Here is a 144,179-nt window from a genome sequence, read left to right on the forward strand (position 1 = left end):
ATACATAAATTCAGACTGTTTTTTTCCATTTTGGATTGTTTATCATTTTTTATCCCTGAATCTTTATAGCTGTTGCTGCCACCGGATAAGAATTCCTTTCCTTATATTCTTCATCATTCTTAGGAATTTTGTTTTCTCGCTAGCAAAGAAAGTAGAATGATGAAGAATGCGAGGAATAGGTATGCTAATCCAGTGGCATTTCAGAAGGTAGAAGACATGGTTGTTGTCTCTTTGACACTTTCCCTGTTTTCATTCTCTATCCTATGGATTCTTTATAATCTTGTATACAGATGCCTTATTGACCTCATTTTCATGGTTCAGTGGTTGCTTAACAAATTCTTTTTTATAATACGATTTTTTTCTAGTGTTAGGTCAACTGTATTTGGTATATAGAATCATTGCAAGGTATACATGTCCGTCTGGTAGGGTTCATGTGACCTTGACCTTTTTTATGGTTCATTTGTCAATTTTTAGTTCAGGTGGTTGAGTCCATTTCTTCGATTCTTTTAGATATAGGACAACTATATATTTGGTGTATGGAACACATGTCAATCATGGGCTTGCAGGTTTCATCCTACCATGACCTCATTTCAAAGATCCATTTCTCAGATATTATAAGCAATAAGTAAACTTTATTTGATTGTGATGTGAACATGTTTGTCTGATAGTATTTATTGACCCTGACCTCAGTTTCATGGTTCATTGCTCAATGTTTGGTTTTCGTTGTCACCTCGGTCCGTTTTTCGGATGCTATAAGCAATAATTCAATTATATTTCGTCTTTGGAACCTGATCTCGACCTCATTTCAGGGATCAGTGATCAAGGTTAAAGTTACGTGATTATGTCCGTTTCTCAGATACTATCAGCAGTAGGTCAACGATACGTGGTGTATGGAATGTTTATAAGGTGTACATGTCATTCTGATAGGTTTCATCTGACCTTGACCTCATTTTCATGGTTCATTGGTCAATGGTCAATGTTAAGTTTCCATAGTTTGGTCATTTTAGGTACTCTAAGCAATATGTCGACTATATTAGATGTATGCAATAATTGTTAGGTGTACAAGTCCGTCTAACAGGGTTCGTCTGACCTTGACCTCATTTTTATGTTACAAGTTTTCCTGTTTAATCTGTTTCTTAGATACATGTTCTATAAGCAGTAGGTCAAGTATATTTCGTACATGGAATGATTGTAAGAGGTGCATGTCTGTCTTGCATGTATCGTATGACCTTGATCTCATTTTTTTAAATCATTGGTTGATGTTAAGTTTTCCAGACTAAGTCTGTTTCTTACATACTATAAGCAATATGTCAACTATATTTGGTGCATGGAATGAAGTATAGTACATGTTTCTCCGGCATGTATCATCTGACCGTGGTTCATGGTTCATAGAGCAATGTGATTCAGAAGATTTTCTTGGATACTATAAACAATAGGTTAACTATATTTGATGTATTGAATGATTGTAAGGTGCGTATGTATGTCTGGCAGAGTTTATCTGACCTTGAACATCATTGGTTTAGTTTATGTGATACTTGTGTTAAAACCTTTATCTTTAAGACTTGCAACATAAAATCAATCGTGGTCAGGCGAAACATTTCAAGTGTGCACTCTTGTTTTAATTTCAGCACAACTTTTTTATGCATTTTGTTTTGTTTTACAAGTTTCATTTATTTTCATCTTGATAAGGAATCACACAATAGAGGATTGGTAATTGGCGGCTCTTTATATTTAACTTGACCCTAAGCCATCTACAATTTCGGAAACCGTCTGTCATGTTCATTTTCTAACACTGAAACTTGACCAAATGTGAAATCTTAAAATTGAATCATGTTTTTCATAACAAAGGATATACATGACAGTTAATGGTCCCCTTAAAGGTAAATAAAGTATCACAAATTGGTTGATCGTTATGGAATATCTGACTCACAGTTGATGACAGATATGTTCCAATTGTCGTAGCCACAATCCACTCTTCTTCTCCTCGAATGTGAACTACATGTGTACCAAAATTAATTAGACTTACCACCGGGTTTGTACTCATTTGTGGAACAGGATATGCTTGTGGTACCAGTCGTGTTGCTCATGTAAGTACAAACCAGGTGACAAGTCTAATTTGGTAGGTCACATTTGGAACATATCCGTCGTCATCTGCGAAACAGATATTCCATAACGGTCAACCAACTCTTGATGGCGTCTTTAAAATTTTCGAAGGAATGACTTCAACTTCATCACTTATTACTATTAGTCTAATAACTTCATTGAAAGCAGCGACCCTCTATCGAGGAAATCATGATAGGAAATGCAAGCTCTGAACATCGTATCAACTGGGAGATATCTACTTCATATGCAGGCGCTGCTGGAATGTTGCTACACAGAAATGGAAAGTTCACCATTTGGGAAGCTGAAATCATCTCTTTTGTCTTAAAGTTTTGTTCTCAGCTGACCCTCATTGTCAATTTCTAGATGTAATCCAAGATATGAGACAGACTTAACCGTATCGTTAAGACTTTTAATACCGTATCAAAGAATGCCGGCAGTGGTTAAAAGCAAAGGCTTGTGTCTTTATATAAACCTTAATCTTGTGTAAAACTAAGCGTAAATCTGTACAGAATTTCTCTTGCAAAAAAAGGGGCCAATCAAAATCATAAGTCCAACTGCATGTGCATAAGAAAAATTAACTGTGATAGGAACAGCCAGCATAAAATAAAACGAGATTGAAATGTCAGATATATAGAAACATTATGGAATACGTGTACACAAAACTGTTATATTCTCTTGACTTGTTATATATAGAAGAAAATAATAACATTATTTGATAACTCTGACTTTACTTTAATCTTTCACCAAATAGGACTCATCAGCGGACTTTTACTTGAAACGAGCAACATGGCGGTGGCCTCTAATGGAGCGGAAACTGTTTACCCTTAGAGAGCATCTGAGAACATTGGCTACATTTTTTTGTGGGATTTGTGTTCTTTAATCGTTAGTTTTCTGTGAATGATTTTTCTGTTTCGTTGTATCTTTTCTCTTTCTTACCCAGAACCCTTTTCTCTTGACAGCTCCAAATCAAAAGCGTCCGTGCAAAGTACGCAAACGTTGAAAAACATTATGTTCAAAAGACGATTACTTTTGTCGTCAGTTTTTCCACTGAGGATTTCAATAAAGTACAATTATGCATTGAAAACGATCGTTGTTGTGCCAACAACATCATCGTATTTGGTGAAGACAAATGATTGGACTAAAATTGGAATGTAAATAAATCAAAATATGAAAAGGATAAGTTTACTCATCCCTATTTACGAACGGCAGTTGAAGGAAATAATATCTAAATTTACTTAAGTAAGAGCGGGAATTAGTAACTTGATTTTATATTCGAAAATATATGTAAAAATTTTGAAATTTCCTATCATCTGCTTCATAGATTATCCGATCAGCTGACTGTCAACATCAGTGGAAATATATTTTGAAAAAACGAAGATCTAAAGTTATTCCGTGTTACGTATGTATTTCCCCCTCTCTACCCCCTCCCCCTCTCTCTCTCTCTCTCTCTCTCTCTCTCTCTCTCTCTCTCTCTCTCTCTCTCTCTCTTTTTGAGTTTTTTTTACTTTGAAATTGGATATGTTGATAGTTTCAAATTCTCATCCAGTGATACTTTATGTATAGATTGTATATTCGAATTCTTCATATAGTAGTCTATTCTTATGTTGTGCTGTTACACCACTGTCACAGTTAGGGAGGGTTGAACGCGTACACACATGTTTAACCCCGCCATATTCTTTATGTGACTCTCCCAAGTCAGGAGCCTGTAGCACAGTGGTTGTCGATGGTTCATATAAAAATAAGAAGATGTGGTATGATTGCCAATTAGACAATTCTCCACAAGTGACCAAATGACATAGACATGAACAACTATATGTCACCGTACGGCCTTCAACAATGAGTAAAACCCATACCGCATAGTCAGCTATAAAAGACCCCGAAATGACAAAAGTAAAACAATTCAAACGAGAAAACTAACGGGCTGATTTATGTACAAAATAATGAACGAAAAATTAATATGATATACAGCAACAAACGGCAACCACTCAATTACGGGATCCTGACTTGGGACAGGCACATACAGAATGTGGCGGGGTTAAACTAGTTTGAAGGCGCCAACCATCCCCCTTATGTCTGTCATATTTGTTTTTCTTAAACTGTTTTGTTATAAATAAAAATAAGTCTATTAGTTTTCTCGTTTGAATTGTTTCACATTTTACTTGTCGGGGGATTTTATAGCCGACTATACGGTATGGGTTTTCTCATTGTTGAAGGCCGTACGGTGGCTTATAACTGCTTACTATCACTTCATTTTAGCATTGGTTGATAGTTGATTCATTGGCAATAATACCACGTCTTCTTATTTTTTTTATTTATATCAGAAGCAATTCACGTTACTAAATGTGTTTTTAGAATTTAGCTAAAGTTTCAGGATTAAGATAGAAGATACAGATGTTGGAATCAGTTCGGAATTTTACTTTATTCTTTGTGCATGATGCTAAGATATCTCAACGGTTATTGCATAAAGCCATAAAGTTCAAGTTTCAATAATGATAACAAACCTGACCAATTACATAAATAGATGTTAATCCCTCTAAAGGGATCATGGTTTAACAAATGTTTTACGTCTTTTTAAATATATCAGTAAAATAAAGTTTTGATAAACGAAAAGATAAGAGGGATTATATATGATATAAGGTTGATTTAAAACCAGATAATGGTGACCGATCAGAAAAGAAATAGAACAAATGTCAAGTTTAATAATGTCATCTGATTATCGTGTACGTTATTTCAATGTCACCTTAAAATGTTTCAACCAGTTTATATAGGTGAGGACGCAGTCGCTCACCATTGAAGACATACCATAAAGAAGAAAAAGAATAACAAAAGCGCTATTCCTTTGGTAGTTTAAACATATTTTATTTGCATAAACACAAATTGGATGAGACACAAGCCAAACAGACTTATGAAGTCTTCTCCATTTAACATATTTAACAATACAATATATAAGAGCATGCATACATTACATATTAATTCAACATTTGTATAAATTGGACAGAAAAATTAAGTGACACAAAAGTAGAGAGAAAAATAATAATAAAAGAACACAACAAACAAGGCAATTAATTAATAAAAAACAAAATAACAAAAAAACAAAAAAAACAAAAAACAAAAAAACAAAACAAAACAAAACAAAACAAAACAAAACAAAATAAAACAAAACAAAACAAAACAAAACAAAACAAAACAAAACAAAACAAAACAAAACAACTGAACTTAGATGATGATGTGTATGTGGTCATGTTTTACTATCTAAACAATAGTGAATCTATTCGACCCTCTAATAAACTCAAACATATGTTTAAAGATATTTTCATTTTGGTCCTGAGTAAGTAGACTACTACCCGAGGTTAATAGTTCTTTATTTAATGGACAGTTATTTAGGAGCCAGCTAAGATTTTCTAAAAGCTTACTTCTTATTTCAGAATATAATATACATTTAAAAAAGAAATCATGCGAATCTTCGCGATACACACCGCAGCGGCAAGATGGATCAGAAATAATATTAGCTCTAGACATATCATAATTTAGGAAGGAAGCAGAACATCGAAGTTGAGTAAGCACACTGTTAGGTTTACCACTTCCAAACTCATATTGTTTCAGCATGTATTTATTACTATTGGGATTTTAAGTTTTTTAGTTTCGCTTTAAATTTTCCTATTGTATCTGCTTCACGTGTTGAAGCATCAAGATTATTCCATAGACGTATAGTTGATGGTATAAATGATTCATTAGTTAATGCAAGTCTGCAGAAAGTCTGCGTAGTGCATAAACAGTCATAGTGGTTTTAATTACTTAAATATTCTGATACATTATTTTGTGTAATATTATAAAACATTTGAATTTTTCTTCTTTCTCTTCTTTCTGCCAACCAACGTTTCCCACCCAAGTTCCTTGTAAATTACCCTTGAGCTTGTAAAAATAGGTAAACCCGTTACTATTCGAGCAGCTTGATGAAGCTGTGATTGCTCCAGCTTATTAATATTACCCAATCCCATATTATCCCAAACTTCACTGGCATATTCAAATAAAGGTCTTATAAAAACTAGATATAGTTTTTCTAAATTTTTTCTACTAAGTCTATATTTCAGTTTCTTAAGCATATTTATATGTTTAGATACACTTAAAATAATATTGTCAATATGAACATTCCATATTTAGCATCATTGCTAAATGTTACCCCAAAGTGTTTTTGATTATTAGTTACTGGTCTGTTTTTTTTTCATTAAATGTAAAATTCATTTCTGGGATGTCAACATTCGAAAATAACATAATTTCTGTTTTATCAGGATTAAAAGACGTTAACCACTTTTTAGACCATCAGTTCGTGATTTATAATGTTCCTTTGGTATATAACTGCTTATTTCTAGAAAAATAATCAGGGAGACTATATAATCTCATGCATCCTACAAGCATCCATTAGGCTGTTTTAAAGGCTGATTTTAAGGTTGTGAAAAATTTCTAGATTAACCAACCTGTTTTGTATGAAAAAAGAAAGCGTTCAAATTGAAGATGGAAGCACAGCAATGATAATAGCAAGTTTGGAGAAGAAGAAAACCCCCAAAGAAAACCTTACTGCTATGGTCATTCCCTTAATCTTTACCTTCCTTGTCATCGTCCCGAGATGTCTTTGTGGATCGGCCATTAAACTAAAATGTGATTCATGGACATCTTCATATATATTTTAGTCTTGATACATGATTTTTTATTAGTTGTTATTTGCTTTGAACTAGCTGTCAGTAACTGCTCTCAGATCTGTACTTAGTGTCTTTTTTTGTTGTGGGGATGTATGAATACCCTGCCACGTCCGGTCTGTGATTTTGTTTCTTGGTTTTCTGCTTTGTATCGATCTGATGAGTTAAGCCCTTTTCAACTAATTTTTATAGTTTGTTCATATGTTGTACCGTTACACTACTGTCACAGGTTAGGGGGAGATTTGGGCGTCCGCAAACATGTTTAACCCGGCCACATTCTGTATGTGCCTGTCCCAAGTCAGGAGCCTGTAATTCATTTGTTGTCGTTTATTGCTGTATATCATATTTGTTCTTCGTTCATTGATTTGTTCATAAATCACGCCGTTAGTTTTTTCGTTGAATTGTTTTACATTTGTCATTTCGGGGCCTTTTATAGCTGAGGCTATACGGTATGGGTTTTGCTCATGGTTGAAGGCCGAACGGTGACCTATAGTTGTTAACTTATATGTCATTTGGTCTCTTGTGGAGAGTTCATACCACATTTTCTTATTTTTATACTTTGTCTTAAATATTCAAATAAAATGGTTCTATAGGTGTCAAAAAACATAAGTCATAAATAAAACATTGGTCACTAAAATATTTTAATGCAATGTCATTTAAAAGTCATAAGACGATATAAAATTATGAAAAACTATGGTCGGGCTCGATTTTTGATCCAATTATTTACTGAGTATATTAAAACTGGTTATACTTCGAACTACGTTCCTGTTCCTAGGCCTTTTACTAATAATCATCACGAAACGTTCTCTTGGAATATTTCTTGTAATATTTGCCGAAATTTGTTACAATTACAGGTACGGGAAAAGAGAGGGCTAAAATTCCACACAAAACTGCTAATGTACCAACAAGTTTACCAGCGGGAGTTAGCGGATACATATCACCGTATCCAACTGTAGTCAGTGTCACAACCGCCCACCAGAAGGCGCTAGGGATACTGTCAAAATGTGAATCTTCGCCTCCTAGTTCGGCATAATATATAGCACCCGAAAATATCACTATACATATTCCAAGAAATACAGTAAGCATGAATAGTTCCTTCCAACTTGTTGATAACGTTTTTCCTAAGAGTTGCAGTCCAACTGAATGTTTGCCGAGCTTAAAAATACGGGTAACACGTAAAATTCGTATGACGGAAATAGCACCTGTATTCTGTGCAGCACCACAATCATCTGTTATTAAAAATAATATTATGAATAAAATGAACGGCAATATTGCAGCAAGGTCAATCCAGTTCAGTGTGCATTTTAGAAATTGTACCTTAGATGGACACACAATAAAACGCAATAACAATTCCAAAATAAACCATGTCATGCAAAAGGCTTCAATCACAAACAGAGGATGTTTGAAATTGGGCACGTTTATGTATGCGGTTTCATTCTTTGTTTCAACCGACGAGTTCATGCAAACACAGTTTTCAAACGCTGGTAATGTCTCTACACAAAATGTTACTATGGAAACTGTTACGAACAGAACAGACAACACAACTATTACTTTGGCACCAACAGAACTATTTGGATATTCCATCAAAAGCCACAGCTTAGCCGGTAAATTCCCAGATGGCAAAAGTGGTTCTTTTTCTTCTGGTGGGAACCCTTCCTTCTCTTTATAAGCTTCAACAGTTTCTTCATCGAGTTCATAAAATTTAATTTCTTGCAGAAACACATCGGATGGCACCTCTGGTGGTCGTTTCAGCCGCCCACCACTCTGATAAAAGTAAAGAATAGACTGAAATGTCAATCTATGGCGATCAAAGAAAAATTCATTTCTTTTTGTGTCCCAATAACTGCATCTTTTAGTTCTATCCCCAAGTAAAGTGTTTGGGTATCTATTCAGTGTTCTTATTTGGGTTTCAAATTTCAATCCACTTACATTTATAGTAATACGTCGGCATTCATCATCTGTACACAAGTGAATATCACTGTCCGTTTCTTCGCTCAATCCACTAACACCTTTTTCATTTTCGCCAAGAAAACAAATTTCTTCTCCCATATCTTTAACACATCCGCTATCGTGATCCATTTTGTGTGTACATACTTGTTAAGTAGACAATTCACCTGACAATTATCCTCAATATATTGTATATAAAAGTGTGTTCACCCACCCATGATTAAAGATAGGGCAGCAAACAAGTTTTGGAGTCTTCTTATCCCGATTAAATAGTTCATACAAATATTTTTAGTTTGTCTTATAACGAGAGATATAATTAAGTTTAAATGTTTTGAATTGAAATACGTGTAAAGGTATAAAAATACAGAATTGTACAAAATTAATTGATTCAGTGTATTCACACGTATAATCCCTTTTTTGTAGTTCTTTTAATTAAGCTCTTCAAGGCCAGTTTTCTTTAAAGGGGTATTAGCTACTATTTAATAAAAAAAACTTAAAGTATGATTTTGTTTGTTTGTTTCAAACATAAAAGCGGAATATTAAATCTTGTAAAGTACCCCCCCCCCCCCCTTCCCCCCAAAAAAAAACAATGGATAAGTAAGTGAGTTAATATACATTCCTCATACTTAACTAGAGTAACTTAAAGGTTTAAAATTGTATAGTGTTCACATGTTCGAGGTGACAAAATGGACATAATTTATTTGGAGACAAAGAGAGGAGGAAATACGATTGTAATTTTTAAAGACCTCTCATTTAGGATATCTAATGTATTACGCTTTTATTGCTGTTCTTCATCTCAAAGTTACAGTGAGGCCTTCAACACGGACCAAAAATACTCTCACATCGCTTCAAGTTGACGACATCCCCTAGCACTGGTTTAAGCGAAATTCTTTTGCAAACTGACGATCACACCACAATCGTGAATTGAAGAACAAAGCCATGGAATAATATAAAAAAAATTAAAACCTGGCAAAAAAATCAAACACGCATTGTCATAATATATCCCGACAATCACACTGAAGCGTGCAAAAAACAATACAAACACTTAGACAAACACATGGCACATCGAGATATATGTTAGATAAACTTGATTGGCAGGAAATAATGTATGTATAGGACAAATAATTCGGGTAGATTGTGCGAGATGTAACACCACCAACTCGGGCCCGGTCAAGAAAAACATACAAGAAAATAGCACATTTTGAAAAAAATAGTTCCTACGCATAGGTGTGAATATCAAACTATGTAGAATATATTTTGGTAGTTTAGGTATCAAATGAAAGGTGAAGGACTGGTGATCCTTGTAGAACAACTTTTGACTGATAATTTTGAATAATACACAAATGTATAAATGAATTCTAAGACTAAGGGCATTTATTGCCTGTTTCTCAGCTATGAAGTACTAGTGTCATGGTGTAAATTTCTTTGACTTTATTTCATAATTTTTCAATACTGTTTTATGTTGTGACAATTTTTCTCAAATCCATATGTCGTAATCTGCTTGAAGTTCAATTAGTAAAATAGAACTTAAAGAGTCAATGTCATTTTGACATGACGGATTAAGCTTAGTACTTGTTGATAGTACAAATCAAGACTTAAGATCAGTTGTCAAAATTATATTAATTAGTGTCATTTTATATTCGAGCAATTCAACATTTGTTATAAAAAGAGACATTAAGAAAATTTAGGCAGTGAGGATTTCCGAACGTAAGAATACGGACCCCGTATTGCTACATTTCAGGACTTTCCAGCGGACCGTGCCGTTGTTATTGTTTTATGGACTTCCGTAATCCATGAACTTCAAGCAGATTACGCCATATGGATTTGAGAAAAATTGTCTCAACATAAAACAGTATTGAAAAATTATGAAATAAAGTCAAAGACATTTACACCATGACACTAGTACCTGGTTTGGTGTATCCAGATTCCCGGTAACCAGTATGGTCTGGTGTGTAAATAAAGGTTTATTATCCCCGCCCCTATAAATGTTTGAATGTGAAAAAAGTAACGTAGAAAGGAATGGGGGCCAAGAATAGGTGGAGTGCGTCTTATTAAAATTTCATTACACAAATTAGCCATAAATTGAGAGAATGATGTAGCACAAGAATAAATACGACAGTAACTTACCATAAAATACCATAAGAGCATACACCTCAAGCACGGGGAAACTTTCTTCGACCTCCGAACAGCACCTGTATTATTAGCGCAAATGAAATGTATTATTTTGGCGAAAATGAAATATGGTTTGTGTCACAAATGAAAGATTTTTGGCGAAAATGTAATGTCAATTGATTCAAAAATTAAATGTTTCGTATTTTTTGGTAGTTAAAGCGTTGACCTTGCGCACCCCTTTTTAAATATATAGAGAGCTTCCGCGTTCAGCCGTCTTAGGTTAACGCTTTTTTACCCAATAAAAGTACAAAGAGGAGCAATAAATAATGTCATTATAACATGTTTGTTTCGCTGTTTTCATAATTAACTTCGATGAACGAGGTCTTAGGTTAACGCTTTTTATCCAATAAATGTACAAAGAGGAGCAATAAATATTATCAGTAAATCATGTTTGTTTCGCTGTTTTCATAATTAACCTCGATGAACGAGGTCTTAGGACGTGTCTTACGATGCTTTCGAAGACCAACCCCTGTTAATTTTCGTCTGGCCCCATCTTACGGTTTTTATATATCCCAACTCGTTCGCAAAGCCCGTACCTGTAGTAATGTTATAGATTTCAAAGAGCGTAATCTATTATAACTGGTACATTATTAAGCCAGTGATTTCGTCTACCAACAATAAATCAAAACTTTTACCCAATTCTTTCATGGATATAGAGATTTGCTGTAGAATTCGGATTAAAAACGGGATATCTCATCATAATTTTTACGGTGACGTTGTTTATAGAACCCGTAAATTTAGATACGATCCACTTTAACTCATTGATCATTGAATAAACCTTGTCTTAAAGGTTATCAATTTAACACTGTAGTAAAATCATTTATATTCAATTTGTTTTTATCAATACTAGCATTTATTTTGTTTTTGAAATATTAAAACATAGCTTAATATATATTGCTATATACATAATTACTCTAAATATCAGCACAACAATGTTAAATCTGCAAATTTGCGGAAACACATTTTTGTTCCTCCCTCGCCGGGATTCGAACTCATGCTATTGAGATATCGAGACAACACTACATGCACTGTGTCCAGCGCTCTAGACCACTCGGCCACCACTGAACTAAAAAATTCAGCTTTCGGTGGCCTAGTGTTACCTATCCTCGTCAGTAGAATCTCCTAGTGTTACCTATACAGTTATGAGTACTCTGTTGATATTGTTTACTTATGTTTCGGTATTGCACAAGGTCAAGCGTATCTCAGACTGTTTACGAGGTTTACATTAAAATTGTTGAAGTGTTCTGAATGATACCTAAATATGGGAAAACATGATTTATTTATGAGTTGTTATTGGCTTTGAACTAGCTTTCAGTAACTGCGAGTACTCTTGTATCTGCGATTTATGTTTAGTGTTTTTATGTTAGTTGTTTTTTGTGCTTCGTATTGATGTTTTGAGCCATTTGCAACGGATTTTAACATTTTGTTCCTATGTCGTACTATTACACCACTGTCCCAGGTAAGAGGAGAGTTGACCGCTCACAAACATGTTTAACACTGCCACGTTCTTTGTTCCTGTCCTAAGTCAGGAGTCTGTAATTCAGTGGTTGTCGTTTGTTCATTTCTGTCATATTTGTTTTTCATGAATTGTATTGTTATGAATTCAGCCGTTTGTTTTCTCGTTTGGATTGTTTTACATGTTTCATGTCGGTGTCTTTTATAACTGACAAAACTGTATATGGTTTTCCTTATTGCTGAAAGCCGTACGATTGCCTATCATGGCTAAATGGTCATTGTTTGTATTATTGTCTTTCATTTTTGCTAATGTGCTTTATCTATATGCCATTTTGTTTTTCATGGTTGACATATTTGTTTGTTTTTATAGGGATTAGGATTATAACACAATGCTGACTGCTGTACCCCTATTTTTGACATTTTGATCTATTATGTCTGTATGTTTTGTTCACACATTGTTGTCAATACAGTGGAATTTTATGCGACTGTCATACAAGTGAGAGGTTTTAGCTAGCTATAAAACCAGGTTTAATCCACCATTTTCTACATAAGGAAATGCCTGTACCAAGTCAGGAATATAACAGCTGTTTTCCATTCGTTTGATGTGTTTGAGCTTTTGATTTTGCCATTTGATAAGTGACTTTCTGTTTTAAATTTTCCGTGGAGTTCGGTATTTTGTTATTTAACTTGTTAATATAATAAAAGCATGTGTAAAACTGGTAAATTATTAAGTCGGGGATTTCGTTACGAACATATTATTTATACCTTTATCAAATGCTTTCATAGATACAAAGATTTGGTTAGGAAGTTTGGCTGTACCTGTAGAATTATTATTAAAATCAAGATATCACATCTTTAATTTTACGGTGATGTTGATTTTTAGCCCGTAAATTTAAATGCGATCCATGTAAACTCATTGACTCTGAATAAACTTATTCTTAATGGTTATCAATTTAACAAAGTAATAAAATCTTTAAATATTGTTTTATCGGACTTACATTGATTTTGTTTTTGAGAAATTTTCAGTAACTGCGAGTACTCTTAAATCAGTGCTTTGTGTCTATTTTTTTTATGTTAGTTGTTTTTGGGCATCGTTCCGATCTTTGCGGTTTGGCAAATTGCGACTGATTTAAACAGTTTGTTCTTATGTCTTGCTATTACACAACTGTCCCAGGTAAGAGGAGAGTTGACCGCTCCCAAATACGTTTAACACTGCCACATTCCTTATGTTCCTGTCCTAAGTCAAGAGTCTGCAATTCAGTGGTTGTCGTTTGTTCATGTCTGTCATAATTTTTTTTCGTGAATTGTATTGTTATGAATTTAGCCGTTTGTTTACTCGTTTGAATTGTTTCACATGTTTCATGTTGGTGCCTTTTATAACTGACTATACTGTATGGGTTTATCCTTTTTGTTGAAAGCCGTACGATTGCCTATAATTGCTTACATCTACGTAATTTGATCTCTGGTGGATTGTTGTCTCATTGGCAATCATATAACATCTCCTTGTTATTGTATCCAGCAGACACATTAGAATCTAAAGTTTGATAATATTTGACCATAATTCTTCCATTCGTATATTATATTACCCTTATCGAAGACACCGAGTGTACCACAGTTTGTATGACAGTGAGTAGAATACACAGCTGGTTCCGAGTGTACCACAGTGTGTATTACAGTGGGTAGAATACACAGCTGGTCCCCGAGTGTACAACATTGTGTATTACAGTGGGTAGAATACACAGCGGGTCACCAAGTGTACCACAGTGTGTTTTAAAGTAGGTAGAATACACAGCTGGTCACCGAGTGTACCACAGTGTGTTTTACAGTAGGTAGAATACACTGCTGGTCACCGAGTATACCACATTGTGGATTACAGTGGGTAGAATACACAGCTGGTCTCCGAGTGCACTACATTGTGGATTACAGAAGGCAGAATACTCAGCTGATCCTTGAGTATACCACATAGGGTTTAATACACAGCTGGTCCAGGTGTACCAAAGTGTGCATTACAGTGAGCATAATGAACAACTGGTACACGAGTGTGCCATAGTTTGTATTAAAGTGAGTATACTAAACAGCTGGTACCCGAGTGTACCTCATCGGTTTTACAGTGGGTAGAATACACAGCTTGTCCCCGAGTGTACCACAGTGTGTATTACAGAGGGATAGAATGTAAAGCTGGTCATCATTGTACAATAGTGTATTACAGTGGTTACTTCACTTCATTTTTACTCTGGTCGATAGTTGTCTCAATGGCAATCATACCACATTTCCTTATTTTTATATGAGAATATACAACTGACAGAGATATTGAAAGAAGAAATCTTTGTAAAGTTCACACATAATACATGATGGTCTTGAAGTATAGATTCTAGGTACTGACGTTGTTTATCATCTTAATTACGTGTTATAGTGTTCTTTTATTTTTTTTGGTAATTATTAACCTTTAATGATTAGTCCATTTTCGGTAATATCTTTTTGGCGTGGCTCAGTACTTATACATCCCGCCATTGTGTTATTGTGCTATGGTCATTGTTTGTATTATTGTCTTTCATTTTTGCTTATGTGCTTTGTCTATAGAGTGTCTAAATGCCATTTTGTTTTTCATGGTTGACATATTTGTTTGTGTTTATAGGGTTAAAGATTATAACACAATGTTGACTGCTGATCCCTTATTTTTGACATTTTTACCAATTATGTCTGTTTTGTTCACACATTGTTGTCAATACAGTGGAATTTTATGTGACTGTCATACAAGTGAGAGGTTTTAGCTAGCTATAAAACCAGGTTTAATCCACCATTTTCTACATAAGGAAATGCCTGTACCAAGTCAGGAATATGACAGCTGTTTTCCATTCGTTTGATGTGTTTGAGCTTTTGATTTTTGCCATTTGATAAGGAACTTTCCGTTTTGGATTTTCCGTGGAGTTCGGTATTTTGTTATTTTACTTTTTAATATGATAAAAGCATGTGTATAATAACTGGTAAATTATTAAGTCGGGGATTTCGTTACGAAAAATTTATTGAAACCTTTATCAAATGCTTTCATAGATGCAAAGATTTGGTTAGGAAGTTTGGCTGTACCTGTAGAATTATTATTAAAATCAAGATATCACATCTTTAATTTTACGGTGATGTTGTTTTTTAGCCCGTAAATTTATATGCGATCCATGTAAACTCGTTGACTCAGAATAAACTTATTCTTAATGGTTATTAATTTAACAAAGTAATAAAATCTTTAAATACTGTTTTTATCGCACTTACATTCATTTTGTTTTTGAGAAATTAAAACATACTAGTAACTAAATATATATTGCTAAATATAAACAAAAAATATATACAGTTGTGAGAATTCGTGATCCTACATCCTGTTGATACTGTTTACTTATATATTTTGGCATTGCACAAGGTCATGTGTTTCTTATACCGTTTATGACGTCTTTACACTAAATACATTGGATGTGTACTGATTAAAACTGTAGCCAGGGAGAACATGAGTTTTATAAGTATTTATAAGTTGTATTTGGCTTGAACTAACTTTCAATAACTTCGAGTACTCTAATATCGGTGCTTTGTGTCTTTTGTTTTTATGTTAGTTGTTTTTGTGCGTCTTTCCGATTTTTGGAGTAAAGCTAATTGCAACATATTTTAACAGTTCGTTCTAATTATGTTGTGCTTTTACACCACTGTCCCAGGTAACGGGGAGGGATGAGCGATCACATTCTTTGTGGCATGTTCCAAGTCAGGAGCCTGTAATTCAGTGGTTGTCGTTGGTTCATGTCTGGCATATTTATTTTTTTGTGAATTTTATCGTTAAAAATGAATCCGTTAGTTTTCTAATTTGAATTGTTTCACATTTTTTTCATGTCGGAACCTTTATAGCCGTTTATGGTGTATGTTTTTTCTCTTTGTTGAAGGCCGTACGGTGACTTATAATTGTTTAAATCCACTTTTTTGATTTCAGGTGGATAGTTGTCGTATTGGCAATCATACCACATCTCCTTAATTGTATACAGAGAATTCATTCATTTGAAATTGAAACTGAAAAGTATAAGGCAATTAAGCGTTCTTTTCATTTGATTCATTCGTTACCTTGCGTGGAGTAATATTATGTCTTATGACCGATCTACTCTGGTAGTAAAGGAAAAGATCTCTTATAATAAATTCTGGTGAGATGGGAATCTCTTTCTCTTATTCGACAGTCATTGGATATTTGGACAATCTGAGTAAACATTCCGCCAGTACTTTCATTATCTTTTGGGACTATCTTGGCACATTTTGAAGCCTACACTACGTTTTTCATCAAAATACCCACAACCTCTTTAAATTTGTCTGTTTACAGTCCACATCGTAAATTTAATAGGTAATAACTTTTTTGTAATCAAACTTTTGTCGTATCTTTGTTGATATAGCAAAATAACACTTTGGAATGGAATTTTAAAACAGCACAAAAGAGAAGAAAATAATTATGAAACTTTAACCCGAAATGTATCTAATACATATTTGGGAATAGCACTCGAGCGACTTTGTAGTTTTAAATGACATTTATAATATATTTACAACACACATCAAATCCACACATCTTCTTTAATCCAAATGCAAGTATGATATGTACAACCAGTTATAAAAGATTTCATCCGACGAAACAAATAAAATATTCCTAAATATAAATATATTGTAAAGTTGCCAGAAGTGTTCAAAGAATGTGTTTATCTGAAATCTTTAATGAAAATACACGAGGCTCGTTCATTACGTAAACAAAATATGAAAGTGATGAGTTTTACTTTGTGTGATGAGATTTATAACTCGTGTGAAGTGAAATGAACATTTCCATTTACGTCAACACTCTAGTACATGTCACTGTGTATGTATGTAGTAATTGAAAGACATTATACTGGTATTATACAAAGTTTTCACAAGGAAAACCTTTATTACAACTTAAATATCCTTTAGTAAATAATACCAAACAATAGTTACCATGTGACGTAATGTTTTTGAAACTTCGGACACGAATAGATAGCCGGATTAGAATAATGTCGAAGTAGACTATTTATAACAAAATAATCCGTAGAAATAACAATGGTAACTCATCTAAGTTAAAAATACTGAAATATTAATCTTGCATAATGGAACAGTGTTTAAGAATTCCTGATCCGACATGAATTAAATAAGTTGGCCACTTTTTTGGTTAACCAGAATATATTACCCAAAATTATATCTATTTTATTCTGGTGCATGTTAAAGTCTTCTTCTTTTTTTTATACATTTCTTAGGTATATATGTTTTCTTTTAGTTTTCATTCGTCAAAAAAAACAATAAATGAATTTAGAAATAAGACTACATTATTTAAATGAATTAAACCATTAAAGGTGTATACAACGACTGACAGTTCTGTTTGACACTTCCAAATATCAAAAGCCACCTCTACCAGTAGATGCGCGGTAATAGTTACTAAAATTTGTCACAATTACAGGAACTGGTAGTGCAATTGACAGCAGTCCACATAAAACTGCCAAAGTGCCGATAATCTTGCCAAAAATTCCAACCGGATACATATCTCCGTATCCGACAGTTGTCATGGTAACGACTGCCCACCAAAACGATCCGGGAATGCTAGTAAAGTGCGTGTTTTCTTGAGATAGTTCCGCATAAAAAATAGCACCAGAAAATATGACAATTCCTATTCCAAGGAACAGAACGAACATCATAAGTTCTTGTACACTGTCTCTTAATGTTTTCCCTAGAAGTTGTAGTCCTTCAGAATGCTTGCTCAATTTGAGTATCCTTGCAACTCTTAAAACCCTAAGAACCGATATAGCACCAGTTTTTGATGATCCCTCGCATTCTCCGCTTATAAAGAGCATGGCTAACGATACAACAAACGGCATAATTGAAACTATATCAATCCAGTTGACAAAATTCTTTATGAAAAGGATTTTAGAAGGACAACTGATGACTCTAAATATCAATTCTATAATGAACCACGACATGCATGTTGCTTCTATGATAAAAATAGGCTGCGCAAAGACAGGAACTTCTTTACGAGTAGTTACATTTCCAAGATGAAAGTGTGTTACATTTTTACACCCCATATTTGCATATTGAGGTAAAGTTTCCACACAAAAGTTTACAACAGAAACAACAATAAAAATGACGGATAACAATGCGCAAATTTTAGCAGCTATTGAGCTCGTTGGGTATTCAAAAAGCTCCCAGACCTTTCTTTGAAGAGGATTTTTTGGCATTATTTCATGTCCAGTATCTTCAATTAAAAATCCTTCAGATTCCTTATAAGCAGTAATAACATTTGTTCCAAGCTCAAAAAATTGCAACTCGGTTAGAAAAACATCAGTTGGAACTTCAATAGGTCTTAAAAGCCTTCCACCACTTTGGTAGAAATACAAAATAGCGGGGAAACTTGGTCGATGTCGATCAAAGAAAAATTCCTTCCGCTTAGCATCCCAGTAATATTCTCTTTTAAATTTATCTCCAAGAAGAGTGTTGGGAAGTCTATTGAGTGTCCGCAGTTGTGTTTCAAACTTTAAACCACTGACATTGATAATAATCCTTTCGCATTCTTCTTGTTTGCAATTATGACCATCAGTTAAACTGGCAGTTTCCAGGAACTCTGGCTTTTCCATCAAACAAACGGATTCATGGTCAGTATCATGCTCACTTCCTTCCGGAATTAGTTCGGACCGTTTGGATTCACATGATGCATTCCTGCGATGTTTTCGCAAAAAATGAGGCGAATGTGGCGAATGGTGATGGTAGTCCGGCGAAAGATACCCATCTCTCCCTGATACTGCAATTGAAGGCCTTGGCTGATGTGTTTGTGCTTGGCTGATGACATGCATTGTTCAACAAATTATAACTGTTGGATCGAATTCTCCAAAAACGAATGAGAAGGTATAAATATAAATCACTGTATAATAAACTGTATTTTCGACGTCACGTTCACATAATAAAAACTCCTTTATCCATTCATAGGTGTCATTACAAATGTTTACACCAAATTGAAGAACTTCAAATTATAATCATTGAATTCGGTATAAAAAAACTCTGTGTATTTTCACTTTGATTATAGTCCTATTGAACACCCGTTTAAAATTTGGCAAAGACTGTTTGTCTTCATGTAATTTATTTCGCTAGCGGGGTTTAAATGGTTTTATGTACATATATTTCTATACAGGGGAAATTAAGTAACCAATTCAAAAGTATGTTACGCGTATCTTATATACCTTTAAATTTTCATTATCATGGATTAAGATTTAACTGGATTATTTAATAGTAAAGTGGATTACAAATATATATTTGCTTATATGACGACTTCGTATGATTTTTGACAAAAAAACAACAACAAAAAAGCATACTGATAGAGGAATTTGCCAAAATTAAATACCGCCGTTTTGTATTAAATATAAAGTTTGATATATTGTAAAGGTATAAAATCTTTACTATAGGTTTCAACTCCCTCGGGCAAAGTTGACCTTAAAGGTATTTGGCTGTTATTTTTATGTCCTTTTTGTCATATACCTCTTTAACTGTTTCGGTTCTTATACATCCTTGTCAAATATTCGGCTTTGAGCGTTCCTGGTGAAGATAAATCCAGAAAAACCATTGGACAAATAAAATTTATAAAGTGTTTTCATTTTTTACTCGGCACAAACTGTGAGGGTCTGGATGGAGGGTCATTCATTTTTGTATTCTTTATATCTAATGCCCACTATTCTCTATTCTTTATATCTAATGCCCACTATTTTCTATTCTTTATATCTAATTCTCTATTCTTTATATGTAATGCCCACTATTCTCTATTCTTTATATCTTATACCCACTATTCTCTATTCTTTATATCTAATGCCCACTATTCTCTATTCTTTATATCTAATGCCCACTATTCTCTATTCTTTATATGTTAGTACCCCATTATTCTCTATTCTTTCTATGTTAGCACCCCATTTTTCTCTATTCTTTATATCTAATGCCCACTATTCTCTATTCTTTATATGTTAGTACCCCATTATTCTCTATTCTTTATTTTTAAAACCTATTTTTCCCTATTCTTTAATTTTATTGCCCTTTATTCTGCACTTTTTGCCTATTGTTCTCTATTCTGTAAACTCCATCCAGACCCTCAACTTTCCAGAACGTTATCAAGCACGAAAGAACATCTTTTAACCCTTTTCTCATGTAAAAATTACGTTTATTACATGATTCGAAAACAAATATTGATTGATTGTTGGTTTCTTAAAAAAATTCAAACTTGATTCAGATTTAGGAAATCAACAAGATAAGAAGTGAACGAAATTAAACTAAATTTTTGAAAGGTTTAGAGATTTGTGTTGACCTTTAAAACGTTACATTGATCTTCTCATACACAAGATTCTTTGCTAATTAGTTATGTTTTCTGATTAAACTGTAGACCTCAAAGAAAAGGTATCTAGTGCAGCTATAGTGGTTGAAATTCACAGATTTTTTACAAGTGCCTAGAAATTTAGTATGTCAGTTGCTGGAACATGTAATTGTGCAAGACAAACTATCGCTATAAGCCTTGCTCTTTTTAGCTCACCTTCAGAATGTTCAGAATGTTGAGCTCTAACAATTGTCTACAGACGTCAAAACTGTCAGACGGCTTCTTATAGGAGTTATTGCCCTTAAATGACAAATTTTACCATTTTTTTCTTTCATTTTTGCCTATTTTCTTGAAAATTATAAAAGATAGAGAGAAACTTTAAATTGTAGAAATGATCAGCAAGACAAGTTCTACAAATAAGTCTAATGGTTGAAATCGCCAGTCGACTCCTTGTTAAGAGTTATTGCCCTTTAATGACGATTTTTACCATTTTTTTGCGTTTTTGCCTTATATCTACAAAATTATAATAGATAGATAGAAACTTAAATAAACAAAACTGATCAGCAAGACAAGATCTACAATTAAGACAAATGTTTGAAATCGTCCAACGACTCCATATTGGAGTTATTGCCCTTTAATGATGATTTTTACCATTTTTTTGCGTTTTGCCTTATATGATAAAAATTATAATAGATAGATAGAAACTTAAAAAGTCAAAAATGATCAGCAAGACAAGATCTGCTAACAAGTCAAATTTTGCCGATATAGTTAGTAGACTGTCACTCTTTATAGAATTGATTGCCCTTAAATGAGGATTTTTTTTACCCTCTTTTGTTTTGAGCAAAAACTAAAGAAGATAGAGAGAAACTAAACAGACTAAATGATCAGCAATACAAGGTAAAAAAAACAGAGATTTTTGTCATGAAATCTATTCTTGTCTACAATGTTGGAGAGTGTCCTTTGTTGAATATGCATACAGACTAAGGTGAGCGACACAGGCTCTTTTAGAGCCTCTAGTTATTTTTATTTATTTTATGTGTTTTTATATATCAGGGATGTTGAACAACTCTGCAATTACAAAATGGTATGGGAGTAGCAAACAATTAATCATAGTAAAAAAAGAATCATTAAATATCTAATTATCAACAATAACCATGATTATTACGGTATCAAACATACTTTAAAGATTATCCACTACGGGTTTTTGTAATCATTCTCAGGAGGTCCATATTTTAACTCGTTGGATTACTAATTAAAATGACCAAATATTACACATATAATCAGCTAGAAACTAACAAAAAAAGCTAATGGTAAGAAGATATAGATTGTTAAAATGCATTCAGATAATAGAAAGTTACAAACGGATTAAATAATAATCTTTATTGTCATAAAGCATATAAAATAAAGCTTGTGACAAATCAAAATACAAATTACAACATATATACAACAAATCTTATAACAATCAGTTAATTAATTAAAAATACATAATGTTAAGTCATTTAACAAGCACACACATGTACGTGGTTCTAGAACCTGTTAGATAAAGTGACTGAGACGAAAATATCTCTTTATTTCTCATGAAGCCAATGCATTACATCAGTACAGAGATAACAACAATAACTATTTACGATATATACAAAACAAGGACAGAGGTTACAGAAGTCACTAGCCAGGAGGACAAACAAAAGTATTAACATTTTTTATAAATAAACAAAGTTTCTTCAGGACTGGTTTCCGTGTACTCGACATAAGTTCCGAGAATTTAGATGTATTATGTCGTTGTACAAAATAGGAGGATAAATACGCTGTACGTTTTTGATCGAAAAAAGTACATTCAAATATATAGTGATATTCGTCACCGATTTGTCGATTGTTACATTGATGGCAAACACGGTTTTCTCTCAATACGTTTTGCCACCTTCCTGTTTCAATCGGCAATTTGTTATTAGTCGTTCTAAATCGACAAAGAACAACGGCATCTTTAAAGTCCAAAATATCAGAATGATGAATAAAATGAAGAGTCAACAGAAATGTAATTCTAATTTAACATCAGAAATAAATCATGGAAAACTATCGCTATGCATGTCTCTTTTATTCTCCATGTGTGTTTTCTTATTTGTAAATATGTTACCGGGATCAAGAACGCATATGAAAAAGTAAAATAACAAAAATACCGAACTCTAAGGAAAATTCAAAACAGAAAGTCCCTTATCAAATGGCAAAATCAAAAGCTCAAACACATCAAACGAATGGAAAACAACTGTCATATTACGGCATGTTAGATAGGGTTAGAAATTTAACCTTGCAGCAGGTGACCTACTAACCCTTCAAAGAGTTGGTATAAGGTTTATCTAAAACCCTATATAATATGCTCTTCTTTCCAGTCTTCATCCCGGTTACACGCGCTTTGCAGAGCTTAACTATTTTATTATTATTGATTTGTTCTTGCTCTGAGTTTACATGAAATTTTTGCAACTGAACGTTAAGTAAGCAAAAATCAATCAATCTTATTGCAACATGCAATTGCTCACAACTTTAATTACCCTTTGGTTTTAATGGATAGCTGTCTCATTGGCATACAACATCTCCTTATTTTCATATTGCCTTCATATCATATTTCTTGTAATTAAATCCTGTTTTCTTTTTTTTCTATAGACGACGTTGATTCCAGTACAAGATTGTCCAGATATATTCATTCATATATCCTTATACCTTTGTGGTATATACACACAGAAAAAGAATTAACATGGTCTAAGCCGAAAATTTATTTATGAGACTGGAATTTTTCACAAGTAACCCTGCCAAACATAATATATCTGTTTTAATCACTCCAAATATCAACAGACATAGTTAAGTTACACGTTAGATATTTATTTCCATCGTTATAACGCCTAGTGTAAAGGCATGCCTATCAATGATGGGAAAAGCGTTTCAGCAAATACAGACTGAGAGGTTAAAAAGAGATATCCTTGTGCAAAAACCCCAGTGGTGCTTAAATATAAGCGAATTTCATCTGATAAAAAAATACATGTACAGCTATCGACCAATCAAAATCCAATACTTGCATATTCGTTGGTCTCTATAGAAGTTATTGATACTTTGACTTGTCTAAGCTCCCGCTGATTTAGAGCTTATCGTATAGTATGCACCCTTGTCCACCATTGAAAACCATATATCTCTAGATGTCTGTCATTTGCTAACTTATGTTGTTAAGTTGCTGTCACATTGAAGTTATTCCATTAGTCCTATTCATATATATATATATATACTATTGAATGGGATTTTCTAGAAATATGTAAAGAACTCGGTACCTTGAAACAAGAACAAATATCGTTGAAATAAAAAAAAAGAACTTTTTCAGCATCTATACTGTATTATTGCTGTGGTATTATTAGACTGGTTCCCGATCGCAATATTCAGTATGTTACACATATACAAATATGTCCTCGTGACAATGTATGGCTATCAGCTAATACCTGGAATGTAGTCCCGGGAACCAGGATATGGTACTATTGATTCACAGTTTAAAGATTAATTGGTGAACATGTCATTTTTTAATGCTTCAGAACAAGATGTATTTCCAAAATACCTGTCTTGACAAAATTAATCCTGCTCTGGCACATGTATTCCTAAAAATTCGTAAATGATATTATTAGTTGTTATATATATTTATACAGTTTAGGCGATGTTGCCATGATGTCATGGTTCATATCCTGCTGAGGGAAGAACAAAAATTACTTACGCTTTGCAATCTAAAATAGATGAGCTAAATTTTAGACGATGTATACATAAAATGTGCTGTAAGCTCTCACTGTATAACCATAGGTTATCCACTAGAAATCGTCTGTCGTAAAGTTGTCACATAGTAGAGCTTTCTTAGATTTTGACGAAAGGTACGAACGAACGTAAAGGGAGCATGTATTACATTTCCACGATAACACTTAGAGTCTTTGTTTTATTTCGTAAAACAGCATTCTTTTCTGAATCAAATGCATCTTGAAAAAAAATTAAGCATATCGCAAATAAAACACGCTTTTAATATCTGAAAATAAAGAAAAATAGTTTCAAATAAGCTTACGTTCGATACGTAACTTATGTTATCCACGATTGCACACAATTGCGCGGGAATTGTTCAAGCATCCGTTTCGATCACCATTAACATTTTAATGAAATTATTGAAGTATGATATTCTAAATTTAACGACAAGATTCACAATTATTTTTATTTTGAATGAGTATGCTATCATCAAATTATCAACGTGGATCATCGAGATTTGCAAGACATTTGAAATAAATCTGGGGGAAAAAAAGATTTTCCGATGAAGTTTTTTTCATTAATGTTAAGGTTAAATGTGAAAAAAAGTTATGTGACTCTTGTGATCGCAGGAAACATGTGAAACGGAACAAATATTACAGCCCCCACTTGAAAGTCAATGGTCGTTGCTTTAGTATTTCAAAGATGATTTTCATGGTCTGTTTTTCAACTTGTAATATCTTCAGTTAATGCAAGATACGCAACTGATTTGGGATCATTCTTTTACACGTCGTTAATTTGTACTAATCGTCTAATAATTGTGGACCAACCAGTGGTGCATTTAGCATGTACAGAAGATGTTAACACGAGGATAAATGTCCACGAGACAACAGCCAACCAACAAATAGATAATCATCGACCACAATGCAAATAAAGTTGAGTATGAACGTTACATAGTTCACAATGTATAACAAGCATTAAATGGTAAAACAAAAGAAGAAAAACAAACAAGTTACACTCAATGAAAAAAAAACGGCAAACTTGGGTGTTTGGAAAAATTAAACCGTCTCTGTCTCTTATTTACTTGTATATAATAGACAAAGCCGAAGATCTAGAATAGGAGGCTAGAAATGTGTCTGCCGAGTACAGGCACTTGGGTGCGCCCCACTCCTAATCCACCCGTGAGCTCTAATTATAGATCAACTAATTACAGATTTTGCTTTGTTCATTTTCATACACATTTTAACACCTAAATGTATATCAAGAAAATAAATCTACAATCTTGCACTTTATATATTCTGGATTTAATAATGCCGATTAAACAGTAAACATGCTTGGAAGATTGATGATTATTGATTGCTTAGCGTCCGGTGGCAAATATTTCATAATTGTTCAGGACGAAAACGTAATTATACGCTGAAAGAACGGTTCCATAGGTGAGCCTAACTCTGGTGTATGGACACACCACAAGGTGACAATGGTTAGTACCCAGGTAGAGGCGGGGAATCACTGCAAGTTATTAATCGAGCCCCGGCATAATATGTTTTGGAGGTCATTTTTTCATTATATTATTTTTTGGGTTGCAAATTTTTGAATTTAGGAAGTCTTTGTTTTTTATTTCATCTTATTTTTTGTATGGGGAGGGAAGCCAATGTATTTGCCTTTGAATTTTCTTAGGTTAAATAATGCAAAGTTGTAATTTTTTTTTGGGGGGGGGGTATTTGTTTTCTTCTGACGAACCTATATTTAGGAATTTAGGAATTCTTGTAGCGTTATCTCCTTCTCCCTGTTGTTACTATATTTTAACCTCTCGTACGTCCAGAAATTCCTATAATTGCACGAAAAGTCAATTCCAACACGTGTCGTTGCATGCAGTGTATTAGTCATTAATAGGCAAACATTAAGGCAAAACGCTATCGAAGTTCCATGACGCTTTGATTAAGATTGCATAAATATGTCAAAATAAAGGAACCCTAAAACGAGACGTATGATTCGTAAAGCGTACGTACCTTTCGTAAAATTGTAAGACTGCTCTATTAAAATAATAGTGATGTGACTGCATAGTCAGTTTTTTATGATTCTTTACGACAGATAAATACAACTCCTCTGCAAAGTAAACCATCTTCTTAATTGCAATAATATATCATGCAATGAGTTACAACCCTAGATTAAGCCTACGAACTACTTAAAATTTACTCGATTAACAAAAGCTATATCTTTATTTATAAGGAATGAAAAAACAACGCTAACGCAAATTCGTAGATCTTACAAGGTTGGGGTAATTTTTATTTATATATATATTCAAGTCTTAATTGAAAACTACGTTCAAACCTATAATTGCGTTGGATAAAAACCGCAATTTTTATACGTGTACATGTAAAACAAATTTCGCTGTAGAATGGTCTAAATACAGCACAAACAACATTTTCCAAAAGACCAAAAAAAGTGAAAAAGTATATTTTAACAAAACGCATTTGACTAACAGGTCGAACAGCTGATGTTCTTAAACCCTGCTGACTGCCATTGGCGATTGCCAAATAAATTGATCACAAGATGTAACAAAATGGATCTTAATATTAATTAAATACTAAACAGAAAACAATATTTTAACAAAACGCATTTGACTAGCAGGTCGAACAACGGATGTTCTTTATAAACCCTGCTGATATAATAAGCAAGTCTAAAAGGGTACAACATCACCAATAAAAAATAAAATCATGAACAAATATTAAATATTTCGGATAACTAATATCCTTCATCAGTAAGATGTCAAATGGTTCTTATCTTGACATGTGGTAGTCACACTGTAATAGTAATCTTGATGGTTATACAAATTATGACGAATCAATACGCTGGTAAAATTTTTCAATATTGATGTTTGGGAGGAGGAATAAATTCCTTAAAACTGTAAGAGTCCTGGGAAAGTTTTTGGATAAAGAAGTTAAGGACAGTTTCCTCAGAGGGCACTAATAAAAAAACATAGAATGACTCCCTACCATCACTTGTTTCCAGTAACTTTGGCTTCAGTACAGGACTCTTACAGTTCTAAGGAATCTATTCCTCCTCCCAAACATCAATATCAAAAAACAAATTACCGAAGTAAGTAGTAAGTACATTTTATTTAGAGTCGGGCATGATATGTACAAATTAACACAGTAAACATGAGCTCTGTAGAGCTCTTAACCGACTTATAAAAAAAAACAAATAACAAATTATAAACACATTTGACAGAATACACAACATATATATTAATAAAACACATTCATAATATAATAGATAAGCAACATGCATAAATCAAAGCAAGCAAGCTAAAATAATAAAAATAATAAAAAAAAAAAACTACTTGGTCAACGTTCGTCATAGTAATTCTAATTTTTCATTCTAATAGTCTCGCATTCAGATGTGAACGGTGTTTTTAAAGATCTGTTAGACTCATTAACAGCACAGTTATTTAACTGTGTGCTTCATTTCTAGTCTAATTCATCTCTTTCACAGCCGACTGACTTCATGACCGGAAACCTTTTGCTTCATTGGCAATTGCTTGCTTTTACTGCAAGGTAATACGATATGATTGCATGTGTATTATGATATGCTGACTATAGCGTACAGACTTATTGTAGTCCTAGTTTTAATGGGAGTGTCTGCTAGCAAATATGCGATACTAGTGTTATTCTCAAGTTATGTACATCATTGTTTTATCAAGTGTTTGGGTCTTTTGAGATATTATATGTGTATTATATTTGCATATGGCTTAAAATAGATTGATAGAACTAATTTGTTACACTGTTGTCATTGAAGACTAAGTGCTAATTGTTAAATTCACGTTGCACAAACAGAACTTACAAAAATTCTTAGTACAATCATATATTCCAAAGTTGTTCGCTGTGCACAATTCATCTACATCACAGATTTTCGCCGGCTGAATAGGTACCAATACGAAGTTTTTATTTACCATGTCACACTTGTGTGACACAGTACAGCTACCCTTTGGATAGAAATCGCCCACCTGCAATGATTTAAACAATGACAATAATTTCCAATTAAAAGAACCAGTACCTACGAAATTCAGGTTTTGAAGTGATCAATGAACAGCCGCATTATTTATAGATACAAATGAAAAAATATGTTACATGTCATTGTCAGTTTTCCTACCGAAGGTCGGTGGGTTTCGCCGGGCACTCCGGCTTCCTCCACCAATGACATTTCTACATCACAGATTTTCACCGGCTGAATAGGTACCAATACGAAGTTTTTATTTACCATGTCACACTTTTGTGACACAGTACATTTACTTTTTGGATAGAAATCGCCCACCTGCAATGATTTAAACAATGACAATAATTTCCAATTTAAAGAAATTCAGCTTTTGAAGTGATCACTGAACAGCCGCATTATTTATAGATACAAATGAAAAAAATATGTTTTATGTTATTGTCAGTTTTCCTACCGAAGGTTATAATAACAAAATATACAATGTTGTCCTATAATCAATAATAAACAGCTGCGCCATGAGCGCATGATACGCCCGTCGTCTTGTGTGTGAATTTTTAGGCAATAATCATAAATAGTTTCTGACAAACGGCCTGACATGTGAAAACCCCCTTTTTTTTTTACAAAAAACTCAATATCTCTAACATAAAATTTTGAATCAAAACCAAAAAGTATACAGATCTTTAGATTAATATAACTAAGAAGTGTGTAAAATTTTAAGCAATAATCATAAATCGTTTTTGAGATACGGCGCGACATGTGAAAAACCCCCTTTAAAAAAAAAAATCAATATCTCAAAAATAAAATTTTGAATCAAAACCAAAAAGTATACAGATCTTAAGATTAATATAACTAAGAAGTGTGTAAAATTTTAAGCAATAATCATAAATCGTTTTTGAGATACGGCGCGACATGTGAAAAACCCCTCCCACTTTTTTTTTACAAAATACTCAATAACTCAAAAATAAAATTTTGAATCATCATCAAAAAGTATACAGATCTTAAGATTAATATAACTAAGAAGTGTGTAAAGTTTTAAGCAATAATCATAAATTGTTTTTGAGATACGGCGCGACATGTGAAAAAAAAACACACACCTGTTTTAGTTACTAAGTCCCGTAACTCAAAAAGTTTTAATCTTATTTTCACCAAAAAGTATAGAGATCGTTTGACCATCATAAGAAACAACTATGTTAAGTTTCATGAAATTTGGATAAGTCGTTCTCAAGTTACGGTGGGAAATGTTTACGCCGGACAGACAGACGGACAGACGGAGAGACAAACAGACGGACAGACGACATTTGTATACCATAATACGTCCCGTCAAAATTTTGACGGGCGTATAAAAAAGGGAGAAGATACCAAGCAGCAATCATAGGCCATTAGTGGTTACAAAACAGACACAACGTCAGGGTTAAATAGAAACATAAAAAGACGTATAGTTTACAAAAACCTACACAGAAAAATAATGATTCAGCAACACGAGCTATATAAAACAAACAAAACTGAGGACTTACTAAGGCGCAAAGGATTGGTCAGCAGTTCCTTTTCAACAAGTAACACCCGTCGCGTTACTCCTATTCAAATACGTTTACGAGTCATATCAAGTGATAAGTCGTTAGCATCGATATATGTTGAAGCCTTTAGTTTTGACATCACAGAATTCATAAACCCTTCGTTAATGTTAGTTCTTTATCAATAAAACTTGACCGGATGAGAAAGTTTGAAAAGGAAATTATATATATATATTCAGGAAACAAAATCGACCAGATTGTAACGGATATACGCGAGATATAAAATAATATAACTGAGAATGCAATGCTGAAAAATAAGACCCATTTTATCTACTGGCGCGAAGCACATCACTGATGTTCAATTTGTCTTGTAGACTTCTACTTAACGTTTGATTAGCGTTCAAGAATAAGAAATCCAGAGGGTGCAATATACCTGTGTTATATCAATAATATGTCAACGAATTATCACGGGACAATTCTTAAATGTGGGTCTTCTTTCTCATAACAAGAACTATTTCAATGTTTACTATTAACTTGTATTTAAATACGTTTATGAGTCATATCAAGTGATAAGAAGTAAGCATCGATATATGTTAAACCCTTTAGTTATGACATCACATAATTCATAAACCCTTCGTTAATGTTAGTTCTTTATCAATAAAACAGGATGAGAAAGTTTGAAAGGCAAATAAGATATTCAGGAAACAAAATCGACCAGATTGTAACGGATAGACACGATACATTGTGAAATAATATAACTAAGAATGCAATGCTGAAAAAAGACCCATTTTACTGACTGGTGAAGCACATCACTGGTGTTCAATTTGTCTTGTAGACTTCTACCAAACAGATGATTAGCGTTTAAGAATAAGAAATCCAGAGGGTGCAATAGTCCAGTGTTATATCCATAATATGGCAAATAATTATCACGGGACAATTCCAAAATATGGTTCTTCTTTCTGATAACAAAAATTATGTCAACGTTAACTATTAAATTTAAAGACATACGTTAAGTTGTCTATAAGGAAACTTAGTTCAACACCTATGTTTATCTGCAGGTTTTGTTTATATGTATCCTAATTTTCATTTGCTTAAAAAAGCACTAACCATAAGTAACACTTACTGCCAATTTAGAAGATATTCCGTCAATCTTAAGGTTACATGATCCACATTTATCAATAGTTACACATTTACCACCCTTTAAATAAGTTTTATCTGGACATGTACAGCCATCGACATGTGGATCTTGACAATTCTGAGTGGCTGTGGGATTGTCACATGTATTTGTACAGGACACAGACGTTTTGTAGACAAAATCATCTTTGCAAGTTAAGGCTGTAAAATCATTGGTAGTGTATCTATTGTTAGTTGATAATCTGCTAGTAAAGTTTAACTAAAGACAAGCATTACATGTCCATTCCAAAGCGTATTATAAGAATTGCTAAGTATGAGAGAATAAGCTATGCGATCGACCTTTCATTTGAAAAAGATGACCTAATAGGTTGAGAATACTCTGTTTGATAATTCCTATATATATTTTTATATTTGATTTTCATTTTTATATTGGCTCTTTTCGTTTTAAATATAGTTTAATCATGAAATGCGCATGAAACTTATCAAAACTGTAAGGCTATAATGCATTTGCCACACAAAATTTCGCCTACATTTGAAACATCAGTGACTTTAAAAAAAAGTTGAAAGCCCCAAATTTCTAAAATGACGCGCCAAATCTGTCTTAAGTCCTATATCTAGGGATAGCACAAACCCTTAATTTTTCGAATAATTCAATATCATATAACTATATATTAACGAAAATGCCTGTATGCACCCCCCCTCCCAATGTGTGATATCCGGTGCTACGTAAAGATAAACATATCTTCTACTATATTTGACAATCGTCATGTTCCCCGTGTAAGTAATAATTCGGTGATTTCACATTCGATGAAAATTAGACGGCATTGTAGTTACGACAATTGCAACATTTCCGGATGTAAGTCATTTCGGTTCTCCAGACGGGTCTATTAAAATGTAAAAGAAGTATTCACTTTCGATTTTGAGCCTATATAATGAAAAGCTATTCTACAAAGATGATTAGCGCAAGTCTGTCTATATCATAAAAAATGTTCATAACAGTTAAAGACTTACGACAAAACTTAAAGTTTCTCCATTTCACATTATATCCATGTTGACTACATTCAAATGCAGTACGCTGATATGTTGGACAATGTGCATTATCCTGATCAGAGAAACAAACGTCAAATTCACAGCTAGAGTACATCTTGACAAAATCTACTTTCTTTGATTCTCTACAAAACTTAAATGGACTGGATTTTGATATAAGGTACCAGCAATAATCATCCTTCGTAGTTCGTTCTTTATCTTTTACCAAACATTTACGTGGGACATGAACACCAACTAAACTGTTGAGAAGATTGAACATGAACACAATTCAAGGTATATAATTACACTTTTCATTTCCAGATGACCCTTCTATCAGAATATTTAATTCAAAATAACAAAAACATTTTTTCAATCGCTTAAACTGCTTCGTAAAATATTAAATCAATATATAATCTCTAACTATTTTCAGCAATTACAATCTTTTACGTAATGCATACGTTTATTCGTTTTGAAATAAAAAAAGAAGCCTATGTAATTCTAGGTCAAAGAGTATTAAAGCAGCTGTGACTAACGATAAATTAAAAAGGAATAGTTTACCTAGAATGTATTTAAAAGACAAAATGCCAAAATAATAAAAATTTCTTGAAAAAATTTCAAGCTTTACTTGTACATTTTCTTACTTAAAGAATGGTTGGTCACCATCACCAAAAACTTTGTCCACCCAATCAATCCCAGAAACAACTATTACGGACTTGGTCTGGTAGTCATCCTGTTTATTTCCATTACAGTTTCCGCAAAGACCAGTTAACTTTCCAGCAAAACGATTTTTAGAAACCTTTACGTTAATCATGTGATCACCATCAAACTGGACTCGTATGTTACATTTGGAATGAATTGCAGTGATGAAACTTCCACTTCTTGTTATCTCTATGGATTTATTTACCAGTAAAGTTGGTAGTTCTATAGCTATGCCGTTTACCTAAGGTACAAGTCCAACATGTAGTTGTGTATATTTTAAAGCAAACATACAAATATTTTCGTATCAAATGTATCTAGATCAGAAATTTTGCAAATCTTTACTACGGATTATGAATATCTGTATATTAAATGAAACCTATTACATTGTTTCTTTATTTTTCGTCATAAAACCCGGTAGGTCACCAGTTGCTAGATAATTATCATATTAGAAATTCCATGTAACCATAATACGTCATATCTATGTTTGGCTTTTTTAATTTGTAGGGCTAGAATTCTCAGTATTATTGATTTCGATTAATGATAATGTAATTTCGGTTGGATGACATGGGAAAAGAAGATTTCGCCATGTTTAACTGAAATTGAGACAGAAACAGTGTGCCATATACGGCTAAGGCAGTCATTGCCTGCTTGTAGAACATCTTGGTTTTTGTTACATATCATAGAATAGACAAATGTACACTTCCTGTAATCATTTATTTTTTATAATTAAATTTGTTAATGCTTGATAAATATTTTTGGCCCATTCATGTTTTTTTTTCAGCTGTCAGCACTTTTATGTTGACATGACATATCAATTTTTCATGTTTTGTAAATTTTCCCTTTATAAAATGTTGAACTATTTTATTGTAAAACTACCAAAAAAAACCATTTTTATATGATAATGTATTTTCCTATTATGTCTGTTTGTTTGGTCACACACTGTTGTCAATTTAATGGAATTTTATGCAACTATCATACAAGTTAGAGGTTAACTAGCTATAAAGCAGGTTGAATCCACCATTTTCTACATAAAAGAGGGGCGAAAGATACCAAAGGGACATTCAAACTCATAATTCGAAAATAAACTGACAACGCCATGGCTAAAAAAGAAAAAGACAAACAGACAAACAATAGTACACAAAACACAACATAGAAAACTAGACTGAGCAACACGAACCCCACAAAAAACTGGGGGTGATCTCAGGTGCTCCGGAAGGGTAGGCAGATCCTGCTCCACATATGGCACCGTCATGTTGCTTATGCTGGTACAAACCCGGTAATAAGTCTAATTCGGTTGGTGACATTCGGGAAAAGGGGACGGGATTGTAGTTACGACATTAGGAACATATCCGCTATCATCTGTGAAACGGATATTCCGTAACGGTCAACCAACTCGTGATGGCCTCCGTAAAATTTACAAAGGGATGATTTCAACTTCACCACTTGGATTTCATGGTTTAATAGCTTCCTTGTAAGCAGCAACCCTATATCAAGGAAATCATGATAGGAAATACAAGCCCTGGAGTATCGTATCAACTGGGAGATATATACTCCGTATGCAGGCTCTGCTGAAATGTTGCTACATAAAAATGGAAAGTTCACAATTGGGGAGGAAATGCCTGTACCAAGTTAGGAATATGACAGTTGTTTTCCATTTGTTTTTGAGCTTTTGATTTTGCCATTTGATAAGGGACTTTCCGTTTTGAATTTTCCTTGGAGTTAGGTATTTTTTTGTTATCTTACTTTTTAATGTCTGCAAAGTTGAATCATGTATATACAGTAATTTTTACAATTAAATGGTTTTGTTTGCATTTAAAGTATCCTTTTCGAACATTTTGGTGACTAAAAAGGTTGAATCGCGTTTTTCTAAAATATTAATAGCGACATTCTGGCAGTTATCAAATATTTCAAATGATAATTCATTGCGTTGATTACAAGATTAACTTTTTGTAATTTATCATATGTATAAAATAAAAACTGTAATTTTAGCTGAGCGTATTTATTTTATGTTCCCAAATTTCCAATAATTTATAACGTGTTGTTTTCATTTTATTTCTCATAGAAATCAGTTTAAAACATGAAAATTGTTGATTTCCAAAAATATTGTCCAAGTTTTTAAACTTGCTTGAATATTTTCAAGTAGCTCAACCTCAAGTTGAGACACACAGAATTATGGAAACACAAAATATATATTTCGAATGATATCAAACATGGTGCTGTCATTAATTATAATAATTGATTTATCATTAGTGCTGTTTATACCATTTCGGAGATTGCAGAATTATGGAAATTTTAATCGCACAATGTGCTCAAAAAGTTCACCAAATACGTAGAAATTTACCAGCTTCGAGCCATCAAACATATCAAATATAATGATATGGACAGAAAATAATTGTAAAATATAACTATTACTGTCTACTTGGAATGAATTGCACATATTGTCTCAAATGACAAAAATGTGGGTATGCAGAATCTGTTTGTTTGAACAGGAGTGTTTAACTTCAATATGTAAGCATCTATTATTTCCAGAGGTTATAGGGTCCGGGTCGAAAGCTGTTGTTGGATTTGAGTATAAAGGTATTAGAACCTTCTGTTGAAAAGTACTGACGTAAGGATATAATTCTAATACTTAACTATATGATTGCTTTCATAGTTGTGTATACGTATCTTGAATGGATGTAATTATTCTTCATTTTTTTACTGGATTGAGATTTAAGGAGGTTACACTAAACACAAACAAAATATGTTTTTCTCCGCTGGGATAACCTGTTTTTCTTCAAAACTTTATAAACTAGACTAGCACTTGTGTAACTGATTAAGGTACTACATGCAGAGATGATAAACAAACAAAACTTACCATAGAAGTGTCTTTTTGTAGTATGCGAATTGTTGTATTCACGATATATAACTCAATCAACAGAGTGTAGAAAGCATGCTTATAACCATATCTTCTCTTGTTTTTCGTTTCAACTCTAAATGAACATGGATCATTTTGAAATGTAGACTCCCACAATATATATTTAGATGTTCGCATAAAATGTATATCTGCGCCATCAGGTGTGTTGTAATGGAACCCACCGTATCCTGAACATGTGCAAAAACCTTGAGATTAAACAAAATGTCATATTAACAGAAAATACACTGGAATTTATAAAAGTATTGGTTTTTAACGTCCATCAGTTAATTTTTGAACCAAATAAAGGTTCACAACATAATCTTAATATGAACATTGCTTTGTAATGTCTGTAAGCATGCTACCTAATAAGAAAAGCGACCTCAAGTAAACATTTTGTTTAATTTCTAGTCTTTTATTTAACCCGACAAGAGATCAAATCAGCGACCACCTTTACTTTATGCACAATAGTCATCATGGGACCATTTATGCGTTTAAAAGAATTTGGGCTTTTACTATCAAATAGAGGGAATGTGATGTATACGCTAACAACATATCTAAAATTATTGTTTTTCTTCAAATTATCATGTAACCATACACATATCTACTACAACCTACAACCAATAGGAAAAAGTGTTGTTTTCCTGTTGAGGAATTCCTTCAGTTTAATTTAAATTGCCACATAACAGTGTCAATGATTTTCGCTACTCTGTTTAAAAAAAAACAGATTTTTTGAAGACTGTCATAAATTGATAGTATATAAATACCAGAACTTAAGCAGTAAAAAAAAATCACAGGTTTGTGAGATATAACTAATTGAAACTTTGGCGGGAAATTATTTTCTCTAGATTTTACATACATTAAATATTGTCCTCTTTTTTCTTTCAAAAACTATAAAAAAAATAACAAGGATTGTATAAGATTTAAAAAATGTCTTGTTAAACTATATGTAATAAAGTAATGAAAAGAAAAGTATGTGTTATCGGGCATTTATATTGGCAATACATGGATAAGAGGATATTTTTGGAGTAATAGCAGAAACGGAAATAAACTGATTAAAATTCCCACGTTTTAACAACATTTTCCCGGAACAGTTTTGCTATGTTTAAAGAAGTTGCCGTTTGTGAAAAACAAAATAAAAAAACTAAACTCGGTAGTATGCTTTAATACATTATCATTGACTTAACTTATAACTCTTTCCATTTTACAAAATTATCGTTGTCACATCTGTATGTTGAAGATGTTAATATAATTGGACTATGAATTTAATAACGCATTTTAGTATTTGCATATTTAAATAACCATAACAACAGCTTACATCTTTGTATATATCTAGTAATTTAAATATCTATATATTTTGAGTTATTGTACTGGCTCATAATCATGGAAAAACATATGTGATGTGTTTTATTTCGTTTCACACTTGTCATCTTGTTTCTATTGTTTTAAGATATGTATTTTCACCCTTTCTTGGTTTTATTTCCCGGGTTTTTTTTTGTCATATATTTTTTAAAATTTTATTTTCAGGTAATAAACCGTTAATGCATCTTTTGAAAGACATGTAAAATTCAAGATGTTAAGATGCGCATAAAAATTATAGCAATAACATGAAAAAGTAGCCAAAGCTTTGAGTAAGATTATGATGGAACAATGTAGACACAATTGGTTTACCGATGTCTAAATCTCATAAGCCGATTAAGGAGATACCAACAAAGGTATCAAACGAAAACACTCTATAGACAAAGTACATAAGCAAAAATGAAAGACAAGAATACAAAATTGATCATAGCACACTAACACAATGGCGGGATATATAAGTACCGAGCCACGTCAAAAGTATATTCCCAAAAATGGACTAAACAGAAAAGGTTAAAAATGTACAAGGACAAATAAAAAGAAGACTATAACACGTAATTTAGATGATAAACAACGTCAGTACCTATAATTTATACCTCAAGACCATCATGTATTATTTGTGAAATATATAACTAAATTGTAAAGATTGTAATTTAAAATTTTGGAGTAGAATTCACGTCTGATTGACATTGCTGGATGTACCTTATCACAATATTTGAAGGCAGTCTTTACAGTAGAAAGAAAGACAGTCAAAACTTCTTCAAAGTGTTTTGTCTTACATCTTGACGACCCGACTATATATCGTTATATATAAGGATTTTCATTATGTTTATGTATCCAATATTGATTTTTTTGTTAAGACCAAAGCACAAAAGGACGTGTTTGTGAATTTTTGATTTCTCCTTAAACTGGAGAAACAATGTTTTAACTTGAATATAACAAAGTCATATAAACTTCCAATTTACTGTGACCCGTTAATAAATATTAGTTTGTCAGCTTAATGTATCAAAAAGGTGCAATTTCGTCGATTAGAGAGATCGTATTTTACAGCAGTGAAGTCCGCGTCTCGTATTAAAATACAAAGGAAAATATAAATATGTAATGTCCGTCCGGACAACAGAATTTGGGAAATGTTATTTTAATGTAAATATGTTAATCATGGTGTGGATAGTATGAAATTCAAAATATATATTAGATTAGTTACAATCAAAGTCCCTCAACTCATGCAATAGTTACATGGATAGATTTGGTAAATAAATATACGTTGGTTGGTATATTATGTTTGTAATGCATATTTTGTATAAGAAAGGTAATAGCTGGGGTTGAGTAAAAATCAAAAATGATTGTTGAATGCACCTTCATTTCTTACTACAGGGTTGAAAAGTAATGGGGTCAGTGTGGAAATTTAGTGCGAATCTAAAGTATTTGTAAGTAAGGCCATGTTAATGGCCAAGAAACATGACCCTTTGTGTTGATGAATACAAAAGATGGGGTTACATTTGTACTTCAAAAGAGAGACAGAAGAAAATAAAAAGGATATTCAAACTTATAAGTCGAAAACAAACTGACAATGCCATGGGAAAAACGAAAAATGACTAAAAGAAATACAACAGTCTACTGCACACAACATGACAAACAAAAGACTGAGCAACAGGAACTCCAACAAAAACCGAGGGTGATCTCAGGTGCTCCAAAATGATAAACAGATTCTGCTCTATATATACACGAACCCCTCAAGTTTTCATGTAAGTATAAGCCCGGTAATTAGTCTAATCTGGTAGGGAGTAACATAGGACGGGATTGTGGTAACGACAATTAGAAAATATTATATAAAAGCTTCTGATTTTTTTGGTGAAACTATCGGTTTTAAATTCATTGGGAAATCACACTAATTCATTGCAACAATGTAATAAATGTTTTTATCTATTATAGTCTTCAAGATACAAGCAAATCAATTCAACACTCTCGCGAAATCTTTAAATATTGTTTTTATCTGTACTAACATTGATTTAGTTTTTGATAAATTAAAACATAACTAACTAAACATTGCTATATATGTACAGCGCTCACAAGCATGTATAATCCCGCCGCATTCTGTATGTGCCTGTCCAAAGTCAGGATCCTGTAATTCGGTGGTTGTCGTTGGTTTATGTCTTATATATATTTTCGTAAATTGTATTCTATAGATTAGGCTGTAAGTTCTCTCGTTTAAAATATTTCAATGTTTTCAAGTCGGGCCTGCATAGCTGAATATACGGTATTGGATTTTCTCATTGTGTTGGTCGTACGGTGAACTATAATTGCTTTTGCCTTCGCCATTTGAACTCTGGTGGATACATGTCTCATTGGAAATCATACCACATCTCCTAACTTTTTTTATGAACGCAAAAAATGGTTAAGATCGTCATTTTAATATCACATATGAAAATCGGACTGACGATTTTTACCAATTTGATCTATTTGTAGATCTTGTCTTGCTAATCATTTTTTATTTAAAGTTTCTTTCCTTCTACAAAAGTTTTTTTTTAATTAAAAGGTCTCTTGAAGATTTCGACCAGTTCGCATTGGAAAAGATGAAAAAGAGAAAAGATCTTTTCTTAAACTTCCCTTTGCCAACAAAGGTCTCGATGGCGTCAACTTAGGCAATATCCTTCATCATAAATTAGTTCAGTCGAAAATACCTCCTTATTTTAAAGATCAGTCTGTACCAATAATTTATACCTATTCCAAACCAATTGCAACTAAAATTTTCAATTACAAACACATTTTGCGGGATCTCACCATTGATGACTTCAAGTCTAAACCTCCTGATTGCACCTGTGCTAGTTCCCAATTCACATATAATTCGGCTGGCCACGTTATTACCGGAGACCTCAACATTGTCAATAACACTTCCCTACGAAATTTGTTATCCAAAGGTCCGAAATATCGTGAGTCTAAATCCATCATTGGAAATACAACTTCAAAATACTGATGGATTCAGTCGAGGATTATGCCAGGCAATGGGCTAAACGCGAGAAAGAAGACGTATATACTCTTTCCGAATGGATTAAGGCTGTGAGGTCGTTGATACAAATCAGAATTAAGAAACTAAATGGGCCTATCAATACCCACGCTACGTCAATTTCTTAAAGACCCAAATGTTGCAAAACACTTGTCCTACCTCCATGACAAATATGTTGTTGTCACCGAAGATAAAGCCCCAAACAACATCGTTTTTGTGTGTAAATATCATTACATAAACTGCTTGATAAATGAATTAGGTATTGACAATTCACTTGGAAACTCAACATATACCCTCACGACACTTACCAAAGAGGAAATCCTGGATAATCATAGGTCTGTTCTATGTTCCTTTGGGATTTCAACCAAAGATGAAGAACTGGATCTTCCATCACTGTATTGGATACCTAAACTACATAAATGTCCTTACAAACAACGGTATATTGCTCGGTCTTCCAAGTGCTCCACGAAACCTCTTTCTAAATTATTATCATCTATTTTATCAACAATCAAAGCCGGGCTCCAAAGTTATTGTGAAACTGCCTATTCTAGAGGTGGTGTGAATCAGATGTGAATACTAAAAAATTCCAAAGATCTTTTAGAGTAGATACAATCTAAGACTCTCTCATCTTGCTATAGTATTAAAACATTTGATTTTTCGACACTTTACACAAGTATTCCCCATTCCAAACTAAAAGACAAATTGAAAGAGTTGGTATTACTATGTTTCATTAAAAAGAATGGCGAACGTAGATACAAGTATCTTGTCCTGGGGAGGGATAAATCCTACTTTGTAAAGAATCACTCTGATTCAAACAAAAAATTCTCTGAAACTGGCATTATCAAGATGCTTGATTTCTTGATTGACCACATATTTGTTACGTTTGGAGGACGTGTTTTTCAACAGACTGTCGGGAACCAATTGTGCCCCTCTTCTTGCCGACTTGTTTCTTTATTATTATGAGGCTGACTTCATACAGGAACTTCTTAGGAAGAAAGATAAGAAGTTAGCAATATCCTTTAACTTTACGTTGCGCTATAAAGATGATGTTCTCTCACTAAATAATACAAAATTTGGTGACTATGTTGAACGAATCTATCCCATCGAACTAGAGATAAAGGATACTACAGATACAATTAAGTCTGCCCCATGTCTTGACTTACATCTAGACACTGACAATGAGGGTCGGTTGGAAACAAAACTTTACGAAAAAGAGAGATGATTTCAGCTTCCCAATTGTGAACTTTCCATTTCTATGTAGCAACATTCCAGCAGAGCCTGCATACGGAGTATATATCTCCCAATTGATACGATATTCCCGGGCTTGTATTTCCTATCATGATTTCCTTGATAGAGGATTGCTGCTCACAAGGAAGCTATTAAACCAAGAAATCCAAATGGTGAAGTTGAAATCATCCCTTCGTAAATTTTACGGAGGCCATCACGAGTTGGCTGACCGTTATTGAATAACCGTTTCACAGATGATATCGGATATGTTCCTTATGTCGTAACTACAATACCCTTCCCTTTTCACGAATGTGACCTACCGAATTAGACTATTAACCGGATTTGTGATAACATAAGCAACACGACGGGTGCCACATGTGAAGCAGGATCTGCTTACCCTTACGGAGCACCTGAGATCACCCCCAGTTTTTGGTGGGGTTCGTGTTGCTTAGTTTTTAGTTTTCTATGTTGTGTCATCTGTATTATTATTTGTCTGTTTGTCTTTTTATTTTTGGCCATGGCGTTGTCAGTTTGTTTTCGATCTATGAGTTTGACTATCCCTCTGGTATCTTTCGTCCCTCTTTTTTGACTTATTTGTATATCTTGTTTTTTTTTATCATTTTTGCTTTAAAGTTTCTTTCTATCTTTTCGATTTCAAGATAATATTTTAATTGAAAAAAAACCTGGAAACAATTGTCATTTAAGCTCAATAACCCAATAAAATGTTTTCATTTGGTAAAGTAGTTTCAGAGGAGAAGATTTTTTTGTTAAAGTTAAAGGACGACGACAATCATCAAGAGACGAAATTTCCAATGAGACCATAACGCTGGTTTAGTAAATACTTACCTGGACATTTCAGGGTATTGCAGTCTTCAAACGCGATATCCTTATCAAATCCATTACATTTGTTGCCACCATGCAAAGGCAAAGGGTTTGTACAAGATCTATATCGGGTTCTCTCCCTTAATCCTCCTCCACAACTTCGGGTACAGTGAGTCCATCCAGACCATGATTTGAAAGATGACCAACCGCCGTTTACTACGAATAATCAATTTCATATTACAAAAACTTCTGACGTGAAAGTTTATCTTTACGATTTACATCTCTACGATATCTTTTCCCCCAAAAAAAGATCCATCGGCAATGATTTATAATAGCTGAGTTTTAAGTGTTCTTGTAATTTGATTTTTTCTAATATCATTTAATGAGTTACGTTGTATGAGAAATGAGCAGCAAGTGTTCTATCCTTAATCGGAAAAAAGCTTATCAAATTTCCCATAAAATGAATTTCTCAATAGTTAATATTTCATCAAGAAATTTTCTTTTAAAAGCAGCACAAAACTTTCCCGGCGTCTCCCTTCCTCGTTCAACATATAGAAAAATTACAAACTACAAATTTTTATCTTTTGGTCGTTGAAACAATAGACAAAACATTCCTTTTGTTTATTATTTGGTGACTGATATATCGCAATGCTGCATTTTTACTTCTGTCACCAGCTCATTTAAAATAGTGACACAATTAAACCTTTCTATCATTACAGAGAAAACAAGTAAAACTGTGAGCTACTGCTCACTGATGATACCCCCGCCGAAATATTTAGGTAAACAGGAAGTTGTTGAGTGATGAATCTGAAAACGCATCACACGGTGAAACTTACTTATATAAACCCTGAAACCAAATTTCAGAAATCCTTGTCAAGTAGTTCCTGCGAAAAATGTGACGAAAATTTTCAACTTGGCTATCATTTGTAAAATAATACAAATGTTCGATAAACAGGAAGTTGTTGAGTGATGAATCTGAAAACGCATCACACGGTGTAACTTACTTATATAAACCCTAATACCAAATTTAAGAAATCCTTGTAAAGTAGTTCCTGAGAAAAATTCGACGAAAATTTTCAACTTGGCTATCATGTGTAAAATAATACAAGTGTTCGGTAGACAGGAAGTTGTTGAGTGATGAATCTGAAAAAGCATCACACGGTGTAACTTACTTATATAAACCCTGAAACCAAATTTCAGAAATCCTTGTCAAGTAGTCATTAGAAAAATGCGACGAAGTATTCATGGGACGGACGGATGGACTGACGGATGGACTGACGGAAACAGACAGAGGTAAAACAGTATACCCCCACTTTTTTAAAGCGGGGGTATAATAATTTCAGAAGACAAAAACAAATATTGACTATTTTACAATATACCTGATTCTGATAGATCTTCAGACAGTGTAAACATCTGTGACGTAGACGATCTAGTTCTCTGTTTTGTATGGTCTGTATTTGTGGTAAGAGAATATGTTGTTGGGTTCAATATTGATAATGCGTCTATACCAAATATATCTGTCGTTGTACTCGATTTTTCATTATTTGTTTCAATTGTCGTATCTTCTAATGCCGACATAGTATGAAACTGGAGTTTTTCAATTAAACTAGTAGTGGTTTTATCTAATTGTTCATAATCAGTGTTTGTGGTGAAGATAAAATTTGTTATCTCAACCGATTCGCTTGTTGTTTCGTATTCGTTTTTCTGTTTGCTATTTAGATTGACAGTATTAGCAGTAGTAGTTTCAATGTATTGGCCCTCTGTCGTTACATTCAAACTGGATGCTGTAACTTCATGTCTTTCTGTAACTTTTTCAAATGGAGACTTTCGATTGACGAGACTCGTATCATTTGATGTTGTAACCTCAGTTAGAGTTCCTTCAGTTATTAAAGACAGTTGTTGATTTGATAAAACATTTGACTCACTCGTCGTTCTTGCTTCTAAATTCTTATCTTCCGTTCTGTAGTTTACAGTAGATTGTTTTGCTTTAGATGTCGTGTATTTGGTTGTGTGTTCCTGTAAAGTGCTTTGAGTGCTCACAAGGAAATTCGTACGATTTTTAACAGAGATAAATGGCGATAAAGTGTCATTCACTGTAATTGTAGTGGCTGGGAAATTATCTTCTTTTGAAGTCGCCTTTAATACTGCCTCTTTTTCTGTTATTGCTGTTGAAGACATCTCTTGAGCATATTGATGCGTGATACTGTCTATTGACGTGAATGGATTTGTTATCGTAGTCTCTTGGCGAACAATTTTCGATGTTTTCAAGTCGTTAGTTATTGGCTCTGACACGGATGTTGTGTTAACATCATTATATGCTTTGATGGTTACATATTTCTTTGTGGCCTTGATAAAACTTAAAGTTGGAATACCATCTTTCGATGTAAAGGCTTTCGCCGAATTATCTGGTTTTTCGTGTAACGACTGTCTCTGTGTATCATATGCTATAAGAAATGAAAAGGTTATTGAATAACAACCACGAAATTGACTTATTGGTAATTTGATAAAAACAAAATCTTTATAGAAGCCTACTTTACACGTACAAATGCGTATTTTCCAACAGTGAAATCATATGAATTGATTTATGAGAATGAAAATAACACTTTATATATATATATATTGCGTTCGAAGCACTTTTCTTAGAATTACCTTAATCAGGAAAGCTCAATTTTTTTATTTACCTGAATGCTATTAAAATGATTAAAACTCTGTTTACGATTGGAAACATCTTCTAATTAGACCCAAGTCAACAAAATTTTATTGAAAAAGCTTAAAAATCAAACTAAATATACTTATGGAAAAAAAAACAATTACATATAATAAAATACTTGATTAGATATTGTATTACAAATTTTAAATTCACTTCACTTTAATTTGAAATTCAACATGATGAATAGGATTGAACAAGCCGCCAGATATTATTATTATTATTATCATTATTATTATTATATGTGTTCATTCCGCAAAACATTTTTCAGAATTTATAATATCTATTTGGTCAACATTCGTCATAGTAATTCTATTTTTTCATTCTAAAAGTCTCGCATTCAGATGTTGGAGGTGCTCTTAAAGATCTTTTAGACACAATAACAGCACAGTTATTTAATTGCGCGCTTCAATTCTAGTCTAATTCATCTCTTTCACAGCCGACTGAATTCATGACCGGAAACCTATTGCTTCAATCTGAAAGATGACTGTATATTAACAATTGCTTGCTTCTACTGCAAGGTAATACGATATGATTGCATGCGTATTATGCTATGCTGTTTTCTGCTCTTTGGTCGGGTTGTTGTCTCTTTGACACATTCCCCATTTCCATTCTCAATTTTATTGACTATAGCGTACAGACTTATTGTAGTCCTAGTTTTAATGGGAGTGTCTGCTGATAAATATGCGATACTAGCGTTAGTCTTAAGTTATGTACATCATTGTTTATCAAGTGTTTTGGTCTTTTGAGATATTATGTGTATTATATTTGCATATGGCTTAAAATAGATTGATAGAGTCAATGTGTGACACTGTTGTCTTTGAAGACTGAGTACTGATTGTCAAATTCACGTTGCATAAACAAAACTTACTGGAATTCTTAGTACAATCATATATTCCAAAGTTGTTCGCTGTGCACAATTCATCTACATCACAGATTTTCGCCTGCTGAATAGGTACCAAGACGAAGTTTTTATTTACCATGTCACACTTTTGTGACACAGTACAGTTACCTTTTGGATAGAAATCGCCCACCTGAAATGGTTTAATCAATGACAATAATTTCCAATTTAAAGAAAGAAGCAGTACCTAAGAAATTCAGGTTTTGAGGTGATCACTGAACAGCCGCATTATTTATAGATACAAATGACAAAATATTTTTTATGTCATTGTCAGGATTCTGATGAACGTAAGAAAGAGAAATCTATTATAAGAAATAATATCAATTCAAAAGTATCGTATGCAAATCGGTAAGGATTTCTATATAGAGCGGATCATGATGAGGCACATAAGGGGTAATTGTTATTACAGACATATTTGGAATTTCTTGCACATTGTCAATGTTACCGACTAAAAACACATTGAAAGATGAATAAATAATATATTGATAATCTATCATTATAAAAATAAGGAGATGTGGTATGATTGCCAATGAGACAACTGTCCACCAGATTTGAAATGAAGTGGATGTAAGCAATTATAGGCAGCCATATATCCTTCTACAATGAGAAAACCCATACCACATTGTCGGCTATAAAAGGTCCGACATAGAAATGTGGAAGAATTCAAGATAGAAAACTAACGGCCTAATTTATAACAAATAATTTACGAAAAAAAAATATGACAGACATGAACCAACGACAACCACTGAACTACAGGCTCCTGCCTTGGGGAAGGCAAATAAAGAATGAGGAGGGATTAAACATGTTTGTGATTGCTCAACCCTCCCCTAACCTGGACATTGGTGTAACATCACAACATAAGAACAAACTGTAAAAACTAGTTGGTTTAATATTTGAAATATATTTTGATGCCTGTTGTGGTAGTTTCTTATGTTTCATATAAGTTTGCTTTTTGTTATTTATACGAGTTATTCTGCTGTGTAACATTTATTAGGCCTCTTTGCTGACAACATTTGTTTATAGGAAATTTCACGTGCTAGTTAGGCTTTAGCAACTTCGTTTTCCCGGCCTTAACACTCATGTACCTGTTTCACATTTTTCCTATATTAATCATGGTTTCAGGCATATATTGCTAAAACTTCTATTCTATTTCTTTCTTAGTCCAATTCTTGAAGAGTGTCGGTCTACCACGATTCAATTTTGTTTTGGAAATCACGTGTAATCATTATAGAAGTATGTACGCCTGTGCATTTATTAAATTATATTAATATGGGCGGGTTTTAATAGGAGTTTTTGTCGTACCGAAAACAATTCAATCTATTGATAGCAATTTTAGTATCGCAAATAGAACGTTACGATTGACACCAAAATATATTTCATTCGTAATTTCAATACAAAATGTACTTTATTCTTGAAAAAAATGTCAAGCCTATTTTTTAGTGAAAACCGTAGATATTGTCTTTTAATAAGATATGTAAACCTCATTTGTTCGAGTAAGAAAATTGGCACATAAAATCTTACATTTGGTAAGAAAAGGGCTATTAAACAAAGATGTTCGTTTCCTATAAAACATAGAATATATTAAGATTACACAAGCGTTCAATTGATATTCGTATTGAACCAATGTTGTCCTTTAATCAATAAAAAAGGGAGAAGATACCAATCAGCAATCATAGGCCATTAGTCGTTACAAAACAGACACAACTTCAGGGTTAAATAGAAACATAAAAAGACGTATAGTTTGCAAAAACCTACACAGAAAACTAATGACTGAGCAACACGAGCTCTATAAAACAAACAAAACTGAGGACTTACTAAGGCGCAAAGGATTTTTCAGCAGTTCCTGCGCAACAAGAAACACCCGTCGCGTAACTCATATTTAAAACGTTTATGAGTCATATCAAGTGATAAGAAGTAAGCATCGATATATGTTAAACCCTTTAGTTATGACATCACATAATTCATAAACCCTTCGTTAATGTTAGTTCTTTATCAATAAAACAGGATGAGAAAGTTTGAAAGGCAAATAAGATATTCAGGAAACAAAATCGACCAGATTGTAACGGATAGACACGATACATTGTGAAATAATATAACTAAGAATGCAATGCTGAAAAAAGACCCATTTTACTGACTGGTGAAGCACATCACTGGTGTTCAATTTGTCTTGTAGACTTCTACCAAACAGATGATTAGCGTTTAAGAATAAGAAATCCAGAGGGTGCAATAGTCCAGTGTTATATCCATAATATGGCAAATAATTATCACGGGACAATTCCAAAATATGGTTCTTCTTTCTGATAACAAAAATTATGTCAATGTTAACTATTAAATTTAAAGACATACGTTAAGTTGTCTATAAGGAAACTTAGTTTAACACCTATGTTTATCTACAGGTTTTGTATGTATTCTAATTTTCAATTGCTTAAAAAAAACACTAAAAAAAGTAACACTTACTGCCAATTTTGATGATATGCCTTCAATATTTAGATAACATGATCCACATTTATCTAGAGTTACACATTTACCGCCTTTTAGATAGGTTTTATCTGGGCATGTACAGCCGTCGACAGGTGGATCCTGACAATTCTGAGTGGCTGTGGGATTGTCACATGTATTTGTACACGACACTGACGTTTTGTAGACAAAATCATCTTTGCAAGTTAAGGCTGTAAAATCATTGGTAGTGTATCTATTGTATGTTGATAATCTGTTAGTAAAGTTAAACTAAGGCAAGCTTGACTTGTCCTTTCCAATACGTATTGTAAGAATTGCTAAATATGAGAGGATAAGCTATGCGATCGACATTTCATTTGAAAAACATGACCTTAGAGGTTGAAAATACTCTGTTGGATAATTCCCATGTATATTTTTATGTTTGATTTACTTTTTTTTATCCCTTTTCGTTTTAAATGTAGTTTAATCATGAAATACACATTAAACTTATCAAAGATGTAAGGTTATGATGCATTCGCCACACGCGGGTTTTGCCTACATATAAAACATCAGTGATAGTCAAAAAAGTTGAAAACCAAAAAATTTCTAAAACGACGTGCTAAATCTGTCTTTTCAAAGTCCTATATCCAGGGATAGCAAACCCTTAGTGTTTCGAATAATTCAACATTATATATAACTATATATTAACGAAAATGCCCGTATCAATAATATTTCACACAGCACAGAAACATATTACTGTGCAAGTGATACCATTGAATACGAAACGTCCAACAGCAGTGGCGTCAACCTAAAGGTTAAAAAAAACTCATCAAAGATACCACATAAAATTCAGGTAATAGCATTTACCGATGTTCAAATCTGAAAAATACATTAAAAAGAAACCAATCAAGGCAAACAAGCCCCCCTCCTCCCCCACAAAAAAACGCACATGAACTCTTAAAGGACAGAAACCGGTAGCGTCGACATAGTAACCATCTCCTGATATGCATGCATCATATACCATAAGAATCCACACTTAGCCTAAATGACACTTGGGGATCAGAGGAGTATTCTGGTAGCTAAAGATAGTGTACCACATTGTCGGTAGTGAGATAAGACAAAGAAAAATTGTAAAGTTATAGAGATTTTCAGTCGTTGTTCATCATAACTCTGTCGAAACAGTTTTTGTCTATCGACAAATAGGACATTTTCTGATAATTTTCAAAGATACAAATGACAGTGAAAATACTTTTATTTTACTTGGTTTTCCTTACATTTGATATATTTTATGCGTAAATGGGAGTCTGAATATACCAATCGGATATTCAAACCCATAACTAGAAGAGAAACTAACAACGACATGACAAAATACGAATAAAGACCAAAAGACACACAAATTTCTCAATCGATTTATGAATTTCGAACACCGGTATACTACTGTTGCCTTTATTGATCCTTCATAATGAAAAGCTTTTCTACAAAGGTGACTAGCGCATGTCTGTCTATATCAAAACATTTTTTGGTAAACATTTTCATAACAGTTAAAGACTTACGACAAAACTTTAAGTTTCTCCATTTCACTATATATCCATGTTGACTACATTCAAATGCAGTACGCTGTAATGTTGGACAATATGCATTATCCTGATCGGAGAAACAAACGTCAAATTCACAGTTAGAGTACATCTTGACAAAATCTACTTTCTTTGATTCTCTACAAAACTTGAATGGACTGGTTTTTGATATAAGGTACCAGCAATAATCATCCTTCTTAGTTCGTTCTTGATCTTTTACCAAACATTTACGTGGGACATGAACACCAACTAAACTGTTGAGAAGATTGAACATTAACACAATTCAAGGTATATAATTACGCTTTCTATTGCCAGATATTTAATCCAAAATAACGTAAACATTTTTTTTTCAATCGCTTAAACTGATTTATAATATATTAAATCAAAATATACAATCTCTAATTTTTTTTCAGCAAATAAAACCTTTTGCGTAATACACACAATATTCATTTTGAAAAGAAAGGGAAGTCAATGTAATTCTACGTCAAAGAGTACTAAAGCAGCTGTGAGTAACGATAAACTAAAAACGAATAGTTTACCTAGAATATAATTAAAAGACAAAACGCCAAATAATTAAAGTTTCTTGAAAAGATCACAAGCTATAATTGTACATTTTCTTACTTAAAGAATGGTTGATCATCATCAAAAACTTTGTCCACCCAATCAATCCCAGAAACAACTTTTACGGACTTGGTCTGGTAGTCATCCTGTTTATTTTCATTACAGTTTCCGCAAAGACCAGATAACTTTCCAGCAAAAAGATTTTTAGAAACCTTTACGTTAATCATATGATCACCATCAAACTGGACTCTGATGTTACATTTGGAATGAATTGCAGTGATGAAACTTCCACTTCTTGTTATCTCTATGGATTTATTTACCAGTACTGTTGGTAGTTCTATAGCTATGCCGTTTACCTAAGGTACAAGTCCAACATGCAGGTGTGTTTATTTTAAAGCAAACATACAAATATTTTCTAGATCAGGGATTTTGCAAACCTTTTCAAGGATTATGAATATCTGTATATTTAATAAAGCTTATTACATTGTTTCCTTAATTTTCGTCATAAAAAAACCGGTAGGTCACCAGCTGCCAGATAATTATCATATAAGAAATTCCATGTAACCATAATACGTCTTATTTTTGTTTGGCTTTTTGAAATTGTAGAGGCTGGTATTCTCAGTATTTTTGATTTCGATTAATCGATTATGTAATTTCGGTTGGACGACATGATAGAAGAAGATCTCGCCATGTTTAATTGAAATTGAGAAAAAAAAGTGTGCCATATACGGCCACGGCAATCATTGCCTGCTTGTAGAAACATCTTGGTTTTTGTTACATATCATAGATTAGACAATTGTACTCTTCCTGTAATCATTTAATTTTTATAATAAAATTTGTTAATGCTTTATAAATATTTTTGGCCGATTCATGTTTTTTTTCAGCTATCAGCACTTTTATGTTGACATGACATATTATTTTGTTATGTTTTGTAAATTTTCTCTTTATAAATGTTAATTTTTTTTTTGGTAAAACTACAAAAATTTTTTTTTTTTATAATAATGTATTTTCCTATTATGTCTGTTTGTTTTGTTCACAAATTGTTTTCAATTTAATGGAATTTTATGCGACTGTCATACAAGTGAGAGGTTAACTAGCTATAACATCTGGTTTAATCCACTATTTTCTACATAGGGAAATGTGTGTACCAAGTCAGGAATATGACAGTTGTTTTCCATTCGTTTAATGTGTCTGAGCTTTTGATTTTGCCATTTGATGAGGGACGTTTTGAAGTTTCCTTGGAGTTCGGTATTTTTATTATTTTACTTTTTAATGCCTGCTAAGTTGAATCATGTATATATAGTAATTATTTACAATTAATTGTTTTTGTTTGCATTTAAAGTATCCTTTTCGAACATTTTGGTGACGAAAAGGTTGAATCGCGTTTTTTTTGAAATATTGATAGCGACATTCTGGCAGTTATTAAATATTCTAAATGATAGTGTACAGAGTTGATTACAGGAGGTGTCCTTTTTGTAATCTATCATATGTATAAAATCAAAACCGTAATTTTAGCTGATCGTACTTATTTTATGTTCCCGAATTTCCAAAAGTTTATAACATGTTGTTTTCATTCTTCCATAGAAATCATTTTACAACAAGGAAATTGTTAATTTCCAAAAATAATGTCCAAATTGTTATACTTTCTTGAATATTTTCAAGTAGCTCAACCTCAAATTGAGACACACAGAATGATAATATGGAAGTACAAATATATTTGGAATGATATCGAACATGTTGCTGTCATTAATAATTATAATTCATTTACCATTTGTGCTGTTTTGACGAGGAGAGGACCAGATAATAAAGATGTCAAAACTAGGGGTATAAAATGTTTGCATCAGAAATGACTTTCAAAATAATTTAATTTTCTCTCAGAGAAACCGCATTACAAAGACCATTTCGGAGTTCGTAGAATGTTGGTAATTTGAATCACAATATGTACTCAAAATTTAACTACATACGTAAAAATATAACAGCTTCGAGCCATCATACATATCGAATAAAATGATATGGACAGAAAATAATAGTAAAATATAACTATTACTGTCTACTTGGAAGGAATTGCGCATATTGTCTCAAATGATAAAAATGTGAGTATGCAGAATCTGTTTGTTTGAACATGAATGTTTAACTTTAATATGTAAGCATCTATTGTTTCCAGACGTTATAGGGTCCGGGTCGAAGGCTGTTAGTGGTTTTGAGTATAAAGGTATAAGAACCTTCTGTTGAAAAGTACTGACGTAAGGATATAATACTAACAGTTATCTATATGAATGCTTTCATAGTTGTGTATGCGTATCTAGAATGGATGTAATTATTCTTCAATTTTTTTACTGGATTTAGATTTAAGGAGGTTACATTATTCACAAACAAAATATGTTTTTCGTCGCTTGGATAACCTGGGGATAACCTATTTTTCTTCAGAACTGTAAAACTAGACTAGCACTTGTGTCACTGATTAAGGTACTATATTCAGAGATAATAAACAAACAAAACTTACCATAGTAGTTTCGTTTTGCAGTATGCCAATTGTTGTATTCACAATATATAAATCAATCAACAGAGTGTAGAAAGCATGCTTATAACCATATCTTCTCTTGTTTTTCGTTTCAACTCTAAATGAACATGGATCATTTTGAAATGTAGACTCCCACAAGATATATTTAGATGTTCGCATGAAATGTATATCTGCGCCATCAGGTGTGTTGTAATGGAACCCACCATATCCTGAGCATGTGCAAAAACCTTGAGATTAAAGAAAAATCAAATCAACAGAAAAATACATTGGAGTTAATAGCAGTATTGGGTTTTAACGCCCATCAGGTAGTTTTTGAACCAAATAAAGGTTCACAACCTTTAATATTAATATATATATATATATAAACAATATATATATATAAACAATATATATATATAAACAATATATATATATACGAGGATATCGTAATAAAACCTGCCGACAAAGGGGGCGCTGTGGTTGTCATGAATAAAACAGATTACATAGCAGAGGGAAATCGCCAACTTTCAAACTCCATTTTTTATAAACAATTAACCACAGATCCAACACTAAATAATATTCGAAAGATCAACACCATCCTTCAAGAGATGTTCGACAAAAAGCATATAGACAATGACACCTTTGATTATCTCCGACCTCTTGAGAACGAAGCAAAAGCCGGAAGATTCTATATGTTGCCTAAAATACATAAAACGGGCAATCCAGGTCGACCAATTGTTTCAGCAAATAGTCATCCAACTGAAAAGATATCAGAATTTTTAGACCATCATCTAAGACCTCATGTGAAAGAACTTCCCTCTTACATTCAAGATCCGACTGATTATCTAAAGAAAATGGAAAGCCTCAATCCTCTACCAAGCAATACTATACTTGCATCCATGGACGTGTCTTCTTTATATACCAACATTCCACAAGACGAAGGAATAGCAGCGTGTGAAGAGGTATGGAACACCCGTAGTGAAAAAAATCCTCCAACTGAGTGCCTTGTTACACTTCTGAAACTAGTGCTAGGGAACAACAACTTCTCTTTCAATGAAAAACATTATCTCCAGATAGACGGTACTAGTATGGGCACAAAAATGGCCCCGTCATATGCCAACATATTTATGAGCCAACTTGAAAAACGCCTCTTGGCTAGTGCTCCATACCAGCCCTTATCATGGTTCCGATTCATTGACGATATTGATTTCAAATGGACAGATTCACAAGAACATCTTAATGAATTTCTAGGACACTGTAACTCTTTCCACCATTCAATAAAATTTACATATGAATCATCTATGGAGAAAATAAACTTCCTCGACACTACGAGTTACATCAAGAACGGAACCATTATAACGGACCTTCATACCAAACAAACGGACAAACATCAATTTCTTTCTCCTAAAAGTTACCATCCTAAACACTGCTCCCGTGGCATCCCATTCAGCCAGGCATTGCGAATCAAGAGAATATGCTCTACTGAAAATACGCAAAATGCTAGACTTGGACAACTACGTAAACATCTAGTTGTTCGAGGATACAATAACAACATCATTGATAGCGCTTTCGAAAGAGCAAACAAAACTAGTCGCCAAGAACTTCTAGAGTACAAAGATAAGAATAAAGCAGCTAACAGAACACCCCTTGTACTCACTTACCATCCTGATTTTAAAAATGTGTCTTCCATTGTTCAGAAGCATTGGAAAATTATAGAAAATGATTCAAATCTTAAAAAAGTATTTTCCTCACCACCAGTCATGGCCTTCAGAAGACCTTAAAACATCCGTGACAAATTAGTGACATCTGTATTAGCAAAGCAGCCTACTCCATCTCCCGGTTGCTACAAACAATGTGGTCGAAGGAACTGCCAATACAAGCAGTTCTTTCATCAGCTCCGTTACTAAACAAAAGTATACCATCTACTCAAATTCCAACTGTAAAACGGAGAACTCAATTTATATATTAACATGTGACACATGTGGCATTCAGTATGTGGGAGAAACAATGGACAAATTTAATATTCGGCTCAATAACCATCGTTCATGGTACAAAACCAACAAAAACTGTCCTCTCACAAGACATCTTCGTTCAACGAAACATTCTTTTGATAATGTTACCTTCCAAATCATAGAAGTCAACACCGAGTGGGACACCACGGCGAGAAGGAGAAGAGAAAATTTTTGGATCCACCAACTCCACACTTTAGAACCTGATGGTCTTAACGAAAAAGATGAGAAAAGATACAGGAAAGATAAAGAATAATTTAGTACACAGCATCGTCCTTTTTATCCTGTAATATTGGCCAATGGACGTTGCTAACTTCAACTACCAATTTTGTAAAAATCTTGAACTTCATCCAAATTATGTATTATTTTCAAGGCAGCTAAATTCAAGTGCAACATATACATTGAGCTGCAAAAGTTTCTTATCATCTACATCCGATTTCACCTGGATAGATGCACGCTTGATAAAGCTAGTTAGTCTAGCGAAATATTGCGTTTATTTTCATCATTTTGTAAATATTTTAAACATTCTTATATTTACATACTAAATAGTGTGTTAAAATTACATTGTTAGGCAATCTATATATATATATATATATAGAAGTCTATAAAAAGGACCAACCAGCAAATTTACTATGTACCGGATCGTCTAGAATAGACGATACTGTGCAGATAAGGAAAAAATTATATAAGTCTAGAGATTTGCACAACGATACTAATATAAGATGGTATTATACGAAGATGTTGTTAATAAATCGTGTTGACAAATATTTCGGCTTAACAAATAGCCTTCTTCGGTGTCAATTATTTTAACAATACTGATAACATGTATAAAAATAGCTCAATAATACAGGTAAGTTTTGGTCTATTGATTTAATCCAAAATCCTGAACATCATAATATAAAACAAAACTCAATACTCAAATATACGTGACTGTGTATATTTACAACCCAAAATGAGTGAACAATAAAACTTAGTATTTTTTATTGATGCCGTTTGGATGATGTACATTTAGTTCCTTTATCCAAAAGCTTTCCCGAACCTGTCGCTGGGCATCACTCCAGTGAATGTTCTGTTCAATCACTAGGATCTTCATGCGGTTAAAGTCATCAAGTGTGTGACCAGACTGTCTGAAATGCTGAGAAACTGGGAGAAGTGGCTTCTTAGAGATATCACTCCTATGGCCATTGAGGCGTTTGTGGAAAGGCTGCTTTGACTCACCAACATATTGGAGGCCACAAACCGAACATTCTAGAATGTAAATAACATTCATACTTTTGCAGTTAACATTGCAAAATATCTTATAGTTATTTTCGGTTGCCTTACTGTGAAAAGTTGATGAGTGATGCATCTGTAGGCAGCATTTGCAGCGTTTTTCATCACACGAACGACATTCTCCAGAAGTACTTCTATTATCAGACACTTCAGCCCGCACCAGCAGGTTACGCAGACTATTGGGTTGCCTAAAAGCTATCATGGGAGGCTCGGGAAAAATCTTGGATAGTTTGGAATTCTTTTCAACTGTTTTCCAATGCTCACGAATGACACCGAAGCTGTTTTTGAGAGATGGGTGGTAAGTAAGAACACATGGAGTCCTTTTATTTTTCTTTTTATATTTGTATTCTAACAGTTTACTCCTTGGAATAGTTTCCGCTTTCTGAAAGCCTTTTTGGATAGTTTTGTGTTTGTAGCCCCTTCTCTTCAAGCGGGTTTCGAGTTGACGTAGTTGTTTTTTTGTTGTTTCTGAGTTGGAACATATTCGCTTGACTCTGAGTGCCTGACTGTACGGGATGCTCTTAGTACAATGAGCAGGATGGCAACTTTTAGGGGACAGATATTGGTGAGTGTCAGTAGGCTTAGAATATAGATCAGTGGATATGATGCCATCTGTGAGCGAGCTGGAGGTATCGAGGAAGGTGATTTTGGATTTAGATTTCTCATGAGTAAATTTGATACTTGGATGTATGTTGTTGGCATGAGTGATGAATGTATCTAAATCCTCGTCACTTTTATTCCATTTCATATCCACATCATCTATAAATCTAAACCAGGAAAGCGGTTTTTCGATGGAAGATTCAAGGAGTTGTTTTTCTAATTTGCCCATAAATATGTTGGCATATGATGGAGCCATTTTGGTGCCCATAGCAGTTCCATTACCTTGCAGATAATGGTCTCCATCAAAAGTGAAGTTGTTGTTTTTGAGTACCAGCGTGAGCATTTTGACCAGGCATTCAGTAGGTGGATATTTCACTGGTCGGGAATTCCAAACTTCTTTACATGCATCAATGCCATCTGCATGTGGAATATTCGTGTAGAGGGAGGTGACGTCCATAGAGACAAGTGTCGTGTCGGAGGGGAGTGGATTTAAGGCCTGCAATTTTCTAAGATAATCGGTAGTATCTTTGATGTGAGATGGTAAGTCCTCAACATGTTGACGAATGCCACAAACACCTGGCAATTTATCCAACACATTACTTCGCAAATGGGATCAAACCCTCTACCATTGTTCCAAGCGGTTAATGGTCCTCCTCAAACAACACTGCGAAGAATATCTGAAAACTCTTACTGGCGAATTTAACACCCTTTCAAATCGCTGCAAAAAAGATCTCACATCTGACAATTGTGATGCTATCAGTGCTCGCCTTAAAGACATAACAACCATACAATCTCAAAATTTGAGTGAAAGGCAGAAAAGAAAATTCCGTAGGGATGGCATCGAACATATCAATCCTTCTTTACCATCTGAAAAAAAGAGAAAACGAGTAAGGCGCTTTAAACGTAGGTCATTAGAGACTGATTCGCCCTCCAACATTGTGGTCAATCTTTCCAAACACCAGTTAACGGAAGCTGAAACATCTCTTCTCTCGAGAGGCTTAAATTTCTGTCCTTTACCTACCCCTGTCAATGAAACTAAATTGTCGGAAGACCTTGACAATTTTGCCAGAAGTCTACGCATTAAGGAATATTTCGCGTCGAAGGAGAACAACAACAGATGCTCGGATAGCGACTCAGAAATTTCAGAAGACGAAAACAACTACAAATTTATAAAAAACAGTACTTGGATCCCTAAACCGAGCAAAAATGCCACCTTGGAATCATTTATTGACAATTTTAAGTCGGACATTATTAGAAATACTAGAAATAACAATAAACCTTTTGACAATCTTACCAATGAAGAACGAACTGCACTGAAAAACTTACGATCTAACGACAATATCGTCATTAAACCTGCAGACAAAGGCAGTGCAGTGGTTGTCATGGATAAATCTGCCTATATTCAAGAGGCTGAACGACAACTTGGCGATGCAAGGTTCTACCAAAAACTAGACTCTGATCCTACTACATCTTTTAGCAGAGAAATAACTGATAGTTTGGTAGAAATGCACAACGATGGTTTCATCGATGAAAAGACTCTAGAATATCTGAAACCAGAAAATCCAAAACCGGGCAGATTTTATCTTTTACCTAAAATTCATAAGGCCAATAACCCAGGAAGACCTATAGTTTCAGCGAACGGTCATCCGACGGAAAAAATATCGGAATTCGTCGACTTCCATCTTCGTCAACATGTTGAGGACTTACCATCTCACATCAAAGATACTACCGATTATCTTAGAAAATTGCAGGCCTTAAATCCACTCCCCTCCGACACGACACTTGTCTCTATGGACGTCACCTCCCTCTACACGAATATTCCACATGCAGATGGCATTGATGCATGTAAAGAAGTTTGGAATTCCCGACCAGTGAAATATCCACCTACTGAATGCCTGGTCAAAATGCTCACGCTGGTACTCAAAAACAACAACTTCACTTTTGATGGAGACCATTATCTGCAAGTTAATGGAACTGCTATGGGCACCAAAATGGCTCCATCATATGCCAACGTATTTATGGGCAAATTAGAAAAACAACTCCTTGAATCTTCCATCGAAAAACCGCTTTCCTGGTTTAGATTTATAGATGATGTGGATATGAAATGGAATAAAAGTGACGAGGATTTAGATACATTCATCACTCATGCCAACAACATACATCCAAGTATCAAATTTACTCATGAGAAATCTAAATCCAAAATCACCTTCCTCGATACCTCCAGCTCGCTCACAGATGGCATCATATCCACTGATCTATATTCTAAGCCTACTGACACTCACCAATATCTGTCCCCTAAAAGTTGCCATCCTGCTCATTGTACTAAGAGCATCCCGTACAGTCAGGCACTCAGAGTCAAGCGAATATGTTCCAACTCAGAAACAACAAAAAAACAACTACGTCAACTCGAAACCCGCTTGAAGAGAAGGGGCTACAAACACAAAACTATCCAAAAAGGCTTTCAGAAAGCGGAAACTATTCCAAGGAGTAAACTGTTAGAATACAAATATAAAAAGAAAAATAAAAGGACTCCATGTGTTCTTACTTACCACCCATCTCTCAAAAACAGCTTCGGTGTCATTCGTGAGCATTGGAAAACAGTTGAAAAGAATTCCAAACTATCCAAGATTTTTCCCGAGCCTCCCATGATAGCTTTTAGGCAACCCAATAGTCTGCGTAACCTGCTGGTGCGGGCTGAAGTGTCTGATAATAGAAGTACTTCTGGAGAATGTCGTTCGTGTGATGAAAAACGCTGCAAATGCTGCCTACAGATGCATCACTCATCAACTTTTCACAGTAAGGCAACCGAAAATAACTATAAGATATTTTGCAATGTTAACTGCAAAAGTATGAATGTTATTTACATTCTAGAATGTTCGGTTTGTGGCCTCCAATATGTTGGTGAGTCAAAGCAGCCTTTCCACAAACGCCTCAATGGCCATAGGAGTGATATCTCTAAGAAGCCACTTCTCCCAGTTTCTCAGCATTTCAGACAGTCTGGTCACACACTTGATGACTTTAACCGCATGAAGATCCTAGTGATTGAACATAACATTCACTGGAGTGATGCCCAGCGACAGGTTCGGGAAAGCTTTTGGATAAAGGAACTAAATGTACATCATCCAAACGGCATCAATAAAAAATACTAAGTTTTATTGTTCACTCATTTTGGGTTGTAAATATACACAGTCACGTATATTTGAGTATTGAGTTTTGTTTTATATTATGATGTTCAGGATTTTGGATTAAATCAATAGACCAAAACTTACCTGTATTATTGAGCTATTTTTATACATGTTATCAGTATTGTTAAAATAATTGACACCGAAGAAGGCTATTTGTTAAGCCGAAATATTTGTCAACACGATTTATTAACAACATCTTCGTATAATACCATCTTATATTAGTATCGTTGTGCAAATCTCTAGACTTATATATATATATATATATATATATATATATATATATATATATAAACAATTCTAAATTGAAAACAACGTTCAAACCTATGATTGCGTTGGATAAAACACGCATATTTTTAGACGTGTGCATGCAAAACAAATTTCTTGGTAGAGGGGTCTAAATACAGCACAAACAACATTTTCCAAAAGACAAAAAAAGTGAAAAAGTATATTTTAACAAAACGCATTTGACTAGCAGGTCGAGCAACGGATGTTCTTAAACCCTGCTGACTGCCATTGGCGATTGTCAAATAAACGGATCACCAGATGTAACAAAATGGATCTTAACTATTGATTTAATACCAAACAGAAAACAATAAACTTGCGGAAAAGATGGTACACCGCAAACAAAACATGCAAAAATTAGTACCCCATATCCAGAATTCGACAATTAATATATATATACGTATATAATATGTGTTTTCAGCCGTGTATCACCTTCACTGGTGATCCAATGGGTGGAACTGTCCTAGAGTTATCACTTGTTTAGACGTAATTATCAAACTAATTATTTCTGTGACTGCATCATACGATCCTTTAGTACAGATAACTTAGCTAATCTGCAATCAATTCCATCTTCATGCCTAATATATCATGTACTGTGTTACAACTCTAGATTCTACCGACGAGGAAAGGTAACACTAGGCCACCGAAAGCTGAATTTTTAGTTCAGTCTAGGTGGCCGAGTGGTCTAGAGCGCTGAACACGGTGCAGGCCGTGTTGTCTCGATATCCCAATAGCATGAGTTCGAATCCCGGCGAGGGAAGAACAAAAATTTGCTTCCGCAAATTTGCAGATTTAACATTGTGCTGATATTCAGAGAAATTATATATATTGCGGAAGCAAATTTTTGTTCTTCCCTAGCCGGGATTCGAACTCATGCTTTTGGGATATCGAGACAACACCGCCTGCACAGTGTCTAGCGCTCTAGACCACTCGGCCACCTAGACTAAACATATATATATATATATGGGTTGGTTGAATTGCACCAAGAAAAATTATTAGTCGCCAGTTCACAAATATTCTTCCATATATTATATATATAGTTTGTAACTATTGCGACAGTTCTGATGAAAATGATTCTAAAGGAATTTTTAATAACAGAACATCCGATGGAATAAACATAAATTTTAAACATGGAACTTATCTGTTTAAATCGATAGAGCTTTCCTCAAGAAGTACAGTTTCCAATGCTCACATTGGCCTGCTCGTACTAAAATTATCTTCACATAATGTTTTTCCTAGCGGAACTTAAGATATAAGACTTTTTTTAAGCCTGTTAACCACTTTTGATCAATTATGTTTATTTTCTACATGTCCCATATGCAGCGGTTCTCAGGAAAATATTTTCGACAATAAAAGAAAGGACGGAAAAAGTCATTGAAATGTTAGCCAATCAGAGTATGCAAGTATTTGGTAAAGGAATAAGACTGCAGACGTAGGTAGCAAACATTAATGCAACCATTTATACAGTTACATACTTTTCAAAACAGCCAAAGCCAGGAGCTGTCTCTGGTAGTTGTATGTCATAATTGATCACTATATTAATATTTAAAGGTTTGTTAGTTTTTTCTTCTGCATTTTATCGTATATTTTTCCGCTCTCAATACCTTTCATATTTTACTTTACGGTATGGGTTTGCTCATTTTAGAAGGCTGAATTATTGGATGTAGTTGTTCACAGACGGAAACCAAGTATTAATGCAAAATCACATGATGATCTTCAAGGTTGTTTTGATAAATACTCACTTATACATTTCATGGTATTGCAATCTTCAAAAACGATATCCTTATCAAGTCCGTTACATATTTTGCCACCATGCATAAGTGAAGGTTTTGTACAAGATCTATACCGGATTCTCTCCCTCATTCCTCCTCCACAACTTCGGCTACAGTGAGTCCATGCAGACCATGATTTGAAAGATGACCAACCGCCGTCTACTACGAATAATGATCAATGTCATATTATAAAAGCTTCTGACGTACAAAGTTAACTTTTAGATTTACATCTCTACATTATATTTTCCCCAAAAAAGATCAATCAGCAATACGTCATAATAGTTGAGTTTTTAAAGGATCTTGTAATTTGATTTTCTAATATCATTTAATGATTTACGTTGTATGATAAATGAGAGGCAAGTGTTCCATCCTTTTAAAATTTCACATAAAATGAATTTCTCAATTGTTAAAGGGGCATTAGCTACGAGATATAAAAATGACATTTTTTTTTTTTGTTCAATCATTAATGAAAGTGAAATAGTGAAATAATAATTCGCTTTTTAACAGCCAGTTTGGTTCAGTTATGTCAAATTAAGCAAATAAACATTGCTAATGAATTATTCTCTCGCAAGTGAATAATTCGACATCATTGAATCCGTATTCATGTGAACTTTAATTGATCCCTATAGCTAGAGATGGGTTACGCATGAACTAGGCGTGTTTACTTATTTAATGGAAAATAATGTAAACATTGAGAGTAAAACAAGACTAAACCATTTGGTTGACTGATTCGATCTAGAAAAACTCATTCTTATTTTATATTTATAAAAAACGATTATTAACATATTTGCTTAACCTATAATATGAAATCAAACAGACCTAGAAAAGTCCAATTGCACGAGTTCGCAATCTATTTATATCTATGTTTATATCGGGTTATATTACCGTCGGCAGTCTTCGGAGATCACCTCGATGGTTAATTAGATGGCGTCTAGACTAAAATACACACGAAATGCTGATTTATACTATCGAGCCTATGCATCGTAAATTGTTTATTTTAGACTTTTTATAATTTGGATATGCGTTTTAGTATGTTATAAAAAGTCTAAAATAATATAAGTCGAATATAAGAATTTGAGTCAAATCGGTGAACATGAATTTGATAGCTAATGCTCATTTAATATTTTATCCAGATTTTTCTATTAAAAGCGCACAAAACTTTTCCGGCCTCTCTCTTCCTGGTTCAACATATGGGTAAAATACAAACTACAAAAATTTATCCTTTGGTCGTTGAAACAAAACATTCCTTTTGTTTATTATTTGGTAACTGATATATCACAATGCTCGTTTTTTCCTTATGTCACAGCTCATTTAGAATGGTAATACAATTAAACCTTTTTATTATTACAGAGAAAATAAATTCAGTAGACAAAAACAAATTTGACAAGGACTATTTTACAATATACCTGATTCTGATAGATCTTCAGACATTGTCAACATCCGTGGCGTAGACATTCTAGTTCTCTGTTTTGTATGGTCCGTAATTGTGGTAAGCGAATATGTTGTTGTGTTCAATATTGATGCTGCGTCTATACCAAATATATCTGCCGTTGTACTCGATTTTTCATTATGTGTTTCGACTGTCGTATCTTCTATTGCCGACATAGTATGAAACTGAAGTTTTTCAATTAAACTAGTAGTGGTTTTATCTAATTGTTCATAATCAGTGTTTGTGGTGAAGATAAAATTTGTAATCCCAACCGATTCACTTGTTGTTTCATATTCGTTTTTCTGTTTGCTATTTATATTGACAGTGTTAGCAGTAGTAGTTTCAATGTGTTGGCCCTCTGTTGTTAAATTCAAACTGGATGCTGTAACTTCATGTCTTTCATGTTTTTCAACTGGAGATTCACCATTGACCGGACTCGTATTATTTAATGTAGTAACCTCAGTTAGAGCTTCTTCAGTTATTAAAGACGTTTGTTGCTTTGAAAAAATATTTGACTCACTCGTCGTTGTTGCTTCTAAATTGTTATCTTCCGTTATGTTTGCAAAATTTCGAGTAAATTGTTTTGCTTCAGATGTCGTGTATTTGGTTGTGTGATCCTGTAAAGTGCTTTGAGTGCTCGCAAGTAAATTCGCTCGATTTTTAACAGGGATAAATGGCGATAAAGTGTCATTCACTGTAATTGTAGTGGCTGGAAAATTGTCTTCTTTTGAAGTTGATTCCGTCTTTAATACTTCCTCTTTTTCTGTTACTGACTTATTCGAAAGTGATGAGATTTGGGATGATACAGCTGCAATTTTTTTTCTGGTAGTGGTCGAGATGTCTTCAAGTTCTAAAGCAGTGTTAGCAAAAATGATAAGTTTTCTTTTTGAATTTTTTCTGTTGTTATTGAAAAACAAACACGAAATTGACTTACTGGTAATATGATAATAAAAATCTTTATATAAGCCTACTTTACACGTACAAATGCGCATTTTGCAGCAGTGAAAGCAATTGACTTGATGTATGAGAATGAAAATAACACTTATATATATATATATATATATATTGCGTTGGAAGCAATTTTCGTAGAATTACCTTAATCAGGAAAGCACAAACATTTTATTTCACATAATGCTATTAAAATGATTTAAACTCAATTCTGTTTACGATTGAAAAGGTCTCCGCACGTCTTCTAATTAGACCCAGGTCAACAAAATTTTATTGAAAAAGCTTAAAAATCAAACTTAAATATTTTCTTATGCAAAAAAAAATCAAATTACATATAATAAAATACTTGTATATAGAAATTGTATTACAAATTTTAAATTCATTTCATTTTCAGTAATTCAACATACTGAATAGATTAAACAAGCCGTCTGATATCAGATATCATTATTATTATTTTTTTAAAATGTGTCGTTTTTGCAAAACATTTTTCAGAATTAAAGAACCTTAGTGAGCACGCTCACATACCCCACGTCCCCACATTATCACTGGAGAAATAAAATAACTGTAAGAAAAAAAAATTGTATAAGAAAAAAAAATTGAATCATAATTTCCTGTCGATATGCACATCTACATAGTATGTCCTTATTATCTACAAAGTTTCATGAAATTCTGTTGTGTGGTTTCAGAGGAGTTGCGATGACAAACTGTTGCAGAGGTATATTGAAGCAAATAAGTTCAAAGGGGCGTAACTCCTAGAAAAAAAATTGAATTGTAATTTCCTGTCGATATGCACATCTACGTAGTATGTCCTTATTATCTGAAAAGGTTTCATGAAATTCTATTGTGTGGTTTGAGAGGAGTTGCGATGACAAAAGGTTGCAGTAGTATATTGGGCAAATAAGTTCAATGGGGCGTAACTCCTGGAAAAAAAATTGAATCGTAATTTCCTGTCGATATGCACATCTACGTAGTATGTCCTTATTATCTACAAAGTTTCATGAAATTTTGTTGTGTGGTTTCAGAGGAGTTGAGATGACAAACTGTTGCAGTAGTACATTAAAGTAAATAAGTTCAAAGGGGCGTAACTCCTAAAAAAAATTGAATCATAATTTCCTGTCGATATGCACATCTACATAGTATGTCCTTATTATCTACAAAGTTTCATGAAATTCTGTTGTGTGGTTTCAGAGGAGTTGCGATGACAAACTGTTGCAGAGGTATATTGAAGCAAATAAGTTCAAAGGGGCGTAACTCCTAGAAAAAAAATTGAATCATAATTTACTGTCGATATGCACAACTACATAGTATGTCCTTATTATCTAAAAAGGTTTCGTGAATTTCTGTTGTGTGGTTTGAGAGGAGTTGCGATGACAAGAAACAGGACTGACGGACTGACGGACGGACAGACGGACAGACGGACAGACGGACGGACAGACGGACGGACAGACGGACGGACGGGTCAAAAACATTATACCCTCCGCAACTCGTTGCGTGGGGTATAATAATATCTATTTGGTCAACATTCGTCATATTAATTCTAATTTTTCATTCTTATAGTCTCGCTTTCAGAAGATGAAGGTGCTTTTAAAGATCTGTTAGACTCATTAACAGCACAGTTATTTAACTGTGTGCTTCATTTCTAGTCTATTTCATCTCTTTCATGGCCGACTAACTTCATGACCGGAAACCTATTGCTTCAATCTTAAAGATGACTGTATATGGACAATTGCTTGCTTCTACTGCAAGGTAGTACGATATGATTGCATGCGTATTATGATATGCTGACTATAGCGTACAGGCTTATTGTAGTCCTAGTTTTAAAGGGAGTGTCTGCTGGCAAATATGCGATACAAGTGTTATTCTTAAGTTATGTACACCATTGTTTTATCAAGTGTTTGTGACTTTGAGATTTAATGTGTCTTATATTTGCATATGGCATAACATAGATTGATATAGTCAATTTGTTACACTGTGTCTTTGAAGACTGAGTGCTGATTGTCAAATTCACGTTGCACAATCAAAACTTACTAGAATTCTTTGTACAATCATATATTCCAAAGTTGTTCGATGTGCACAATTCATCTACTTTACAGATTTTCGCCGGCTGAATAGGTACCAATACGAAGGTTTTATTTACCATGACACACTTTTGTAACACAGTACAGTTACCTTTTGGATAGAAATCGCCCACCTGCAAAGATTCAAACAATGACAATAATTACCAATTTAAAGAAGCAGTACCTACGAAATTCAGGTTTTGAAGTGATCACTGAACATCCGCATTATTTATAGATACAAATGAAAAAAATATGTTTTATGTCATTGTCAGGATTCTAATGAACGTAAGTAAGAGAAAACACACACCACAAATTGGCCTATGAAGCACATGTTTTTAATTACGACATTTAGTAATAAAGTTTTAAATTACTTCAGTTTTCGAATTAAATTTGCCGGACATTGATTTTCAATAATCTATTATTTGAAATAATACCCATTTAAACGTATCGTATGTAAATCGGTAAGGATTTCTATATAGAGCTGATCATGATGAGGCACATTAGGGGTAATTGTTATTACAGAAATATTTGGGATTTCTCGCACATTATCAATGTTACCGACTAAAAACACATTGAGAGATGAATGAATAATATATTGATAATCTATCATTATAAAGATAAAGAGATATGGTATGATTGCCAATGAGACAACTATCCACCAGTTTTCAAATGAAGTGGATGTAAGAAATTAAAGGCAACCATACAGCCTTCAACAATGAGAAAACCCATACCGTATTGTCGGCTAAAAAAGGCCCGACATAGAAATGTGAAACAATACAAGATAGAAAACTAACAGCCTAATTCATACAAACACAAAAATGCCGGACATGAACCACCGACAACCACTGAACTACAGGCTCCTGCCTTGGAACAGGCAAATAAACAATGATGAGGGTTTAATCATGTTTGTGAGTGCTCAACCCTCCCCAAACCTGATTGGTGTAAAATCACAACATAAGAACAAACTGTAAAATCTAGTTCGTTTAATATTTGAAATATATTTTTAATGTCTGTTGTGGTAGTTTCTTAAGTTTCATGTTAATTTGCTTTTTGTCCTTTATACGAGTTATTCTGCTGTGTAACATTTATTGGGCATCTTTGCTGACAACATTTGTTTATAGGAAAAATAAGATTTCAGGCTTTAGCCTTAACACTCATCTACCTGTTTCACATTTTCCCTATATTAATCATTGTTTCTGGCATATTTTGCGAAAATTCCTATTCATTTTCTTTTTTAGTCCTATTCTTGAAGGTTGTCGATTTAAACGGATAGACACGAGACATTGTAAAATAATATAACTAACAATGCAATGGTGAAAAATAAGACCCATTTTACTGACTGGCGAAGCTCATCGCTGGTGTTCGGTATTTTTGTTATTTTACTTTTGTCTTGTAGACTTTTACTGAACAGATGATAAGCGTTCAAGAATAAGAAATCCAGAGGGTGCAATATTCCACTGTTATATCCATAATATGGGAAAGAATTATCACGGGACAATTCCAAAATGTGGTTCTTCTTTCTCATGCATAACAAGAATTATTTCAATGTTTACTATTACCTTGAAAGACATACATTAAGTTTTCTATAAGGAAACTTAGTTCAACACCTATGTATATCTGCAGGTTTTGTTTATATGTATCCTAGTTTTCAATTGCTTAAAAAAGCACTCATAAAAGTAACACTTACTGCCAATTTTGATATTATGCCTCCAATATTTACAAAACATGATCCACATTTATCAATAGTTACACATTTGTCGTCCTTTAAATAGGTTTTATCAGGACATGTACAGCCGTCGACAGGTGGATCCTGGCAATTCTGAGTGGCAGTGGGATTGTCACATGTATTCGTACAGGAAACTGACGTTTTGTAGACAAAATCATCTTTGCAAGTTAAGGCTGTAAAATTATTGGTAGTGTATCTATTGTTAGTTGATAATCTGTTAGTAAAGTTAGACTATGACAAGCTTGACATGACTATTCCAACGCATATTATAAGAATTGCTAAATATGAGAGGATAAGCTATGCGATCGATATTTCATTTGAAAATGATTACATTAGAAATTGAAAATACTCTGTTTGATAATTCCTATGCATATTTTTATGTTTGATTTTCTTTTTTTTTTGCCCTTTTCGTTTTAGGTGTAGTTTAATCATGAAATGCACATTAAACTTATCAAAAATGTAAGACTATGATGCATTCGCCACACGCGGGTTTCGCCTACATCAGTGACGTTCAAAAACAGTTGACAGCCAAAAAATTCTTAAATGACGTGCTAAATTTGTCTTTTAAAAGTCCTATATCTAGTGATAGCAAACCCTCAGTGTTTTCAATAATTCAACATTATCTATAACTATATATTAACGAAAATGCTTGTATCAATAATATTTCACACAGCACAGAAACGTATTACTGTGATAGTGATACCATTGAATACAAAACGTCCAACAGCAGTGGCGTCAACCTAGAGGTTAAAAAAACTCATCAAAGATACCACGTAATAGCATCCAAATCTCAAAAATTCTTTAAAAAGAAACAAATCAAGGCAAACAAGCCCCTTTCCCCATACCTCCCCCAAAAAACCCCGCACATGAACTATAAAATGACAGAAACCGGTAGCGTCGACATAGTAAGCATATCCTGATATTGCATGCATCGCATACCAAAATGACACTTCGGGATCAGAAGAGTATTCTGGTAGCTAAATATATTGTACCGCAAAAACATGTCGCTTGTGAGTTGAGACAAGAAAAATTGTACAGTTATGGTGATTTTCAGTCGTTGTTCATCATAACTCTGTCGAAACAATTTTGTAAAAGACGTCTATCGAAAAATAAGACATAGTCGATTTTCTGAAAATTTTCAAAGATACAAATGACAGTGAAATTTATTTTATTTTCCTTGGCTTTCCTAACATTCAATATAATTTATGCGTAAAAGAGAGTCTGAATAAACCAAAGGGATATTCAAACCCATACTCGAAGACAAACCGACGACATCATGGCAAAATACGAATAAAGACCAAAAGACACACAACTGTCTTCAAATAACAAATAACAACACAAAAAACTAAAAACTGAGCAACTCGAACACGCCCTCCCCCCCTTCCCCCCAAAAAAGGGTGGGATATCCGGTGTGACAATCGTCGTGTTCCCCGTGTAAGTAACGCTTCGGTGATGTCACATTAAAGGAAAATAAGACGGCATTGTGGTCAAGACAATTGAAACATTTTCGCATGTAAGTCATTTTGGTTCTCCAGACGGTCTATTAAAAATGTAAAAGAAGTATTCACTTTTGATTTTAACTCATATAATGAAAAGCGTTTCTACAAAGGTGACTAGTGCATGTCTGTCTATATCATAAAATGTTTTGGCAAACATTTTTCATAACAGTTAAAGACTTACGACAAAACTCTAAGTTTCTCCATTTAACTATATATCCATGTTGACTACATTCAAATGCAGTATGCTGTAATGTTGGACAATGTGCATTATCCTGATCAGAGAAACAAACGTCAAATTCACAGCTAGAGTACATCTTTACAAAATCTACTTTCTTTGATTCTCTACAAAACTTGAATGGACTGGATTTTGATATAAGGTACCAGCAATAATCATCCTTCTTAGTACGTTCTTGATCTTTCACCAAACATTTACGTGGGACATGAACACCAACTAAACTGTTGAGAAGATTGAACATTAACACAATTCAAGGTATATAATTACGTTTTCTATTTCCAGATGACCCTTCTATCAGAATATTTAATCCAAAATAATGTAAACATTTTTTTTTCAATCGCTTAAACTGATTCGTAAAATATTAAATCAATATATAATCTCTAACTATTTTCAGCAATTACAATTTTTTACCTAATGCAAGCAATTTTCGTTTTGAAAAGAAAGGGACGTCAATGTAATTCTTCGTCAAAGAGTACTAAAGCAGCTGTGACTAACGAGTATTTAAAAAGGAATTATTTACTTAGAATACAATTTGAAGACAAAACGCCAAATAATAAAAATTTCTTGAAAAGATAAGATTACAAGCTATATTTGTACATTTTCTTACTTAAAGAATGGTTGGTCACCAGCATCAAAAACTTTGGTCTGGTAGTCATCCTGTTTATTTCCATTACAGTTTCCGCAAAGACCAGTTAACTTTCCAGCAAAAAGATTTTTAGAAACCTTCACGTTAATCATGTGATCACCATCAAACTGGACTCGTATGTTACATTTGGAATGAATTGCAGTGATGAAACTTCCACTTCTTGTTATCTCTATGGATTTATTTACCAGTAAAGTTGGTAGTTCTATAGCTATGCCGTTTACCTAAGGTACAAGTCCAACATGCAGTTGTGTTTATTTTAAGGAAAACACAAATATTTTCTTATCAAATATTTCTAGATCAGGAATTTTACAAATCTTTATTAAGGACTATAAATATCTGTATATTTAATGAAACTTATTAATTGTTTCCTTATTTTATCATATTAGAAATTCCTTGTGACCATAATAAATCTTATATTTTTTTCTGGATTTTTTAATTTGAATGGGCTGTTAATCTCAGTATTATTGATTTCGATTAATCGATAATGTAATTTCGGTTGAACGACATGGTAGAAAGAAGATCTCGCCATGTTTAATTGAAATTGAGACAAAAACAGTGTACCATATACGGCTAAGGCAATCATTGCCTGCTTGTAGAAACGTCTTGGTTTTTGTTACATATCATAGATTAGACAAATGTACACTTCCTGTAATCATTTAACCTTTACAATAAAATTTGTTAATGCTTGAAATTTTTTTTGGGCCCATTCATGTTTTTTTTCAGCTGTCAGCACTTTTATGTTGACATGACATTTCATTTTTTCATATTTTGTAAATTTTCTCTTTATAAAATGTTGAATTATTTTATTGTAAAACTACAAAAAAAGGCATTTTTTATGATAATGAATTAATGCCTGCAAAGTTGGATAAGTTATATACAGTTATTATTTACAATTAATTGGTTTTGTTTGCATTTCAAGTATCCTTTTCGAACATTTTGGTGACAAAAAGGTTGAATTGCTTTTCTAAAATATTGATAGCGAAATTTTGGCAATTATCAAATATTTTAGATGATAATGCACGGACGTGTTGTTTTCATTTTTTTTCATAGAAATCAGTTTACAACAAAAAAATGTTGATTTCCAAAAATAATGTCCAAACTTTTATACTTTCTTGAATATTTTCAAATAGCTGAACATCCTGTATGCGCCTCAAATTGAGGCACACAGAATTATAATATGGAAACACAAAATGTATTTGGAATGATATCAAACATGTTGCTGTCATTAATAATTATAATTGATTTACGATTTGTGCTGTTTTGACGAGCAGGGGGCCAGATAATAAAGATGTCAAAACTATGGTTTAAAATTTTTTCAATAGAACTGACTTTCAAAATAATTTATTTTTCTCTAAAAGAAACCGCATTTCGGAGTTTGTAGAATTATGGAAATTTGAATCGCACAATGTAGCCAAGAATTTAACCACATATGTGGAAATATAACAGCTTCTAGTCGTCATACTTATCAAATATAATGATATGGACAGATTGATTTAAATATAACTATTACTCTCTACCTGAAATGAATTGCGCCCATTGTCCCAAATACAAAAAATGTTGAAGATGCAGAATTTGTTTGTTTGAACATGATTTTTTAACTTCAATATGTAAGCATCTATTATTTTAAGAGGTTATAAGATCCTAATCGAAGGATGTTTGTGCATTTGAGAATAAAGGTATAATGTTCAGTAGTTGTCGTTTGTTGATGTGGTTCATAAGTATTTCTCGTTTCTCGTTTTTTATATAGATTAGACCGTTGGTTTTCCCGTTTGAATGGTTTTACACTAGTAATTTTTGGGGCCCTTTCTAGCTTACTGTTCGGTGTGACCCAAGGCTCCGTGTTGAAGACTGTACTGTGACCTATAATGGTTTACTTTTATAAATTTTGACTTGGATGGAGAGTTGTCTCATTGGCACTCATACCACATCTTCTTATATCTATATAAGAACCTTCTGATGAAAAGTACTGATGTACATAATACTTATACGTAACTATATGAATGCTTTCATAGTTGCATGGATGTAATTATTCGTCAAATGTTTTACTGGATTGAAATTTAAAGAGGTTACATTAAACCCCAAAATATTATGTTTTCTCCGCTAGGATAACCTGTTTTTCTTTAGATTTTATAAACTAGACTAGCACTTGTGTAACTGATTAAGGTACTTAATTCAGAGGAAATAAACAAACAAAACTTACCATAGTAGTGTCTTTTTGCAGTATACGAATTGTTGTATTCATGATATATAAATCAATCAACAAAGTGTAGAAAGCATGCTTATAACCATATCTTCTCTTGTTTTTCGTTTCAACTCTAAATGAACATGGATGCATTGGAAATGTAGACTCCCACAAGATATATTTAGATTTTCGCATAAAATGTATATCTGCGCCATCTGGTGTGTTGTAATGGATCCCACCATATCCTGAACATGTGCAAAAACCTTGAGATTAAACAAAATTTCATATCAACAGAAAAATAGATTGGAAATAATAGAAGATTTTGTTTTTAACGTCCATCAGGTATAATTTTTAACCAAATAAAGTTGACAACATTTTATCTGAATATTTACCCGACAAGAGATCAAATCAGCAACCTCCTTTTCTTTGTGCACAACCGTCACTTTGTGCACAACCGTCATAATGATACCATTTGTGCGTTTTAATAAATTTTGGCTTTTACTATCAAATAAGGGGAATGTGAGGTATACGTTAATGATACATTTCGAATTATTGCTTATCTTCAAATTACCATGTAACTCAACACAAATCCACATAAACTACAACCAATAAGAAAAAGAGTTATTTTCGTGTTGAGGAATCCCTTCAGTTTAATTTAAATTGCCACAAAACAGTGTTAAGGAAGTTTCCTCTCCTGTTTAAAAATAAAAAGCTTTTAGAAAGACTGTCATAAATTGATAGTATATAAATAACGGAACTTAAGCAGTAAGAAAAAAATAACAGGTCCGTGATTTTGTTTTTGATATATAATCAATTAAACTTCGGCGGGAAATTATTTTCTCTAGATTTTGCATACATTTAACATTAGCCTTTTTTTCTTTCAAAAACTATGAAAAAATACCAAGGAATTTATAGGATTTCAAAAAATGGCTTTTTTAAACTGAATGTAATTAAATTATGAAAAGTAGTAGGGGTTAGCGGGCAAAATATTTATTGGCAATACATGGATAAAACTAGAGGATTCCGAATATCAGAGAGAAAGTCAAAAATAAGAGTAGCGAACATCATTAAGAAAACATTTGCTTAACTTCCAATAGAGACACTACAAATATATAAAAATAAGGAGATGTGGTATGATTGCCAACGAAACAATTATCTACTAGAGTTCAAATAAAGTGGATGTAAGCACTTATAGGCAACTGTACGGCCTTCAACAATGTGAAAACCCCATACCGTAAAGTCGGCTATTAAAGGTCCCGACATGAAAAATATGAAACAATTCAATTGCGAAAACTAACTGCCCGATTAATAACAAAACAATTACAAATCATATTTCAGGTTTCCTATCTAAATTGGGATTGCGTCGCTTTTGTGAGGGGATTTTCTGTTCATTATTTGATATCTTTGGATCTGAAATATTTGGTTTCGGGAATATAACGTTATGATATAAATGTATCACTTATTTTAAAGGGCAAAAATTAAACCAAACAATATATATATAACCATCGGCAGTTTTCGAAGATCACCATGATGAATAATAAGTTAGCGTCTAGTTTAAAATTGCACGAATAGCATATAATTATAACGACTTTTTGGATTTTTTTGTCAGTTAGAAATACGTTTTAGTACGTTGAAAATTAAAAATAAGGCTGTTGGTCAAATTGGTGAACACGAATTTGACAGATAATGCCTCTTTAAAAGCTTTTTACATTTTTTGTTGTCTCAGTCAATGTAATGACATACCAGTTTAGTAATTCCGTAATATGGACGAAATTTACAGAATTTTGTTGTTGTTTAAATAAATGTTATCCGATGAAAAAATAGCTTACAGTATTTTGAGTTCGACATAAACTCTTCTTTAAAGGGAGATAACTGAAAATTACTCTTACTGAATATAAATGTCGAAATAAGTCAAATTCATGGTGTACGGGTGATAACTTTTTATATTCTATCATTGGGAAAATATTAGTTTAAAAAAAAACTGTCGCATAGGAATACACAAACGGAACAAAAATGATGAAAATTCCCATGTTTTAACAATATTTTCTCTGAACAGTAAAGCTATGTTTAATGAAGTTGGCGTGTGTGTAAAATCAAAATAAAAATTTAAAGTCGGTACTATTTATTAATACATTATCAATAACTTTACTTATTACTCTTTCAATTTTACAACATTATCCTTGTCACAACTGTGTTTCTGTATTCAAAGACGATGATAAACCAACTAGTGCTAATAAATCATGACAATTCCTAATCGGTAACAAAAATAACAAAATATGATTAAATGTTAAGACTAAATGACATTCCCTATATATTGTTGTTTTTTTTTTTTTGTCACGATTTTGTGAGGATGATTAAGATGGCGAAATGTAGACACAAGTTTTGTTTACCTATATTCAAATCTCATTAGCCGATTAAGGAGATACACATCAAGGTAACTAACGAAAACTGAGGGATTCGCATGCACGACAAAAGGAACGACAGGGTGCGTTGACTGTGCAAGCATCTCCTGCCATGTATTATATTCCAGTATCCAAACAACGTATCCCGCAAAAATATGTCGCCATTTACTAAAGACACAGATACATAGTGTCGGTAAACCAATTCATGAAGTGACCATGAAACGTATGTATTGTCGATTTTAGTAGTTTTTCCAAATAACTCTGTCTTTTACAAGGAGCACGACCTGTCTGTTATATATATTTTCGTAAAGATTATTGTATAGATTAGGCAGTTAGTTCTCTCGTTTGAATTGTTGTTAATTTTTTCAATTCGGGATCTGTATAGTTGAATATGCGGTATGGGGTCTACTAAAATTGCTGTTGTATTCGTCATTTGAACTCTGATGGATACTTGTCTCATTGGCAATCATACCACATCTCCTTATTATTTTTATAAGCGCACACAAATGGTTAAGATCGTCATTTTAATATTACCTATAAAAACTTGACTTCGATTAAGTTGATCTATTTGTGGATCTTGCTTTGCTGATCATTTTTGTGATTTAAAGTTTCATTCCTTTTATAATAGTTTTTAAAAATAAAAGATAAAAATGGTAAACATCGACAGATAACTCCTATAATGAGTCTCTTGACGATTTCGGCCATGTCGACTTATTTATATATCTTGTTTTGTTGAAAATTTTTGCTATATAAAGTGTCTTTCTATAATTTACCGTTTTCAAGATAAAAGGTAAATTTGGAAAAAATAAAAATTGTCATTTAAGCGCAATAACTCCTGTAATGATATCATAACGCTGGTACAGTAAATACTTACTTGGACATTTCAGTGTATTGCAATCTTCAAACGCGATGTCCTTATCAAGTCCATTACATTTTTCGCCACCATGCAAAGGCATAGGGTTTGTACAAGATCTATATCGGGTTCTCTCTCTTAATCCTCCTCCACAACTTCGGTTACATTGAGTCCAATCAGACCATAATTCGAAAGGTGACCATCCACCATCAACTACAAATATCGATGAATATCAACTAACAAAGGTTTCTCACCAACAAACTTAAAAAAATATCTTCTAGTTTGACAGTAGTACGATTTCCTTCGACAAAATTTTTCTGGAAACAATCTACATTGGTAGTGGTAGGAGGAGCGGGTGGTGTTAAAAATACTTTTCATTCGCATTTAATGTTTTAAGAAGCTTACGATAAATATACGTTTTAGTTGTATAGAGAGTATATCTTCAAGACTTTATGATATACTGTTGTCTTTGTTATTCGACAAGATTCTTTCGAAACAATTTATTAAGGAGAAATAAAAGAATACAGCAAAAAATTAACCTTTAACATCACATATAACAATAACTCGTTCTGATATAATATGTACATTCTCCATATATTCATTTAGTAGTGTTTTCTAATCATGTACGCTAAAGGTTTCTTTCGCCAACGCTGACATGGATTATTCCTAAAACACCCTTCAAACTGTTCCACCATAAGTTGGTCCAATACATTTATTAGTTCTTTCTACTTTTCCATTGAAAGACCAATTGATTTTGTTCTGGTTATTATTTTTTCTTCCGCCAAATTTATTTCTTGCGTTGTTTGTATCTTTCGCATGATGTCGCTTACTATATATTTGGTATATGATATCGAATAGTTTCAGCCCTTTTGAAACTTACAACACTTAACCGAACACTTTTCTTTGTAAGAGTTATCTCCATGAACACAATTCTGTAATGTCTATTCATTTATAACTGTAAATGAAATTGACAATTTTTTTTGGCAAATTGATCGTTTAATCCTTAAATCCTCAAGATATTTATATGAGAGTTATTCCACCTTCTGTATTTGATATAAGTGGAATGTATTTGTAACTGTCAAACCATAAGTAATAGAGACCTGGGTTTTTTTTAATTTTAGGTTCTTGGTCCACCAAAAAAATTGAGGTTAAGGTCAAAGAGCAATGTCATTTCTAAATTTATAATGTGGCTTATCATCTCTTCTCATCAGAAATTGTACAAGATATCGACAAAATATTTTTACTAAGCTGTTTGTTGCGACATGTCATAACATATATATTTTGGATATTAGGGTGCGTTGACATTTAGTGGGAGTTTTCTTCCTTCTAATGTTTAGAAAAAGCTGTACTGTGATAAAACTCATTTACCATATATAGTAGAGTCCAATATTGATCTTTACAATAATTATTATTTATACATGATAAAGCCTTGGTTTTTTTGCATTAGGTTGGTAGACATATGACCTTGAAAAGGTCAGCCAGACGTGACCTTTCGTAAACCAGAAGTAGTTCTTTCCTGCACTGATTTCATGAAAAATTGTACGTAGAACAATATATTTTTGGAATAAGTGTGATGTAAGCTATCAGATGATACAGGAAGTGAAATTGTGTTAATCGGAAGTAACAACTTATCTCCCTTATTTCAAGCAAGAGTATATAGAAACTATATCTTTTTGGAATCAGCGCACTGTTAGCTATTAATTGACACCGGAAAGGACTTATCTTCCACCCTTTATGTATGACAGAAGTGTCTAAAGCATTGTTTAGTTTTACTGATATTGAGATGAGCTATCTAATAACAGCAGACATACTATTTTTTATGCAAATTTTCTTATCTTAAGTGAATTTAGTAGACCTTCAATTGTTCTCTGAACAATTGGTTTTAGATGTATTTCATGTGGTCCTTTATTGCACGTTTTATGAAGATTTGTCTCAATATTGTCATGTCGACTTATTTGTATATCTTGTTTTGTTTATTAGTTTTGCTATATAAAGTTTCTTTCCATCTATTACCGTTTTCCAGATAATAGGTTAATTAAAAAAAAAATTGTAAAAATTGTCATTTAAGCGCGATAACTCCTGTATTGATCCGTCGGACGAATTCGACAATGCTTGTTTGTTTTTGGTCAAGTAGTTTCAGAGGAGAAAAATTTTGTAAAAGTTAACGGACGACGACAGTCGTCAAGTGACGATAATTTCAAATGATAACATAACGCTGGTACAGTAAATACTTACTTGGACATTTCAGTGTATTGCAATCTTCAAACGCGATATCCTCATCAAGTCCATCACATTTTTCGCCACCATGCAAAGGCATAGGGTTTGTACAAGATCTATTTTGGGTTCTCTCTCTTGATCCTCCTCCACAACTTCGGTTACATTGAGTCCAATCAGACCATGATTCGAAAGGTGACCATCCGCCATCAACTACAAACATCGATATATATCAACTAACAAAGGTTTTTCACCTACAAACTTAAAAAATATCTTCTATATTGGCAGTAATACGATTTCCTTTGTTATTCGACAAGATCTTTCTGGAAACAATCTACATTGAACAAGGTATTAAATAAAACTGGAAATCAACATTAAGTTTTGAAAACCTCCATTTCTTCTTACCGCTTAATTTCATGATGTAAGTTAGATTATTTTTTAATTTCATGTAAATATCATTTTTTTTTCTTTTAGTTGATTTTTTTACAAATTCAACCTATTTATTATGATTTAAAGACATATTGTGCATTATAACTTACTTTAAGAAATAAATTGCAAACAGTTGATAGTTTGGCTAAACCTTTTCATGTTATGTAAACATGAAAACTTTGGAACTAAGATTATTCCATGCATGCATGGACGATGAATACACGTTTTAATTTTATTAAGAGTATATCTTCTAGACTCTCTGTTGTACTGTTTCCTTCGTTATTCGACAAAATTCTTTCAAAACAATTTATTTAGGAAAAATAAAGGAATACAACAAAAATTTTAATCTTTAACATCACAAATAACAATAATTCGTTCTTACATAATATCTTCACTCTCTAAATATTCATTTAGTAGTGTTTATAATCATGTACGCTAAAGGTTTCTTTCGACAACGCTGACATGGATTATTCCCAATACTAGTGTTGGCTAATCGGTTGAAATTACCAACTAATTATCTATTACAATCGGTTGACATCAACCAACCGACTATCGGTTAAAATCGCATCATTATAACCCGCCCTTTTTTATATGAACTTATGCATTCAGGCACATTGATCATGTGTAATGCATATGCAGGACTCAAATCTATGGTGGGTTCCAAATCTATGGCAGATTCCTAATCTATTGCAAATGTGACGTCATGCCATTCCAAATTTATGGCAGATTTTTTACAATCCCAATCTATGGCAAGTTTTGTAATTTCCTAATCTATGGCGGATTTTTGTTGTTCCCAAATCTATGGCGAATTTTTGTTGTTCCCAAATCTATGTCAAATTTTGTGCAAATGGAAAACAATGCAGTACATATACGACCAATGACTGGTCTTAAACCAGTGGAAATGTACGACAACGGGAGCATGTCTTTAAACATTTGTGAAATAAACATTCCATAATGATCAACCAAACGGTAATGGCAACCAAAAAATTTCGTAAATGATGAATTCATATACAATAATACAGACTTCAAGGTTGCAATGAACAGATGTGAAATAATATTTATTTCATCGTTAGTACATCTTTTGTATTTGATGACAATTTTAATCAAATTGGTATCCGGTAATTTTATCTTTCACTTTATAAACTTTGCCAGCCGTAGACGGTAAAATATTTACTATACTGACTACTTTTCTACAATATCCGGTACTGAAAACAGCGGTGCCCTTTTTCATCGCGGGCTTAGGCCGCTACAGCATAATTTGTCCCTCTTCTGGATAATAGGTCAAATCTTCCTTTAAACCATCCGGAAATTAATGTGAAGGAAAATACCTTCATCTGGAATGGTGTTCTGATCTATTGGTTCCGCCATCGTTAGCAGCGGCGATCATGGTGTAATATGACGTTATTCAATATTGTGACGTTTTATGTTATTCTTTTTCCCGGGAAATTATACAATTTCAAGATCTACCATAGATTTGGAAAAAACTAAAATCTGCCATAGATTTGATTTGTTTGACGTTTGTAACGTCACATTTGCCACAGATTAGGAATCTGCCATAGATTTGGAACCCGCCATAATGTAGGACTCAAATCTCTGGCGGGTTCCAAATCTATTGCAGATTCCTAATCTATGGCGGATTTTTGTTGTTCCCAAATCTATGGCGAATTTTTGTTGTTCCCAAATATATGTCAAATTTTGTGCAAATGGAAAACAATGCAGTACATATACGACCAATGACTGGTCTTAAACCAGTGGAAATGTACGACAACGGGAGCATGTCTTTAAACATTTGTGAAATAAACATTCCATAATGATCAACCAAACGGTAATGGCAACCAAAAAATTTCGTAAGTGATGAATTCATATACAATAATACAGACTTCAAGATTGCAATGAGCAGATGTGAAATAATATTTATTTCATCGTTAGTACATCTTTTGTATTTGATGACAATTTTAATCAAATTGGTATCCGGTAATTTTATCTTTCACTTTATAAACTTTGCCAGCCGTAGACGGTAAAATATTTACTATACTGACTACTTTTCTAAAATATCCGGTACTGAAAACAGCGGTGCCCTTTTTCATCGCGGGCTTAGGCCGCTACAGCACAATTTGTTCCTCTTCTAGATAATAGGTCAAATCTTCCTTTAAACCATCCGCAAATTAATGTGAAGGAAAATACCTTCATCTGGAATGGTGTTCTGATCTATTGGTTCCGCCATCGTTAGCAGCGGCGATCATGGTGTAATATGACGTCATTCAATATTGTGACGTTATATGTTATTCTTTTTCCCGGGAAATTATACAATTTTAAGATCTACCATAGATTTGGAAAAAACAAAAAACTACCATAGATTTGATTTGTTTGACGTTTGTAACGTCACATTTGCCACAGATTAGGAATCTGCCATATATTTGGAACCCGCCATAATGTAGGACTCAAATCTATGGCGGGTTCCAAATCTATGGCAGATTCCTAATCTATGGCAAATGTGACGTCATGCCATTCTAAATCTATGGCAGATTTTTTACAATCCCAATCTATGGCAAGTTTGATATTTCCTAATCTATGGCGGATTTTTGTTGTTCCCAAATCTATGGCGAATTTTTGTTGTTCCCAAATCTATGTCAAATTTTGTGCAAACGGAAAACAATGCATAACATATACGACCAATGACTGGTCTTAAACCAGTGGAAATGTACGACAACGGGAACATGTCTTTAAACATTTGTGAAATAAACATTCCATAATGATCAACCAAACGGTAATGGCAACCAAAAAATTTCGTAAATGATGAATTCATATACAATAATACAGACTTCAAGATTTCAATGAACAGATGTGTAATAATATTTATTTCATCGTTAGTACATCTTTTGTATTTGATGACATTTTTAATCAAATTGGTATCCGGTAATTTTATCTTTCACTTTATAAACTTTGCCAGCCGTAGACGGTAAAATATTTACTATACTGACTACTTTTCTAAAATATCCGGTACTGAAAACAGCGGTGCCCTTTTTCATCGCGGGCTTAGGCCGCTACAGCACAATTTGTCCCTCTTCTGGATGATAGGTCAAATCTTCCTTTAAACCATCCGCAAATTAATGTGAAGGAAAATACCTTCATCTGGAATGGCGTTCTGATCTATTGGTTCCGCCATCATTAGCAGCGGCGATCATGGTGTAATATGACGTTATTCAATATTGTGACGTTATATGTTATTCTTTTTCCCGGGAAATTATACAATTTCAAGATCTACCATAGATTTGGAAAAAAAACAAAAATCTGCCATAGATTTGATTTGTTTGACGTTTGTAACGTCACATTTGCCACAGATTAGGAATCTGCCATAGATTTGGAACCCGCCATAGATTTGATTCCTACACCTATATTTCATATCATTGCAGAGTTTTGTATAGATATAAGAAGATGTGTGGTATGAGTGCCAATGAGACAACTCTCCATCCAAGTAAAAATTTATAAAAGTAAACCATTATAGGTCACAGTACAGTCTTCAACACGGACCCTTGGCTCAAACCGAATGTTCATTTTTGATCTTTTGTTTCCTTTACATATTTAAATAGCAATTAAAACAGCAGACATACTATTTTTTATGCAAATTTGCCTGTCTTAAGTGAATTTGAGTGGAAAGACCTTCAATTGTTCTCTGGATAATTGGTTTTAGATGTATTTCATTTGGTCCTTTATTGCACGTTTTATGAAGATTTGTCTCAATATTGTCATGTCGACTTATTTGTATATCTTGTTTTGTTTATTAGTTTTTTCTATATAAAGTTTCATTCTAAATATTACCGTTTTCAAGATTATAGGTAAATTTGAAGAAAAAAAATGGCAAAAATTGTCATTTAAGCGCAATTACTCCTGTAAGGATCCGTCTGACGATTTCGACAATGCTTGTTGTATTTTTGGTCATGCAAGTAGTTTTAGGGGAGAAGATTTTTGTAAAAGTTAACGGACGACGACAGTCGTCAAGTGATGATAATTTCAAATGATATCATAACGCTGGTACAGTAAATACTTACTTGGACATTTCAATGTATTGCAATCTTCAATCGCGATATCCTCATCAAGTCCATCACATTTTTCGCCACCATGCAAAGGCATAGGGTTTGTACAAGATCTATTTCGGGTTCTCTCTCTCAATCCTCCTCCACAACTTCGGTTACATTGAGTCCAATCAGACCATGATTCGAAAGGTGACCATCCACCATCAACTACAAATATCGATATATATCAACTAACAAAGGTTTCTCACCTACAAACTTAAAAGATATCTTCTTTATTGGCAGTAATACGATTTCCTTTGCTATTCGACAAGATCTTTCTGGAAACAATCTACATTGTTAGTGGTAGGTGAATCGGTTGGTGTTTATAATTGAATACAGCAAAGGATTTAATCTTTAACATCACATATAACAATAATTCGTTCTTGCATTATATCTTCACTCTCTTTATATTCATTTAGTAGTGTTTCTAATCATGTACGCTAAAGGTTTCTTTCGACAACGTTGACCTGGATTATTCCCAATACCAGTGTTGGCTAATCGGTTGAAATTACCAACTGATTATCTATTACAATCGGTTGACATAAACCAACCGACTATCGGTTAAAATCGCATCATTATACATTGCCCTTTTTTTATATGAAATCATGCATTCAGGCACATTGTACATGTGTAATGCATATATTTCATATCATTGCAGAGTTTTATATGTTTATTTTTGATCTTTTGTTACCATTTCATATTTAAATAGCAATTAAAACAGTGAATCAATTAGAATCCAGATTCAGATTGAACATATTTTGTCTTATAATAACAACATTTATAACCAACAATGACACTAAAGTTTCTAAATTTCAATGGTATCACTCACATTATAATTTCAAATACCTAACTGTATCAAAAGTTGAATGCTTCTCGTTTAAAAAAGATATATAAAGTATCTAACTTTAAATATTTAAAGTATATCAATAAATAAAACAATGCACATGCATTGAAATATATACATCTAACTAAGGGGATACAATAAATGTCTGTTAATTCGTGTGGAATGCGTATTTTTCACTTTTGTTAGCACTGTCATTCGTGCTTCTGTTCTTATAATCGTAATAATACGGAATTTTTTCATAGTTGGTCCGTATACGATCCGTGATTCGTATATATTTCAAACTTACAACCTTAACCGAACACTTTTCTTTGTAAGAGTTATTCTGTTATGTCTATTCCTTCGCAACTGTAAATTAAATTGACAACTTTTTTTTTGCAAATTGATCGTTACATCTTCAAGATATGTATATGAGAGTTATTCCCCCTTCTGTATTTGATATAAGTGAAATGTATTTGTAACTGGCAAACCATAAGTGATAGAGATCTGGGTTTTTTGATTTTTGGTCCTTGGTCCACCAAAAAGATTGAGATCAAGGTCAAAGGTCAATGTCATTTCCAATTTATGTTTTGGCTTATTGTCTCTTCTCCTCAGAAATTGTACAAGATATCGACAAAATGCATTTACTAAGCTGTTTGTTGCGACATGTCATAACATATATATTTCGGTTATCAGGGTGCGTTGACATTTCGTGGGACTTTTCTTCCTTCTAATGTTTAGAATAAGCTGTATTGTGATAAAACTCAGTAACCATATATAGAAGAGATCAACCATTATATAGTAGAGTCTTAGGGTCATTTGATTTGAGGTCCTAGCTTTTTGACCTTGAAATTCAGGTCAAGGTCAAAGGTAAATTTTACGCTATAGATATTTATTTTTACCATAATTAATATTTATACATGATAAAGCCTTGGTTTTTTTTCCTTAGGTTGGTAGACATATGACCTTGAAAAGGTCAGCCAGACGTGACCTTTCATAAACCGGAAGTAGTCCTTTCCTGCACCGATTTCACAAAAAAAAATACGTAGAATAATATATTTTTGGAATTAGTATGATGTAAGCTATCATATTATACTGGAATCTTAAATTGTGTTAATCGGAAGTAACAACTTATCACCCTTATTTCAAGCAAGAGTATATAGAAACTATATATTTTTGGAATCAGCGCAATATAAGCTATTAATTGACACCGGAAGTACTTTGATTGAACCGGAAATGACTTATTTTCTCCCTTTATATATGAGAGAAGTGTCTTGAGTTTTGAATTTTTGGACTCAAATTTAGATGAGCTATCTGATAACAGCAGACATAATATTTATTATCCAAATTTGCTTATCTTAATTGAATTCGGGTGGAAAGACCTCACTTGATCTCAGAACAATTGTTTTTTAGAATTTTTAAAGTGGTCTATTATTGCACGTTTTATGAAGATTTGTCTCAAAATTAGCATTTCTAAGTTGACATCTAGATATTAGAAATCCATGTCAAAAACTTATTTGAAATTTAGAATTAGATTCAAAGTAGTCATTTAGAAAAATCTTTAAAATTTTGAAGCCAATACAAAGTTACATGTGCAATGAACATTGGGCCATAGCCTGTTAAAACAACGTTTTTTGCTCTTGAGGCCATTGAATTGTTTTTCTTGGACAAATAGGTTTAGATTGCGGCATACGTATATTTTTGTATATTAACAATTTGATTTTGGAACGAAATGCATACAGATGTTTGTTGCTTTTATCTTTTTTAAACATTCTATTGTTGTCTAGTCTTAAGTTGTCTATGTTGTGTTTTATGAAATGATGTTATTCATTTAGTCGTTTTTCGTTTTGTTGCCAGGACGTTGTTACCTTGTCTTTGACTTACGGGATTGAATATCCCTTTGGTATTTTATATTTAACGCCACAGCTGTCTAATGCTGTACTCTGAAATTAGGTAATTTGGTTTTATTATTACTTGCTGACATTTTGTCTTTACATAATATGGTTTTGACATTAATTAATGATTTTCTGATATTACTCAATATGGTATAGTCGTTACTTAATGATATTTCGATTTTATATGACATGGTTTCGTATTGACTAGATATGGTTATGACATTACTTAATATGGTTTTGACATTACTTAATATGGTTTTGTCATTACTATATATGGTTTTGGCTTTACTTAATATGGTTTTACATTACGTAATAAGGGTTTGTCATTACTTAATATGGTTTTGTCATTACTTAATATTGTTTTGATATATATTTATACGGTTTTTCTCATTACTTAATATGGTTTTGTCATAACTTAATATGGGTTTGCCATTACTTTATATGGTTTTGTCATTAATATGGTTTTGTCATTTCTATGGTTTTGACATTACTTAATATTGTTTTGTCTTTAATATGGTTTTGTGATAACTAAATGTGGTTTTGACATAACTTATATGGTTTTGTGATAACTAAATGTGGTTTTGACATAACTTATATGGTTTTGTCATTACTTAATATGGATTTGACATTATTTAATATGGTTTTGTCATTACTTCATATGTTTTTTTCATTACTGGATATGGTTTTGTCATCACTTAATATGGTTTTGTCATTACTTACTATGGTTTTGTATTTACTTACTATGGTTTTGTCATTACTCACTATGGTTTGTCATTACTTAATATGGTTTTGTCATTACTTTATATGATTTTGTCATCACTTAATATGGTTTTGTCATTACTTTATATGGTTTTGTCATTACTTAATATGGTTTTGTCATTACTTTATATGGTTTTGTTATTTCGTTATATAGTTTTGTCATTAATCAATATGATATCAAGTAGTATCATAGTTAGAAATCATCGTAATGTTTCCGCGGAACCCTGTGTCTCGCCTGCGATTACTGCTGTCAGTGAAAAAGTGTAATGTTGACTCCATTTACTAGAAAAAAAAAATTCTTTCGATGATTTTTATTATCTTAAGGATAAGCTTCTGTCCAAGTTTTATAACAATCAAAGAAGTCTGGTTAAAATTTTATCATGTCAAAAAAGATTAATTAGGTAAATGTTTGCTGCAAAGAAATAAGTCCAACTATCAGTAAAATATTAAAAAGTTATGACTAATATAATAGCAAAACTTTGCTTCAGACATTATCTCTCTCATAAAAAAGCTTCTGCCAATTGAAAGTTTAATAATGAAATTAAGAATGGAAATGGGGAATGTGTCAAAGAGACAACAACCCGACCAAAGAGCAGAAAACAGCCGAAGGCCACCAATGGATCTTCATCACAGCAAGAAAATCCCGCACCCGGAGGCGGACTCCAGCTGGCCCCTAAATAAAAATGTGTACTAGTTCAGTGAAAAGGGACGTCCAAAACATAATAGAACTAAAATTTAAAAAACTACAAGACTAACAAAGGCCAGAGGCTCCTGACTTGGGACAGACGCAAAAAAGCGGCGGAGTTAAACATGTTTTGTGAGATCTCAACCCTCCCCCTATATCTCTAGGCAATGTAGAATAAACAAACACACAGAAGTACGCACAGTAAAACTCAGTTTAAAAGAAGTCCGAGTCCGATGTCAGAATAGGTAACAGAAGAAACTAAACAAAATGACAATGATACATAAATTAACAAAGGCATACTAACAGTTACTGACATTCCAGCTTCAGACCTCAATTAAACTGATTGAAAGATTATGTCATAATCATATGAAAATCAAGCACAATCCCTCCCGTTAGGGGTTTAGTAACATACCATCATAAAATATATGAGAAGAACATAACACGTATCATGCAAACAATTGGTGTTAGAATAAATGTTTTTATTTCCGATGCAAAGACCCTATGAGTGAATCAATATTAATTCCAATATATGCCATCTTTAATGACCTGACAACAGTATCGTAACTATATCCCTTCTGAATAAGTCTGTTTAAAGGTTTGGTTAGCTTTTGAAGAGAGAATGATGATATTTTTGTGCTTTGTATAGAATATTACCAAAAAAGATTGGATGTCAAATACCTGAACGTATAAGATGTCTGCATGTTGATTTATATTTACGAATGATGTCCTTGTACCGATGTTAAAATTTAGTAAATGTTTTGTGATATCGTAAACCCTGGTGTAATAATTTTTCAGTATTACAGAGATTTCTTTCGTTAAAATCAAATACATTGTTATATACACGAGCGAATCGAACACGTTGAGATATATTAACACCATAAGACGGTGACAAGGGAACGTCACCATCTAAAAAAGGATAATAAAAACTAGGAAATGAAAAATCATCTCTTTTATCTTGAACAGCGGTACACTACTGTTGCCTTTATTTATCGTAAATGTTGGTATTAAGATTCCAGTTAAAGATATAGATATCAAGATCCAGGAAATGACAGTGTTCATTGTCAGTATTAGCTTTATTTAAAGTCAGTTCAGCAGGATAAATCTTTTTAGTGCACAGACTGAAGTCGTCATTATTGAGAGCCAATATATCATCCAAATATCTAAAAGTGTTATTAAATTTTTGTAACAGATGTTGTTTCGATGGGTCTTTGCTGATTTTAGTCATAAATTGAAACTCATAAAAATGCAGAAACAGATCCGCAATAAGTGGTGCACAGTTATTCCTCATTGGAATTCCGATAACTTGACAACATACGGAATCTTCATAGCGAACAAAAATGTTTTTTTAGTAAAAATTCAAGTTCAGTTATCGTATCAAAGCAGGTCCAATTGACATATTTCTTTGTGTAAAAACTCTATTTAGGTTGACAAAGTAATTGATGTATAACAAACTTCAACCACAGATTGTATAAACTTGTTGACTGCCAAAAAATAAGTCATTTTATCAATTGAATACGGAAAAAAAAAGATAAATATTTCATAAATTTTATTCTAGATACTATCTTTTGGTAAAATAAAACCCGTCTGTCTATGTTGTATAACAAAGTTATTGATGAATGAAAAACTTTAACCTCAGGCTGTATTTATATGTTAAGTGTAAAAATTTAAATCCATTCACCTGTAAAATGCAGAAAAAAGAAAATAAATATTTTTATAAAAAAACTTTTATCCTAATCTCATAAAAAAGTTATTGATGTCTAAAAAACAAATCTATAACCTCAGACTTAACCTAAATGTTGACGGCACCGGAAGGGAAACGGGGGGATCGCACTAATGGACAAAGCATCAATTTTATATGATAACAATTCCCTGATGTTTTAGCGCGTATAATCATTTGACATATTCGAATATATTCTGATATACCTCGCACTTAAGGATGTTTGAATTTTGCCAAATTTTCGGAATCCTCTGGTTTTATCCATGTTTGGCCATTAAATAATTTTGTCCACAAAACCACACTTTTCTTTTCATAATTTTATTACATATAGTTTAAAAGCCATATTTGAAAATCTTATAGAATCCTTGTTATTTTTTCATTGTTTTTGAAAGAAAAAAGGTGCCAATGTTAAATGTATGAAAAATCTAGAGAGAATTATTTCCCACCAAATTTTCCATGGCTTATATCTCGAAAACAAGCACATGGACCCTACATTTTTTTCTGCTTTTTCAGTTCATTTATTTATATACTATAAATTTATAATAGTCTTTTAAAAAGCTTGTTATTTTGAAACAGAGTAGCGAACATCCTTAAAAAACATGTTTTAGGAATATTTGTTTCAAAGATGACGACAGATATATTTCAATTGTCGTAACAACAATCCCGTCCTCTCTTAGTCTAATGAGACTTATCACCGGTCTTTAGTTACATGAACAACACCACGGGTTGCACATGTGGAGCAGGATCTGATTACCTTCCGGAGCAACCGAGATCACGCCCGTTATGGTGGCGTTCGTGTAACACTGGAAAAAATTTATCTTAACGATTTGTGTGCAAATGATTATTGAAAAAAATAGCTGATGGAACATTTGGGCGGGGTGCATTCCCAAATTTTTATTTTTTTTGTGTACTATTTTTCTTATGTTTGACTGTCGGTCCCCCATAATGTACGCATGCCCCTCAGTCCCCTTTTCGAAAGCCCAAGCGAAAGCCAAGAATCCGCAATAGAAAATTTAATACGAACTGATATCTAATAACTCGAATTCTAACTAGAATTTCAACTCCAACTCTACCTTTAAATGTTACTTAAACTCGAATTTCAATTCTAAACTCAACTCGAACTTTAACTCTAATTTTGGCTTTACTTCTAACTTGAAGACTAACTCGACAGGCGGAAACCCAGTTGAAATCAAACAAATGAAATTGAACTCTTTGATAGAGAAGGGAAAATTCCCCCTGACAACCGATCCGACAATAGTTTCAAGTTGACCAAATGCATTAAAGTACATTAAATGATGCTCAATAGTTAGTAGATACATTTTTCCTTTAAAATACAACTGGCATATAAGGATCGTAATGATGCTATATGGATAAATTTATCGGTTTTCAAGGGCTAAATTGACAGCGCGTCATCACTACAATGGCTTCCGTTTTTACGATTATAAAAATTAGAAGCGTAATGGGGAGATAATTTTGACGAAGTAGAATCCTGACTGTCGAAATTAACTCGAACAGTTTTGAACTCCAACTCGATGGATAGCCACACTCGTCCGAGGAACATAAAAAAAATTACATGGAAACGGGTTTTAAAATAGAACCAATTTTCCCAAATGGTCACGTGGTTTTACCTCAACGAGTAATGTGATAACCACATCAAATACTAGAACGAACACTTCATGTAGTGTAAAACTGAAACATCATTATGTAATGTTAAAGCCATATAAAAAATTGACAAATCGTCATTACAAAATAAAAAAAAAAAACACATCATGTAATGAAACAACATCATTACGTTAATCAACATACACATCAAGTAATGTTATAACCACATTGCGTCATGACACAACCATATCAAGTAATGACAAAATCATGTCAAGTCAATACGAAGCCTGGCATGCAATGTAATTATATCGAAATACAGTAATGACTATACAATATTGGGTAATATCAAAACATCATTAAGGAATGATAAAACCATATTATATAAAGACAAAATATCATCAAGTAATAATAAAACTAAGTTACCTAATGTCAGAGTAACACATAAGACAGATGTGGTGTTCTGTTTATCTTTTGAAACATAGTGTGTGGCAAAATTTTAGTTAACTTTCAAGGAATTTGATCTAGTTTGGCTAAATCACAAACATCTTATTTGACAATTCACGAAATAACATTTTCACTGTGATGTATAAGAAATGATACGTTTCATCTCTCACATAAAACAGTGTATATAAATTACTTGGACAATATTGTGTATTGCATTCTTCAGTTGAATTTTCTATGGGCAAACCATCACAGGATCGTCCATGACATGCGGGTGATGGATTATTACAGAGCCTCTCCCTGGTTCGTGTCTGTGTAGGTGATATTGAACCATTTTTCCTACATTCTTATGAACAGTTAGTCCACATTGTCCATGGTTCCCATGATCCCCAACCACCATTTACTGAAAACAATTACTCTAAACTTTAATCTTTTGAGGTAAACTCTATATACTACTAAACTAGTAATCATTATGTTGTCATTTAAAGTTTATCTAAAGATTGAAGTGCAACTATCAAATTATTTCATTACCTTTTAAAGTCTACATGGGTTCGGAATCAACTAATATCGACTTTTCTCGAAAGCAATTAGAAAAGTCGACACTAAATAAAGGCAACAGTAGTATACCGCTGTTCAATAGTCATAATTCTATTAAGTGTGAATGAGAAAATATATAATATGCTAGCAATTCGTTGTAAATTGCCAGATTAAGTGCATGATTAAAAAAAAGAAAGTATAAAATAATCTTTTTAAACACGAAAAAAAAATGATATATATGGTTTCCCCAGAATGGAAGAACGTATCACTTTTTTTAAAGTAGATGTGTCGGAATCACACGAATGGCCCCACCTTCGAAAAATGCATGAAGGCATTTCTAAGATTAGAAATTTTTAAAGTCCAAAGTCCGTTATTTCAGCAAAAATCAGCGGAGTGGAACCGAACGCAAACTCGATCTGTAACTCATTATTGTGGACTCACATACTATAACAGCGCAATATGTGAAGGCGTTTAGAACAGGGCATTTTAACTGGTATATTTTCGAAATTTTCATAGTCCAAAGACTGTAATTTCGGCCAAAATCAGTGGAGTGGAACCAAACGTAATCTCGATCTGTTACTCATCGTAGTAGACTCACATACTAAAAATCAGCACAATATGTGCTGACGTTTAGAAAAAACTGTTATTTTCACAAAATATTCAAAGTCAAAAGCCCGTAGTTTCGGCCTAAATGAGCGGAGCGGAACCAATTTGGACTCAATCTGTAACTCATCATAGTAGACTCACATACTAAAAATCAGCTCAATATGTGAAGGCGATTAGAAAAAAATGTCCGTATAACTGTTTGTTGCGGAATGAAGGAATCTCCCATTTAAGCTTCGAGCGTTTCTGGTGTAGGTTAATTAAAAAAAAAACAATTTCTATAGACCTTGAATAGTTGCACAAACATGCAAGTCATGCAAATCTATTTAATGCCGTTTTCGTCTAATCCTTAATTCAAATGACCACCTATGTAACATAATTTTGATTCTACAATTTTCCTTGAACCAGAGCAGTAACTTCCGTTTACAAGCAGGTGTTGGCTTTATACATTATCTGTTACGGTATATCTATGCTTGTGGTTGAATGAGAGCGATCCACATGGTATACACCAAGTAGAACAATTCCCCCAGTTTCCCTAGGGTTCCTAACTACTCCATCCTGCATTTACTATAAATATACATTATCCCGATAGTATCATCAACTAGTTGTCAGTGTTTCGCCATTGACATGATTTATAACATATTTACTTAAAATTGCGTTGATAAGGGACAAACATTACTTACATATTTAGAGTAAACGCCATTTGTGCTATTAACCAATTCTATAAAATTGGGTGGCTCGTAAGTATAGCTTGTCAAGACAATAAGCGCGTAATGGGTTTGGGTTAAATAGCTTTGAAAAAGCCACATATAAACATCTCAAAAACTATTTTAGATTCCTAGATTCTAGCATTCTTTAAGAGTATTCCTATAACATAAGCCATCGTAGGTCCATATCGTTTGCTTCAACGTTTTTGATCTGATATCTTTTTAATCAAGTCTTATCGGAAGTCGATATTTTCTTGTAGCATTATCTTAAATTTATTACCCACTGCCAAAACTAATAACTTGAATTACAAAATTTGATTTTTTTAAATCTAATATACCTTTACAGAAGTTGGTATTACACTTGTTATACTTGTTTTGACTAGAAGAACCACTGCAATAACGTCCTCCTTTATAAGGCCTTGGATTTGTACAAGAACGTGTTCTAGTGTATCTCTGTTGTGGATACTGGGATGATCCACATGTTGTACATGTAGCTGAACAACTACTATATACACTCCAAGACCCCCATGAACTCCATCCACCATGTTCTGAAGAAATAATGTAAAATACATACAAAATCAAATGAGACTAAATTCAAGTACAACAGCAACATTCTTCAAAGGAGATTTGTGTTAAAGATGTACGTCAATTAGACAAAGATAGTACATGACTCGTAGTGATAACTGGAAATGGTTGTGTCTCAAAGACAAATTTGATTATTATAGTATGATTTATCCCATCATGCATCTAAAAATTACGTGCTTAAAAAACAGATGAACATGTTGTCAATAATATTTGAGCATAATAAGTTTTTCTTTGCATGCAGATTTTTACCAAAAAGATTTTCTATATGGTATTAAATTTTTTTTCAATAATTTGATTATTATAGGACTAACGAGGGTTTTCAGAAGGTAGCTTTGCAACTAGTAAAACAACATGTTATATATATTTTATAATGATGATGAAGTAAGAATATGCGCTGTGTAAGAGACGAACATTCAATTTCAAGATACAACGTAGGCGAATACCAGGCCCCGCGTAAGGCTTGATAGTGAAGCAAACATTAGATTGAGTAAACCATTACTTTATATGGAAAGCCTCAGCTGTCATATATTAGAGATTTACAAAACGTTATGCTGAAGCTTAAAATTTAAAGTTAAGACAGCGTGATGTTCAATTGAGTCATCAAAATGCTAACTCTAAATTACAATATGCTAAGTTGAATTTGCGCAATGATGACTTGCAATGACAAGTGCTTTAGTCGTGATAGTATAATGATAAGTCACCATGTTGTGATGATATGCCAAATACACGTAACGTTGGGTTTAAAGTACATGATGTAAAGTTGACGTTGCATGATGTTAGCTTGCAGATGGATACTGCTCAGTCATCCACTTCGATAGCTATGATAATAAATAAAATGAATAGCTAAAATGTATGGTGCTGACTTGTTATTAATAAATGTTGAGCTGAAATATTACGATGTTATATCAATGTGATATTACGATAGGTGGGCAATCTGTTGATTTAAAACACCATGATGCACAGTTGAAAGTACATGATGTTAAGTTAAGACAACACGATGCTACACCACTATATTGAAACGAAAGGCTTACCATACAATTTGTTGACTTAAAACAACACGATGCAACGTGTTAAGCTAAGATGCTCACTTGAAACTACAGGACGTACAGTTGAAGTTTTGTAATGTTAAGCTACGATAGCACGATGTTTTATCATTATAATGTCACAATGGGTTTATTATAAATTTGCTCATTTAAAACTTCACAACGTACAGTTGAAAGTACATGATGTTAAGCTAAGATGGCACGTTGTTATATCATTAGAATTGTCACGATAGGTTTACCACACGATATGCTCGCTTAAAACTACACGACGTACAGTTGAAAGTACGTGATGTTGAGCTATGATAGCAATATCTTATATCATTATAATATCACGATAGACTTGCCATACAATATGCTCATTTAAAACTACACGACGCACAGTTGAAAGTACATGATGTTAAGTTAAGATAACACGATGCTACACCACTATATTGAAACGAAAGGCTTACCATACAATTTGTTGACTTAAAACAACACGATGCAACGTGTTAAGCTAAGATGCTCACTTGAACTACAGGACGTACAGTTGAAATTTTGTAATGATAAGCTACGATAGCACGATGTTTTATCATTATAATGTCACAATGGGTTTATTATAAATTTGCTCATTTAAAACTTCACAACGTACAGTTGAAAGTACATGATGTTAAGCTAAGATGGCACGTTGTTATATCATTAGAATTGTCACGATAGGTTTACCACACGATATGCTCGTTTAAAACTACACGACGTACAGTTGAAAGTACGTGATGTTGAGCTATGATAGCAATATCTTATATCATTATAATATCACGATAGACTTGCCATACAATATGCTCATTTAAAACTACACGACGTACAGTTGAAAGTACGTGTTGTTCAGCTAAGACAGCACGATGTTATATCATTATAATGTCACGATAGGCTTATTTGACAATTTGCTCATTTAAAATTACACCACGTACAGCTGAAAGTACGTGATGTTAAGCTAAGATAGCACGTTGTTATATCATTAAAATGTCACGATAGACTTACCACACGATATGCTCATTTAAAACTACATGATTTTCAGTTGAAACTAGGTGATGTTAAGCTAAGATAGCATGTTGTTATATCATTTGAATGTCACGATAGGCTTACCATACAATATGCTCATTTAAAACTACACAACGTACAGTTGAAAGTATGTGATGTTGAGCTATGATAGCACGATGTTATATCATAATAATATCACGATAGGCTTGCAATACAATATGCTCATTCAAAACTACACGACGTAGAGTTGAAAGTACATGTTGTTGAGCTAAGATAGCACGATGTTATATCATTATGACGTCACGAGAGGCTTATCATACAATGTGTTGACTTGAAACTACACGATGTAGATTTGAAGTAGTTTGGTCTTGACTTGAAACAGTAAAATGTTAAGTTATAAAAACAAAACGTAAAGTCAAAATAAAACAATGATAGGATGACATATACTTGTGCAGAATTGAAGATTTTTGGTGTTGACTTCGAATATAGTACAAATATTAGATCGTTTTATGTTAAATTGAAAGACAATAACGATGCGTAAAACATTACAGAATTATGTGAATTGAAACTGCAATTCTATGGAAAAAAATGAGGGACCCCCAGGATTTTTTCTTCTTCATTTGCAAGTTGATGAATATTAATGAAATTTAATTCAAGAGGCAAAATGAAGAAAGTTTTCCATAAATTCATAAAGCAAAAGAATTACCCATCGCTATATATTACACTTGAATACAGTTTTGCCGTATATTTTACATGTTTTGTTTGGATTTTTTTTTATGATTAAAAACCATACTTTTTTTTATGAACAATATTTAAGAAAATATTTATCTATGTTGTGTGTTAATATATACAACATAATATTGTGCTTATAAGACTTCGGTTATGACTGTGAGGGTCAAATTTTACTCATATCAAATCACATCTATGTAAGAGTTAGCGGAGAATTTGTATTTACCACTCCCGTTTTTCTCGAAATAAAACATATTAAGAATCTGGAGTCTTAATCTTAAAAAACAAAGATCAACTGATATGACAACTAATACGATTAGCGTAGGACTGAGAGGGTCAGAGCTATATCAGAATGTGACCCCCCCCCCCCCCCCCCCCAGTCTTGTTAGAGTTATTTGAAAATTTGAATTTTCTTTTCCATGAAATAAAACAAAAGAATCTGGACTTAATCAAAAGCGATGCGATTACGATTTCCATAGAATGTCAGAGACAGTTTGTCGACTAGTTCGTTGAAAATTCGGCTAGGCAAGTAAAGTATGTCTTGTAACAAAGCAGGGTTTATTCATATTCATATCACACTTACATGTTCTCGTCCTGATATGCATGTTATATTTGCCACTGTACGTAAAACGCACCCCTTTTTCCCGAAATAAAACCAAAAAATCTGGACTTAATCAAAACCGATGCTATTTGGATTTCCATAGATTGTCAGAGTCGGTTTGTCAACGAGTTTGTTAAAAATTCGGCTAAGCAAGCAAAATGTGTCTTGTACAGAGCCAAGATTTATTCATATTCATATTACACTTACATATTCTCGTCCTTATATGCATGTAATATTTGCCACTGTACACTAAATACAAAAACATTTTCATCAATTCTTTTTTATGAAAAGGAGCCTATTTTAAGCACGTTCATCGATTTGACACCCTGTATTTCCTGTTTTTTTGGGAGTTCCTCGAAAATTATAACACATTCCTTCTTTATTTGCAAAATCGCCAAGTGACGTCTGCCACATATGAAACAGGATCTGCTTACCCTTCTGGAGCACCTGAGATCACCCCTTTTTTGAGGGTTTCGTGTTGCTCAGTTTTTGGTTTTCTATATGTTGCGCTTAATATACTTTGGCTTTTGATCTTTTTTCTCTCGTTTATTTCGGCTCATGAGTTTTTGTCATGACATTGTCAGTTTAGTTAAGATTTCTATTATCCCTTTTGTATATTTCGCCTTCTTTTATCCTTTTTTTTGTATTTTTTTTCGATTCTCCCCTCCCCCTGAACAGTACAATAGATAGATAAATGAAAACAGAAACCCTTTTCAACAAAAGGAGATCTACAAGTAACTCGACGTAACCGAAATTGTAAATTTCTTCCTCATTAGACATATTGCCCTTAGGGTAGATCGGGTGTCTTCCGCCATCTTAGGAAGCTACCATTTGATTTTTATTGGGGGGCTAGAATGAAATTTGAAAAAAAGGCAGGACAGGAGTTTTGAGTAAAAAAAAGGCAGGATGAGCAACTTGGCAAAAAAAAAAGGCAGGATGACAATTTATGTAAAAAAAAGTCAGAATAAACTAATAAAAAATAAAGTAGGACCGAATAGAGTGAAATCACATGGTAGTTCCCTTAGATTCTCATATAGCTCAACACAATCGGTCTAGATCTAAAAAAAATATACACATTTTGAGAGAGGAATGTTATTCATATGTAGTACTTTTCATCTTGATGAAGAAAATTACGAGATTTATCGATTTATCTGATTAAAACAACTATTTGTTTTGGAATACAGAACGTTTTTTGCATGTTTTTCAACTTTTCCATATAGGGGAGATAACTCGGATAACATTATTTTTTGTCGTTTATTATTTTTTTTTAATTTTTTGCCATGGCATTATCAGTCTGTTTTCGACGTATGAGTTTGAAATCCCTTTGGCATATTTCGTCTCTAATGATGGAATGTGTAGGGACTTTATCTATTATTTTGTTTTGTAGACAGAAAACGAGTCTCGTGATCCCAATTTTTTTTTTTATTTTCTAACATTGAGTTTTCCATGTATAGTTTATAAAAAATCTGACAATACTGCATAACCTGTAGCTTGCAAGATGCTCTGTGGCCCAAACTTTTTATTATGTTTTTCAAAACAGAATAAACTACATTTTGGCAAATAATTAAAAAAAAATCTACCGATTTTAATTTAGACCACACTCATGAAAACTACGAGAGAGAGAGAGAGAGAGAGACTGTTGACATAAAAAAAAAACATATCTACAAATTAATCAAAGCAATTATACCAAAATAATTCATGGTCTACTAACAATTTTTATAGATTTTTGATTTTTTTCTTTTTCTTTGAAAACACATATAGATAGAGAGAAGCTGCAAAGAACCAAGAAAATCACTATATATATGGACATGAAAATAAGTGACGGAAATCTTTAATTGGCTTCTTATTATAAGTTATAGGGGTCATTGTCCATTAATGACTTTACCAATTTAAAAAAAATAAAATATTCTCCGACTGGATATTTACATAAACCTGGGCACTATCTTACTTGGTGCTGGAAAAATGGTTGGCACTGCTGTAAATGATGTATTTTTTTTTTGAAAGTTGACGATTTAGACTGGAGGCTCTAGGTCAAATTTCATTAGGTTTCATATAGACTTCATGTATGAGCGAAAAGTATACAACATAATCTACCATACTTTATGTTTGGGTTGGCCCCATGCAGTAGGATTCTTCCACCTATCAATTCTTTTTGTTTTATTTCGTGGAAAAGAAAATTCAAATTTTCAGATACCTCTAACAAGACCGGGGGGGGGGGGGGGGGGGGGGGGGGTCACATTCTGATATAGCTCTGACCCTCTCAGTTCTACGCTTTACCGTATTATTTGTCATATCAGTTGATCTTTGTTTTTTAAGATTAAGACTCCAGATTCTTATGTTTTATTTCGTGGAAAACGGGAGTGGTAAATACAAATTCTCCGTTAACTCTTACATAGATGTGATTTTATATGAGTAAAATTTGACCCTCACAGTCATAAGTCTTCAGTATAAGCACAATATTATGTTGTATATATTAACACACAACATAGATAAATATTTTCTTAAATATTGTTTATAAAAAAAAAGTCTGGTTTTTAATCATAAAAAAAAATCCAAACAAAACATGTAAAATATACGGCAAAACTGTATTCAAGTGTAATATATAGCGATGGGTAATTCTTTTGCTTTATGAATTTATGGAAAACTTTCTTTGTATATCATTTTGCCTCCGAACTTGCAAATGAGGAAGAAAAATCTTGGGGATTTGTCCCTCATTCTTTTCCATATAATTGCAGTTTCAATTCACATAATTCTGTAATGTTTTACGCATCATTATTGTCTTTCAATTTAACATAAAACGATCTAATATTTGTACTATATTCGAAGTCAACACTAAAAATCTTCAATTCTGCACAAGTATATGTCATCCTATCATTGTTTTATTTTGACTTTACGTTCTGTTTTTATAACTGAACATTTTACTGTTTCAAGTCAAGACCAACTACTTCAAATTTACATCGTGTAGTTTCAAGTCAACACATTGTATAATAAGCCTCTCGTGACGTCATAATGATATAACATCGTGCTATCTTAGCTCAACAACACGTACTTTCAACTGTACGTCGTGTAGTTTGAATGAGCATATTGTATGGCAAGCCTATCGTGATATTATAATGATATAACATCGTGCTATCGTAGCTTAGCATTACACAATTTCAACTGTACGTCCTGTAGTTTCAAGTGAGCATCTTAGCTTAACACGTTGCATCGTGTTGTTTTAAGTCAACACATTATATGATAAACCATTCGTTTCAATATAGTGGTGTAGCATCGTGTTATCTTAACTTAACATCATGTACTTTCAACTGTGCATCATGGTGTTTTAAATCAACAGATTGCATGATAGACAAATCGTAATATCACAATGATATAACATCGTACTATCTCAGCTAAACATTTATTAATAACAAGTCAGCACCATACATTTTAGCTATTCATTTTATTAGTTATCATAGCTGTCGATGTGGATGACTGAGCAGTATCAATTTGCAAGCTAACATCATGCAACGTCAACTTCACATCATGTACTTTAAACCCAACGTTACGTGTGTTTGGCATATCATCACAAAATTAACATCGTGACTTATCATTATACTATCACGATTAAAGCACTTGTCATTGCAAGTCAACATTGCGCAAATTCAACTTAGCATATTGTGATTTAGAGTTAGCATTTTGGTGACTCAATTCAACATCACGCTGTCTTAACTTTACATTTCGAGCTTCAGCATAACGTTTTGTAAATCTCTAATATATGACAGCTGAGGCTTTCCATAACTTTAGAATGCAACTAGAAATAGTTGTGTCTGAACAAAAAATTAATTTGATGCCCACGCAATAGTAATGATTTATTCTACTGTGTTGGATAATTTATTTTTCATTTCAAGTTTTGCAAATTTAGGCGCAGATATAAAAAATGTGAATGTTTATAATACAATGTTTTTTTTTTTGTAAGTTCTATATATAGTTAACTTACTGTTAAACCAGTTGGGCTGTTGTAAATTTTATCACGTAATCATTGATGAATTTTTACAGTTTTATGTAATAAAAACTTAAAACTGCTTAACATTATGATGACTGTTATTTTTAGAAAAAAGTAAAGCTTTAAAACTGTTTGAAAAGTTAGCCGGACAAACCATGCCCTGTCTTTTGAAGTCAAAGTTTTGGATTTGTTCTTTTCGAAATTACTATTTCCGTATCTACACTGTCCATTTGATTTATAAAACATAACGAAACAAAGGTAATCAAAGTTTGGTGTACTCAATTTTAATCCTGCTATGGATTTTAAGGACAAATTTTATCAACCTGTTTTAATGTTAAGAATGAGGAATACTTGGGTAACGATAGAGAAGTACATTTTTTTTATACTATTGCAACAGAATACGGACTTAAATTGCATGAAATAATACAGATCTTATGGTAGTTTTTACTATCTACATCGGATTCACACAGATCTACACAGTAACAGTGAAGACTGGTTTTCATTGCTGATAAAAAAGAAAAGAAATTAATAATTTGGAGACCGGTTTCCTTGAGCATTTGGGAGACCTATTTGTAATGAAACTTGTGTAGTTTGCGTTTCGAGTAGAGTGTTGTAAGATCCAATTATTTGGTTGAAATTCTGAATAGAAATAATAAAGACTAAATTAAGTGATTGTTCAAGATTTCTTAGTGGAAGTGTATGTTGGGTTTCTACATGTAGGTCATTTATCAATTCCACATTCTCGTATTTGTGTAACGACCGCACAGCCTTAAACCATTTGGAGAGTTCTGTATGCACATCAATTTTTTTCACGTTTTAGCCATTGTCTTGCATAATCCGTTTGTATCTTAAAGTTGTCTTTCAAGTTAAAAAATTTAGGCCTACGGTCCTTTAACGTACAAATATTTTAGATTAGTGTTGTACCGTAGACGATTATTAATTGCTCTAAAAACATAATGTCAAAATCGCATTTTACTTACAATATTGCAAAAGAATATTTTAATGCCGGAAACCCATATTTTTTTAATTTTTGGGTGTCAAATAATGTCGTAATATTTTTCGTAAACATCGTTGTTGTGCAGTCATTCACGCTCTACACGTCGTTAAACGATACACGAACATTTACTGCAATTTATTAACAGGTTAGTTTATTTGACGGTAAATTTTTCCATCAACAGCATCTCCATTTAATTTTGCTACTGCTTACAAATTCATGCAACCGATTTGATGACGTCGTCGCTTAAACAACGCGTAAAATGTTGATAAGTAATTATATGTCCCTGCTACTGTATCGTGTGTCCTTAAACGGGCCCATGTTCCATCTTCTTTTAAGTAATACAAAAATTAAAAAGAAACTTAATAAATAAAAAAAATAACATACGTACTGCATTTCTCAGATGTAGAGGTTGATCCCGTACTCCCGTAAGACCCACAGGAGCAACAGTTACTACTGGATAAACCACATGTTCTGTATCTATATCTATAACGGTATGGATTAGAACTGGGATACGGACAACTACTCCAGCTTCCCCATGATCTCCAACTGCTCCATCCATAGTAACCTTTAAAACATATATGTACACACTTTAATCAAAAGTACACAAGCTTATGGTGTTCTTTTATTTAAGGTTTTTTTTTTATGTCGGGGCGAAAATATCATTTGTGTAACCTTAATGCACACGAAACTCACATATGTCATGAATGATCAATATAAATTATGGTACGATTTGTATTCTTTAATGTCTCGAAATACATTCGCCATAATGTTGTCACCCTACTGATAAACACGAAAAAAGAACTAACAAATTATTATGACGGTTATCTCTGAATGGTATCATAAGATATGACACATAGAGAATATTTTAAATTAGAAGAAAAAAAAAACATTTAAAAACTTACTTGGACAATCTTTGTATGTATAGCAAGTATCACTCACACGTGAGTAAGAGTAGCTGAAATATGAAAAGAAATATTTTTTTTTGATTGTTTACAATAATAATACAGGCTGAAAGATAAGGCTTGGCACAATACGAATAAAAATTAATGGATATCCCCAAATGACCCTAACTAATCGACCTGTGCTTACATAAAACATTATTAAAGACAAAAGAAAACATCCAGCAAAACCTTCACCTTCAGTTATTGTTTTTATTAATACAATAGGAACAGTTTAACTTTCCAGAGTACATGAGTTCAATCGTAATTTTATTGTAAATGTATTTATTATTTTTTAGTTTTCCGTGTCGTATTTATTTTAGTTTTCCGTGTTGTATTTGCTATAAGTTTTCCGTGTTGTATTTGCTATAAGTTTTTCGTGTTGTATTTGCTTAACGTTTTTTGTGTTGTATTTGCTTGTATGAACAGCTTAACTTTCCAGAGTATTTGAGTTCAATTGTAATTTTATTGTAAATGTTTTCATTATGTTTTAGTTTTCCGTGTTGTATTTGTTTTAGTTTTCCGTGTCGTATTTCCTCTACGTTTTCCGTGTTGTATTTGCATTTATGAACAGCTTACCTTTCCAGATCACTCGAGTTCAACCGTAATTTTATTGTAAATGTATTCATTTAGTTTTAATTTTCCGTGTTGTATTTGTTTTAGTTTTCCGTGTTGTATTTGCTTTAAGTTTTCCGAGTTTGTATTTGCTTAACATTTTCCGTGTTGTATTTGCTTTTATTTTTTGATTTTGCAAAGTCTGTGCTACACAAAAGTGTATCAACCGGCAACAGTCCTATTTAAAATCGTGTATCACTTCATTTCATCTTAAAATTTCATATCCGGTTTAACTGTTTAGGGTTATAGAATTAATGAACATGCACCTATATAGAGAGGATAAAGATACCAAAGAGTTATTCAAACTCATAAATCGAAAACAAAAACAAAAACGAAAAACGACAAGACAAACAAAGGTATACAAATTATAATTAATAAATTTGGTGACATGTTTTGGCTGGTTCCAGTATATCTAACGCCAATATATATGTTTGGTTAGGAAAAAGTGACTAGTTTATAAATTTGCTTTATTATGCCTGATCACCGGATATATGACTCTTCAATGTTTTTTAAAAGGAGTAAATTGTCTGATGTTTGTAATATTAAGTAGAAACTGACATTATTTAGTAACTGTATAACTAGCACTATAATTTTACAATATTGAAACAATTTAGTCATGAAAAATATACCGGAAAAAAACCAGAATACAGTGACAGCAAAATTTGGACCACGGACTTGATAATGAAAAAATCCTGTAAATTTTTTTGGCGAAGCTTTGGATGTATTCTATTTCCATTTCCCTTTTTCATATTAACGCAGGCGTAATAAGAATCTTAAGCTCTCGTGATGTTGATATTTTCTCTATGGCATTAAAGATGATATTTATATTGAAAACTGGAATATGGGAATAATGTCAAAAGTCAATCTCATACTTCTGACTTTTTGATTTATGCGAATAACGCAAAAAGTGTTATCAGAAAAATAAAAAAAAAACATAAAATGAATCACCCCTAAAAAAAATAGGTTAGAATTCCAAAATATGTTATGACAGAAATTGTCATCTCAACATTAAACATGTCCTTTAAGATATTGTGTATTTGCTTTAAGTTTAGGATTAATCTCTATTCTTGGTGCTACCAGCAAACATAATAACTGATATTTTTAACAAACGATTTCGCAGATTTCTGAATCTAATTTTAAAAACAACTTTTTTTTCGAGCATCTATCAACTCCGTTTCATAAAGTTGAAAGCAGCAACGGAATAAAATAGAGATAAAAGACAAAACGGATGAATAAGTTGTCAATATGAAAATAAAGAGATGTCGTATGACTGCCAATAAAACAACTACCCACCAAAGTTCAAATGAAGTGGATGTAAGCAATCATAGGCAAGTTCTTTTTCATTGTTCTTCAGATTTTCTTCCCTTTTTCAAGACAATAATTTTTATGTTATTTTAAATCAAAAGTTTCGAAATACTAGTTACCGTTACGATTCAAGTTCATAGTTCATGACCCGTTTTGAATATGGTTCAAAAGGGGTCGCAAACAGTAGTATTTCTATTACTTGTTGGTATGTCCTCTTTTCTGGTTTAAGTGACCTTAAATCGAAACTTATCATAAAGGTAAAAAGAAAAATCACATTGAAATAAAATACAGGTGTTTTAAAAAGTTTCATGAAAACAACTTTTGTGCAGACTAAATTCAAACTCGTTTTCATATGGGTCAATATCCCTAATGAACCTTGAGATGAGGAACTCAGATTACTTAATTGAATAAAAATATCAGTCCGCCATATAATACAATTGTGGATGCTGCGATTTTAACAATGGAAATAATTGAACTATAAAAACTGTTCTATAGAGCTGATGTAATGAGACAAGAAATATGTAGATTTCACCATAAATAAATTAGTAGAAAGGATAAATTATTTATTGAATTTTATGATCTGAATTTTTGGGATTATTTCATGAGGAGAGTGACATTTTTCACCATCGGGGTCCGATAATTTGTGGGAAAACTAATCTCACTTGCCACCTGGAAAATTTAACCAGACAGTCATGTATAAATGTCTCAGCTTCGATATAAGCCATCATACATATTCAAGTTAACGATATGAAATGAGCAACAGAAGAAAATGTTGCCATTCATGAGAAATGAATTGCGCATCTTGACCCATATAGTTGAAATGGAAGATGCCATTGATCATGCTGTAAATAGATGGTGTGAACTCTTTGCACAAATTTTGACAAGCATGCACCAATGAAATTGAAAGAATTTGTCATTTAAACAAGCAGAATGTGCATCGAAGAAAATTTAAATCCTATGTAATTACATGTAAAGCTTAGAACAGAGATTTAGATAGAGACTGCACCAAGTCAGGAATATGACAGTTCGTTTTCCACTCGTTCCGTTGGTTGATAATCGTTTATATGGTCAGTTTTGATGGGCATCCCCTTTTGGAGTTAGGTATTTTTGTTAAATTTTTTTTTTCTCATTTGAATATCACATCTTCAGATTTTTGAAAAAGAGAGGCGAAAGATACCAGATTCAAACTCATAAGTCGAAAATAAACTGACAACGCCATGGCTAAAAAAGGAAAAAGATCAACAGACAAACAAAAGTACACAAAACACAACATAGAAAACTAAAGACTGAGCAACACGAACCCCACCAAAAACTGGGGTGATCTCAGGTGCTCCGGAAGGGTAAGCAGATCCTGCTCCACATGTGGCACCCGTCGTGTTGCTCATGTTAGTACAAACCCGGTAATAAGTCTTATTCGGTAGGTCACATTCGGGAAAAGGTGGACGGGATTGTAGTTACGACATTAGGAACATATCCGCTATCATCTGTGAAACGAAATATAACGGTCAACCAACTCGTGATTGCGTCCGTAAAACTTACGAAGGGATGATTTCAACTTCACCACTTGGAACTCTTGGTTTAATAACTTCCTTGTGAGCAGCAAGATGTAATAATGTTCACAATTATACCAGTTTTTATGTAAATAATAAAAAAAATACTACATATAGCTCAGTCAGGTTTCATACGAGATCATTCATGTCAAACCCCTCGGGCTAAACTAATTGATGAATGGTTAAAATATTTGGAGAAATAGTTTGTATCGTGTTTTTGGATTTTCGTAAGGCTTTCGATCGTATTAACCATTACAAACTTTTAGAAAAGTTAAGATTTTATCATACCAGAGAACACATGATATATTGAATAAAATCATATATCTGACAGACAGCAAAAGGTTCAATAAGTAAATATTAAATGTGATATAAAGTTTGTAAAATATGGAGTGCCTCAAAGCTCTATTTGAAGTCCTCTATTATTTTAAATTCTTATCCATAAAAAACTATTCATATATGATTTGCAACCTTGGAAAATGTTTGACGCTACTACAGAAGAGTGTTCGATTCCTTGGGAGAAGCTTAACTTGTTGGAAAATGATATAACTCTCCATAAAATCATAATTTGCCATATAAAACACAAGAGATGTAAAAAAGTTATAGTTACAGATAATAAAAATATGCAACGGAAAAGCAAAGTCTCGTGATAACTTTACACATTACCAGGGAAATGGTTGATGGAAGAAGTATTGTGACTTATTCGTCTAGTACAATGTATTTGACTATCTCTGATGGATAAAGATGGTCTTTTTAAATACTTTATATGTAAAAGAACGGTTTCTTTTATATTTGTATTTGACGCAGTTATATACATGTATCTGGACAGGTTAAAAAGAATGGGAATATGTGCATTGCATTAATTTCATTAAAATCTTTATCTTTCATGCTAACCTATGATGTCTGAAGCATCTTTTTTTCCAAAGCCAACCACATTTGTGAGAGTGTGTCCACTCTGTCGTTCTAGATCTGTAACAAGTATAACTACTTCTGTAACTGGATGAGCATCCTGCTTCACTAAAAAGAACAATTCATAACTTTATAAAAATCAACTAGTGATCCATATTTTGAAAAAAGAGACGATACATTTGTCCATTTAATTTTAAGGAAAATGAAACATACATGTCTGATTTAAAAAAAAAAAGGATGTGGGAAAATCCAGAAGTGCAAAGGAGCCAGTACCGCTCACTTGGTATCTATATGAATACCATGACTTAATCTGAGCACCAGCAGAGTAAACCTACGTCTCTCAGTGACAAGCTGAGGAGTAAGATCCTATAATGAAACCAAACACACACCTGTGATGATTTAAGTTTGATTCAATTGGCCCATAAAATCATTGTTTCGGAAAAAACGTACTAAAGAACTCTTACTTGTACTAGGAAACATGGCGTTGGTTGTTCATTTCATGTTTAGCCTGATAGCTGGCTTTAACACTCCTACTTATAACACTTCTGCCTTAACTATATTGAAATAAACAACACGTAAATAGTATTTAATACAAACAGTTTTGTGGTGTAAAGATTTACTCTTGATTTTTGTTTGTTAGTTGATTTATGTTTCAGGCATCATCTATCAAGTGTTTGTGTATCATTATTACTTTCCTTTATATCTACTTAGCCACATTCGCAGGAAGTAGAATACATTTTTTTTATGTGAGGGTTTACGGGATACAAACAACCTTACATACGATTTACCTTCAAGGTTCTGTTTCAGGCAAATCTAATAACAGCTTAATAAATTTAAATAGTTTTTGAGAATAAGACTTATTAACTTTTGTTATAAAGCATTTGAAAATAAAAGAATTAAATATTTTTCGAGTGTACTTTTTTTTCTTTGATTTTTTAAATAAAATTTCTCATTGTTAAAGGCGTAGCTGTTTACTTCATTTGGTCTTTGGTGGAATGTTGTCTCATTGGCAATGATACCACATCTTATTTTTATATCGGTGTATTGATTTCTTTGTGCAGAAATATTAACACAATTTCAATGTATGGGATTACACGTATTCATTATATCATGGGGTCTGTCGGGTTTCAGTGATAAGGTAATACACATGTTTCAACGGCATTTTTCGAGTACCGTATCATATTTCTGGTATGATATTAAAATAATTGAATAATAAATGCTAATATTTATATTTTTTTGGTTATTACAAATGATCAGTATACGAACGATAATGTAGATCTAAAGATATAAGTATATACCAGTTGAAACTTCTTTTAAAAAAGTTGAACATGTTTTATGTACTTGAATGGCTAAGTTTTACTATAGAAAACGTCTACATGGACTTCCATTGAAAAGACTTCCTTTATCTCCTCCAAATCTTTAGAAATGTACTACTATTGACAAAAGTTTAACAAAAGTTTTATATTTAAATTAGATGTCCGTTTGATAAATCTGATTGCAAATATATTTGCTGCACTCATGTAAAGCATTCTTCTCTAATGAGAAAGGAGTATGCTAAATATACTTACTGGAGGTGTGATGAGATGATTGAAGCTATTAATTTTCTCCTTAACAACATTTATGTGCGTTTCGGCAATACACTTTATCGACAGGTTATATGTATTCCTATGGGTACCAATTGCACCCCTTTAATAGCAGACTTGTTCTTGTACTGTTATGAATCGCAGTTTATGTAAAAACTCAGTAAAGATCCGTCTAAATTGCATTTAATTTATAAATTTAGCAACACTTACCGTTATCTTGATGATATTTTTTAGTAAAATAATCAAGAAATTTCTAAATATACTGCCGAAATTTACTTTAAATACATTAAATATAAACAGTGATAACTTTCCTTTCCTAGATTTAGATATTTCAGTTTTACAAGGGAAACTCTACATAAAAATTTACGACAAAAGGGACGATTGTTAATTTGCCTTTAATGGAAGGTGATTATGCTTTGGCACCATCTTACGATGTTTATATATCACAACACGTTCGCTATGCCCGTGTCTGTAGTGACGTTTTGGATTTCAATGAAAGTAATCTACATATTACTGGTAAATTATTAAGTCAGGGATTTCATTACTACAAATTACTTAAAACCTTTACTAAATTCTTCTATAGATACAAAGATTTGGTTTACAAGTTTGGCTGTACCTTATTTTAAACGGGATTTTACGGAAATATTGTTTAACGAGCCTTTAAATAAACTTATTCTGAAAGGTTACCAATTCAATACTGTAATTAGATCTTTGAATATTGTTTTATTCGTATAAATATTGATTTTGTTATCAGTTAATTAAAACCAAACTAAATATTATTGTTATATACATATGCACATTCATGGTTCTACAATCTGTCGATACCTTTATCTCGACATTGCGCAAGTTCATGTTTTTCTCGGACTGATATTGCCGTATTTTCACTAAATCCATTGGATGCTGTATGAGTACTGATTGGTGTTTTAGTCTTAGACATCATAAATGTAACTAAAATTTTAACGCGAAAGAAACAAAAAGAAGTCTTCCCTGCAGTCCAAATTTTCTACGTTCTTTTGTAAGTGTTTTCTTTTAAGGACGTTTCACTGAACAATATTTCTGGTAAAATTGATACAGTGTTTTTCATCATGCAGTTGGCAAATAGATGATACATTGTATTGTTCATACCATATTATTTAACAATTGTATCACATTAGATTTGTTCGCATCTGTAAACCGGCTTAAATTACATGTACACGAGAATCGTTCAAACGAGTAAACTATACATAATTTAAATGTGCCTTACACGGAACTGAATTTGAACTCCACTGTCTACTTCTGTAGTAGTAGTAATAAAACCGTTCCCCTGAATCGGAGTACTTGGAGAGTTGTAAGTATGTCACGATTACATGGTATATAACATTTACGTCAAGTGCGCATGATATGACGTATTGTGCAATATATTAAATAATTTTTAGAAGACATCTTATCAGAAGTAATTAAAATGTCTCTGTAGAAATATATGCATGAGGATATCCTTTGTCATATGGATATGTGACATCATCGAATTCGTACTCATACAGGTGCCACATGTGGAGCAGGATCTGATTGCCCTTCAGGAGGACCTGAGATCACCCCCGGTTTTTGGTGGGATTTGTTTTGTTTAGTCTTTTGTTTTCTATGTTGTATTTAGTAGACTGTTGTTTGTCTTTTCATCGTTTTTCGTGGTTTTTTTGTAATGGCGTTGACAATTTGTCCTCGAATTATGAGTTTGAATGTCTCTTTGTTATTTTCCAATTCTCTTCAGCAACGAAAGATAACCAAATGTTTTGACAAAAGAGATGATTTTAGCGTCCCAATTGTGAACTTTCCATTTCTATGTAGCAACATTCCAGCAGCGCCTGCATCTAAAGTATATATCAACCAGTTGATACGACATTCCAGAGTTTTCATTTCTTTTACTAATTTCCTTGATAGAGGATTGCAGGTCACAGGGAAGCTTTTAAACCAAGAGTTCCAAATGGCGAAGTTGAAATCATCCCTTCGGCAATATTACGGGCGCCATTACGAATGATTAATCGTTATGGAATATTTGTTTCACAGATGGCGACGAGTATAATTCAATTGTCATAATCACAACCTCGTCCTCTTTCCTCGAATGTGACCTTCCGAAGTAGACTTATATTTTTTGTCATGGATTGATACCCCTTATCCTTTATTTTTCTATTTTCACCGGGTTTGCACTTACACGAGAATACGACGTGTGCCACATGTGGAGAAGGATCAGTTTACCCTTCCGGAGCAACTGAGATCATTTCTAGTTGTGTTTTAAAGGGATCCGTGTTGCTCTTGCTTTAGTTATATTTGTTGTTATTTGTGAATTTTAATTTTCAATGTTTGTGTTGTTTAGACCGTTAACAGTCTCATCTATCCTTTGTCATGAAAAGTGTTTTTCAATTTTTAAAGTTCACATTCGGTTTAAGTTACAGGGTCAGAAAATTTTACATGACCGTTGGTATAATTTGGTGATATCTTAGGGTTAGATAAAAGTCAATTATCAATCCGCTATTGCGCGATGTCTTATCACTTGATATATCTTATCTACGTATTGTATAAGAGTAAACCGACGGGTGTCATATGTGGAGCAGGATATGCTTACCATTCCTGTGCACATGAGATTATCCCCATTTTTTGGTGGGGTTTGTGTTACTCAGTCTTCAGTTTTCTATGTTGTGTTTTGTATACTATTTGTCTTTTGCTATGATGCTGTCAGTTTGTTATTGACTTGTGAGTTTGAATATTCCTTTTGGTATCTTTCGCCCCTCTTTTTCAACCTCTATGTTTCTTTTGGTTGGCATTAATATTGCACTAAAAGAAAATACTGGCAGAATTGGTGGGATACCTTGGCCTTTCGACCTGAAGTAAAATCTTGCTAAAATGGGTGTCGATTTGAATGTGTGGGATGTATAAATACGCAGCCACGTCCGGTTAGAACGTTAACTATATGATTCGATGCCTCGCGTTGAAATACTAATAATGGCTCCTTTTCTTGTCGTTAACGAACCCTTGCAGCAACTCTTTTAGAAGTCGTAGGTCGCCTGTTGTAAGGCTAAATGTCTACCCCTATCCCACATGTCCTCATTTAAAGGTGCTACATAAATTTGCCGTTTACCCTTCATATTGAAGCTATTTTGATATCCGTTCTGAACACATGTAAGCATGAAATAATTGTTACTGGACGTTAAGCAAGCAACAATCAATCAATCAGTCAATCGTTTATGAAAAACATTTTGACGTCAATATGTGCATGATTGCTGGGAGTAGGTTCATATGTTGCATATAAGAGCCTATATTGCCTTAAAATCGAGTGAAATTTATCTTCAGCATATAATCTTAAACATTTGCAGACAAAATATTTAAAAATATCTGACAAATACAAAATCGATAAGCTCTGAAGAAATAGATCATTTATGATATCATTATAATGTCATTCTTGTTTTTCAAATATGTTGGCCTCTAGCATCACTGAAGAGACATTTATTGCCGAAATGCGCATCTAGTGCAGTAAAATTGGTACCGTTAATGTTATTATAGGTTGCACTTTGTAAATACAGCTGTTTTACAAACCACGCCTCTTTTGGTGCCAAATTTAATATTCATAGATATTTTGTTTTGTTTACCTACTGGTTCTGATAAAACCTGTATGCCTCATCTCGTAGGGACACATCTTGAGAATGTTACCAGTATAAATACACATGGATAGCGGACAAATTGAATTCTGATGAAGGAGGAGAAGAACATAATTTCAAAAATTTTGAAAATAATTTAAATTAAGGAATATATTTCCCCCGTGAACGCTCTGCTTCTTTGTCCGGATTTGGCCATGTCCAAACTTTATGTGCTTTTTGACGAGCCTCCGACATTTATGTCGCGAAAGCAAAACATAGCGATCCTAGATTCCGTCGTCGGCGTCGCGTCAACATTTAGGTACAGTCTGTGGTTACAGATTTTTTAGACATCAATAATTTTGTCACACGTTCGTGGAATTTTATGAAATTTGGACAGAAGCTTGTTAAATATGACCAAAATACAGTATCCAGGGCAAAATTAAAAAAAAATATTTTCATTTTCCCGTATTTTACTGATATTAAATGGACTTTTTTTACAGTTAACATTCAGATTTAGTCTGAGGTTAAAGTTTTTTAGTCATCAATAACTTTGCCAAGCCTTCATTGGATTTTATGAAATTTGGACAAAAGCTTGTTAAATATGACCAAAAGACAGTATCCAGAGAGAAATTTTGAAAATATTTATTTTCATTTTTCCGTATTTTATTGATAAATGGACGCTTCCGGGTGCGGGAGTTTCTCGCTGCATTGGATAGAAGCTTGTTTATGACCAAAAGACAGTATCCAGGGCAAAATTTAAAAAAAAATATTTTCATTTTCCCGTATTTTACTGATATTTAATGGACTTTTTTTTACAGTTAACATTCAGATTTAGTCTGAGGTTAAAGTTTTTTAGTCATCAATAACTTTGTCAAACCTTCATGCGATTATATGAAATTTAGATAGATTGAAGCTTGTTAAATATGACCAAAAGTCAGTATCCAGAGCAAAATTTTAAAAATATTTAATTTCATTTGTATGTATTTTACTGATATTAAATGGACTTTTTTTACAGTTAACATTCAAATTTAGTCTGAGGTTAAAGTTTTTCAGTCATCAATAACTTCGTCATCCCTTCATGGGATTTTATGAAATTTGGACAGAAGCTTGTTTATGACCAAAAGACAGTATGCAGGGTAAAATTTTGAAAATATTTATTTTCATTTTTCCGTATTTTACTGATAGATGGGCTTAGTTTTTTACCCTTAACATTCAGATTTAGTCTGAGGTCAAAGTTTTTCAGTCATCAATAACTTCGTCAAACCTTCATGGGATTTTATGAAATTTGGACAGAAGCTTGTTTATGACCAAAAGACAGTATGCAGAGCGAAATTTTGAAAATATTTATTTTCGTTTTTCCGTATTTTACTGATAAATGGGCTTAGCTTTTTTACCCTTAAAATTCAGGCTTATTCTGAGGTTAAAGTTTTTCGGTCATCAATAACTTTGTCAAACCTTCATGGAATTTTATGAAATTTGGACAGAAGCTTGTTTATGACCAAAATACAGTATCCAGGGCAAAATTAAAAAAAAAATTTCATTTTCCCGTATTTTACTGATATTAAATGGACTTTTTTTACAGTTAACATTCAGATTTAGTCTGAGGTTAAAGTTTTTTAGTCATCAATAACTTTGTCCAACCTCCATGGGATTTTATGAAATTTGAACAGAAGCTTGATAATGACCAAAATACAGTATCCAGGGCAAAATTTTGAAAATATTTATTTATTTTCATTTTTCGGTATTTTACTGATAAATGGACTTAGTTTTTTTTTGTTTTTTTTACAGTTCACAAGCAGATACAGTCTTGGAGTTTGTTACACATCAACTTCTTTGTCAAACCATCATAGAATTTTATGAAACTTTGGCAGAAGCTTTTTTATGATGAAGAGATTATGTCTGAAGCAAACTTTTGAAAATATTTAGTTTTCATTATCTGTATTTTTCTGATAGATGGACTTACAGTTTTTTACAGTTTTGTAGTTCGTTTCTGTGTGTGTTACATTTTAATGTTGTGTTTTTGTTGTGTCGTTGTTCTCCTCTTATATTTGATGCGTTTCCCTCAGTTTTAGTTTGTAACCCGGATTTGTTTTTATCTCTATCGATTTATGAGTTTCGAACAGCGGTATACTACTGTTGCCTTTATTTGTAGACTGTTTGTAATTTGTTAAAGTTTTTATGAGCGGATAGTCTTTGATGTCATCTATGTTGTGTTTTACATGTTTTATTGTATATTAATCTATCAAAATTACTTACTCGAATTAGTAAGATTTACATTCGTAATAAAATTTGAGGTTATGAACATCCACACAAAGTTACTTACATCTTCCTCAAATTACGTATATCTATAAAATTTAGAAATTTTAAGTTACGAACATCCCTATTTAAAGTTTCGTACATCATAACGTTTTTTTTTAAGTAATTTTTAAAGATAATTATGTTTTCCGTTAACAGCATCAATGTGTTTATGTGATTTGGTTGATAAGATAAGAACATTCGATTATTTTTTTTCAGTCAGAAGTATATATAAAAATAAGAAGATGTGGTATGATTGCAAATGAGACAACTCTACACCAGAGACCAAATGACATAGAAGTTTACAACTATAGCTCACCGTACGGCCTTCAACAATGAACAAAACCCATGCCGCATAGTCAGCTATAAAAGGCCACGAAATGACAATTGTAAAACAATTCAAACGAGAAAACTAAGGGCCTGATTTATGTACAAAACAATGAACGAAAAACAAATATAATATACAGCAACAAACGACAACCACTGAATTACATGCTCCTGACTTGGAACAGGCACATACAGAATGTTCCTTTAAACAGTATTTGATCAAATTCAATCATAACGATGTCAGTTTCCGACGTGTTGGGATGTAGGAAACTGAGATTACGGACAGCCGCTTCCCTCAGCGATACATGTATATGCATGCATTGGTTCAATAATTTCCATCACGTTATAATTATAAGAAACTCGTTTCATTTTAATTTTCTGCATCTACTAATTTACACCAAAATGATTAATTAATTAAATGAAAGTTTTTGTTTGTTTACATTGTAACGGAGATATTCTGTAATTGCATTTAAAGCTTGGTCGAAGTAAAACTTTATTTTACAGACGCAAATATTCTTTGTAACAAGGTCGGCTATGCGTCGCTAATTTAGCTCAATTTGCGACAGTAAAAACTACGTTTTGCGTGGAACAAGCTTTAATGCAATATAGTTATTTCAAACTTAGCCAAACAATTATATTTCAAAACAAGTTTAATAATATTAATATTACAGCTTAGTCTGGAATCAGAACAAAATATGGTTACCAAAAAGTTAAGAGAAATATATTGAGGTAATTTGCTGAACGTAAAAACATTAAATGAAATGTTTTGCAATAAAAAAAAAGAAGGAAAGTAACTCACCTATTATCCAAAACAGTACAAATTAATACCAAACAAATAAAAACAATCTCCAAAAGGCACCGCATGTCTTCTTCCGAACGCAAAAATAATATTTATTACAGATCGATTTTATTCACATGACTACATGTAGTTTAAATGTATATGTATGAGAAAATTTAATCGGTCAAAAAGTTATATGAATATGCAATATTCGACTAAGTGAAAATTTGTCATTACGAATAATATTTTTGGCATATAATCCATAAAGTCCTGTTTTAAAATATCTTATACGGATCATGGGGAAGAGGCCTTCATTTTGGAAATAAAAATCACGATTTATAAAAATTATTCTATTGAAGAGCAGTGTGACTAAATACAGCGTAAAAAATATAATTCAAGATACAGCAAACCAAAAATGAGATTTCAAGATTTTTCAAGTTGAACGCGATTAGAACCAAATTACTATATCAAATTGATACAATCAATACAAATTAGGAGAATAAAACATTATGCACGAAAATTTCTGATCGCAGAGCAACAAATAACATGCCCTTTTCATAAAAAGGAAAGGAAGTCAGTACACACATACATTTAAAAAAAACATGATCGAGTTAAAGGTTATAAGTCAAGAAAGGAGAATAGAGAGCGTGACAATATATCTCTCCACACGAGGCATCGGATTTAACGTCCACATTTCGCCTGGTCGTAGCTGAATATTTATACATGGTGCGCGTGTCTTACAAGCCTATAACCCAACGACACGAAAAAGAAGAAAACTTAGAGGTCAACATTCGATTTTCAAAAATATTAAGGTATGATTTAGAAAAGAGTCTTTATTAATTATCCAAAAACAGCACTTATCTTGAAATAATAAGATATTTTTAAATAATTTGCTATACCCTTTCTATAAATTTCTGAAAACAAAGTATTGTTATGAGTGCATATTATAATAGTTAAGATGTTGTTTTAAATGCACGAATAACCTACGATTTTCAACATTATATAGTGCAATGGTCTACATTGCAAAATATTAACATGAAAAAACTATTTCATTCTTTAAAAAAGAAATAAAAGATATAGAATGATTCCCCTGAGTGCAGAAAATGTGGATAGAGATTTGATAAGGTTAATTTCATAAAATGAGTGTCATATCTCTGTAAAAACTATTGGTGATGCAGAACGAAATGTTTGGGGTTTTTTTTATCAGTGAGTAGTCCTTATAAATTACAAGAGTCAACCGAAAATCTACAGGAACAATACGAAAATGAGTCAAAATACAATTTACATTACAAATATTTGAAATGAAGAAAAGTATGCTGACAAGAGTAAGTCAATCTTAACAAAAATCAATAATCCGGATCTTCTAACTCCTTATTGGCTTAAAAAACCGAAGGGCTACACTTTGTAACATCTGAAAAGAATTGAAACCATATTTGTAAGACCGGAAATAATTTTGAGAAAGCCCCTTATAAATAGAGATATTGTAGCTTGTAGCAAACCTTTTGAGACAAAGTATTGATCTTTTCGGAGGAACTATTTCCTAGCTAGGATTTGAAATGAAAATACTTTATTTTATTTACCTTTATACTAAATCCTTTTTCGCTCATAAATGTTTAAACTAATTTCAAACAGTCAGTATTCAGAAAAAAATGTGAAAAAGAATTGAAAGAAACAAATTTATAAAATCAATTTTTTAAATGAACAATTTTTTTTCAATTGAAAAATAAATCCTGCTTTGATTGGATAAAGACTGGACCAACCTCACCAAGAATAAAAATTCTTCTCATGATTTACTGAAGTACTTCACGATATAAACTATTAGAACATGATAATGTTGAATTTGAACAGGGAAGTTATTTTCTTTACTAAATGTTTATTCATATCTTAAAATATAAAGTTTTTTTTTCTTAATTTGATTCGAACGCGATACATATTTAGAGTGGGCAGTGTAATATTTCTTTCAAATTAACACTTACATCTAGTTAAAAGACGTAATTTCATGTTATTATATCTTCCTTTTAGAAATGTGTTCCTTTTTAATTTTATTCACTAGAGATGTGGTGATTTTGTTCACTATTATATTTTGCTGTTGAACCCAAACAGTCAGGGATGGTACTGGTTTGAATTATCTTAATTGTTGCGATCTGTTGTATGAGTGGACGTCTGTTTCTTGATGTATTAAACATTACGTAGCATTATTTTACACCTAATTTCACTTGAATACTATGAGTTCATTTTTATTCGTTATTTAACATTATTTTGGTTTAAGAAAACTGCAAATTTAAAGATTAAACAAAAAAGCATCATATTTTTAATTTTTATGTTTCAAATTTTGAATTACACAGATGAGTGAGGGATTGAAAAAAACATTGTTTATAGTTGTTGAAAATTGATACATGTACAAAAAATGTACACCCAGTTAATGTTTATGGTATATCTGAAAGAACGTATAACTGTGTGCATGTGATTTTGTAATTATATATAGCATATATATATATTTTTTTGACTCCTCAAAATTCAAGAGTCTATCCTAAATTGAGGTAAATTGTTGGGCTTTCCAAATACCGTTTCGATTCCTAACATCACTGAAGAGACATTAATTGTTGAAATCCGGATAATTTTTATGCTTAAAAGTGGCGTTAAAACACCAAAAATCAAAAATCAAATTAAATGTTGAAAGAAAAGTTTTATGCTAAAATGAATGTGCAAACTCATTCGCAGAAATGCAATCTCGTTACAATTTGTTTTGAAATAAAGTTTGATTGGATAGACTAACACTAACCATATTAATGTATGAAAATTATTGTTGACTTTATTATCTCATCATTATCTATCACGACTATTTGACGTTATGCGATGTCGGTGTCATATATGACTAGGATTTGGTCCACTTGCCGTAACCACAATCCCGTCCTCATCTTTTCGATTGTAATAGTACCGAAAACGACTTATTAAAGAACGTTTACTTGCTTGAGCTACACAGCGAGTTTCACATGTGAAACAGGGACTTCTTACACTTCCTGAACAACTGAGTTCATCTCCAGTTTTGGGTTCGTGTTGCTCAGTCTTTAGTTTTCTATCTTAATATATTTTTTAATTTATTAGCGCAGAAATAAGCAGTATACTAGTATTTAATAAAGCATGCCGAGACCACAGCACTGACAACTGAGCTGGTAATACTCTCAGAGCGAACAGTCCACCAGCAGCGGTATTGACCCAGTGCTAGAAAACGAATAACACTTTATAAATGTGGTGTGTCCAAAGCACTTATCTGGAATAACCTTAACCAGGAACGTTCAATCCTAAAAATAGATGTAAAAGTATCTGAACACGTAGAGAGCTATATGGAACCCAAAAGAATAGCAAACCCAATCTAAGGTCAACTTTGCCTTGGGGGAGTTGTAACCTTAGTTTATTAACTATCAACGGATAATCTATAAGTAAGAAGGTATGTTATCAATCATGTCAGTACCGTAGGTATAAATAAGAAGATGTGGTATGAGTGCCAATGAGACAACTATCCATCCAAGTCACAATGTGTAAAAAGTAAACAATTATAGGTCAAAGTACGGCCTTAAACACGGAGCCTTGGCTCACACCGAACAGCAAGCTATAAAGGGCCCCAAAAATCTAGTGTAAAACAATTCAAACAGGAAAACCAACGGTCTAATCTATATAAAAAACGAGAAACGAAAAACACTTATGAACCACACAAACAAACGACAACCACAGAACAACAGGCTCCTGAACTGGTGATACCTTGTCCATCACCAAAGTACTAAATCTGACATTAATTGTGACCGATGCCCTACCGGTATTTTGAACTTTGTATTGTTATTTCTAAAGGTAATATTCATACCAAAATTTAATGTGATATTAAGAACGATTTTTCGGGTCCTATTGTTAAAATTCCATTTCTTGACGTTTATCTTCCGTCATTTTTTTCTTGTTGAATAAACATTTCTCTATTAGTTCGATACATGTGAGTTTGCGTGGACATCTCGGTTTTATTAACGTAATACTTTCATTAGTTGGCCGTTTCAAATTCTAAAGAAAGACTATGGGTAATCTAATTGTTTGCACCCCAAAAATGAAAATAACGTCAAGTCATTGGTTGAATTTTAATTGTTTACATGTAGGACGTTTTTAACCAATCACGACGTTTTTGGTGTACACTTTTAAGAATATTACCCAGAATGCATTAGATTGTGAAACGGCGAATGAAAAAAACCTTTTACAACAGGGATAAAGATGTCATAAATTAGTCAAAACTTTATTTGATTCTATATAAAAAAAATTATAGAAATTTATTGTGGCATTATGGTTCCACTTCATGAGTTGCAAAAAGTGGCATTTCACATTTCGCATTTTTGTTTATATCGTTTAGAAAATTCACAAGTTTAGAAAGTATCTTCCAAATCATTCTCTTTAAAACTGGCTTAAAAGACTGTCAAATCATGATTGTACTATTTTATACAATCATTGTGTATGGTTTATTTATTGAGGATAAATTCACTAAATAATAGTTTGAAGCAACTCTAAAATTGTCTTTTGTTTTTCTACAATGACATTAATATGTGCATTTTGATCCGGGAATTGTACATTATATCGTCTTTCTGTACTGTTTATAACAATGCTGCACGAGATCGTCTATGAAGTACAGCAATCGATATTAGAATATGTAGGACGGCATAATGTAATATCAGCAGGTTGAATAGTTTGAGCCTGTTTTCAGTAACTGCACACATTCCTTTGATACGGTATCTTGCTAATTTTATTTTTGTTGGTTCTTGTTTTTTCTTCTGTTTATTATTTTTATACGGTCCGTTAGTTTAGAGTTGATATGATTTTCGTGTACTGCTTTTTATTGCATGTTGATTTGTGTCCCCTTTGTTAGTCCACTAATCGATATTATAATGGAGAGGGTTAAGATTTTAAACAAGTCTGACCCAAGTCAGAAATCTCGTCAGTGCTTGTTTAATGTCGTTTCTAAATGCTTTCGTTAGTTAGAGAAATTTAGTGTTTATAGCAGTGTTGTGTGTATAATGTTACAAAGTAAGGGTCAATATCCCCTGAATTTAATCCAAACAAGGGAAATTTTCAAAACGTCTTCAATTATTACTTAAATCCACAGCATCACAGCTCCATGTGAATAATTTTAAGTTCTTATAATAGTTTAGCTATTTCAAAAGAAATCACCAAATTATAAACTCCTGGAGATAGACTAAATTTGCACTTTTGAAAGATGTTTTCAAATTTTGAGCTTTTATCCAAAAAATGTATGCGAAGGACTCTATAAATCAAAACAAAAACGCGGAGGGACATATATAAAGCTATTACATGTTTTTCGGTTACAAATTAGAGATTTTTTATGTTTTTCGACATCTTTCATTGAAAATTTTCACTTGAAACATTCATAATTGTGTTTCAGTGAAATGCCTTCAACAACAATACATAAGGGTGAATAGTTTTATATTTTTAAAAGAAATTAGAAAAATTAGACGACAAAATGATTAAATTAAGGACAGGCGTAAGATATCAAAGGAATATTCAATGACAAATTGACAACCCCATAGCCTAAGACGAAAAACGACCGAAAGATAAACAACAGTACAAAACACAACATAGAAAACTGAAGACTGATCAACACGAACCTCACCAAAAACCGGGGGAAATGTCATTTACTCCGAAAAGGTACGCAGATCCTTCTCCACTTGTGGCACCTATCGTTTTGCTCATGTAAATACAAACTCAGTGATAATTCTCATAAGGTAATGTCACATACGAGAAAAGCGGACGGGATTATGGCGACGACAAATGGAACATATGCGTTGTCATTAAACTTTGTTGAACAGAAATTCCTTAACGGTCAACAAACTCGTAATGGCGTACGTACAATTTCCGAAGGGATGACTTACACTTTATCTTTTAATAGCTTCCTTGTAAGCAGCAACCCTTTATCAAGGAAATCATGATAGGAAATGCAAGCTCTGAAACTAGGAGATATAAACTCTATGTATGCAGGCGCTACTGGACTGTTGCTACATATAAATGGAAATTTTACAACTGGGAAGTTGAAATCATCTTCTTTCACGTAAAGATTTGTTCTCAACCGACCCTCATTGCCAATCTCTAAATGTAATTCACGATATGAGACAGACTTTATTTTATCTGTGAACGTCCATGACAAGTTTCTTTCATATTTACTTAGTAAATGCCAGTAGGATTTGACAACTTTTATATTTTGATCACGTGAGTGAAACAAATACAGAGTAAATTGTCCCTTTCTCCTTATCAAAACTTGTATGCACTCGGTATGATTTACAGCTTGATGTGTTGTATTCTACAGACCTCTATATGAAAATAAGGAGATGTGGTATGATTGCCAATGAGACAACTATCCACCAAAGTTCAAATGAAGTGGATGTAAGCAATTAAAGACAAACGTGCGGCCAAACGTATAAGATAAACCAATACCGTATAGTCGGCTAAAAAATAAGGAACAATTCAATTGAGAAAACTAACGGCACAATAATTTGCGAAAAACAAATATTACAGACATGAACCAACGACAACCACTGAACTACAGGCTCCTGACTTGGAACAGCCTTTAGTGGAGATCATTCTGCTCTTGATGATAATAAGATAATCAATTTAGGCGCGAGAAATAAGCTCGCTAAATGTTACATATGTTTATCTAAAAAGTGACGTCCAAATCAAAATTGTCAATCAGCTTTATTGGTTTCACTGTACCCTGGCAGCTCTCGAGGGATTCTCCGAAAAACGGAGGAATCTACCAGTACATACTAACGCGATGATTTGAAACACTTTTTACCGAAAAGAAGTTCTTGTGCATATATAAAATGTTTAAACTGGAATCTGCTTGTTATTAACGCTTCGCATGTTTCGGTTTTTAACTTTTTATACATCTTTGGCTTTCAAATATTTGGCATTGAGCGTTCCTGATGAAGGTTAATCAAGACACCCGCTTCGGACGCATGCAAGTTATACTTTGTTGACTTCATTTTATGCAACACTGGGTCGATACCACTGCTTGTGGACTATTATTCCCAGAGGGTATCATCAGTTTAGTAGTCAGTACTTCGATACTCACATGATTTATAATAAATCTTTCTTAAATTGTCCGTTTATCAATTCAAAAATGTGTAAAAGAGGGACGAAAGATACCAGAGGAACAGTCAAACTCATAGATTGAAAATAAACTGACAACGCCATGGCTAAAAATAAAAAGACAAACAGACAAATAATAGAAAGAAAGTAAGAATCTAATGTTTCAACTACCTCAGCTTAAGTTGACCTTAGATGAATTTTGCTATTAGTTTTAGGTCTTTTGGAGTCATATTGCTCTTCGACTGTTCCAGTTCTTTTTTTCTTTAAACTGTTCTAGTTCTTAAACATTGTTGGCTTTCAAATATTCGGCTTTGAGCGTTCCTGATGTAGGTAAATCCAGAAAAGCGCTTCGCACGCATGCAATTCATATAGTTTGTTTTCTTTACACTTACAGTGCTTGTTTTAATTATTGTGGTGATTCTGCAGATATAACAGTATCGTCTGCTTAAAGCAACTAATATACTAGTTTCATATACGTAAATTATGAATACATCAAGAACTAAGAGTGTCAAGCCCGATTTCAGACAAATATTCTTCAAAATCGTTTAAATTAACTATATATGATTACATAAGGCCAAAGTAACAATTTCATAGATATTAATCAAAATCATTGGTTGGAATTGGAAGGAACTGGTATAATTTGATTGCAATATATATACATAAGGACAAAAGAAAAAATTGTATCATATTTAAATTTTTGTTTTTGGTTGGGGTTGCAAAGGTTAGAATGATTAATTGATTAATTGGTGTTTCACGCCACTTTCAACACTATTATACTATTTCGTTGTGGTCAGTTTTTATTGGTGGAGGAAGCAGGAGTGCGCAAAGGTTAGAATGAAGTCATCTGTTTTAAGTAAATGTAAATATAAGGCAACAAAACACATTCTTGTCCTAATTTCATGGCCGTAGGCCAAAATTGAAATAGAAAAGTTTTTAATGAAATGTACGTATAAGACTAAAAGAAAAAAAAATCCTTGATAATTGTCAAAATTTTAGGTTATTTTGTTGTGGAATTGAAGGGGTAGGTCCACTTTTTGTAAAACGTATATTTAAGCCCCCCGCACCCTAAAAAAAAACTAAAAAGAAAAACACGGAAATTTGGAAACTATTTTAAGGGTAGCGTTATTCTTGAATAGCAAAAAACAATGCATTAGTCTGCCTTAACCAATTTTACACAGCTAAGGGGAAAAAGGGTTGGTGGTAGTAGCATTGTCGTCTTCATGGTATACAATCACTACGATTGAATAATAATTGGTAAGGTCAACAAACTAGTTAATGATATAACTGTTTTAAATGGTCCCGATTATGTTAATCTAAAATGAAAATTAACACCTTATAAGTTTTGTTCGCACGACGGGCTTTTCTTAAGTTACCTTCATTAAGATCGGAGCTTTGCTTTTGCGCCAAAATGCATTCCATTTGCCCCAAAAAAATCTTTCATTTGCGCCACAAACCATATTTCATTTTCGCAAATATAAAACATTTCATTTGAGCCAATAATACAGGTAACTTACTTAATCCTCTTCATTCCTTGTGGAACATAGGGCTGCCACAGTCGCTTTCCACCTTACTCTATTTTGGGCTATTCTTTTTGCTTCGTTCCAGGTATATCCAATCTCCTCCAGCTCCTTGCGCCTTGATCTTCTCCAGCTGTGAAATGGTCTCCCCGGTCTCCGATGTCCTTGGGGGTTCCATTCTAATGCTTGTCTAGTGATGGTACCTACAGGTTTCCTCAAAGTGTGCCCAATCCATTACCATGTTCTTCTCTTTAGCTGTTTAATTGCGGGTTCCTGGTTGGTCCTTTCCCATAAGCATTTGTTACTTATTGTTTCTGGCCACCAAAATTTACAAATTTGGCGCAGGCATTTGTTGATAAAAACCTGGATTTGATGTTGTACCCCTGCTGTAAGTCTCCAGGTTTCTGCTCCATAAAAAAGGACTGATTTTACATTGGTGTTGAAAATTCGAATTTTGGTGTTTTCTGTAAATGCTGTTGATTTCCAAACTGGCTTCAGCATAGCAAAGGCTTGTCGAGCTTTACTTATTCTTGTCCTAATGTCTGCATCTGTCCCACCCGTTCTATCCATGATGCTTCCTAAATAAGTAAATTGGTCTTCTTCTTCAAGATCTTCTCCTTCAATTGAAACTGTTCCTCCTTTTCTGGTCTTTACTTTCATAATTTTTGTCTTCTTAATGTTGATTTTTAGGCCTAGTTTTTTTCCTGTTTCATGGAGTTTGGTGGTTTTGTCTCTCATGTCTTTCAAAAGGTGAGATAACAGAGCCAGGTCATCTGCAAAATCTAGGTCTTCTAGCCTTTGTGCGAAGTTCCACTGTATACCTCTTGGTGTAGTATATACAGGTAAATAGTATAAATAATAGATCTATATTGAAAAGAGACTTTTAATAATAAATCAGTTTTGAAAGCATAATATAACATATTCATCATAAATCACGTTTTTCAATAAACCAAAATAAAAATATAGTTTTTTTATTAGATGATGAGATTGTACTTTTTTCTGGTATAAACCTCAATTGGCTGTATCATTCAATGTTATTATTATGGTTATGTTGCCAACATCTGGTGTGACCCTGGCTTTGATTAGGATACATCTATATGATTTGTCTCCGTTTTCTGCAGTACATAAGATATCTTAAATGTGCGGTCTTAAAAAAAAAAATTTCCTCCGCTATTTGTCTCCGAATGAATTATGTTAATTTTTTCACCTCGAACATTTAAACACAGCACAATTTTAAACCTTTAAGTGACTCTTAGAATTGTATGAGAAATGAGTATGAACTCACTCACTTATCTTATTGGGATACTCTACATTATTTCTTTTACGAGCCTCGTATTCAGGATAGCCAAATTCAGTTAAGGTCAACTTCGCCGATGGAATTAGAACCTTTAGTTAGTTTATTAGTAATTTCTTAATTTATCAACGTGGAAGTTTTAGAAAAATATGTCACCACCGAAGCACTGTCTATTGAGCTAATCATACCCTCGTATCGACCCAGTGCTAGTAAATGAAAATAATCCTTATAAAGTTAGGGCGTCCGAAGAGATTTTCTTTATTTGCCTTCATCAGGAAACCTCAAAACAAAACATTTGAAAGCCATTAATATATAAATACGCATGACCGTTACGGGCTATATGTGACAGATGATACATTTAATTTATCAACCGGTTATTTTGTTTTCACGGGTTATAATCGAATCGGTAGGTTTTTTAAGGATCACGGCCATACTGGTCGTATGCAATCGTTACGATCGTGAAGAGTTGATCAGTTATAAAAACTGGTTCTCTTTTTATCATGAGTCATGATCGTATCGATCTGTTCAATCGTAACGATCGAATAAGAGCTGATCAATTCATTCAACAGACTATTTTTTTATCACCGACTTTTGACTCCGAAGTATATAATTTTTCGACAGATTTCCTACTATGTGGTGTGACATTCTGGTACTCGGTTAAGTAAGAGCAAGTAGCAAGTATCAAGCTTACAATCGGTGTAATTTTGGGGAAAACTCTACTTTTTTATAGTTTTGTCGTGTATAGAAAACACAAAATCTGTTAGTTTCCTCCCAAATTGCATTTTATTAATGACATATATTCAAGTAGTATTTTGAAAGCACATGAATCTCACAAACATTTCCATTAAAGTTATTATCACAAAAAAACAACAGCAATAAAAGATATATTAGATTGTCCAATGAAACGGTGTATATGCGTAACGCTTGCTTTCAGATTTTTGTTGACGAGAAGCAGAAGACCCGCAATGAGGATGGTTGATACTTCAATCGGTTGGTATATAGTGTTCTCTTTTGTATCTCACGGAACACTAGAGATATTTTTCTTGATAAAAATGAAACGCGTGTCATCGCGGAAGTGTGTAATCAAGTCGTAAACGGTCTCACAAACGCAACACTGTAAACAATTGAACATAAGAATGCATTTCTTTCGTATGAAACTGTTTAAAGCATATTTCAAATTCACAGGTTTCCTTTTCACGAATGTGACTTACCGAATTATACTATTTACCGGATTTATAATAACATAAGCAACACGACGTGTGCCACATGTGGAGCAGGATCTGCTTACCCTTCCGGAGCACCTGAGATCACCCCCAGTTTTTGGTTGGGTTCGTGTTGCTTAGTCTTTGGTTTTCTATGTTGTGTCATCTGTACTATTATTTGTCTATTTGTCTTTTTATTTTTGGCCATGGCGTTGTCAGTTTGTTTTTGATCTATGAGTTTGACTGTCCCTCTGGTATCTTTCGTCCCTCTTTCAAATCCACTATTGACTTTCCTTTCAGTTATACAACGATTGCTTTCCGATTTTCAGGAAACGACTTCTTTTAGATCGAACGATTTTCTAATCATCGTACCACATGCAGACTATAAAATTTGTTATTGTTTGCGATATTTATTTATAAACACCCTACGACACAGCGGAAGTGACAAGTTGAATTGGCGCAAGACTTGGATATTTCACTCCAATAAAATATATCGTAAAGATTAAAATGTTCAAATCGGCACCCATTACATTTAAGTTATTTATTCCTACCGTTTTTTTGTATTTCTCTTGGAATAAAAATAACAACTACAAAAAAAAAAAAAAACAAACAAAAAACACAAAATAAATGAAACACACACAAAAAAAAAACTCGAATAAAACGAAACATAATCAGAAAAAAAAACTCGAATAAAACGAAACATAATCAGAAAAAAAAACAAAGTATAAAAACTAATCATGTGTTCCGAAAGGGTAAATAATTTCTGCTTCCGTGTTCGAATTACAAAATTTAATTAATACTTGTGCTTGCTGAAAGAAAGAAAGATAAAAACATAAAAGGAAAAGAAAGGACTATGGCTCTTTCCACAAAAGAGCACTTGAAAAAGATATTAAACATATCCGCAAAAGATTAATGGATTAATACACTAAATAACTGTTATTTGACCAAAGCTCTGAAAAAATCAACCTGTAATTATGGTTCAATCACAGTATCACAGCCTTCGTGTGTACTTGCTTATTTTATAAAGAGATAACTTTATTATAAGCCAGGGGATATAATCCAGAAATTTTGGGTATCTATACAAAAAACATATAAGAAGGTTAACCACAGCCTCAATTATGTTGAACGTAAAGCTATGTATTGTCTTTTGGACACATTTTGGTTATCGACGTTCTTCGATGCAAAATTTCGTCCTGGAAATGCATGAAATATTTGCCATTGGACGTTAAGCAACCAACAATCAATGCAAAATTCGACAAAAAATATGTAAAGCTTGCAAATTTGTTGTGAAAATGCTCGCAACGGCAACATATAGCGCTGAATAACATGTTGATTTTATGGTGAACAAAAATTTAAGTATATTATGTAGACTATGGATAAACAGGTCCTTACATCTCGGGGAGGGGGACACTCACTATTAATTTTAAATAGTGGTAGGGATGAGCCGTTAAAATATACCACTATTTCAAGCTCTCTGATATGACATGTTAAGGTCGAGACATTCATTTGAAAAATATGACACCCCTACCATAAAGGATTGAAGCCCATCTCTCGCCTTAGATAACACAGTTGTCGGTAGTCTTTAAACATTACTAGCTGCGGAACCGTAGCTGTTAGATCCTTGTGATAATTTTTGACAATTTGCGGACCATAGATGGTCTGCACAAATCAGAAAATATAATAAGGACCATTACAGTTACGGTTCCGCAGCTAGAAACATTACGTAATGGGAAGATTTTCTGCAATGAAACATGTTTGGGCATGCTTAATAACTAGTACTATATTTGACCATGGAAGTATTATATTGATACTTCCATGCTTAAAGTAAGCGTTTCCTGAATCTCAAAGTAGGCGTTACACATAGATTTTCACAAAAACGGTTAATCAATCCAATAACATCATTTGCGATCTTATAGTTTATATCAAATGATAGATCAACCCTATTGAAATAAGACTGCGTTAAGAAAGTTTAGTAAATGTGAATGTTTTAAAATTCGGATATGTTTGACTGTAAATAGATATAGGAAGATGTGGTATGAGTGTCAATGAGACAACTCTCCATTCAAGTTACAATTTATAAAAGTAAACCATTATAGGTCAAGGTACGGCCTTCAACACGGAGCATTGGCTCACACCGAACAGCAAGCTGTAAAGTCTGTTTTACAAAACAACGCAGTTCTGTTGTAAATGTAAATGAAATTACATTCATTTATCATTCGAAGAAACAATAAGTTATGAAACTGGGTACCTGGTTATTTGTTTTGTTCCGTCAACTTCAATTTCATTCAAGAACATTGGTATTTCATTATTTTTTTAATATTGTAGCAACCTACCTTTCTACCCTCTCTGTAATTTTCTTTTACAAAATCGGAAAGTAAGCGTTTCCGGAATCGGAAAGCAAGCGTTCTAAATATACACCGTGTATAGTGTGCACGAGGATAAAAGCTTATGTGAACGGTTACTGCCAGTCACCACTTATAAAAAAGTAGTGCTGCATATACCTACGCGTATAATCATAAACAATACTATAGGTGCCTGCAGGTCACACCAAAATTTATCTGTATCAAATGTGCCTGCAGGTCACATCAAAATGTGTCTGTACGGTACTACCATAGGTGCCTGCAGATCACATCATTTAAGATCTGTAACATAGCCTATAATTTGAGTCTGCAGGTCACACTGTTAATTATCTGTACCATAGCCTATAATATGTGCCTGCAGGTCACATCTCCATAGATCTGCACCATATGCTATTAAAGGTGCCTGCAGGTCACACTTTCATTAATATATATATCTGTATGGTAGGTGCCTGCAGGGCACATCACTATAGATTTGCACCATATATATAAAAGGAAGACGTGGTAACTATGATTGCCAATGAGACAACTCTCCACTATAGACCCAATTACACCCAATGACACAGAAATTAACAACTATAGGTCCCCTTACGGCCTTTAACTATGAGCAAAGCCAATACCGCATAGTCAGCTATAAAAGGCCCCGAAATTACAAATAGAAAACAATTCAAACGAGAAAATTAACGGCCTAATTTATATACAAAATAATGAACGAAAAAACAAATATGAAACTCAGCAACAAATGATAACCACTGAATTACCGGTTTCTGACTTGGGACAGGCACAAACAGAAATAGTTTGAAGGCGCCAATCCTCCCCTAACCTGGGACAGTGGTGTAACAGTACAACATAAGAACAAACTATGTATACGTACATCAGTTGAAAAAGGCTTAACTCATCAGATTGATACAAACAGAAATACATCTAACAAAAACACAAAGTGGAGGTAGATGGGTTCTTGTACATGCGAATAACAACAACAACAAAAAACACCAAGTACAGATCTGAGAGTACTTGCAGTTATCATAGGTGCCTGCATGTCAATTCACTTATGATCTACACCATATCCTATCAAAGGTACCTGCTGGTCACACTGCTATTTATCTGTACCATAGCCTATCATAGATGCATGCAGGTTACATCACCATAGATCAAAGCCTATCATGGGTGCCTGCAGGTCTCACAGCTTTTTATCTGTTCAATAGCCCAGCATAGGTGCTCGTAGGTCACATCACCATATATCTGCCTATAGCCTATCATAGGAGCCTGCAGGTCACACTGCTTATTTATCTGTACCATAGACTATAATAGGTGCCTCCAGGTCACACTGCTATCTATCTGAACCTTAGTCTATTATAGGTGCATGCAGGTCACATCACCATAGAACTGCACCATAGCCTATCATATGTGCCTGTAGGTCATACAACTTTTTATCTGCACCATAGCCTATCATGGGTCACACTGCTATTTATCTGTACCATAGCCTATTATAGGTGCCTGCTGATCACATCACCATATATCTGCACCAAAGCCTATCATAGGTGCCTTCAGGTCCCAGAGCGTTTTAACTGTACCATAGTCTATAGGTGACTGCAGGTCATACAATTTTTTATGTGTACCATAGACTATCATAGGTGCCTGCAAGTCACACTGACATTTAATTGTTCTATAGTCTATCTATGATATATTATGGGTAAATACCATGGTGACCTACAGGCACCTGTGATAAGATAAGATATGTAGACTAATACGGTGACCTACAGGCACCTATAATATGATACGGAAAATAACAAGGTGACCTACGGGCATCTATAAATGATATGGTAAACTACAGGGTGACGTACATGCACATTTGAAATGATATGGTAAAGATCAAAAGCAGTGTAACATACAAGCACATAGGATATGATATGGTACAGATCAATAACAGGGTGACCTACAGTCACTTTTGATAATTACGATAATATATGGTAATGACAATTGCAGTCACCTATAGCTAGTAAGTGAAATTAATAATAACATTGTGACCTGCAGGCACTTATGGTATGGATAAATAGCAGGATGACCTACAGTCACCTATGATAGGGTTTGGTAAATAACATGGTGACCTACAGGCACCTATAATGTGATATGGATAATAACAAGGTGACCTACATGCACCTATGAAAGGATATGTAAATTAACAGAGTGGCTTACAGGCACCTATGATATGATATGGATAAATACCATGGTGACCTACAGGCACTTATGATAGGATAAAAAATTAATATGGTGACCTACGGGCACCTATAAAACCTATAATATGATATGGATGAATACCATGGTGACCTACAGGCACCTATAATGTGATATGGATAATAACAAGGTGCCCTACGTGCATATATAATATGACATGGTTGACAACAGAGTGACGTACAGGCACCGTTCAAATGACTGATAAAGATCAAAAGCACTGTGACAGGCACCTATGATATAATATGGTACAAATCAATAACGGGTGACATACGGGAAATTTTGATAAATATGATAGGATATAGTAAAGATAAACATGAATACAATCTTCAGTAGCTATGATAGATAAAGGCAACAGTAGCATAGCCCTGTTCAAAAGTCATAAATCGATAGAGAGAGAAAACAATTCCGGGTTACAAACTAAATCCGAGGGAAACACATCAACTTTAAGACGAAAACAACGGAACAACAGAAACACTGAAGTGCAACAAAAACAAACGCCAACATACATAGAAACGAACTATTTAATAACAACTGAAATATTCCTGACTTGGTAAAGGATATGATAGAGACGAATAGTAGATGACCTACAAACATCTTTGATAGCCATTAGGATATGGTACAGATCAATCACAAGGAAGGTGACATTCAATCACCTTTGAAAGGGTATGATACGGATCAATAGTAATGTGACCTCGTGCATCTTTGATATGATATGGTATATATCAACATCAGGGTGATCTATAGGCACCTTTAAAATGATATGGTACAGATCAATAGCAGGGTGACCTACAGGCATCTTTAAAATGATATGGTACAGATCAATAACAGGGTGACATACAGGTACCTCAGCTGATTATGGCAAAGATCAGTAACAAGGTGACCTACAGGCAACGCAGATAATTATTGTACAGATCAATAGTAGGGTGCTCTACAGGCAACTTAGATAATTATGGAACAGATCAATTATCTACAGGCACCTCAGATAATTATGGTACAGATCAATAGCAGGGGGACCTATGGGCACTTTTGATAATTATGATAGGATATGGTAAAGACAAAGAGGAATATAATCTTCAGCAGCTATGGTAGGATATGGTAGAGACTAATGGTAGATGACCTTCACGCACATTTGATAGGATATGATAGAGACCAAAAGCAATGTGACCTCTTGCACTTTTGATAAGATATGGTACATATCAAAAGCAGAGTGACCTACAGGCTCCTTTGAAATGATATGGTACATATCAATAGCAGGGTTTCATACCGGCACGTTTGAAATGATATGGTAACGATCAGTAACAGGTTGACATACAGGTACCAGACATAATTATGGTACAGTTCAATAACAGGGTGACCTACAGGCATATCGGAAAATTATGGTACAGATCAATAGCAGGGTGACCTACAGGCACCTCAGATAATTATGGTACAGATCAATAGCAGGATGACCTACAGGCATATCGGAAAATTATGGTGCAGATCAATAGCCGGGTTACCTACAGGCACCTCAGATAATTATGGTACAGATCAATAGCAGGATGACCTACAGGCATATCGGAAAATTATGGTACAGATCAATAGCAGGGTGACCTACAGGCACCTCAGATAATTATGGTACAGATCAATAGCAGGATGACCTACAGGCATATCGGAAAATTATGGTGCAGATCAATAGCCGGGTTACCTACAGGCACCTCAGATAATTATGGTACAGATCAATAGCAGGGTGACCTACAGGCACCTCATATAATTATGGAACAGATCAATAGCAGGGTGACCTACAGGCACCTCAGATAATTATGGTACAGATCAATAACAGGGTGACCTACAGGCACCTCAGATAATTATGGTACAGATCAATAGCAGGGTGACCTACAGGCACCTCATATAATTATGGAACAGATCAATAGCAGGGTGACCTACAGGCACCTCAGATAATTATGGTACAGATCAATAACAGGGTGACCTACAGGCACCTCAGATAATTATGGTACAGATCAATAACAGGGTGACCTACAGGCACCTCAGATAATTATGGTACAAATCAATAGCAGGGTGACCTATAGACACCTCAGATAATTATTGTAAAGATCAATAACAGGATGACCTACAGGCACTCAGATAATTATGGTACAGATCAATAACAGGGTGGCCTACAGGGAACTCAGATAATTATGGCACAGATCAATAATAGGAAGACCTACATGCAAAACCCAATGAGTTTTATATGTCATACTAAATGGCCAGCAGTAGTTAATATGTTATCAGGAGTAACCTGTCCTTACCAATACGTTTTTCTGTGACATGCAGCTACCCATATATTATTGGGTATGGCTAGCAGTCAATCCAGTGTTATTGAGTATGACTAGCAATAACACGTGCTTTATTGTGTATGACTAGCTGTAAATCCTGTGCTGAAGGGTAGTATTAGTAGCATCACCTGTGTTATCGGGTAAGACTAGCAGTTACTCAAGTCCATTAGTGGCCTGCGATGACCAGTAATCTGTCATTTGACGAGCAGAAAGACGTCTGCATTTTAGTGCGAATTATGCAATGAACAAAGCAATTCTAGTATTTATTGTCAACTGCATTATGCCTGGGCCGATATTACAAAATTAAACATGTTCCACCTTTATTAAGATGCAAATATTGTGATGCTCTTATCTGGTTGCTTCATCAATGTGCATGGAAGTAACCCTAGTGCTAACCCTACATGTTTACCAGTATACAGCTCAGAACAGAACAGTTCTTTGCATCGGGCAATACAAGAGCCTTAATATGAAGTAATTGTACAAATGCAAATTTATTCAAAATATATAGATGAAAAATTATAGAAAATTAGATTGGCAGAAAACCAAAATCTAATTATAATTATTAATTAGAAAATAAAAGATCTGACAGCTCGCAATACTAGTCATGCCACGAACAGTTCAATTAAACCTTGGTGGACATTCTACGACACCCAATAGTAGTTAAATATTCAACAAATTAATTTATGACCTGCATGTACATGTCGCTTAGACTCCTGCCATGTACCAAATGGTCAATATAAATCATCTGTGTAATTTGCTCCATGGGATGTTTTCAAAATTGCAACGGAGGAAATTTCTTGGAATGACTACTTGAAAGAATATTGATGCCACCAAATAATTCCACACGTGAACACATACATGTCCCCCTTTTAAGTGAAAATCCTGCGGGTTTGTAATAGATCGTCTATGTAGAGTAAAACGGTCATAAATCAGTTAAATAAATTTAAAAGTCCTTTAACACGACACTACTCTTTGACATCATGAATTACCAAAAAAAGGGAAAAAAATGCTGCAACACTCAAGGAAGGGAATGGAAACTAGACTCCACTAAACAACAACATTTGAACTAAGACGAAGTTCACCTGTTGATTCAATTAACTACCAAGATATGCCCCTGTAGATATTTTCTGGATTTCAAATTCGGTTGCTGTACAGTAAATACCTATGTTTTCACGAACTTATAAGTAGACATTTAATTTTGTTGATTTTTAAAAGTCCAGGGGTTGGTTTTCGAAAGTATACTAAGATATGTCATAAGATACATCTTAGGACAAATTTTATGACATCTTATGACTATCATATGATATGTCATAGAACGAAAATCATGGCTGTCATAAGATAGTAATACCTTTGATGCTATTATGACAGTCAAAAGAGAAAATATATATGTATAAAAAACTATTACTATTCTGATCTTATACGAATATTTCATATTTTACATTATAATGAACACGATGAACATGAATGTATATATGAAAACGAGTTATAATCTGAGTTGATAATTTGTTTAAATTTAGTTAGATATCATAACTTGAGATCCTTTCGAATACATATCCTACGACTATGACATGTCCTAAAACCATCGTAGGACATGTCTTAGTCATAAGATACTTTTGAAAATCAGATCCGAAGTCGTGCCTTCAATTTCTTCTTTGACTCTCATATGAATAATTGTAAATCCATGATAACCTACGTGAACAGATCTACAACATTTTAAAAGTTGGTGATATGTATATGTGACCTGCAGTCACCTACCATTTTGCCTGTTATGATTATTAATGGTATTTTAAATATTTTCAATAAACAGTAATTGTCAACGTAATACAAAGAGGATAATCAAAAGATAAAATATCTGAAACCTTAAGTTAAAATTAAAAGACACAAACTGCATATTATAGAGACTGACAGAATTTATGATATTAAGCAACAACTGAGTCACGTGGCATGTAATAAAACAGCGTCGATTTTAATCTCAATGTTTTGCTGGAATTAATCTTACTTGTAAATCACAGGTTATTCTATTTAATTTAATAATCAAGAAAGATTGCACTTCAATGGCAAATAAATGCTCAATAACAATATTTCCCTTTAGGTATTCAGATCTTCCTTTTTTGGTTGGAACTACATTAACTTGCGTATACAATATTCGTAGTGCTACGGTTTTGACGTTGGGTGACTGGCAGCAACCCTTCACATAAGCTTTTATCCTCGTGCGTATAGTGTGTATAAAATATTCGATTATCAGATTGAAATGTTTTTGAAACCCGATATAAATTAATTACATCATGTACATGTTTATGTATTGTTTTATCATAGTACGCATGTGCTTATGTTATGTTGGTGAAATTTGTTATCTGTTCAAAGTGTGTTTAATGTTCTTCAAACATTAAGATAGAATCACATTAATGATGTCATTTGGTGTACTACAAAACTACTATTATGCTTTGTATACTATAATGGGGTAGAGTGAATCATTTCGGAATCAACTTAGCAACAGTTTCAATATCAATAGATCATAACTCAATGGGCGGGGCCAACTAATTTCCAGTCGAAATGTGATTCGCCAATGCTAATACATCTACATATCAAAAATCATTGACCAACTACCAGTAGTTTTCCATATACTGACCTAATCACAAACTAATATATTGTTGACGTCGCCGCTGCAGTAGACATCGCCAGCCTGAAACAGCAGGCCTGAGTCTCGCTTTTGATATTTCGTGAAGCGAAGACGAATACTAAGGTTCCATCTTTCACAGGCAAAGTTTACCTTAGATTGATTTGGTTATTATTTTTGGCCCCTTTTGATTATAATTATAGCTCTTCACATTTTTATGTAATTATACATCATTGCTTTCAATTTTGACTATAGGTCATGTTTTCTGTGACTGTTAATGACGTCTTTACACTAAATTCATGTTAGATGTTTATTGACTGATGTTTTAGTCTTTAGATACATGCTTTTTTATAAGTTGTTATTGGCTTTGAACTAGCTGTCAGAAGCTGTGAGTACTCTAGGATCTGTTCTTTGTGTCTTTTTGTTGTTGTCAATTTATGATAAATTTTTAAAAAAGAATAACACATATACCCCTATACCCTGCTACTCCCGGTCTGTGTTTTTCTTAGTTGTTTTTCTGCTTTGTATCGATCTGATGTGTTGAGTCCTTTTCAACTGATTTTAATAGTTTGTTCCTATGTTGGTCTGTTACACCACTTTCCCATATAAGGGGGAGGGTTTGGCGCCAGCAAACATGTTTAATCCCGCAACATTCTGTATGTGCCTGTCCCAAGTCCGGATCCTGTAATTCAGAGGTTGTCGTTTGTTGTTGTTTATCATATTTGTTTTTAGTTTATTGTTTTGTACATACATCTGGCCGTTAGTTTTCTTTGTTAAATTGTTTTACATTTGTCACTGGGACTTTTTATAGCTTATTATGCGGCATGGGTTTAGCTCATTGTTGAAAGCCGTTTGAGGGTTATAAATGTTAACTTCTACGTCATTTGGTCTCTGGTGGAGAGTTGTCTCATTGGCAGTCATACCACATCTTCTTATTCTTATATATCTCATTTCCATTGATGCTATTTGGTCATTCACCTTCATTCTGTTCCTTAACTTTAAATGTTTAGCATAGTTTACATGTTAAAATATTGCCATTTTAATTTAAATATTTGCATTTTGCCATCAAAATTACAAAAAATCGAAACATATCTCTCTGTCAACAGTTTATTTTAATAATTTATCAATTTATCAACGGAGAATATAAATGCAAAAAATATGTTATAAAATTATTTAACATGATGGTATCCCGATTTGCACCTATTTTGACAGCTTTTTTTCCTACTTCATTTTTTTAAGAAACAGACAAATTTAAACTTTACATTCTGTGTTTAATTTGTAGATGTTTCCTTAATTACTATATAGTTTCACATTTTAGTTTTGAATCCATCTTGAATCATAGAAAAATTGGTTAGAACCGACCTCAAACGATCCAAGTTTCTACATTGCACCCAATGCATGCTTAACTACTCATCCGTAAAAATCGAAAAACTGATGTTTTGTTTTATTTCTTCACGTTTTTTAAAACAATTTAACAATAAGATATCCAGTATGCTAAAGGAAAAAAAATATGAGATTGTTTAGTCTCTAAGAAAACCTATAAGATATCCGTCACTTTTTATGTAACGTGTGTCTAAATAAACTCATCATAGATACCAGGATTAAAGTCTTATACGCCAGACGCGCATTTCGTCTGCAGTCGTCTACAGCATCAGTGCAAATTGGATACTCAATGCAATTTTGGTACAGCTATTATATGTTAAGGAGGTACCCAACACTATACCCCAAAAAAATCTGTTGTTTATTTTTATTTTATATCTCATTGATAAATTAGGCCTAGCTGAACATCATGTAAATTTTTTTCAAAGATTTAAACCTTTGGTAAAAAAAAAGATATGGCCACCCAAATATGGCATGGGTCACATGCTAATTTCGGCCGAGTTTGGAAGAAATATGGGTATAGGGGTATATGTGTTATTTTTTTTTTTTTAATTTATCATAAATTGACAATAGCATAGTTAACAGTGATAACTCAGGCAATTTTTAGTTGATTGATACCCTTTATTTGTAAGTTTTTTATTCTTGATTTAAATTTTAGTCTGAAAAAAGGGGGGTCTAAGATATAGCGACCAAAAATGATTATGATTGGTCAAATATTTTAAGAAAAAACTGTTAATAAAAAATAAATGTGTCGTTTTTTGTTTTTTTTTTTAAACTAACCATTTGTAGTGTTATATCAGTCTGTTATTCTTACAAAAACTTAATATCAATTTAACCGCCAGATTATTTTCTATTCAAGTTTAAAAAGGGGCCCCGGTGGCCGAGTGGTTTAAGTAGTTACTACTGTAATCACTAGCCAGTCAACACTGAGGTTGTGAGTTCGAACCCCGCTCGTGCGGGTGCACTCGACTCCAATCTTAATTGACTAGGATTGTCAGTTTTCCTATCGAAGGTCGGTGGTTCTCCGGGCACTCCGGCTTCCTCCACCAATAAAAACTGGCCGCCACGAAATAGCCCAAAAGCGGTGCTTAAAAGTGGCGTTAAAACATCAACAGTAAATCAATCAAGTTTAAAATATACCCCCACCCTAAATAAACAAGAGCAAGTTTCATAACTGTTTTGTCTTTTGATCTAGGCCTTAGATATTTGGCATGTGGATGTATCATCATGAGGTTAAGTGTCTTGTACCATGATGACCTTCATTTTTTCGCAAGAAACACGAACAAGCCATAACCTTTTTGTCTTTTGACCTAGGCCTTACATCTTTGGCATGTGGATGTATCCTCATGAGGTTGTGTGCCCCATACAATTCTAACCTTGATGTGACCCTCAACTTTGACCTCAAAGGACGATAAATGTATTTTTGGCAAGAAACACTTGACCAGGCCATGAGTTATTGTCTTTTGACCTAGGCCTGAGATATTTGGATTGCTGATTCAATTCAGTTCAAATCAAAGTTTTATTTAGAGTCGATATTTAGTAAACAGTTAAGTAAGGTCGATTTGAATAGCTCATTACACAAGATATAATGAGCTATTCAAATCGACCATACAACAATACAGACACACATTATGACATATCAACAAATTCCATGCATACAAAATACATAAACTATCTGTTATCAAGACAGAAAATACATGTAGTTCAATAGAATTTCAAAAATTCTATTAAGGCAGTTTTTAGAAAAACTACTTGCAAACTAAGTGTATCATTCAAGATTTTTTTAGACTTTAAAAGTAAAAAAAAAAAAAAAAAAAAGCAATACAGATCAAGAAGTGGCTGAAAATTCACTGGACTGGAACAAAAGTCAAACTTCATCAGTAAATTTGTAATATTTTCTAAATTCAAAAGAAATAAGTCCAAATATCTCCTGGTTCAAATATTGATCACCTAATCTGTTTATACTAAAATGTATTATGGAGAATAAAGTTTCACTGAAAAAGTTGTATAACAAAATTAATAGACAGATCAACAGACAGTGTGATTTCTAATGATTTACATGTATAAAAACATTACGAATGAAAATTTACTTGGCCATCAGTTCCTAAATTATGGGATCAAACACTGGAAAAAGTCATCGGACCAGAACAAAATTTAAACTTTATCTGTAATTAATGTCATTGTTAATAACTTCAAACATGACAAAAAAAAAAGTGCAGAAACTTATTATTTGCATGAATTTTCGAAATGTGAGGACCATGAATCTGCAGATAATCATCCAAACGGAACAAAATTAATCTGTATTAACTTGTGACTTGTCATGGTAAAACTATCTATCTAATATCTTCAAGCATGACAGAAAAAAAGAGTGAAAAACGGATAATTTGCGTGAATTTTCTAAGTCTCAAAACCATAACTGCAAAAAATCATCGAACCAGTAATACATTCAAACTTAATCTGACCCTTGTGGTACACTTTTAAACAACTGCCCCTATTCACTATTTGAACCATCACTTTTGATACATTGTTTTCTGTTTTCTAGATAATTTTGTAATAATTTTTGAGAAATGTTTGACAGGTCATATTTATGCTTTCAATCTTAATAAAAGTAAATAGTGAGGTAAACAGTCAAAAGCCTTAGAAAAACCCTTTTAAATGCAGCATAAATTTGTTTCCATCCAGAGCTTTTTTCTAGTCTTCAATTATCTTTAAAAATGCTGGTTGATAACCATAACCAGACATAAACGGTGAAAGCAGGGAATACAAATGTTTGTCTAAAAATTACATTAATTTAGAAGAAATTGTAAGCATGAGTGATGTAGCATGGACTAAATAAAACTAGACATCAAGGTAATGGAATTCATCTCTGTGCGCTCTCTGTTAAGGTTCCCATGTTAAATAGTGAGGGAGACCTTAACCAAAGGACATGGGGTACCCATCTCTGGACTAAGATTTTTTTACCGTGACTAATGACAAAGATATTTGGATAATAATCGAGACAATCCTTCCAATGTGATGCATGATAGTGCCATGTGTGATCACTAAACTTTAAACTATTCTCAAGTATAAGAAACGCAATCTTTACCAAAGAGCAATGGGGTTCCCACATTTGACCTCAGTAATTTACCTCAATTTTTGATTTACAGATTTGCACATTATCGTGACACCTCTTTTGACAGTGGTGACTAACCATGCCAAGTATCTTTGCTTTACTTCAATTCATTCTCAAGCTATAGACCATCTTGACCATAGGCAGGGGTTCTCAACTCTGACCTAAATGTTTGATCCTAACCTTCAACTTAATGAGTTGTACATATAATTTATAATGACAGACCCTCTGGTGCTAGTGAATATACATGCCAAGAATAGACTTTAAAATCATTAAGGTTCTCAAGATATAGAGCTGACACCATATCTACCATAGAATATGAGGTTCTCAACTGTGACCTTAAGTACTTGATCTTGATCTTTGACCAATAAGGTTTGATATCCATTATGACATAACCTCTGGTGTTAGTAAATATACATGTCAAATTTAAACTTTGAAATCATAAAGGTTTTCGAGATATACAGCAGACAAGATCTTTACCACAGAACATGGGGTTCTCAACTTTGACCTTAGTTTTTAACCTTGACCTTTGACCTACATGCGTTCAACATTTTTTTGTTTTAAATGTATAAACGTGTTTTTCCCTTGCACATTTTTGCAACTATCCTAAGTCAGGAGCCTCTAGCCTTTGTTAGTATTGTGTGTTTTTTATTTATTTTGTTTCATTTGCATGTCTATGAGTTTAATGTGGCATTCATTTCGCTGAACTAGTATACATTATTGTTTAGGGGACAGCTGAAGCCCGCCTCCGGTGTTTTTTTTTTAATCGACAAAGGAACGAAAAAATAAACATTAGACGCAAGTGATTAAAGTCTCTCCAAAGTACACACGTTTGTGAAATTAAGGATTAACTAGTTGAGTATTGGCTACTAAGTATCCAGCGGCAAATATTTTATTCAGCAAGGTAACATGTTGATAAGATGCACAAGGGTCAGAGTTAACAGGCAGACACCAATCAGTATCGAAAATGATATATGTAGCTGTTTATTTTCCGATATGTATAGTAAGTTTTAAAATCTGGAAATTTGAGGTCCGCAAGTATAGAATGTAAATATCGCACAAGAAGCTCAGCAGTTTTGATTTAAAAAAAGATGCGGAGGAAACCAAAGGGACACCCAAAACTTACAAGTTTATGAGAAACAACTGAAAACGCTATGGCAAAATCATGTTTTGAGATAAAACATATACATTTGAAGGATTCGTACAAACAAAAAATGAATTCTGTAACCCCCTGTAAATTTTAAATCAATAAAACGGAAATTTTAACCCTTATACTGCGATCGGGCCAACCAGGGGCGATTGACGTTACCTTTAACTGCCATTGGGCTAATTGACGTTGTCTATAACTGCCATCCGGCCGATTTGGCCGATTTATGTGTTCTCTAACTGTCAATGGGCTGATTTGGCCGATGGTTAAGGTAAATGATATAAAAACATTAATTTGAATTCTGAAGGCATAGCATAATGATATTCTGTCAATATTCTTTCTTTTTTTCTACATTTTTCCTTTTTCGTGACGTCATATGTAATTCTATTACAAAACGTTGACGTCATTGTGAAAAGCAGCGCAATGGTTTCCGTATGTCCACGGGTGCAAGCTTTTCCCCTAGAACCGGAGCAGAACACAATATTCCGTGCAAACCCTTGGCTTCGAAACATGCCGGCAGCAAATTCAGCACCAGTGAAGTACTTCTATTTGCTGTTTTCAATTGAATTAATCATAGAAATACTAGTAGTCAGAAGAACAAACAGGTAAATCCATTTTTAAAAGAGTATTGAAAGAAAAAATATCGCCAGTATTGTTGTTCTGTTGAAAAACTCAATAACAAATCGAAATAAATGTAATCAAATATTGTTAATTAATTCAATAATACTTTCATTTCGTTAGCATGTGCAAGAATATGTCACATTTCCAAGCGAGATAACCCAATCTGTTTAAATTGGACAGTAGATAATTAACGATAACTCTTAACTCCTTCCAATAGACGTCGTTGCATTTACTAATCTTGTTAAATACAACAGAGACATGTCTCTGATAAAAATTAATTCGCGTCTTCACGGGAGTTATAAATTACGATACTTGAGTTAGTGATCTTTAAAAGGGCTATGATATTGAGATCAAAACCGCGTCGAGATTATAATTCAATGTACGAAGGGGAAACTATTTTGAAAAATTAGGGAAAAAATCCATAATTTTTGTTTATTGATCTTGAATGACATTTTTTAACAAACACACATAAAACGTATCTCATGAGTTTTGATGTTCATATATCTTAAAAACTACCATCTAGGAAGTTATATGACATCCTTGTTACCAAGAAATTTAATATTTTCATTAGCACTGACGACGAAATTGGTACCGAACCGTAGATTACGCATTTTAATCACTATTAGTAATGAAATTATATTGCATAATACCAGCTGTGTTTTTATAAACATATAAACACCAGCAAACAGAAGTTTGTCCAGCTTTCTAACAATAGGCTATATATATTCATTCATTTCAGTACAATCATTCATTTATGCCTTGGACAAATAAGTTTGCTTTAAAATGATGCTATATATGTCTTTGAAGAAATAACTTACAAGCTGGATGTTTTTAATTTTTTAAATGTTTTATGTAACTAAACATATCTCAATCATCTTTAGTTAGGTAAGGCGTAAGCAGACAAAAAGGTTCAATAAATCAAATTTAGACAATTGGTGAAAATTAAAGATATAAATTCTAAGACTAAATAATTGAAGAATAAGTCATTCAACAGTTAAAATATATTTTTATTGGTATTGATAAGTAGAGCTCTCTCTCTGATTGATAAGTGAAGATTTATCAATTGCAACAACTAAAGACATCATCATGAAGTGAGTTAGGTCGCAAGCGCTTTTATAGTGGGTCTCCCTTTTTATGTGTGTTTAGGAGTAATACTTATTTGAAAGTTTTCTTTCATATTTCAACTTATTTCCACTTATCTAAAATTTTGTAACTGCTATCAGTGCGATTTAATACTAACAGTATTTATATCTGATGTCCCTCTGTCCTTATTTTCAATTTGCCTGAATTAAGTCGTGGATAAAAATTCACAGGACAATAAGGGACGACACCAAAAGTTCAATGTAGGATAAACAATCTTAATTCACATGGTTTTTTCACTGACCCTAACCCCCTCTTAACTTAATTTGGGAAAAATCAAGTTGATTGACCAATACAGATATATGTTAAATCGATGTCAAATAAACAAAACTTGCAGCACTTTTTACCCCACCCCCAAATATTTGAATTAAGTTTTTTTTTTTATCTCACATTGATCTTTTGATGTCGTCCCTAAATCAAAGCTCATTTATACGATTCATAGTTTGTCTTTGATAAATAAATCGCCTTTAAAAAAAGCATTTTACATTGTTCATGAACAATAGATTATAAAAACTTTGGAACAATTTTTCTTGTTTGAGATTTTTTTTCCACACAGCAAGAAAGAACGAAGACTTACGCTGGAAGATGGACAGACGGACGCCGGACATTTGTATACCATAATACGTCCCGTCAAAATTTTGACGGGCGTATAAAAGAAGATGTGGTATGATTGCCAATGAGACAACTCTCCACAAGAGATGACACAGAAATTAACACCTATAGGTCACCGTACGGCCTTCAACAATGATCAAAGCCCATACCGCAGTGTCAGCTATGAAAGGTCCCGAAATGACAAATGTTAAAACAATTCAAACGAGAAAACTAAAGGCCTAATTTATGTACAAGAAAAATGAACGAAAA

The 144,179-nt window shown here is 33.2% G+C and overlaps 3 protein-coding genes across 6 annotated transcripts; all 3 read right to left on the bottom strand.

The window, feature by feature from the left end:
• Positions 1-7,421: 7,421 nt before the first annotated feature.
• On the bottom strand, positions 7,422-9,046 carry LOC127705075 (potassium voltage-gated channel subfamily A member 1-like). Its single transcript, XM_052209353.1, has one exon. It carries the CDS (start codon positions 8,874-8,876, stop codon positions 7,581-7,583), a length of 1,296 nt encoding a protein of 431 aa, XP_052065313.1. The 5' UTR covers positions 8,877-9,046; the 3' UTR covers positions 7,422-7,580.
• Positions 9,047-16,941: 7,895 nt separating this feature from the next.
• On the bottom strand, positions 16,942-19,511 carry LOC127705058 (potassium voltage-gated channel subfamily A member 1-like). Its single transcript, XM_052209333.1, has one exon. It carries the CDS (start codon positions 19,226-19,228, stop codon positions 17,783-17,785), a length of 1,446 nt encoding a protein of 481 aa, XP_052065293.1. The 5' UTR covers positions 19,229-19,511; the 3' UTR covers positions 16,942-17,782.
• A 4,569-nt stretch (positions 19,512-24,080) lies between these two features.
• On the bottom strand, positions 24,081-90,889 carry LOC127704699 (zonadhesin-like). 4 transcript variants are annotated; one of them, XM_052208838.1, is made up of 24 exons: positions 90,753-90,889; positions 82,614-82,805; positions 78,157-78,348; positions 75,943-76,134; positions 72,685-72,929; positions 70,446-70,705; positions 69,785-70,059; positions 68,066-68,277; positions 66,350-66,512; positions 63,351-64,223; positions 61,915-62,106; positions 52,828-53,072; positions 50,385-50,680; positions 49,743-50,017; positions 48,211-48,422; positions 45,724-45,886; positions 43,525-44,589; positions 42,170-42,361; positions 35,701-35,945; positions 32,786-33,084; positions 32,130-32,404; positions 31,108-31,319; positions 28,324-28,486; positions 24,081-24,356 (listed from the first exon to the last, which is right to left on the bottom strand). In XM_052208838.1, coding segments are annotated over exons 2-24 (6,330 nt in total). In that variant the 5' UTR covers positions 82,696-82,805; positions 90,753-90,889; the 3' UTR covers positions 24,081-24,354. The 4 variants fall into 4 exon arrangements, with proteins under 4 accessions (XP_052064798.1, XP_052064817.1, XP_052064807.1 ...); XM_052208857.1 differs by lacking the exon at positions 82,614-82,805; XM_052208847.1 differs by lacking the exon at positions 75,943-76,134.
• Positions 90,890-144,179: the final 53,290 nt, after the last annotated feature.

The sequence above is a fragment of the Mytilus californianus genome, unplaced genomic scaffold (assembly GCF_021869535.1).
Source record: "Mytilus californianus isolate M0D057914Y unplaced genomic scaffold, xbMytCali1.0.p SCAF_1, whole genome shotgun sequence".
Taxonomy (NCBI): Eukaryota; Metazoa; Mollusca; class Bivalvia; order Mytilida; family Mytilidae; genus Mytilus; species Mytilus californianus.

What these genes read in the sequence shown, in the direction of transcription:
- LOC127705075 (XM_052209353.1), bottom strand. Translation starts at nt 8,876, where the DNA reads ATGGATCACGATAGCGGATGTGTTAAAGATATGGGAGAAGAAATTTGT.
- LOC127705058 (XM_052209333.1), bottom strand. Translation starts at nt 19,228, where the DNA reads ATGCATGTCATCAGCCAAGCACAAACACATCAGCCAAGGCCTTCAATT.
- LOC127704699 (XM_052208838.1), bottom strand. Translation starts at nt 82,695, where the DNA reads ATGCCTTTGCATGGTGGCGAAAAATGTGATGGACTTGATGAGGATATC. An exon ending in TGATTGTACTAAGAATTCCA is followed by an intron (nt 44,590 to 45,723) that starts GTAAGTTTTGTT and finishes CATTTCTTATAG; the next exon opens with CATATGATACACAGAGACAG. An exon ending in TACAAAAAGACACTTCTATG is followed by an intron (nt 33,085 to 35,700) that starts GTAAGTTTTGTT and finishes CTTGTACCTTAG; the next exon opens with GTAAACGGCATAGCTATAGA.